At 42.5% G+C, this 132,500-nt stretch overlaps 11 protein-coding genes across 11 annotated transcripts in view; 4 read left to right on the forward strand and 7 right to left on the reverse strand.

Annotated features, from left to right (window-relative positions):
* The window catches only part of LOC310929261 (deoxyribonuclease-1-like), a gene marked incomplete at both ends in the record, with an annotated part of 5,448 nt that extends 2,485 nt beyond the window's left edge, over window positions 1-2,963 (reverse strand). Inside the window, 5 exons of the mRNA XM_083891984.1 lie at window positions 1-102; window positions 831-946; window positions 1,369-1,455; window positions 2,646-2,734; window positions 2,826-2,963. The exon at window positions 1-102 is cut by the window's left edge and continues 11 nt beyond it. Of these exons, the coding sequence (XP_083748110.1) occupies window positions 1-102; window positions 831-946; window positions 1,369-1,455; window positions 2,646-2,734; window positions 2,826-2,963 (532 nt within the window). The remainder of the gene's footprint in view (window positions 103-830; window positions 947-1,368; window positions 1,456-2,645; window positions 2,735-2,825) is intronic.
* Window positions 2,964-11,373: 8,410 nt separating this feature from the next.
* crocc (ciliary rootlet coiled-coil, rootletin) lies at window positions 11,374-36,655 on the forward strand (the record flags this gene model as incomplete). Its single annotated transcript, XM_083891985.1, has 36 exons — window positions 11,374-11,430; window positions 12,848-12,974; window positions 13,074-13,219; window positions 13,790-13,981; window positions 14,703-14,786; window positions 14,874-14,965; window positions 15,071-15,236; window positions 15,776-15,882; window positions 16,668-16,895; window positions 17,064-17,154; window positions 17,906-17,992; window positions 18,070-18,267; window positions 21,380-21,579; window positions 21,683-21,865; window positions 22,173-22,317; window positions 22,408-22,554; window positions 23,440-23,670; window positions 25,841-26,034; window positions 27,684-27,811; window positions 27,902-28,071; window positions 28,167-28,346; window positions 28,427-28,561; window positions 28,659-28,802; window positions 30,044-30,442; window positions 30,522-30,689; window positions 30,766-31,189; window positions 32,192-32,364; window positions 32,468-32,588; window positions 32,944-33,107; window positions 33,381-33,596; window positions 34,780-35,004; window positions 35,077-35,226; window positions 35,432-35,632; window positions 35,725-35,856; window positions 36,075-36,248; window positions 36,569-36,655. 36 exons carry the CDS (start codon window positions 11,374-11,376, stop codon window positions 36,653-36,655), a joined length of 6,066 nt encoding a protein of 2,021 aa, XP_083748111.1.
* A 455-nt stretch (window positions 36,656-37,110) lies between these two features.
* mfap2 (microfibril associated protein 2) lies at window positions 37,111-42,927 on the reverse strand. Its single transcript, XM_083892148.1, has 9 exons — window positions 42,875-42,927; window positions 41,372-41,433; window positions 39,778-39,825; window positions 39,512-39,535; window positions 39,345-39,434; window positions 39,217-39,258; window positions 39,041-39,128; window positions 37,958-38,031; window positions 37,111-37,860 (listed from the first exon to the last, which is right to left on the reverse strand). Exons 2-9 carry the CDS (start codon window positions 41,400-41,402, stop codon window positions 37,757-37,759), a joined length of 501 nt encoding a protein of 166 aa, XP_083748274.1. The 5' UTR covers window positions 41,403-41,433; window positions 42,875-42,927; the 3' UTR covers window positions 37,111-37,756.
* Window positions 42,928-43,810: 883 nt separating this feature from the next.
* Window positions 43,811-46,988, reverse strand: sdhb (succinate dehydrogenase complex, subunit B, iron sulfur (Ip)). Its single transcript, XM_083892142.1, has 8 exons — window positions 46,858-46,988; window positions 45,998-46,131; window positions 45,814-45,899; window positions 45,586-45,722; window positions 45,328-45,444; window positions 45,139-45,240; window positions 44,904-45,026; window positions 43,811-44,269 (listed from the first exon to the last, which is right to left on the reverse strand). Exons 1-8 carry the CDS (start codon window positions 46,927-46,929, stop codon window positions 44,186-44,188), a joined length of 855 nt encoding a protein of 284 aa, XP_083748268.1. The 5' UTR covers window positions 46,930-46,988; the 3' UTR covers window positions 43,811-44,185.
* Window positions 46,989-47,132: 144 nt separating this feature from the next.
* On the forward strand, window positions 47,133-49,339 carry mrpl20 (mitochondrial ribosomal protein L20). The gene is made up of 4 exons (XM_083892149.1): window positions 47,133-47,316; window positions 48,007-48,117; window positions 48,455-48,532; window positions 48,626-49,339. The coding sequence occupies exons 1-4, from the start codon at window positions 47,230-47,232 to the stop codon at window positions 48,797-48,799; spliced, it is 450 nt and encodes a 149-aa protein (XP_083748275.1). The 5' UTR covers window positions 47,133-47,229; the 3' UTR covers window positions 48,800-49,339.
* Window positions 49,340-50,538: 1,199 nt separating this feature from the next.
* Window positions 50,539-60,475, forward strand: atad3 (ATPase family AAA domain containing 3). The gene is made up of 16 exons (XM_083892141.1): window positions 50,539-50,789; window positions 51,837-51,913; window positions 52,004-52,105; window positions 52,205-52,264; window positions 52,359-52,428; window positions 52,516-52,681; window positions 52,790-52,859; window positions 53,346-53,501; window positions 53,584-53,640; window positions 53,733-53,858; window positions 57,749-57,873; window positions 57,982-58,033; window positions 58,129-58,199; window positions 58,370-58,537; window positions 59,346-59,454; window positions 59,546-60,475. Exons 1-16 carry the CDS (start codon window positions 50,594-50,596, stop codon window positions 60,212-60,214), a joined length of 2,274 nt encoding a protein of 757 aa, XP_083748267.1. The 5' UTR covers window positions 50,539-50,593; the 3' UTR covers window positions 60,215-60,475.
* Window positions 60,476-62,163: 1,688 nt separating this feature from the next.
* Window positions 62,164-66,306, reverse strand: ssu72 (SSU72 homolog, RNA polymerase II CTD phosphatase). The gene is made up of 5 exons (XM_083892145.1): window positions 66,058-66,306; window positions 64,851-64,994; window positions 63,301-63,440; window positions 63,093-63,211; window positions 62,164-62,982 (listed from the first exon to the last, which is right to left on the reverse strand). Exons 1-5 carry the CDS (start codon window positions 66,135-66,137, stop codon window positions 62,881-62,883), a joined length of 585 nt encoding a protein of 194 aa, XP_083748271.1. The 5' UTR covers window positions 66,138-66,306; the 3' UTR covers window positions 62,164-62,880.
* A 3,159-nt stretch (window positions 66,307-69,465) lies between these two features.
* On the reverse strand, window positions 69,466-70,317 carry fndc10 (fibronectin type III domain containing 10; the record flags this gene model as incomplete). Its single annotated transcript, XM_083891986.1, has 1 exon — window positions 69,466-70,317. One exon carries the CDS (start codon window positions 70,315-70,317, stop codon window positions 69,466-69,468), a length of 852 nt encoding a protein of 283 aa, XP_083748112.1.
* A 2,245-nt stretch (window positions 70,318-72,562) lies between these two features.
* ora4 (olfactory receptor class A related 4) lies at window positions 72,563-74,708 on the forward strand (the record flags this gene model as incomplete). The annotated part of the gene is made up of 2 exons (XM_083891987.1): window positions 72,563-72,649; window positions 73,719-74,708. The coding sequence occupies 2 exons, from the start codon at window positions 72,563-72,565 to the stop codon at window positions 74,706-74,708; spliced, it is 1,077 nt and encodes a 358-aa protein (XP_083748113.1).
* Window positions 74,709-75,538: 830 nt separating this feature from the next.
* Window positions 75,539-77,670, reverse strand: LOC310929265 (olfactory receptor class A-like protein 4; the record flags this gene model as incomplete). Its single annotated transcript, XM_083891988.1, has 4 exons — window positions 75,539-75,751; window positions 75,907-76,152; window positions 76,867-77,127; window positions 77,392-77,670. The coding sequence occupies 4 exons, from the start codon at window positions 77,668-77,670 to the stop codon at window positions 75,539-75,541; spliced, it is 999 nt and encodes a 332-aa protein (XP_083748114.1).
* Window positions 77,671-80,380: 2,710 nt separating this feature from the next.
* Window positions 80,381-87,823, reverse strand: LOC310929266 (von Willebrand factor A domain-containing protein 1-like; the record flags this gene model as incomplete). The annotated part of the gene is made up of 6 exons (XM_083891989.1): window positions 80,381-80,400; window positions 80,499-80,774; window positions 82,232-82,519; window positions 84,149-84,427; window positions 85,777-86,316; window positions 87,739-87,823. The coding sequence occupies 6 exons, from the start codon at window positions 87,821-87,823 to the stop codon at window positions 80,381-80,383; spliced, it is 1,488 nt and encodes a 495-aa protein (XP_083748115.1).
* Between the last annotated feature and the right edge of the window lie 44,677 nt (window positions 87,824-132,500).

Consider the following 132,500-nt stretch of genomic DNA (forward strand, 5'->3'; position numbering starts at 1 on the left):
AACGAGAGCTGACGTCGTCCACCACGTCGTAGAGAGCGTCCGTCTCCTCCAGAGCGAAGTCTGGGGAGGTGTGCTGAGGGATCAGGGCAAAGTCCTTCACAGCTGCAGATCAGGGAGGAGATGGATGTTAGGAGGAGCAGGATTTGGCAAAAAGTGTATTCTGTTGTATATGATGGAGTGCACTGTGGGCCAGGAGACTGTGTGTAACATCTGGACTGTGCTTTTTTTTTGAGGCCTTGAAAGTTGGACTGAAGAAGCAGTAGAAAGAGTTATTTTTGAAGGAAAGTTTGTGAGAAAGTGAGCCTATTTCTACATTATGAGTGTGATTGGAAGCTAGTATTGTTTTGACGTCTCTGGAGTTTCAAAAACTGACAAACCTTGAGGCTTCAAAATGGGAAATTGATATCCATCTTTACAGTCAGTCTGTGTGAGCATCCCTGTCAGCAGGGATTCATTTAATAAAAACTCAGCTTTGTTTTGACCTATTTTTCCTTTAAAAACATCCCAACCCTTGTTGAAATGCGTCTTTTTGGCCTCAATTTGACCCTTACATTCAATATGAGGGCCACAATTCTCAGTGCAATTCAGTAGAGCTGAAACAATTAAGTGATTACTAAATGAATCATCAACTATTTTGATAATCGATTAATTGGTTTGAAGCTTTTTTTTTCATGATTAAAACAAGATTTCAGATTGTTTTAGCTTCTTAAATGTGGTGATTAATGAATTCATCCTTTGGTCCATGAAATGTTAAAAAATGTTGATCAGTGTTTGTCAAATCTGGAAATGACAAGTGGTGAAAAGTGTACTGTTTGAGTGGCTTGTGTTACCCGTGTGATTGGAGGAGAACATGACGACAAAGGGCTCTCTGATGAAGGTGTCCGTGCTACAGGGTTCACAGCCGTCGTCGTAGGTGTAGCTCTTAGTCACGGACACCATGTCCTCTCTGGAAAATAAAGATATTGATATATTAATCACATTTGTTTTCCTGTGGATAAAAAAACAAAACAAAACATCTGTAGTTTATTGGGATATATTAATGTAACACAGTTATGTTTATTTTCAATGCAAATGTTTAATTCCCCTGCACATGTTTTATTTCTATGCAAATGTTTCATTTTGTTCCATACGTTAAATTAAATTTCTTTGATTTCTCTGTACACATTTAAATTTACATTTATCTCAGGTCAATCTCAGCGTATGGTTACTGTTATAATTTAATTCTGTGTAGGTTACTGCTACTGGATGCTTGAATTTCCTTCAGGATCAATAAAATATATATCTATCTCTTAGACTTAAACTAGTCTTTATTTTTATTTTTTATTCTTTATAACACTTGTCTACCAAGCATATCAAAACTTTGTGTACCTGTAAAGGAAAAGATATCGCTCTTTATAGGAGCTACGGCCCAGAGGCTCGCTCACGATGTGGCTGTACCTGACCTGAGGAGAACGTCTGGGAAACCGGAAAGAAAAGAGCATTAAATTGTGATGTGTATATGTATGTATTATGTGTATTTATATACATGCATATTTGTATTTATATACATGCATGCATGTACCCTTGTATTTATATACATGCATACATGTACGCTTGTATTTATATACATGCATACATGCACGCTTGTATTTATATACATATGTATGTGTATGTATGTGTATGTGTATGTATGTATGTATATATGTGTATGTATGTATGTATATATGTATGTATATATGTGTATATATATGTGTATATATATATGTATATATGTGTATATATATATGTATATATGTATATATGTGTATATATATATGTATATATGTATATATGTGTATATATATATGTATATATGTGTGTATATATGTGTATATATATATGTATATATGTGTATATATATATGTATATATGTATGTATATATGTATATATATATATATGTATATATGTATATATGTATGCATGTATGTATGTATGTATATATGTATGTATATATGTATGTGTGTGTGTGTGTGTGTATGTGTATATATGTATGTGTGTATATGTGTGTGTGTGTGTGTGTATGTGTGTGTATATATATACACATATATATATATAAATATACACAGTATGTGTTTATATATATATGTATATATTATGTATATATATACACAGTATGTGTTTATATATATGTATATATTATGTATATATTACCTATGTATATATACACACAGTATGTGTGTATATATATATATGTATATATTATGTATATATTATCTATGTATATATATATATACACACAGTATGTGTGTATATATATATATGTATATATTATGTATATATTATCTATGTATGTATATGTATATATACACACAGTATGTGTGTGTGTATATATATATATGTATATATTACGTATATATTATCTATGTATATATTATGTATGTGTATGCTTTTCTGTAATGATTCTAACTTATACATGTATGTATATATATTTGTGTTTATGTTTATGTGTGTGTGTGTATATAAATACAGTATGTATATGTGTATATACTATGTATGTGTATGCTTTTCTGTAAAGATGCTTCTAACATGTATATATATATATTAGTATTATGTGTATATATGTATACAGTATGTAAATGTGTATATATTATGTATGTGTATGCTTTTCTGTAAAGATGAGTCTAACTTGTTGACATGCTCCATGAGCTTTTTAGTCGCCGACAGATCGTTGTCTCTGACTTCCTGGATCAAGATGATGTCATAGCGGTGGACAATCTGTGAAACACATGTAATGATTATGAGTGTGATGAGACACGGTGAACGTAGAAAGAGCGGCGAATAGCTATTTAAAAAAGGGTTTTCTGACGGTGCTGATGAGGTCCATGAGCGTGGCATTGGAGGCTTTCTTGTCTCCGTACGACTTGATGTTGAAGGCTCCCAGCAGCAGAGAGGTGGACACATGCAGCAGGGTCACAAAGAGACCCACACTGCACAGTAAACGCATCCTGAGAGGATATAGACATAAAAAAAATAACATTACAACAACAATTTAACAGCATTTCTACATGATTTACAGAAAGGCTTACTTCATATTTATACGTACACTACCGTTCAAATGTTTGGGCTCACTTAGAAATGTACTTATTTTTGAAGGAAAAGCTCTTTTTTTTCAATGAATATAACATTAAATGAATCGGACATACACTCTATACATTGTTTATGTGGTAAACGACTATTCTAGCTGCAAACGTCTGGTTTTTAATGGAATATGTACATAGGTGTATAGAGGCCCATTTCCAGTGTTCTAATGGTACATTGTGTTTGCTAATCGCCTAAGAAGGCTATTGGATGATTAGAAAACCCTTGTGTAATGATGTTAGCACAGCTGAAAACAGTTATGCTGGTTCTTGACAAAAAAAATCATTATTTCTAATGTTGTCAATGTCTTGACTATATTTTCTATTAATTGTGCAACTCTTTTGATGAATAAAAGTTTTAATGGAAAACACAAAAAATTTATAGGTGTATCTATCTATCTTGCTAGTTAGCTTGCAAGCTATCTATCTAGCTAGCTAGTTTGCTTGCCAGCTATCTATCTATCTTCTAATTTTGTCAATGTCTTGACTATTTTCTATTCATTTTGCAACTCTTGATGAATGAAAGTGTGACTTTTAATGGAAAACACAAAAAAAATATATAGGTGTATCTATCTTGCTAGTTAGCTTGCGAGCTATCTTCTAATCTTGTCAATGTCTTGACTATATTTTCTATTAATTGTGCCACTCTTGATGAATAAAAATGAGTTTAATGGAAAACAAAAACATGTCTTGGTGTATCTATCTTGCTAGTTAGCTTGCGAGCTATCTATGTATCTTCTAATCTAGGGTTGCCACCTGTCCTGTAAAATACGGAATCGTCCTTTATTTGGCAATTAAATGTTGCGTCCCGTAGTGGTTCAATACGCGTCCCGTATTGAACCAATACGGGACGCGGTTTGTTCCGTATTTCCTTAAATATCCAATCCACATGTCTGTCACACACACATCAACACTAAAGATAAAGATGAAAATAAAACACAGGGAATAATAAGGCCAGCAAATTTGTCGTTGCCGGATCTATACGCAGGATCCCAGCCGCCCTGGCTCCGGTCCTCTGTGCGCGTGCTGCTGTCACGGTTGCCTAGCAACAGACGCCACACATCGGTGCTGCTCACAGTTAACTAAAGACATCAGCTCATCTGATTAATCGGTTATTCCCTGAATTACAACTAAACTAAAGCTCTTCTACAAAAAGATTGAGACCACGGAGTGAAAACAATGAAAAGTGCGATGTTAAGAGTTGTAAACACTAAGATGTACTCTGATCCCCTGCACGTCATCGCGACTGTACTCGATCTTCGTCATAAAAATTATTATTGGATGTAAAGATAAAACTGCGTGTAGAGAAATAATCCAGTCTGTACTGATATGGAAAGATCGCTTGGAGGAAAAGCGCAGAGCGCAGCAGCGACGCACAACGCAGCAGAGAGAGAGAAGCCATAGTGCAGGTGCGGTGCGCAGAAAACTCTACGCACTCTATAATATAATATACTATAATTGCAATGCCTGGACTTTAGTGAGGTAAGCACACACAGTCCCTGCCATAACAACTTTAGAAGAAAAAAAAACAATGGTACAGAATTAGCACAATAACTTATTTCTGTTTTCCGGTTTTGGCCAACTGTTTCCTGATTTTTGGTACATCCCTAGTTATATTGATCTTGCCAATAAAGACATTTCTTGTTCATGTGTTCCCCCAGCTGCTTCCCAAAGTAGATGTTTTCTGTAATACAGAGTTCTGTAATGTTTTGAGTTACTTGGCCTCACTTCATGAGTCATCATAATGGTCCTTCAAAAAGCCTCAGAATGCCCCATTTTTACCTCAAATTTTCAAAATGCTCCAAACAAACCCGCCTTCACTCGGTCGCTCCGCTCCCTCGCCATGTACTCACCATAGTGAAATTTTACTAGAAAAACCCCCGACACCCTTACAACACACGTGCCTAGATGTTCTAGATTAGTCGGCTCTGTGGTGGTCATGGCCCCGAGGAGCCGCGGTGGGGCGTCCCTTATTTTCATTTCTGGAAGGTGGCAACCCTATTCTAATCTTGTCAATGTCTTGACTATATTTTCTATTAATTGTGCAACTCTTGATGAATAAAACTGAGTTTTAATGTAAAACATTTTTTTTTATTATTTATCTATCTATCTTGATAACTAGCCAGATAGATAGATAAAAAAATAAATAAAAAAAACTAGCTTGCTAAAAAAAAAAAACTAGCTTGCTTGCGAGCTATCTATCTATCTTCTAATCTTGTCAATGTCTTGACTATATTTTCTATTCATTTTGCAACTCTTTTGATGACCAAAAGTGTGACTTTTAATTGAAAACACAACAAAAATTGTGTAGGTGACCGCAAACTTTTGAACCTTAGCGTATAATTTAGCAATATGCTCGGTTTGCTTTAATTACATTCATACACCTCCGCGTTAACTTGTACTCTCGGTTGGACTAAAGCTTTTAATTTAAGTGGTTCATCCATCTGTCCGTCGTCTCTACCGCTTTATCCTCCCCATGAGGGTCGTGGGGGTTGCTGGTGCCAATCCCAGTCAGCATACAACATATGGAGACAATTAACAACCATTCACTCACACTCACACCTACAGTGAAATTAGAGTGCCTAATTAACCTCTGCAAGTTTTGGACTGTAAACAACCTTGTTTGTGTGAGGCAACAGTGGTAGCCACGTGCCCGACTGTGTGGCCCATATAAGTTGTCTAATGTTTAACTATTGTTTTGACTTTCTGGTCAGACTGCCTTTTAGTTTCCTTTTTAGACGGCTGAAATGACTCAGATTCAGTGTTGTCAGGTGACACTGGCTGCTCATAGTAACTTTTGTTAAAGGTTGTTGAGGGAACTCTAAACAGTATATCTATATTCAGCCTATTTCAAGTCAAAAGATCTTGGAATTAGTTGTAAAAATGGGAAAGTGAAAGAGGTGCATAGCTACCTGCTTCTGTGAGTCTAGTGAGAGAGGCTCACTTGTGTGAATCCAGCACAGTTTCTGAGCAGAGTTACTGAGATTAGCATCCTGCGAGGTTTTTATTTACCTGCGAGCACACGTGACACAGGGGGAGGAGCCAAGAGGTTTTTCAGGTAGCGCGACAGCAGGGTTGACCTCTGTGACCTTTGTGAACTCATCTGCCGTTTTGATAAAAGGACCACCTGATAAAACAGAGCAAACAAATATGACCAAGAAAAAAATTTAATAGAAATATTGTATTTTTGTCATTGTACAATACTGGCTTTTAAACATTTGGCATCATTGCTGAGAAACTATATTTAACACGACGGCAGTGAGAAGCGCGACAGCTGTCAGAAATGCTTGATAAAGAGAGCGGCAGAGTTGGGTTAAGGTCATGTGTGATGGAACAGCGCGGCTCGTCTTGATCCTTGTTTGTATTGGTTTCTGCGTCGTATCGCTCACCACAGACAGAAATCAACCACCGACACTTGTGTTTTCTGACTGACGGAGGGAGAAAACCACTGAGTGTTCAAAGGAACAGATGTTTTTCAGTCACTCAGCAAAATAAAAATACATTTCTTTTTATTATTTTAATGTTTTAGCTGCATTTCAGCCATCAAATACAGTGTATATGTATGTGTGTATATATATATGTATATGTATGTATATATATGTATTTGTATATATGTATGTATGTATATATGTATATGTATATGTATATGTATGTGTATGTATGTATGTTTATGTGTATGTATGTATGTGTATATATGTGTGTATATGTGTGTATATGTGTATATATGTATATATATATATGTGTGTATATATGTATATATGATATACATATATACGTATATGTGCATATATGTATATATGTATGTGTATGTATGTATATATGTATGTGTATGTATGTATATATGTATGTATGTATGTATATATGCATGTGTGTATATATGTATGCATGTGTGTATATATGTATGTATATGTGTATATATGTATGTATGTGTATATATGTATATGTATGTGTGTGTGTATATGTATATGTATATATGCGTGTATATATGTATATGTGTATGTATATGTGTGTATATGTGTATATATATATGTGTGTGTGTGTGTGTGTATATGTATATATAAATATATGTATATGTGTATATATATATGTGTGTGTGTGTGTATATGTATATATAAATATATGTATATGTAGTCAGTTCATCTGTTGTGAATTTAATAAACTATGAATTGCGACTGCTTGTTTGAGTAATTTTAACTCAGATTAACAGAAGTAAATAAACTGATACTAGGGCGTTTTTTTCCACATAAGACTTTATTAATCCCACAATGGGGAAATTCAGTCGTTGAAAGCCAAGTTGACCATTTATATGTACATATAAAACATGTATAATCATTTACAATCATTGGGGTAATAATACACAGTCTGTATAATCTGACCGACCTTTAATTTTAAATTAGACACATGTTACACACTGTAATGTAACATGTAATGTAGCTTGATTTTCATTGTTGTCCAACCCTGGTCCACACTCCAGTCCAGTAGGTGGCGGTAATGCGTCCTTAAGCTGGATGCCAAACGCCAATGAACCCAACGGAGAAGCAGGGGGAGGAGGTGGCTTGTGATTGTGATTGTGACTGTGGACGAGACTGAAACAGCTGATGCTAATCTGTCGTTGTGTGGAATAATAACGTGGACGTGGGTTTCGTCTCACAGAGCAGCAACATACACACAGAGCACACCGAAGATGTCTGGAGGTGACGTTTTGTTGTTATTATTGTTATTATTATCACACAGAGTGTGTGAGAAGTGTGTTACTACGGGACCGTGAACGCACCACGAAGAGGATGTACAGTTATGTGTGTGTGTGTGTGTGTGTGTGTGTGTCTCTGTGGTGCGTTTGGGTTCAGGCTCTTGTTCGTACTCGCTATTTGCTCTTCTGATATAATAGGACGTTATTATGGTCTGTATGTGTCAAATGATGCTGCTGCTGCAGTTTAACGTTCATCTCCTCTTTCTCCTCCTCCTCCAACTCCTGACACAGACTTTTTGAAAACTTGGGCGTGTCCTCGTGTGTTTGGATAAAGAGGATGTTGTTAGTGGTGAATAAAAGACACAGTAGACTTTTATTATTAGTGTGAGAGGAACAAACGACAACAGAGGAAGATGATGAGCAGGGCCGGCAAAAGCCTCCATGGGGCCCTTAGCAAAATGTGATTTTGGGGCCCTCTGTTAATGCCAATAATAATGATTATTGATCATTCACACACCTACTATACTAAAGGTATTCTACTTATTCTACTCTGTCACGAATACAAATACACTTGTAAAACTAAATGTGAGAACTTTTTGTTGCATGGAAGCAGACACCAGATTTGCAAACTTTTGGCAAAATCAGCAACTCCCCCTACTGGCGACACAGAGAATCAATTCATAAAACCAAACGTTTTATGAATAAAATATTAAATCTAAAAATGTGCACAATCTTTGGGGAGGATTCAAAATACACTCCTGTGATACAAATATTTTTTTTCAACTTTTATATGTAAAAAACATTAAATAAAATAAACAAATAAATATCAAAGTCGGCCTTGCTGATGATAAATAACTTTTATGTCATGCAGATCAAGTTTTTAATAGTTTTCAGGTTGTGTTTTTAAAATGAGTTAGTTTAAATGAGTTTTTAGAGCGTGTGTGCTCGTTTTTATATTTTATAAATACTTAGTTTTAGTATTTTAGAAGTATTTTCCAGGTGTAAGATTAAAAAAGGTCATGTATTAGGACAGATTAAGAACAACCGTCTCTGAATCAAATATAACGGTCTATAAGAAATTAGTCTGAAGTGAAAAATGTGTATCATACAGCTGAGGTGGGATATAGTTAGTGTGAAAGGTAACATCAAATAGCCAACAGACTAAAGACACACATGAACATGACATAAATAATAATAAATAAACCTTATGAAAATAAACTGAAACTAAGCATAATAAAAACTTGCAAACCCACTCCAAAAACTAAAATAACCTTGGTGAATATCCTGTGTACATATTAAATGTTAAAACTGATATTGCCATATTTAAGGGACATTTTGAGGGTTACGACTTGGCTTTAGGGAATGCCGTTTGACTGTGTGTGTGTGTGTGTGCGTGCGTGTGCGTGTGCGTGTGCGTGTGCGTGTGTGTGTGTGTCTGGTATTGACACAATGATCCTCTTGTCTGTAACTATGACAATCCAAACACCACACTTATTCAGGGCAGACTTTTATGTCTACTTAACACTGGTATAGTTTAACCCATGAATGTTTAAACACAGGTTGTCACTTTGTGATGATCATGGCCAAAATACTTTGTGATCATGACGTCATCACGAAAATCTTTATTCATGAAAATGTGAAAAACCAAAATAACAATAACCTTCAGCTTAGTTTGAACCTTTCAGTTCAAAGTGTAGGATTTGCTGTGATTTATATCGTCTGTTTTTCTGCTGCCTGTAGACCGAACCACACATTAAACAAACTCCACGCCGTTTTCGAGTAACCATGGCGACAAAAACAGCCAAAAAACTGCGAAGAATTTCCACATACACATGAATGGGAAACGGATCACGGCCCAGCCCAATTTGGAACCTCGCTGCGTCGTCATACTTTAACGTAGAGATGTGTTTGACACTTTAACCGGGTCACGAGACTTGAGACTTTACTCACCAAATTTTGTATACCTATTACGGTTTTTAAACAATCGCAGTTTAAGTTTTGTCCTTTTTTTTTTTTTTACGTTTTCAGATTTTATAATGAGTGTGTATTGTGTTAGCTAGAGTGCTAGCTTAGGTCGATAAGAAAATAATCAGAAAAATCTCTAAACAAACTCTTCTCCTGCCCACAATTTCCAAATTACACAGACAAATTTTACATAAAAACGTTGCTATGGTTGTTGTCTAACCCTGTGTGTTGTTCTCATTCTCATATGACTTGCAGTTTTTCTCAAAATCACCGAAAAAGCGAAGACAGTTCTGGTCAAAACTCCCATTGACTCCCATGTTAAAACTCAGCTCTGGAGTTTCTTAACAAATGAAGACGAGGATGATTTTAAAACTGTAATATCTCTGTCAATTTACTCACGTTTTTCACAAATTTAAACGTGGGAGCTCCTGAAAGCCTCGTGACGCTCACAAACCAAACATTTAATCTGTATCATCGACCGTTCTTGAAATATGACAACTTTAAAACATGGCTAGTGTGCTAGCTTAGGTTGATGAAAACAATCAGAAAAATCTCTAAACAAACGCTCCTTCTGCCCACAATTTCCAACCTACACATACACATTTTACAGGAAAAAGTTGCTATGGTCGTTGTCTAACCCTGTGTGTTGTTTTCATTCTCATATGACTCGCAGTTTTTCTTACAATCACAGACAAGCGCAGACAGTTCTGGTAAAAACTCCCGTCAATTCACACCCGTTTTTCACAAATGTAAACGTGGGAGCTCCTGAAAGCCTCGTGAAGCTCACAAACCAAACATTTAATCTGTATCGTTAACCGTTTTTGAAATAGGGCAACTTTAAAACGTGTGCCGCTTTCTCTGTTTTTCACCATTTTGGACAGTTGGAAACAGGTGTTGGGAAGGGGGAGGGGCTGATCAGGAAGGAGGAGGGGCTTGTACAGTCGGTAGAAAGAGTCACTTTCTCTGTCTCTATACGTTTTAAAGGTCCAATCCACCCAAATGTTACTCCATTACCAGCTCAAGTCCTGCACCTGGCAACATTGGCACCAAGAAGCAGAATTTTCTACTTTTAATTTTAAATACATTTGCATTTAACTAACTTATAATCAAACTAATAAGGGGGGAGGGGTGTGGTTGACGGCTGCCATGGCAACAATACTGTTGCGCCATACTAACTTCCTACAAGTGGAAGTGGTTGTTCTAAAGCAGAGACCACCACTTAATACACCTTAAATACACTTACTTGTATTTGTAAACTAAAAGAAAGAAAGAAATATTTTATTGAGAATTCCAATAAAACATGCTTGGTACATTCTTTATGGAGAGAGAGAGAGGAGCAGTGAGTGAGTGAGAGTGTAGTGAAGGAGGAGGAGGAGGAGCGTCTTTAAACCTACTAATCCCGCTGTCCTCAATCTGTGCCTGTGTGTGTGCTGGAGGAGGCGACAGGAGGAGGATCAGTCACTGCGGCTCCTCTGTGAACTGCAAACTTTGAAACAAAAACGACAAAAAGCAGAGGTTGAAACGATTTGAAAACTTCAGTGATTTTTTTTATTTTTCAACCTCAGTTGTCGTTAAACCTATGAAGACTTTATTACGGGTTAATCCTTAATCCTGCCACCGCCATGAGCGCTGCAGAAAACTCTGGACCGGACTCCAACAAACTGGAGTCGGTGATTCAGGTGAGGTCCTCCTCCTCCATCATCATCATCATCATCATCATCATCATCATGTCCCATGGCTTATTAATGTGCACTGAGTGAAACATTATTGTGCTTACCTCTGTGTCTGTGTGTGTGTGTGTTTGCTTTTCATTTATTACACATGAGATGAAATGAAAGCGTCACGTCACCAAAGTCCTCTGCGATTATTATCATTTATCTATACTTTTACTCTTCTTTTTTTTTTCAAATTGCAAATGGAAATGAAGTTTGTTTAAATTGTGTTTTTGTTCATAGCAACTTTTGCCTAAGGTGAGTTATAGTAATGTTTTACAATAAGAGTTAACAATGATATGGAGTACTTATTTGGCCCGTAAAATGTGGAAAAAATGTGGATCGGTGTTTACCAAACCTGGAAAACAATTGATTACGTCGTTAAAACGGAGCAAAGAAACCAGGAAATAACCAGAGAAACTAGTTTTTATGATTGAAAACTACAATTACAGACTAGAGCTGCAACTAACTATTGTTTTCATAATAGATTATGTCGATTATTTTCACAATGAATCGTTTGGCCCATAAAATGTCACAAAATGCTAAAAAAAAAATATTGATGTGATGTGTTGGAAATGACGATGTTCAGAGATGATTCCGTTTGAATGATGTCTTTGTTATGTGGAGCAAAGAAACGAAGAAAATATTCACATTTAAGAAGCTAAAAACAATCAGAAATCTTGCTTTAATCGTGAAAAAAGCTTCAAAAACAGCTGACGATTAATTTAGTAATTGATTAATAATAGATTCATCGATTAATACAGACATTTTCTGAAAGACGAACATCACTTACGACACCCTAAATCATTGGTTCTCAAAGTGCGGCCCGCGAGCCAATGGTGGCCCGCAGAAACATTTCTGGCGGCCCGCAATGAATTACAGTTGATAGTTCTAATCCAGGAGCTACTAAACTTGTTAAATGTTTATTGGACATTACTGGATACAGACCAATAAGTGTAAACTGTAGAACTGCAATCTGGTCATTACAATTATTACTATTTATTAAAATTTAAAAAATTATTAACAGGATTTCTCTCTGTTTTCCCTTTTTTTCCCCTTGGTGGCCCTCAGTCCAATGTTGGGTTCCTAAATTGGCCCTCAGGTATCAAAACTTCGAGAAGCCCTGCCCTAAATGTTGTAATATTACAAAAACATGTGAGGTAACGTGTGTAGGAAAGTGTGAAAAATGTATAATTACCCCCATTCATGATTATCCCATCAAAGAATTGCACCACAACCTACTCATTCTGAGTTATTGTTGTTGTTTATTTCAGTATAATGCCAAATAAAATTGTGTATTTCCCAGGACAGTGTTTTGGACCTGCGTCACTGCTTAAGTTCACTTTTCAGTTACACTCTAAACGTGTGTGTGTTGTCTCCACAGAGGCTGGAGGAGAGCGTTCTGTCTGAGGAGAAGAGGCTAACGGTCCGGGGCCCTTCACCCGACGCCCCCCCCACATGTCTGCCAGCACGAGTGCGAGAGATCGTCACAAAGAACCTCAGTGAGAGCTGTGGGTGGCCCTTGAATCCTCCTCTCAATCTCCATCACATCATTTAAAAAAAGGAGAAACTCCCTTCGCCTTCATACACCTGTTTTTGTTTGCTCGTAGCGCCGGCGGCCATGTCCTCGGTCATGTCCCTGCAGGAGGAGAACCGCGTGCTGCAGGGCGAGCTGGCGAGGCTGGAGGACATGCTGGCTCACAGCCGAGCGGATCGCGACGAGCTCGCCATCAAGTACGGCGCCATCAGTGAGAGGGTAAGACAATGACAGAGAACAGTGATGACAACGTTAAGAACTCTTTGTGTAAGACCTTGGAGGTGTCACATGTTGTAAACACAGATAGTAGCCGCTCCATTTTTGCCCCAGTTTTCTTGGCATTTCTTTGTCTTCCTGAGATCTGCTGGTCTCCCAGGTGACGAGGGCTGGAATGAGTTGAAGTAGGATGTTGCCATGGCGTCCGTCGCCCTGGGTAACTGTAAACAGGGGGCTTCAGTGGAGAGGAAGGAGGTGCAGCGGTGTGTGTGTGGGTGACACATTTCATTCTGGGTTGAACATTAGCAGGTCCAAAGCTTAAAGACCACTCTGAATCAGTAGAGTTGGAGTGATCCCATCACATGCTGATAGCACAGATGTGAACACACCTGAATGAAAATCTCTAACGTCCTCTGAGTCGCTGCAGTTTCACATCATTTTTACCCCTGTCAGGGCCTCTTACATTGAATTATAACAACCATATAAACCCTCTCTCTCTGTCAGACCAAGGTTAAAAATTTAATTTTTGTTAACGTCGCCCTCACCCTCTCAGTTCTATTTAAACCCACACAGCTGGAGCAGTCGCTGCGTTTCGACGCCATAGACGGGGACCGCAATTCGCCGGAATCTCGAAGCCTGGCTCAGCAGAACGTGGATTTACGGCGGCGGCTGGAAGAGGAACAAGCTGCATACAAGCGTAAACTCACCGCATACCAGGAGGGGCAGCAGAGGCAGGCGCAGCTGGTGCAGAAGCTGCAGGCCAAGGTGGGATTTTGGTGTACTTTTAGTAGGATGTAGTCTATATATATGTGTGTGCGTGTATGTATGTATATGTGTGTATGTATGTATATATATGTATGTATATATATATATATATATATATACATATGTATATATATGTATATGTATATATGTATATATATATATGTACATACATATATATATATATATATGTATGTACGTATATATATATATGTATATATATATATATATATATATGTATGTACATATATATATATATTTGTATGTACATATATATATGTATGTATGTACATATATATGTATGTATGTACATATATATGTATATATATATGTATGTACATGTATATATGTATATATATATGTATGTACATGTATATATATATATATGTATGTGTATATATATATATATGTATATATACGTATATATATATGTATGTATACGTATATACGTATATGTGTATACGTATATATGTATATGTGTATACGTATATATGTATATGTGTATACGTATATATGTATATGTGTATACGTATATATATATGTGTCTACGTATATATACGTATATGTGCATATACGTATATATATGTATATTTATATATATGTATATTTATATATATATATATATATATATGTATGTGTATATATGTATACATATATATACATACACATATACACACACACATTCATATATACATACTGTGTCTTTGTGCTGCTGTTTCTTCAGGTGCTTCAGTACAAAAAGAAGTGTGGTGATGTGGAGCAGATGCTGCAGGAGAGGTCCTCTGAACTGGAGAGACACAGGCTGGGTGTAAGAGTGTTTTTGTGATTTCCATTTCTATCCACACCGTCTTTGACTTATCACACTTTTAATGACACACACACTTTCCTCTTTTAGAGTCACAGTGACACACCGAACGGTCGCCATCAAGACGAGTCGAGCAGCAACCTGGAAGATGCTTTGATCCGTCTGGAGGAAGAACAACAGAGGTAACAAAGCATTAAAAACAATATATTTCAGTTTCTCCCAAACCCACGATGTAGACCCCAATTCATATTATTTATGTGGGTCTCTCTTGTGTTGTTTTCTTTCAGGAGCAGCAGTTTGTCTGCAGTGAACGCGATGCTCAGGGAGCAGTTGGAGCAGGCAGGTCTGGCCAACGAGGCTCTCAGCCAGGACATCCGCAGGCTCACCGCTGACTGGACTAAAGCCAGAGAGGAGCTGGATCAGAAGGAGTCTGACTGGAGGAGAGAGGAAGAGGTGAGACCAGGATGTTTACATGTTTTATGAAAAGCTGCAGTGTCTGACTTTAAAATAAAATAAATGAATGTTGTCAGCTCCACGTGACTCTCTGTTTCTCAGTATCCCACCATGCACACACACACATTTTACGTCATGAATAGTGGAGGCCATAAACATCTACATAGAGCTAGTAAATTGAGGAAGCTGCGTATAATTGGACGATGGCTGAAAATGTACAAAAGCGCCCACGACAACCTTTAGAAGTGGATTATCCTGCCAAGAATAAACCTGGGTGTTAAATAGTGTTGCGCAGTTGATTTTTGACGACATTTGCGCTCACAGCTGCTGCTGTTTCTGCGCCACACAGCTCCAAGCCTCCTGCAGTGCAGTGAGGCTGAGCAACATTATCCTCATTAGACAGATACACAACACATATATCTCTACCCTCCTGAGTTTCTTACGTTAATTTAAAGCATTAGAAGCTTTCAATTAGTAATAGTAATAAGTGATTTTAAGATTAAATTTATATGCTGTTTAATCTGTATTCTTTCTCTCAGTCTTTCCACAGTTACTTCAGCAGCGAGCACAGTCGTTTGCTAATGCTCTGGCGACAGGTGGTCGGGTTCAGGAGGCACGTCTGTGAATTGAAGAGCGCCACTGAGAGGTTGAGATCGACAATATGTAAACTACACTACCTTACAAAAGTTTGGGCTCACCTGTACAATTTTGTGTGTGTTTTCCATTAAAAGTCACACTTTTATTCATCAAAAGAGTTGCAAAATGAATAGAAAATATAATGAAGACATTGACAAGATTAGAAGATAGATGGCTCGCAAGCTAACTAGCAAGCTAGATAGATAGGTAGCTCACAAGCTAACTAGCAAGATAGATGGATACACCTTTGCATTTTTTTTGTGTTTTCCATTAAGACTCACACTTTGATTCATCAAAAGAGTTGCAAAATTAATAGAAAATATAGTCAAGACATTGACAAGATTAGAAATAATGATTTTTATTCCAAATAATCATTTTCCGCTTTCGTCAAAGAACCAGCAAAACTGTTTTCAGCTGTGCTAACATCATTGCACAAGGGTTTTCAAGGGTTTTCTAATCATCCAATAGCCTTCCAACGCCATTAGCAAACACAATGTACCATTAGAACACTGGAAATGGGCCTCTATACACCTATGTACATATTCCATTAAAAACCAGACGTTTGCAGCTAGAATAGTGGTTTACCACATTAACAATGTATAGAGTGTATTTCTGATTCATTTATTTAATGTTATATTCAGTGAAAAAAAAGTGTTTTTCCTTAAAAAAAATAAGGACATTTCTAAGTGAGCCCAAACTTTTGAACGGTAGTGTTCACAGTGTTTGCATTTTTAAAAAAGGCTTCTCATTTACACGTCTATGTTTTCCCTCTCCTCCGTTTGTTTTTAATCTCAGAGACTTGTCAGACATGCGTAACGAGCTGTCTCGAGCATCCCACTCCGCTCAGGTGTCCTGCGCGAGTCTGTCCACGGTGCTGCACAGCCGCGACGGCGGAACGGCGCTGGTTCTGGAGCGAGAGAAAACGCTGAGGGTTCAGCTGGAGCAGCAGCTGAGAGAGCGAGTGACGGAGATGATGAAACTTCAGGCGGCGACCGACACGGACAGGATCGAGCTCAACGCCAGGTCAGTCCTAAAGCTCAGAAAGTGTCAAAAGTGCCACTCATTGTCTTTATTGTCTCCGTAGAGAATGGCTGGTGATTTGCTTTCATGGTCTAAAAGAGTTTGTTTGTAAATCACTGTTGAAACTGCAATGATTTCTTCTTTGCTGGTTGTTGTTTTTTTTATCCTCAGGTTATCAGATTCAGTGCGAGAGGGCGAGAGACTGAAGGGCCAAATGGAAGAGCAAGAGAGAGAAACTGCTACACTGATGAGACGACTTGAGGTGAGAGGTCATAAAGCAGGGCTCTCAAACTCAAATGACCTGAGGGCCAATGCGCATCTATTGTGGTCAAGAGGGGGCTGGCCTAGAGAACAAAAAGTGGGGAAAAAAACAACTATACTTAAAGGTGCCATATGTAAGAATGTGGCCAAAAAACAGTTACTACATTCAAATTCAAAATACCGAGGTCTTTAAGGTTTCGTTTTCTGATGCAACTGGCAACCCATGGTTGTTCGGCAGCTGAGACTCTACTGACTGCAATGATTGGTAGACAGCGGTAGGTGGCGCCACATGCCAAAACATGATTTTAAAACATAAACATGATTTGCAGTCTGCAAAAGATTTTTTTTAATGCAAAAATTCTGGCTGTACTGTTGTTGTTGGTGAGTTCAGTTTGTTATATGAACATTATTCCTGAGTCTCTGTGACAGCTGTGCAGCTGTGCCTCAGCTACAAACTGTGTTTAAAAGACGGTGAAGTCATGGGTTTTCATTATAACATGATATTAAGTGGGGGGTTGCCAGTTTGAGACCCCTGTCATATTGGCTGTGAAACTCGCTCAGATGCTTTTAATCCCACGCCTTAAATGCAGGGTTTCTCACTCCTGGTCCTGGGGAGCCCCTGTCCTCCATGTTTTAGGTGTTTGAGCAGGGAAACATCTAAAACATGGAGGACAGTGGCTCCCCAGGAACAGGAGTGAGAAACCCTGCCTTAATGTGACTGTTGTGCTTCATGATTCTGGTTTCCCCTGCAGGAGCAGAGCGGTAACGATGAGACTGAGATGCAGACGATGAGAGCCCACACTGAGACGTTGTTGGACACGCTGCGAGACATTGCTCAGGTAAAAATAAACCAACACTTATTACACACACACTGTTATGAATGTGGATCGCTTCATTCTTCATTTTCCTCCCACAGACGGTGTTGTCAGACGGAGAGTCGTCGTCAGAAGCCGACCAGGACAACTCTTCGTCTCTGCTGCTGTCCTTGATGCACGGCTCCTCCTCGTCCTCCTCCTCCTCTCCTCTGAGGTCGTCCTCGCCCTCTCGTGCTCTGCCAGAGGCGGCGCTCTCAGCTCTGCACTCTGCAGTCAAAAACAAGACACTGCAGCTGCAGGTGAGTTAGCTTAACGATGCTACAGAAGGTCATTTTAAGAGAAAAAACTGCAAATCATATGAAAATGAAAACAACACACAGTGTTAGACAACAAGCATAGCAACGCTTTTATGTAAAAATGTGTCTGTGTAGGTTGGACATTTTGGGCAGGGGAAGAGTTTAGTTATACATTTTTGTGATTATTTTCATGGAACTCAGCTAATTAGCTTATTTACAGTAGTGCAGTGCCCGTAGGAAGTATGTATTCCTATAATGGAAGCTGAAGAAGATTTTTCAGTTATGGTAATGCATGATAAGGAACATAAAAGCTTAAATAATGCAAACACTGTGCAACCTCATGAGGCACAACGCAAATGTGCCAAATGTTTTTTTGAAGAAAGTCATCTCACTGTCAAAGTGCATCAGGGCAAATGGATCATTTCCATATATTCAAAAATTCATTAAAAATATTTCTTAATATGTTTGCAAATATTTTCGATGGATCCTTGTTCAGGGCCATGCCGACTATTATGATGGTAAATTTCAAGTCATTCCGAGATACTTTTTGTTTTTGAGAAGAAAGTCGGCTCACTGTCAAAATGCATCAGGGCAAATGGATCATTTCCTAAATTTCAAAAATTAATTACAATTATTCCTTAACCTCTTCTTCACGGTTGCCCCCGGGATCGGGGGCAGCGTCAGAGGCAGCGTCAGAGGCAGCGTCAGAGGCAGCGTCAGAGGCAGCGTCAGAGGCAGCGACAAAAGCGTCATAAAACCATATCTAACTTCAACAAACACAGACATGCTGCATACCCACAGAAAGGTCAGAAACTCAGCTAGAAGCTCATATAAATCATTCTTGTGTTCACGAAACCCAGTTAAAACACCGATTGATCAAACGGGGGGAGCGGAAAAAAACCGTCACAGCGCACACATTGAAAAGCGGCACCAGAGCGCCAGCGTGATTATGTAAACAAAAAAAACACGTGTCGGCTGGACAGTGGAGAATCTACAGATTCCAGCGGTACAATTTTTATCACTTTACGACCAAGATTCACGGATCCAGCCCCAAAATAAGAGCAAAACAACAACTGACTTTCAAGAACTACAACCAGAAATATTGTCTTACCTTTGCTGTTTATCAAAACAAATTATTTCCACCGCAACAAAACCCCTTCTAATGAAGAACTACACTTTCCAGCATGCTTTGGGGACAAATCCCGGTCTGATTGATCATTACAGAGCAACATTAGATCGTTCTGATTAGAGAAGGGCGAATGTCCACCCAAATGCCTCGTATGCATTTATGTCCTTTTGACTCGCTAATGAAGTGATTCACACGCATTTGGAGACCGGGGTCTGATTCTACCGGTTTAGACGTTTAAAACGAGCTGTCAATCACCCAAATTGACCAAGGTAAGCCAGTGCTATGGCGCTGCGTAACTGAAGACACTTCAGAGCCACAGAGTTATTATTACGCACCGCACAGGGAGCATCGATTTTAGGCGAGTTATTATCCTTCTTTTTTTCAAAATAGTTTTTTTTAGACCTGTAGTGACATATAAATAAAATTCAATTGGTTTTTAATAATTTGGTACCTAAGAAATCTCAAATGGCACAGATGGTGCCAAGCTGAGCCAAAAGTGAGAACGCCCAGACATCTCTTTACTAAAACCGCTGTAATTTCACTCGGCTTTATTTCAGCAGCATCAGACTTTGCACAGCTCATGTCCACATGTTGTTACATGACCTCCATGTGTTTTTAAGCTTCTACTGCATATTTTAAAGGTGATATTTGCTTTAAAATTTAATAATTTTTTAGGCGAGAGAAGAAAATCCTTCAGTTATGCTGTGTTCCATGTACATTTACTCTGACACAGTGACATCTACAGTGAAACTTTCACCTCTGGTGGAATCTCACAAGTGTTATCTTTATTTTGATACCAAGATAATCCACATAGAGCTTGTAAATGCATAGGTTTACTCTATTTAGTTTGGGCATGTCATTTTCAAGCAGGGTCTCCAAAAGGAGGGTCAGGGAAGAAGAGGTTAAGAGGTTTGCAAATATTTTCGACGGATCCTTGTTCAGGGCCATGCCGACTATTATGATGGTAAATTTCAAGTCATTCCGAGATACTTTTTGATTTTGAGAAGAAAGTCAGCTCACTGTCAAAGTGCATCAGGGCAAATGGATCATTACCTAAATTTCAAAAATTCATTACAATTATTCCTTAAGAGGTTTGCAAATATTTTTGACGGATCCTTGTTCAGGGCAATGCCGACTATTATGATGGTAAATTTCAAGTCATTCCGAGATACTTTTTGTATTTGAGAAGAAAGTCAGCTCACAGTCAAAGTGCATCAGGGCAAATGGATCATTTCCTGAAATTCCAAAATTCATTAAAATTATTCCTTAATAGGTTTGCAAATATTTTCGACGGATCCTTGTTCACGGCCATGCAGACTATTATGATGGTAAATTTCAAGTCATTCCGAGATACTTTTTGTTTTTGAGAAGAAAGTCAGCTCACTGTCAAAGTGCATCAGGGCAAATGGATAATTTCCTAAATTTCAAAAATTCATTAAAAGTATTCCTTAAGAGGTTTGCAAATATTTTCGATGGATCCTTGTTCAGGGCCATGCCGACTATTATGATGGTAAATTTCAAGTCATTCCGAGATACTTTTTGTTTTTGAGAAGAAAGTCAGCTCACTGTCAAAATGCATCAGGGCAAATGGATCATTTCCTGAAATTCAAAAATTCATTAAAAATTATTCCGTAAGAGGTTTGCAAATAATTCCAACAGATTCTTGTTCAGGGGGATGCAGACTATTATGATGGAAAATGTCAAGTCATTCCGAGATATAATTTTTTTTTGCTGATGAGCCGCTGCCTGCCTGGTGTAGCATGATAAATCAGTGAAAATTAAAATTCCTCACAAAAATTTGTAAATCAAGGATGTACACCATCCAGTCATGCTCAACCCATATCCAAAGTCTTTGGGCAATCTGACTAATGGTCAGCGAGATATGCCTGTCACAGACAGACAGACACACAGACGCAACTTGCTTTATAGATAGATATAAAAATGTACAATCTGCATTTCCTCCACTTTCACACTGTTTTTTTGCAGGACGTTCGAGGGCGTCTGATCTCTGTCCAGTCTTCGTTACAACAACTGCGAAAGCAGCTTTCAGAGGCAGACGGCAATCGAAGAGCTGCAGAGCAACAAAACCAAGCTCTGCAGAGAGAGAGGGACGCTGCTCAGAGAGAGAGGGAGACCACGCAGAGGGAGAAGGAGCGTCTGAAGCAGGAGAGAGACACACTGGCCAGGTTTCATCGCCTTTTAACAATCCACCTCTGATCCTTGAATCCTGTAGGAACTGTAACTACAACTCCACAATGTCTTCTCCTACATACGTCGTGAACCTTGCAGTGAGAAGGCCAGCCTGGAGAAGAACGTTCAGGCTGCGCAGAGCAGCAACCACCTCCTGCAGATGGACTGTGAGAAGCTGCAGCGGGCGGTGGCGTCCACGCAGCGAGATCGCGAACACGAGAGGGAGGAGAAGGAGGTCGCCGTTCAGGAGAGAGACCGAGCAAAGGCGGAGACTCAGAGGATGTAAGTCAGATCATCGATAGTGATTAAGTGAATATGATGTTGCCTCTAAGTCCCCTACATCGAGGGTAAGTGCAAACACACAGCAGGGTTTCTCACTGTCCTGCATGTTTTAGATGTTTCCCTGCTCAAACACACCTGATTAAAATGGTCAGGAAGATCTGCTGAAAGCCAATGTACGAAGGCCTGACAACCACCCATTAATTTTAATCAGGCGTGGGAAACTAAATCTAAAACATGCAGAACTCAAAAATGTCAAGTTTTTACACGAAACGGATCCTAAAGGTTTTAAAATAATGTCCTGACACAGACAGAAGCAGTGGGACCAGAGCGAGAGTCGAGCGTCCGCTCAGCGCGGAGAGCTGACTGCAGTGAAGGAGACTCACCAGCAGGGGGAGGTCGAGAGGCAGCTCCTGGAGCGAGAGAAATCGCAGCTGACCGAGGCGCTCGCCAAAGTAAGAGAAAAGTCACAAACACCCCCACATTTAATGTTTAGGGATTTCTGTACATTGTCTTTGCGACCGACCATCGCTGTCCCCCTCCAGGCGGAGAGCAGTAACGCAGAGCTCTCGCTGCTCTTCAACAAGCTGCAGTCTGAGGCTGCAGGGCTCAGGGACTCTCTGGCCAAAATGGGCAGCATGAACGAAGGCCTGGTCATCGACAAGATGAACCTCAACACCTTCATCCTCCAGGCAAGAGAAATTCATAATTTTACTTATTCAGTTTGCTGTATGACGTCAAGTTTTCCCCCAGTTGTAGCTGTTTGAGAAAATGTACACTACCGATCAAAAGTTTGGGCTCACTTAGAAATGTCCTTATTTTTGAAGGAAAAGTACTTTTTTCAATGACTATAACATTAAATCAGAAATACACTCATTGTTAACGTGGTAAACGACTATTTGAGCTGCAGACGTCTGGTTTTTAATGGAATATGTACATAGGTGTATAGAGGCCCATTTCTAGTGTTCTAATGGTGCAGTGTTTGCTAATTGCGTTAGAAGGCTATTGGATGATTAGAAAACCCTTGTGTTAGCACAGCTGAAAACAGTTTCGCTGGTTCTTGGACAAAAGGGCAAAATTATTACTTGGAATAATAATCATTATTTCTAAACTTGTCAATGTCTTGACTATATTTTCTATTCATTTTGCAACTCATTTTATGAATAAAAGTGTGACTTTTAATGGAAAACACAAAAAAATGTATAGGTGTATCTATCTGTCTTGCTAGTTAGCTTGCAACCTATCTATCTATCTATTTATCAATCTATCTATCATCTATCTATATTGCTAGTTAGCTTGCAACCTATCTATCTATCTTGCTAATTAGCTTGTGATCGATCTATCTATCTATCTATCTATCTATCTATCTATCTATCTATCTATCTATCTATCTATCTATCTATCTATCTATCTATCTATCTATCTATCTATCTATCTATCTATCTTTTGATGAATAAAAGTTAGACTTTTAATGGAAAACACAAAAAAATTGTATAGGTGACCCCAAACTTTTGAACGGTAGTGTATATTCAGATATGAAAGTCTCAGCCCTCTCTCTCTTTCACTGTCACTCTCAGCTGGAGGAAGAGAAATCCCTGCTTCTGTCTCAGAAACGTGAGTCAGAGCAGGAAAAGTTGACCCTCAGAGACGAGCTGGTGCGTCTGGAGCAGGAGCGTCTGGAGCTGGACTCGTCACGCGTCGCTCTGCAACAGATGCTGCAGGATGTCGAGCTGAGCCGCGTCGGGGTGGACGCGGAGCTGCAGACTCTCAGGGCCGAGAGGTTTAAGCTGCAGGATAAAGTCACACAGGTAGATTAAAGATTATCATCTGATTTATCCTGCACATGAGGGCTGTGGGTAGGGTTGCCACCTTCCAGAAATAAAAAATAAGGGACGCCCCACCGCGGCTCCTCGGGGCCATGACCACCACAGAGCCGACTAATCTAGGACATCTAGGCACGTGTGTTGTAAGGGTGTCGGGGGTTTTTCTAGTAAAATTTCACTATGGTGAGTACATGACGAGGGAGCGGAGCGACCGAGTGAAGGCGGGTTGGTTTGGAGCATTTGAAAATTTGAGGTAAAAATGGGGCATTCTGAGGCTTTTTGAAGGACCATTATGATGACTCATGAAGTGAGGCCAAGTAACTCAAAACATTACAGAACTCTGTATTACAGAAAACATCTACTTTGGGAAGCAGCTGGGGGAACACATGAACAAGAAATGTCTTTATTGGCAAGAGCAATATAACTAGGGATGTACCAAAAATCAGGAAACAGTTGGCCGAAACCGGAAAACCGAAATAAGTTATTGTGCTAATTCTGTACCATTGTTTTTTTTTCTTCTAATGTTGTTATGGCAGGGACTGTGTGTGCTTACCTCACTAAAGTCAAGGCATTACAATTATAGTATATTATATTATAGAGTGCGTAGAGTTTTCTGCGCACCGCACCTGCACTATGGCTTCTCTCTCTCTGCTGCGTTGTGCGTCGCTGCTGCGCTCTGCGCTTTTCCTCCAAGCGATCTTTCCATATCAGTACAGACTGGATTATTTCTCTACACGCAGTTTTATCTTTACATCCAATAATAATTTTTATGACGAGGATCGAGTACAGTCGCGATGACGTGCAGGGGATCAGAGTACATCTTAGTGTTTACAACTCTTAACATCGCACTTTTCATTGTTTTCACTCCGTGGTCTCAATCTTTTTGTAGAAGAGCTTTAGTTTAGTTGTAATTCAGGGAATAACCGATTAATCAGATGAGCTGATGTCTTTAGTTAACTGTGAGCAGCACCGATGTGTGGCGTCTGTTGCTAGGCAACAGTGACAGCAGCACACGCACAGAGGACCGGAGCCAGGGCGGCTGGGATACTGCGTATAGATCCGGCCACGACAAATTTGCTGGCCTTATTATTCCCTGTGTTTTATTTTCATCTTTATCTTTAGTGTTGATGTGTGTGTGTGACAGACATGTGGATTGGATATTTAGGGAAATACGGAACAAACCGCATCCCGTATTGGTTCAATACGGGATGCAACATTTAATTGCCAAATAAAGGACGATTCCGTATTTTACGGGACGGGTGGCAACCCTAGCTGTGGGGGTCGCTGGTGCCAATCCCAGCTGACATAGGGCGAAAGCCGGGGTACAACCTGGACTGTTCGCCAGTCCATCACAGAGACACAAAGAGACAAATAACTATCTGTTCTCACACTTATGGTGAATTTAGAGCAGGGCCCTCAAACGCAAAATGACCTGGGGGCCAGTGAACTTCTAGTCTGGTCAGGAGGGGGCGGGGTCAAGTGAAAAATCCAACAATTTTGAGGAAAAATAATGGTTTAGTGATTAGAAATTCAAATTATATCTTTATAATCCATTATGATGAAATTACAAATATTTAATTGCATCATAATTTCAAAGTAAAAGTGAACAACAACAATTTATGAAAATAATCTGCAATTAACAAAAACAGACACAAATAAAACATAATTAAAACATTAAATCAACATATATGTTGACAATTATAATTAAAACACTAGACAAGCTTATATATAATTAAATGTTGAATTTAATCATTTCAAAATAAGGGTATGGGCTGCTGGACATTGACTGGGGGGCCGTGAGTTTTTAGTCCTCTGATTTAGAGTGTCCAATTTGCCTAATCCCAAATCTGTATGTTTTTGGACTGGGGGAGGAAGCAGGAGAACCTGGAGAGAACCCACAAAATAATTTCCGTTGTTGTTTTGAGGTTCACAGTCAGTTAATCAATGGACTACATTGGGTCCAGCACCTCCCGTTAGGTAACCCAACAGAAAGGTGGGATGGTACGGATCAATTATCAAGTTATAATCAATTATGATAATAATTCAAAGCTTTAATAACGTGCAAAAGTTAACCTCTTGCTGGAAAAAGGTCTCAAATATTGCTGAGATGTTACTCCATGTTTCTTCACCCACTTCACCTTCTACCTCCTGACAGCTTTGTGGAGAGGTGACCTCTCTGGGCTCAGAGTTGAGCCTTGCCAGAGGAGAGGGTCAGAGGAACGAGGTGGCCCTGGAGGAGGTCGGCCGCGGTCGGGCAGAACTGGCCCGGGACAAAGCCGGCTTAGTGGTGCAGCTGACGGTGTCTGAGAGGGAGAATGCCGTCCTCTCAGAGGAACTGGCTGCTTTCAGGTGGGTGTTCTTTGTCTGCAGCGCCATTGAAAAGTTTGGGCTCACTTAGAAATGTCCTTATTTTTTAAGGAAAGGCACTTTTTTTCAATGAATATAACATGAAATGAATCAGAAATACACTCTATACATTGTTAATGTGGTAAACGACTATTCTAGCTGCAAACGTCTGGTTTTTAATGGAATATGTAAATAGGTGTTTCTAGTTAGCTAGCAAGCTATCTATCCATCTAACTTGATAGTTAGCTTGCGAGCTACCTATCCAACTTGCTAGTTAGCTTGCAAGCTATCCATCTATCTTGCTAGTTAGCTTGCGATCTATCTATCTGTCTATCTTATAATCTTGTCAATGTCTTGACTATATCTTCTATTCCTGTTCATGACTTTTAATGGAAAACACAAAAATTATTATTTGGAATAATAATCATTATTTCTAATCTTGTCAATGTCTTGACTATATTTTCTATTCATTTTGCAATTCTTTAGATTAATAAAAGTGTGACTTTTAATGGAAAACCAAAACATATATAGGTGTGTCTATCTGTCTATCTATCTTGCTAGTTAGCTTGCAACCTATCTATCTATCTATCTTGCTCGTTAGCTTGCGAGCTACCTATCTATCCATCTTGCTAGTTAGCTTGCAACCTAGCTATCTATCTTGCTAGTTAGCTTGCGAGCTACCTATCTATCCATCTTGCTAGTTAGCTTGCGAGTTATCTATCTTGCGAGTTAGCTTGCAACCTAACTATCTATCTTGCTAGTTAGCTTGCGAGGTATCTATCTATCCATCTTGCTAGTTAGCTTGCGAGTTATCTATCTTGCGAGTTAGCTTGCAACCTAACTATCTATCTTGCTAGTTAGCTTGCGAGGTATCTATCTATCTAAGTTATTGTGCTAATTCTGTACCATTGTTTTTTTTCTTCTAATTTTGTTATGGCAGGGACTGTGTGTGCTTACCTCAATAAAGTCAAGGCATTACAATTATAGTATATTATATTATAGAGTGCGCCCCCTCATCTGGTGCAGACGGGCCTTTTTTTCTGCGCACCGCACCTGCACGGTGGTTTCTCTATCTTTCTCTGCTGCGTTGTGCGTAGCTGCTTTCCTCCAAGCGATCTTTCCGTTTCAGCACAGACTGGATTATTTCTCTACACGCAGTTTTATCTTTACATCCAATAATAATCTTTATGACGAGGATCGAGTACAGTCGCGATGACGTGCAGGGGATCCGAGTAGATCATAGTGTTAACATCTCTTAACAGCGCACTTTTCATTGTTTTCACTCCGTGGTCTCAATCTTTTTGTAGAAGAGCTTTAGTTTAGTTGTAATTAAGGGAATAACCGATTAATCTGTCTTTAGTTAACTGTGAGCAGCACCGATGTGTGGCGTCTGTTGCTAGGCAACCGTGACAGCAGCACGCGCACAGAGGACCGGAGCCGGGGCGGCCGGGATCCTGCGCAGATCCCGCCACGACAAGTTTGCTGGCCTTATTATTCCCTGTGTTTTATTTTCATCTTTATCATGTGGATTAAATATATAAGGAAATACGGAACAAACCGCGTCATTTAATTGCCAAATAAAGGACGATTCCGTATTTTACGGGATGGGTGGCAACCCTAGTCTTAATGTAAAAGTATTTTTAACCCCTGAGGTCTGAGCGTGAGTCCCTGGAGACCAGTCTGTTTGAGGTGCAGCAGCAGCTTGTTCAGGCCGAGTCTCGCAGAGAGCAGCTGGAGACGGAGAACCAGAGCCTGAGAGTCCGCTGTGAAACAGCTGCTGGTGAGTGATGACGATGATGAGGAGATGTGTTTAAGAGGAGAAACCTGGTTGCACAGCAGTTTGACGACTTTGTTTCCTTTTATTTTGCAGCTGAACAGAGGCGTCTTCAGTCCGATGGGGAGAGCGCGTTGGCTCAGGCCGAGAGGGAGAAACAAGCTCTGACTCACTCTCTAAACACTGCACAGCTGGAGGCTCAGCAGGCTCTACGCAAGGCCATCTCTGAACACCAGGAGGAAGTGCAGAGACTGGTCTCAGAGAAGGTCAGGAGGTTCAGCGTGATGATTCTACTTCTGGAACCAGGCTGTTGTGATCAGTGTTTTGAGCTTGTGGCTGCTCCGGTTTTTTTTTTTAACAGGAAGTCATCCGGCACAAACTGTTGATGGAGCATGAGGTCGCTGTGACAAAGCTTAGGCAGGAGACGGAGGATCATCTCCACAGAGCACAGAGAGAAAGGGAGGAGCTGCAGGACCAGCTGAGGAGCCTCCAGCATGACAGGGATCAGAGTCTGCTGCAGGCGGAGACTGAGAAACAACAGGTCTGATCTGTGAACCCTGATCTTTATAATCGAGGACAATGTGTGTCTTAATCTGACTTTTTTTTTTTTCCTCACCCCAGGCTCTTTTTCTGAGGGAGGCAGAGAAAACAGTCTTGTCTGACAGAGTGTCCAGTTTACAGGCGGAACTGTCAGCTGCAGCCCTGGAGACGGAGAGGACGTCCAGAGAAGCAGCACATTACAAAGAGCAGGAGCAGGTGACTGCACTTCCTGTCTGAATTTGAATTGATCTTTTGTTGTTGTTGTTGTTGTTGAATTTGCATCAGTTCTGTTTCTGTTTAATTTTTCCTCTAGGCGAGAGTGAGCGCTCTGAGCTCTGAGCTGCTGGAGCTTCGATCTCAGTTGGACGATGCGACGTTGGAAAGGCAGCGTGAGCTCCACGGTCTGCGGGAGAGTTTTGCTGACCTTCAGTCACGAGCTGATGTCGCTCTCAAAGAGGTAGATGATCACAGTACTAAACACATACTAACAATAACATACTAGGAATGTATTTTTCCCAGTGGACTGGATAAATATGCATAAATAAATACACTACCGTTGAAAGGTTTGGGCTCACCTATATAATTTTTGTTGTGTTTTCCATTAAAAGTCACATTTTTATTTATCAAAAGAGTTGCAAAATGAATAGAAAATATAGTCAAAACATTGACAATATTAGAAATAATGACTTTTATTCCACATATTTTGTCCTTTCGTCAAGGAACCAGCAAAACTGTTTTCAGCTGTGCTGTGTAGATAGATATATAGCTTGCAAGCTAACTAGCATGATAGATAGATAGCTCGCAAGCTAACAAGCTAGATAGATAGATAGATAGCTTGCAAGCTATCTAGCAGGATAGATAGATAGATAGGTAGCTCACAAGCTAACTAGCAAGATTGATAGATACCCCTATACATTTTTGTTTTTATTGTGTATTTTGTCATTAAAACTCACCCTTTTATTCATCAAAAGAGTTGCAAAATTAATAGAAAATAAAGTCCAGACATTGACAAGATTAGAAATAATTATTTTTTTATTCAAAATTCAAACTTTGCTTTCGTCAAAGAACCAGCAAAACTGTTTTCAGCTGTGCTAACATCATTGCACAAGGGTTTTCAAGGGTTTTCTAATCATCCAATAGCCTTCTAACGTGATTAGCAAACACAATGTACCATTAGAACACTGGAAATGGGCCTCTATACACCTATGTACATATTCCATTAAAAACCAGACGTTTGCAGCTAGAATAGTTGTTTGCCACATTAACAATGTATAGAGTGTATTTCTGATTCATGTTATATTCATTGAAAAAAAAAGTGCTTTTCCTTCAAAAATAAGGACATTTCTTAGTGAGCCCAAACTTTTGAACGGTAGTGTATGTAACATAAGCTAAATCTTAAGTAACTGCACTAGAAAAATGTTCTTTACCTCATGGTTAATGAACCTAAACAGAAAAGTTGCACCAATCTGCACCAATAAACACATTTTAGCCAATTATAAAATATATGCCTGCTTAAGTGGTCCTCAGGGACCACTGCTCTGCATGTTTTAATTGTTGCCCTGCTCTGACACACCTGCTTCAAATGGTCAGCTCGTCATCAAGCTCTGCAGAAGCCCGATAACGAGCCATTCATCTGAATCAGGTTTGTTGGAGCTAGAGCTGTACGTAACAAATAAACCTGAGTTCCACCCTCTCCAGCTGGAGCAGTGCCGAGCTTCTCTCACGGCGAGCGAGGAGAGCAGGGACCAGCTGAGACGAGAACTGCTGGACGCCGAGCGTCGCCTCAGCCAAACCCAGGACGTCACGGAGAACCAGAGGAGAGAGAGCGCCGAGCTGCGGCGCAACCTGCTGGACGTCGGCAAAGAGCGAGACACTTTGAGCCAGTCGAACGCTCTGCTGCGGGAAACTCTGCGCAACGTGGAAACGGAGAGAATCGGCGTGAAGCGACAGTGCGAGGAGAAGGAGCAGAGGCTGGCCGTGGTGGAGGAGAACTTCTCATCCGCTCAGAAGGAGGTGACGGAGCTCCGGAGCTGCCTGAGAGAGGTTGAGAGGTCGCGGCTCGAAGCTCGGAGAGAGCTGCAGGAGCTCCGCAGACAGGTCTGCTGTAACCTAAAACTTAGATTTGACATTTATTCACTATGAATTATTCATTTCTACTGTTTCTTCTTGACCACAGCTGAAGGTTCTGGAGGGTGAGAAGGAGCAGAAAGCCAGGGAGGTGGCAGAGCTGCAAGCTCGTCTCTCTCTGGAGGAGCACAGAGAAGAAGAGAGGGGGAAAGACACTTTTGTCCTCAGGCAGAAGTTCACTGAAGCTGAAGGAGCGAGAGTCTCACTGAAGAAAGAGGTGAGGATGAGGAGATTTATGAGCTTCAATCACAATCACAAACTCCTCATCTTTAATGTTTTCTTTGTCGTCGTAGCTTTCCCTGATTCAGAAGCGTCTGCTGGAGTCTGAGTCCAGTTGGCGCAGCTGCGAGCGGGAGCTGACGTCTCAGCTGCAGGAGGCGCGCGGCTGCGAGAAGAAGCTCCAGGACGAAGCCAAGAACCTGACGGTGCGCGCTCAGGCCGCCCAGGACTCGGCCGCTCAGTGCGGTCTGCAGCTGAGCGAGGCTCAGGGTCGTCTGGCCGCCACCGAGGCCGAGCTGTCCCGCGCAGAGGTCGGCCGGAGGGAGCTGGAGTTTCGCCTCAGCAGCCTCCAGTCGGCGCTGACGCGTACGCTGGGGATCGGAGCGGCCGGCAGAGGAGGACGAGGGAGAAGCCCCGGCGGGAGCTCCACGTCCCCCGGCAACATGTCACGCCACCACAGCATCTCACCTCTGCGCTCCTCACTGTCGCCTCCTAAAGGTAAGAATGAAACACACAAGTCTACGTATGGTCCTGCATGTTTTGGATTTAGTTTCCCTGCTCCAACACAGCTGATTCAATAAATGGGTCGTTATCAGGCTTCAGCGGAGCTCACTGATGAGCTGAGCTAAGCTGAGTTGATATTTTATTAAATGAAAGGTCTAGTCTGTATAAATGACTGACATCTAATGATGAGCGTAGTTTAAAGTAGACATACACATAGATAGATAGATAGATAGATAGATAGATAGATAGATAGATAGATAGATAGATAGATAGATAGATAGATAGATAGATAGATAGATAGATAGATAGGTAACTAGCAAAATAGATAGATGGTGGCTCGCAAGATAGATAGGTGGGTAGTTCTCAAGGGGACCGTACCTATGTTCCCCGGATCCTATGTTCCCCGGGTCCTATGTTCCCCGGGTCCTATGTTCCCCGCTTTGTATGTGACCGGGGAACATAGGACCCTTTCTCTAACCCTAATCCTAACCCTACACTTTGTCAAAAAAAGGGTCCTATGTTCCCCTGTCACATACAAAGTGGACCTTTTTTGGGAAAAACAGGGAACATAGGACCCGGGGAACATAGGTACGACCCCGTTCACAAGCTAGATAGATAGCTAACAAGCTAACCTATACAATTTTCACACAAAGTCACACTTTTATTCATCAAAAGAGTTGCAAAATTAATAGAAAATATAGTCAAGACATTGACGAGATTAGAAATTATGATTATTATTCATAAAATAATAATTTTGCCCTTTCGTCAAAGAGCCAGCCTTCTAAAACGATTAGCAAACACAATGTACCATTAGAACACTGCAAATGGGCCTCTATACGGATATGTACATATTCCATTAAAAACCAGATGTTTGCAGCTAGAATAGTCGTTTACCACATTAACAATAGAGTGTATTTCTAACGGTGAGAGTAGTTTAGCAGCATACTGTTCACAACTTGGAGAAACCTGATGTTTCTGCTGTGTCAGTCATTGCAGATGTTTGTGTCAAAGGTTTTCGAGGAAGCACCCCTGACAACACTTTAGGATCAGGAGCTGCTTCTCCTGAACGAGGAGAAACTCCTCTGCCTCAGCCCGAGCTGGACCCGGAGACGCTGCGGAGTGGACTGAGAGACTTCATCAAGGATCTGCGAGACGCACAGAAGGAGCGGGTAAAAGAAGCCACACAACACACAGGCATTAAAAACAACGAAAAAAAAACATCACACCTGAATCTATTTACGATTTAAATTATGTTTTCTTCGGTTTTTGAAGGATGACGCTCGATGCCAGCTGCTGGCCATGCAGCGGGAGGTGGAAGAGCTGACGCGGGAGAGAAACTCGGCTCAGAGTCGTCTTAGTCAGCTGCAAAATGCCATACAGGAATATCAAGACGGTAAAAAACACAGACAGACAGGCACAATTACATTTGTGCACATTATTATTTACCTAGTATCAGATTAATTTATCTGTTTTTTGATGTTATTATTCTGAAGTAGACATTGTTCCATATCAAAACAAGCACTTTTACTTTGAAATTCTGTGAAATACCATCATGAATATCATTATTGTGTGATCATTTTTAGGTTCCTATAGTCCACCCTCTAGACCGCCCCTCTTGTCCAGACTAGATGCTCATTCGCCATTTCAGTTACCCTTAAAAGGAAAAAGAAAATCACAACTTCAAAACCTTGATAATTAACATTGTGTGTTGTTTGTGTGTGTGTTGTTGTGTGTGTGTGTGATCACAGGGCGGCGTGGTCTGGACGAGCGTCTGACCACAACTCAGATTCTGCTCCAGCAGCAGGAGGAGATGGTGAGGAGAGGAGACAAAGAGAGGAGAGCGCTCAGCGACAGAGTGAAGGAGTTAGAGCGAACACTGCAGACTGCTGAGATGGATAAGAAACACACACAGGTACACACACACACGCACAGTGATTTGTCATGATCTCCATATGGTAGAACCTGACAGGGGGAATGTAATAATAACAACAGATGCCACACACACAGGGTTACACCTCTTGCGGTGCCTCGTCACTTCTCCATATGTCAGCAGCTAATGCCAGGACCTTACACAACAGTTCACCTTCTCTATCACAGGAGGGAGCTCTTGGGGGAATACAACTGCTGATACATAAAGAAATATAGCCTTTAAAATATGATCTGTCCTCCCCTCGATTCACTGCAGGATCAGCTCAACAAGCAGCGTGCGGCTGAGGTGCGTCTGGACGCGGAGAGGAAGCGTCTGCGCGAGGCGCTGGAAGCGGCCGAAGCTCGGGCCACCAGGCTGGAACTGGGGAGACGCAGTCTGGAGGGGGAGCTGCAGAGACTCAGACTGAGCCTGGGAGACAGAGAGGCTGAGAGCCAGGCCTCACAGGACCGACATGAGTCGCTGCTCAAACAGGTGCAACAGGATGATCATCATCAGGCTACAGCCACACAACTGTTGATGATACTGAAAGTGATTGAAATGGTCTGCATCAAGACAAAAACATTTGAACTCTATCTATCTATCTATCTATCTATCTATCTATCTATCTATCTATCTATCTATCTATCTATCTATCTATCTATCTATCTATCTATCTATCTATCTATCTATCTATCTATCTATCTATCTATCTATCTATCTATCTATCTATCTATCTATCTGTCTATCTGTCTGTCTCTCTGTCTGTCTGTCTCTCTGTCTGTCTCTCTGTCTGTCTGTCTATCTAGCCATCCATCCATCCATTCATTATCAATCGATTGCTATTTAGCGGTCTATCTTGCTAGTTAGCTTGCGAGCTATCTATCTATCTATCTATCTATCTATCTATCTATCTATCTATCTATCTATCTATCTATCTATCTATCTATCTATCTATCTATCTATCTATCTATCTATCTATCTATCTATCTATCTTGCTAGTTAGCTTGCTAGTTAGCTTGCGATCTATCTATCTATCTATCTTGGTAGTTAGCTTGCGATCCATCTATCTATCTATCTTGGTAGTTAGCTTGTGATCCATCTATCTAGCTATCTTGGTAGTTAGCTTGCAATTTATCTATCTATCTTGCTAGTTATCTTGCTAGTTATCTATCTATATTGCTAGTTAGCTTGCATCTATCCATCTAGTCAAATTTGAGATGTATGAGCAGGAGATAGAATCCCACAAAAAGTGTTATTATGGTTTGCCGAAATGAGGAAGTGTACATGAATGGCATTTTCTGAAATGTGGATGGAGCAAGCCAAAACTAAGTTGCACCAAATTTTGGCGGGAACTTGTCACAGCACAAGGACCACGGCCTCAACACGACAGGAAGTCGGCCATTTTGAATTTGGCGTCCATCCTAGCCATTTGAGAGCTTTCACCAATGAACAAACTAGCCTCAGCGCGTTTATCGTACGTATGTTTTGCGGATTGAAAAGGGGTGTGGCCATGGCAACGATTGGAAGTTTGGCAAATTTCAACCATTCGCTGAAAAAAAGGAATTTCCCTATAACCTCGCCATACATTGACCGATGGCCTCAGAACTTTCTACGTATAGTATGCGCAGATTATAATAATCTTTCTGATAATCACTTAATTGCTTATGAACCACAGGTGGCAGAGGGAGAAGCCCGTGTGTCTGTGCTGCAGAGGGAGGTGGAGAGGCTGAGCCAGGCTCTGCTCAAAGCTCAGGACAGCGAATCTTTGCTCCGAGAGAAAAGTGTTTCACTCAACCAGAGCCTTCAGGAAGTGGCGGCAGCTCACAGCAGCACGCACACTCGTCTGGTCGCTCTGCAGAAGACGCTGAGTGTGACTGAGCAGGACAGGACTCATCTACAAGTGAGTGGAACTGAAGGGGGGGGACAGAAAGTGGATTAAAAGTGTTGATGATAATTCCTCTGCGTCACAAAGGAACGCATGGATGATGTGCGGGCGTCTTCTTCTGAGGCGAGGACGAACATCTCCGCCCTCACTGAGAAAGTCCAGACTCTGCAGAGTGAACTGAACCAGAGCGAGCAGAGACTAGAGGAGCTGGAGGCTGAGCTCAACAACACGAAAGAGGTGGATATGCTAAGATTCTTTCTCAAACTCTGTTGAGGTTTTCAGTTTGTGTTTTGCTAGAAAGGCCTCGCTACCCTTCTCAAAAATGTCTTGACCAAAGGAGGAGTCATGGGAGATTCATTTGATGAATTTGAATTTGGAGAGATTGTGTTTTTGTTTATCTTCAAAAGTCCTAATCCTGATGTCTGTGTTTTGTGTTCCTCAGGCTTTGCGTCAGCGCTCGGCCGCTCTGGTCGAGGCTCAGCACGGCGTCCAGTCGGCTCACACAGAGCGAGCCGCTCTAGAGGAGAGGCTGCGCGGGCTGCAGCGAGCGGTCGCCATGCTCGAGATGGAGAAGAAAGACGCCGAGCGACAGGCGGTGAGGCTGGAGAAGGACAAGAATGCACTAAGGAGCACACTGGACAAGGTCAGCAGCATTGTCAGTCTCAGAAAGATGTCTGTTTCCAAACTCACTAATGCCAAGAAATGTTTATATTTGTTATAAAATTGTGTTAATAGGTTGAACGTCAGAAGCTGAAGACTGAAGAAGGCAGCATGCGACTGTCTGCAGAGAGGAGCCGCTTGGATCGCTCACTGAACACAGCTGAGCAGGAGCTGCAGGAGGCGCAGCAACAGATACTAATGCTGCAGGTGAGAAGCAGAGATTAACACAGATATACATACATGAGTTTTTCTGTTCTTAATTTCTGCACCACTCATTATCTTTGACATCACCACAACAAAAGGTTCCGTCAAAGCAGTTAGCTTTTTTGAACGTAAAAAAGAACGTAGTAATGAACTCTCTGCCAGAACTTCTTCCACTTTTCTTTTGTGGTCACATTTTTTGGTCTCTTCTTCCTCTTCCGCAGACTCAGCTGACTGAAACAGAGCAGTCGCACAGCCTCTGCGAGAGCTTCGGGAAGCAGCGTGATGAAGCTCAGCGGGAGATGGAGAGGCTGAGGACGGACATCAGGGACATGGAGCGAACTCTGGGCACCAGAGAGCGAGCTCACCGACACAGAGTCAAAGGCCTGGAGGAGCAGGTACGCAAACAAACGTCCCATCAAGGGTTCAGCTGCTGATGTTCCAGTGATAATCCAGAGGGACGACATGTTTAGAAAGCTTAGATTGGTCTTGATGTTCTCTGGAACCTTTGATTCATCATATGTGAATGACAAACTCTTGAGAACGTTTAGACTATCTATCTAGTTAGCTTGCGAGTTAGTTAGTGTCTGTAGACCCAGTTTTCCTAAGATCATCAAAGATCTCTAACAAACTAAATGAAACACTGGTCATGTTGTGAATAGATGAACATACAGCAGTTACAGAGCACAGGTTTGTTCACCCATCGTCTCTCCTGCAGGTTTCCACCCTGAAGGAGCAGCTGCAGCAGGAGATAAAGCGGCGTCAGCCTTCTTTACCTTCGTCCATCATGTCGGCAGGAATCTGAAGACGCAGCTTAAATAACCAGGGAGAATCCAGGGAGAATAACCACTCATCGAGAATATCTGAGAGCAATATTTACCCACACAAACATTCCTAAGTGTTCATCTTCTTACTGTTTAAAAAAAAAAAAAAAAAAAGTATTTGTTTTATTTTTCTGTGATGGAAATTAACACTAGTGTGTTTATGTTACATTTAGCACAGCGAAGAACATTTAAACTATTCCACACAGATGCAGTGGAGGAAGGAAACTGACGGTTTCACACAGTTTTAGCGCTTTAATACGCTCACAATTGTATTAATAAGGACAGAAGGGAGAAGCCTTATCTGTGTACGAGTCCCATGAAACAAATGAAGGAAGTCTATTTTAGGTATTCTATAATGTTTTTAACAGAGAAAGTGGCAGCACGTCATTATTTTTAATAGTTAGTACTAGTTTTGTTCGGTGTACATAGTTTTTACTAAGTCCGTCTCCCTTGTATTTTGACTCAGTCACACACCAAACAGGTTTGTTTTTCTCAGTCTTTATAGTGACAGTTTTACAAAGCAGTAGTACAGAGGCGGCTCGTGTGAGATGCCTGTCCAGGGCACGCGTTTGCACCGACGTGAGCTCGCAGCTTTGGTCGCTAAGCACGGAAACTGAGGTCACTCACCACCACCACCTGTCTGTCTGTCTGTCTGTCTGTCTGTCTGTCTGTCTCCCTCCCCTCACGTCTCACGGTCTTCTACAGTGAGACCAGTTAGTGTTGATGTGTGATGTCACTGTCGCTGCTCATCGTGACAAAGTAACAGTAACATAATAACGACAAAGCGAGAGATTATTAATGTGACACAACAACAACAACAACAACAAAAAACACCGCTATATCTTTGCAGTTTTATGTGCGTCTCTACAGGTTAACTCTTTATAGCACCAGTGTGACGTGTTTATAGCACCAGTGATTTTTATAAAATCATCAAAAGTTATATTGAAGGAGGAGGAGGAGGAGTTAAGCCTAACCTAACACAAGAGTAATGAGTTGTGTAGATGTAGAAGAGTCAGGAGGACGATGTGGATGACGGCGACGGCGGCACGCGGGCAGGTCGTGTCCCTGAGCTCGCGGCTCGATCAGCAGCCGCCGCAGCTTTTCCCGCAGCTTCCTCCTAGTGACGCGCACTGTCCGCTCAGCGCTGCCACGCCACAGCGAGAGAACTGGTCACGACACAGGTCCGCTACAAAAAGACCACAACAACAACAACAACAACACACACAGTTACAATAACAAGTCTCTCCGTATAAACATAAAGACAGACTAAACACAAGACACACCTCTGAGCAGCTCCTCGTGCGCACACACCGTCCTCACGCACACCTCCTTGTTGATGACGTAGACGCGTCGCAAACTGAATAAGAAACACACACACACACACACAGTGAAGAATGACGAGTGACTAAGTTTTTGACTTTATTACATCATCTGTGCAATAAATAAACCCTCTTCTGTTGAAAAAAAAGAAGATCTTTTTGTCATGATTACCCTGAACAAAATGACTGTGAGTCACAATATTGTGGCAATAATTGTAAAAAAAAAAAAATACTATAATATAACCATATTTAATTATTTAATTATATAATAATGATAATACTAATATTATTATAATTACATATGGGTAATTTTAGTTTGTAGTTCAATTCACATTATATTGCAGTCGGGTTACAGTTGACCCGTTTTTGTATTATTATTTATTATATATTTATTTTTAATATTTTTATATATATTTTTTCAGATCTTTTACTCGGCTGACTTTTACGTCGACTTTTTTTTGTCAATTTGAAAAAAAAGATATATATATATTTCTATATATATATTTTAATATAATATAATAAAAAAAATTTTTTTTCTTAAAATGTTCAGAGAAATATAATATATATAGAAAAATATTTGAATATATCTTATATATATTTATATATACATATATATATATATATATATTTTTTTGTTATTATTTATTTATTTTCCCACCCATAAAAGACATCTTATTTATAAAATACATTTTATTTTATGGGTGAAGTGGGCCTTAAATTAAATAATAATAATAAGAATTATTATAATAATTACATAAAAATGTCATGTTGCAAGAAAGATATTATTGATATTTTAAGTGTAAACAATAATTTAAAAACAACACAGAGTTTCCTCCTGTACTGACGGGGAAAATGCAGGCTCCCCCTCTGTGGCACTTCAAAATAAATCACCAGGACTGTATGTTGGCAAGCGAGACAGCATTTTTCAAGTCACTTATTGAGGATATTCTCCAGTCCACTATGAATTTATTGTGATTATTTACTTTTGTATATAAAATTAATACATTGGAATAATGAGTAACCCTCCTAAATGAAGCCTTTAATTACCTGTAGAAGCAGAGGCTGTTGAGGCACTGCTTGCACGGCTTGTGGACAGAGTAGAGTCTGGTGCAGGGATACTGCTCCTCTCTGCAATCTGGCAAATGAAACACACAAAAAAGTTGTTGTTTTTTTCTCCACTCGTACGAGTAAACAACTCTCAATTATCTGTGCAGCTCTCTCACCAAGAGGGCCGGGCTCTGTGGGCTCCGTCTCCACATCAGACCCTGACGTACACATGGAAAAGAGATTTTAATCATGCGTTTATATACAAACAAACCTGTTCCTAAGGGGGAGAACTCGGTGCATTTACCTGTTTTTTCTGGACGGACCACGGGTGGAAACCTAACCTGCTGCTGGAAGGTTCCAGGAAGAGAGTCGGGTATTTCAGTATCTGGACTCTCTAGAAACAAGAAGAAGAGAAGTAAATATTTTGTTTGTCCAACACATTTAAACATGAAGGTAAAAGATCATTTTTACCTGGGAAATAATCTGGCACATAGTCTGTGAAAAAGAGATGGAAAAAAACGCTTTGAGAGACCAACACAGTGAAACAAACGATGACTTCATGAGAAAGACGTTTTACAGAATAATAACATGCAGACGTGATGTTCACACACAGTGACAACAGACGCTGCTGCTGCTGCGCGGGTGGTAAACAACAATCAGAGAGAGAGAGAGAGAGAGAGAGAGATCAGGAACAGATGCTGAGCTGCAACAAAGAGGAGAGTCTTTCATGAACTCACCCAGAAATGGAAAGGGCTCCTCGTACTGACCCTGAGCGAGCAGCAGAACTGAGGGACGAGGTCAACAACAACAACAACAACAACAACAACAACAACAACAACAACAACAACAACAACAACAACAACAACAACAACGAGGCGTTAATGCTTAGAACACACATTGTTTCTGTACAGTTTATACACAGGCTGTAAGAATGCGTAAAAAATATAAACACACTTGAGCAAAAAAAAAGTACTCAAAATGTTTACATTCGTACTGAATTTGAGAAATGCTTGAAATACGTCAACAAAGCGTAAAGAAAAACTCTAATTTATGTGACTTCTGCACAACTATTGCTAAAATATGACACATTTTTAAAGCCTGAATATGTGACCTATATAAACACACACACAGTGCAGGATGTCCATATAAGGAGTTGTGTACACTGCCGGTCAAAAGTTTGGGGTCACCTATACAATTTTTGTTGTGTTTTCCATAAAAAGTCAGAAAAATGAACCAGCAAAACTGTTTTCAGCTGTGCTAACATCATCGCACAAGGGTTTTCAGGGGTTCTCTAATCGTCCAATAGCCTTCTAACGCCATTAGCAAACACAAAATACCATTAGAACACTGGAAATGGGCCTCTATACACATATGTGTACTTCTTTGTGTCTGCAGCCATCTGGCTTTACTAGCGCGATGTCGTTGTTGCCTCCATCTGTCTTGACATAAAACTTTATACATATTCATTAAAAACCAGACGCTTGCAGCTAGAATAGTCGTTTACCACATTAACAATGTATAGAGTGTATTTATGATTCATTTAAAGGGACACTGTGTAGTATTTATAGGTTTATATGACCCAAAATCCACTCTTTTATACATATTATGTGCTCCTGCATTGTCTAGTCGCTGTATAATAGTTTTTGTTTCATTTTCGTAGTGTTTCAAAAAGTCATGTAAAATAACATGGTCGCGGGCCGCGGTTGCATAGCCACTGTTAGCAGCGAGACGCCATGTTTCTACCGGAGCCTGTAAGGACAAACGCGAGAGAACAAATCAAGTGTCGCTTTACTTGTAGCGGAAGTCCCGCCTCCACTCTCTCCGCTTCGTCTGCTACGGCCGTGGAAGCTCGCCCTCTCCCTCGCCTCACGAACCTCATCTGCTGACACGGAGAAAGACGACGAGGACGACATTTGACCGGCTGAGGACACCGTAGCGCTCAGGGAAGGGGGTGAGCAGATGAGCAGTTCTTTGTTGTAAATGTCAGCCTCTCCTCTAGATGGCACTATAAACTACTTACTTCACCTTTAATGTTAGATTCATTGAACAAAAAGTGATTTCCCTCAAAAATAAGGACATTTCTAAGTGACCCCAAACTTTTGAACTGTAGTGTTGTTATATAAATGTACTTCTTCTTATTGGTAGGATATTCAGTTTCTGCCAATGATCCCTCCCTAAATGCTACAGAGCAGTCCTTCAAAGTCGTGTCTGAATGCAGCTTTCTTCAGTGTTCGTCTAAATGTTGCATTTCAAATAATGAAGCTTCCTGACAAATGGAAATGAATGATGAGTCGTTGCAGCCCGAGTTTGAGAGGAGTGTGGTGCTTTTACCTGGCATGCAGATTAGTAGGAGGACTCTCATGGTCACTGTGGGAGGTAGACTGACTTCAACACTGGAGGACGAAGAGGATGAAGAGTCAGAGCAGAGCAACACCAGGGGAATACAGTGGGATAAACATCTCCTCCTCTTCCTCTCGTTTCCCCCCGTGGCCTTCATCACCTCTCATAACCCCCTGCTGCTCTTCCTCTGACCAACACCTCCCCATTTACCCACGTCCAAACCTCCCTCCTCTGGCCCCCAGACAGAAAAACAGAGGGGGGAGAAAGAATGTGGCACGTCTGTCTTCCTAAGAACAAATCCCTCTGTTTTCCTACTTTTCCCCTCAGACACAGACTCGACGCTGCATTCCAGGAAAAGAAACACAGAGAAACCCCCCACCCCACAACCCCAACCCACACACCCAGCCCAGCCCTGAGTTTTCTGTGTCCACATCCTTCCATTTTCCCTTTTGTCACCCTCACTGGTCATTTCCTCCCCCCCCCCTCTTGTCCTTCATCTTCACCCCAAACAACAGACAAACATCAACGTGAGGACATAGGGATTACGGGATTGTGAGATTTGAGATTCAGAGAAGTCACAGTTGTCACCGAATGGATAATCCCGGGAATCCGTCGTGCACCACTGACAAAACTACTTTTCCTTTTCCACTTTCGTGGAAAGTATGAACGCTCCTCCTCCTACTCCTCCTCCTCCTCCTTCATGCACACACATCCTACACCGTGGACCCTCCAGCTCTCTCTCTCCAGAGACACTGGATGCGGCCCTGGAAGTGAAGGCTGCACACGAAACGTGATGGAAACATTGTTTGCACAAGTTCTACATGTGTTACAATAAATGTGTGTGTGTGTGTGTGTGTGTTTGTGGTCCAGTACAACACACACACACACATTCTTCTCGTGCATCACAGTGGCGATCAGGAACCATATGTTTTCACAGCACACATCTGGGAGTGATTAACCCCCCCCCCCCCTCCCTTCTCCCAAATGACTCTTTCCCAGCTACAGAACCCCCCCCCCCCCTCCACACACACACACACACACACACACACACACACCCCACACACACACAGATATCATCTTCTTTGACACACTTTGATTTTATCAATCTATCTGATCTATAATTGTGTGTGTGTTGTGCCCTCATTGACCCCCCCCCCTCCTCCAGACTAGGCCATTGTAGTGCCCTGGCTGCAGGCTGCTGTTGTGAGCCCCCCCCCCCCCTCCCCCTCTTCCCTCCTCCTCCTCCTCTCCAGTGAAAACACAGGACCACATGTTGTCAGCTCACCACAGACATGAACATGCACGCACTTCATCCACCATTACAGTCTCTGCATCATCCAATCAGCGGCTGCTAAACGTCCCGTCTCTCAACGTCTTTTTTTTCTTTCTGCACAAGTTTTAAATCTTCTCACGCTCTGTGTGCATTAACATTAGTTCAGTCCAGTTTTAAAACATGCAAACGTGCAGAAAGCGTCTCCCGGTTTGTCTTCTTACCTCTCTTTGGTTCAGCTTGGTCCGGCTCGGCTCAGCTCAGCTCAGCTCTCTCATGTCCTGTGAAGCGCAGGAGCAGCGCAGAGCCTCAGTGAACCACCCCGCATCTCCAGTCTCCTCCCAGTCCAGTCCAGTCCAACCCCCCCAGACCCGACCAGACCCCACAAGACCCGGGTCTAACCAGAACCACCGAGTCTCAGCGAGAGGTGGGGAAGTAATGAATTACATTTACTCACGTTACTGTAATCAAATAGGGTTTATTGCATGTACTTATACTTTTTAGTATAAGTACTTAAAAAAAAATACTTTAATAAAATACTTTTTTTTTTATGTAATTTTACTTTTACTTATGTTTTTTTGGAAGTACTTTACTACGTTTTAAATCCCATACGTTACTGATGGTGAATGATGAGGACAGGTGAATTAATTAAGGTCCTGAGTGAGAAAGTTAAAAGCCTTTGTGACCTTTGACCCATGTTGACTGACACATTAAAGTTTACATGTTTTATTTGGTCACCACTTAAATATGTAAAGGTTTGCCTTTAATTAAAAGCAATTCATGTGCGATATATGTCCCATCGTCACATGGATTATCCATGTTGCATATTAAGATTATTATCTGTATAGCTACAATTTGTCCTCTTAAAAATCTTATTCCATTTCAGTTTATTCCCATTCTTTGTATAGATACGGGACTATATTCTTAAATGGACATAGGATCAATTATTCGTCCATTTATCTATCTAAAATAAGGAGAGAAGCTTCAAATAATGGTGTGTAAGTAAATCAGCTACACTTAAAATATACATTTGATGTATTTGATGCATAATGGCTACCACAATGGAGATACTAAACCCAGTAATGAAGCTGTTGATGCGAGTAAATAAGAGTAAAAAGGTAGCGTTTCAGCTCTTTATTTTCCATGAACAAAGTCTGTTCTTGATCTGAGGGAACATTTACACCTTTAAATGTTTGTAATGTCTTTAATTTTTGTGGAGGTGCTGCTCACCTGAGAGGAAACGAGCTGAGAAAATGTCGACGCACATGAAAATACAGCTTCACGTCTCCTCCTTGAACACACACACACACACACAGGAGCTGGACATAAATCCCTGTTTTTGTGGCACATGTAAGACTCAGACACACACTCACACTCACTTTCCTGCATTCAGACTGTACATGTGCGTTTGTATACAACCAAATCCAATCTCACACACTCAAGACACTGGCCCTCATGAAGACCTCATAAAGCATTCTTAATGAGTACATAATTTAATCATGGAGGAAAAGGTTGGACTAAAAGACAGGGGAGTTTCAGACAGCAGCAGCAGCCTTCTTCTCCTTGTACGTGGCCATCATCTTCTTGATCTCAGCTATTGCTTTGCCGGGATTCAGGCCCTGAGGAAAAAGAGAGACAGAGAATGACTTTGATATTTCAAGTTCTGCAAAGCACATGCATGAATGTAAGTCCCTGAGATTGATTTTTTCGATGAGCGTGGACATGTGGATAATGAAGGCCTGGTGACGAAGGCGGAAAATTGCATTTATAACCTTAAAAACAGGCTGATTCTTTAAGTGAGTTTCAACACGTCAGCGTAAGTAACCAATACAAGGTTATCATAGGACCATGAAGCAGACTCACACTCAACTAATAAGACAATAATTTGGTTTAATTTGGTTTGGTCGTGTAAACAGGTTAGTCCGACTAAAATAGAGCTAGTCTTAATCAGACTAAGATACCCACATAATGTGATTCATAGTCCAATTACTCCTGCATGTGTATGTTAGTCGGACTTGAGTCGAACTCCCTGGTCTTTCACCCGGAAGTAGACGGAGGCTGCGTATAAACTGCTGTGCTGCAAATTGTCCAGTTGCCTGTCTTAGTCAGACTATGCCCTTTGCTCAATTAAACTGTGCATGTAAACGCACAGACTGTGACAAATTATCGTCTGCGTTTGTGTTTGTTCAAACAACAAAAAGGGAAAGCAACCCTGCATGAATTCGGGGTACACGACATGCTGTGACATGTTACCTTGGGGCAGGTCTTGGTGCAGTTCATGATAGTGTGGCACCGGTAGAGCGAGAAAGGATCCTGCAGTTTGGACAGACGCTCCTCTGTGAACTCGTCTCGCGAGTCGATCATCCAGCGATACGCCTGAGAGACACAAGGGAATGCTTGGTTTTAAAAAAACGTATGGTCTTTTCCAAATCAACCATCATTAGTATTAATAATGTGCTCACACACACACACACACACACACACACACCTGCATGAGCACAGCAGGTCCAAGGTATTTGTCTCCGTTCCACCAGTAACTGGGGCAGCTCGTACTGCAGCAAGCGCACAGGATGCATTCATATAACCCGTCCTAGGCAGGAGAAAGACAAGAATAAATACATGTATTTGTATATATATACACGTGTTTGACTTCATCAAGGTAAAGACAGAGGCGTACCAGTTTCTGTCTGTCGTCTACAGACTGCAGATACTGATCTTTGCCCTCCTTCGACTCGTCCTTCTTCTTCAGGTACGGCTCGATCGACTTGTACTGAGCGTAGAAGTTGCTCATGTCCTGAAAACGAGGACAATCCGGGGAGAATATAAAACATTTAATTTAATTTAATTTAATTTAATTTAATTTAATTTAATTTAATTTAATTTAATAAATAAAACTTTATTTCTGGTGGGCAGAGGCCTCGTGTTCAGGACTCACAGGCACCAGGTCCTTCACCACATACATGTGTGGCAGGGGGTAAATCTTTGACGGCTTGCTCAGGTTGGTGTCAATCTTGTTCAGACAAGCCAGCGTGTTTCCTCCGTTGATGTTCATTGCACAGGAGCCACAAATACCTGCAGGAAACAAATAATATGAAACATTTTCAGAACAATTTCTGAAAACTGCATTGAAGAGTTTTATTACTGCGTAATCCATGATACAAACCCTCTCTGCAGGAGCGACGGAAAGTCAGGGTGGAGTCCATCTCATTCTTGATCTTGATTAGGGCGTCGAGAACCATTGGACCACATCTACGAAGCGAAGAAGAAACAACCCATCAGCATGGTTTTGAACACAATGGCCTTTCCTAAACCTCCACACGTCTCGGAGAAAAAGCGGAAACACCTACGTGTTGAGGTCGATCTCGTAGGTCTGCATGCGGGGTTTGTCTCCTGGAGTGTCTGGGTCCCATCTGTACACCTGAAACTTCTTTATTCTGGGCTGTGCCGTTGGAGCCGCTGCGGTTTGAGCGCATCTCACCGACTGACGGCAGCGACAACGGAGAGGAAAGATCAATATACGGCAAAAAAGGAATACAATCCTGATGAACAGGCAATTGATAAAGCAAACAGAAGACACACGGGAATTGTTAAACTCTCCTCTTAAACCCACAGACACTAGGACAACGTTTGAATATTGTGCAAATTCTATGCAGATCATAAACATAGTGTTGCCGCAATAAGTGCATGGAAATTCTAGATGTGGGAGATATGCACACATAGAGTGTGACTACTTTATTGTTATTAAATTAGATGTTTTCAGATGGAGGTAAAGAAGAAAACCAAGCACACACACCAATTAGTGATAGTGGATTCAACCCATCCTTAATAACACAACAGTAGTAAATACAGTAGGTGCCTTGCTCAGGGGCACCTCAGCCCTTCCCGGAATTGAACCGCCGAAGTGCCCAAGAATGTTCATATTTACCATATAATGTCAATGTTGTTGGGGAGTATTTAACATATAATACTTGTTCTCGTGTGCATTTCATATTGTATTTGTATTTTTTTCCCTGTATATATACACAATACTTTACTGTCAAGGCACTAAAACACAGTCTAACCGCAAGTGACAGCGAGCGTTAGCTGTTTAGCTAGTTAGCGGCTACAGGAGCGGGGGTTTTTCAGACTCCGTCGGGCTCCGTGAACACATTTCGCGTCTGACAGTAGCAGCCACGTCTAAACTCGGTCTAATGACTTTTAAACATACCACCAGTCCTGCGGAGGAACGGAGCGCCAAGACGCCACAGCGGCTCAAGGACGTGAAAGCAACCACCGACATTTTGGAGCTCCTCTGACCTTACATCAACACAGCATCCCAGCATGCACCGCGGCTGCGTTACCCCGCTTTTGTGGCAGTGCGTGTCCCGCTTACATACCACGACGGGCGGGGAACGGAAAACACTGACGCCCACGCCTCGCACCACGCGTCTGGGGGTTTTAAAACAAACGCACCCATGTTTTCTACCATACTGCACCTGCGCGTGTGTCATGTGGAAGTGAGCTCGGTCTTTTTTTGTAGGTTAAATCGGAATTAAGGTCACCATCGTTCTGTCAAAGAGAGGCGAGTTTGTGAGCAGACATGGTTTTCCTGACGCTGTCTTGTTGGATCAGAAATCGCGGACCTGACAGATACTGGAAAGTTCAAGAACTTCTGAAACATGCACGGGTAAGAGAGCGGACTATGTCCTGGAGGTAGCATGGAAGCTAACCTGCTAACATGCTGTCACTGTGTTTGAAATAAATGTCCATTTAATGATCCACAATGAAACAGCTGTTTGTTTGTTTTTAAACTTCCATTTTTGAAACATTTTAATTTAATACAAGTGGAATAATATAACGTATTACCGAGGAAACAAGGAATAGAACAAAACAAATGTGCCTCAAACAGCAGTGTTCAATACAGAATGCACTCAGTCTGGTTGTGTGTTGTTATATTAAAGGTGCAGTTTTGCAATTTTCCCCTAAACTTTCACACTGAACCATTTTAAAGCTTCATATGTCTATTGAGAATAACAAAATCACTGGTGGAGATACATGACAATAGAATCAAGTTGTCTGCTGTCATCGATCAGCTGTTTGAATATTTACCATTATTTATTATGCATGTATTGAGAAAAACAGAACATTGGCTGAGACGGATTAGAACATGGTCATCGCCATGATCTCACCATCTGTTTTTAAGTCACCTTCAGAAATCTCCTGATTGGATGAGTCATAATTCTGTAATGGAGGAGATGTCTAGGCAGAGAGCGATGCCTCATGTTGCCTGCTAATGACGGCAGTCGTGTTGTTGTTGTTGTTGTAGTTGTTGTAGTAGTCAGTCACCCTCCTCTTGTGCTCTGTGTTCTTCCACCAGCACTTCAGAGGGAGGAAGAACCGCTGCTACAGTCTAGCCGTGCGCTCTGTGAGGAGGGCTTTCGTTTACGCCACCAGAGCCCGAAAGCTCAAGAAACGTAACATGAGAACGGTAAATACACAATTTTTGACCCACATTTGTTCCTGTAGATGTTGATGTTTCTATTTTGTTATTAGCAGTGTAGTAGCTGTGTCTGCTTTTTCAACTATTGTGTTCCTGTTTTCTAATTGATTCATTATCTATGGTCGCCTTCTACTCCTACATTTCTCCACTGTTGTGACACCCAGCATAAATCTTACATAATGCAACCAAAAACTACACATTTTAATTGAATAATTGTGGGTAGTTAAGTTTTTATTATACATTTACATATACATACAATTTTTACCTGTGTTTCTCATTAACAAAGTGACTTTAATATCATGTCTGATTATTGTGATTTCTTCAGCTCTGGATTACCCGCATCGCAGCAGCGTCACGAGAACATGGCCTGAAGTATCCAGCCCTGATGCACAACCTGACAAAGGTCGGTTACGGCAGCACACCGTTGTTACTCTCTTGGATCGTCATTATATATACAGCTTTGTTGTTTAACTTTTTGTCATTTTTTTTATTTCAGACCAGCGTTCAGCTGAACCGACACGTCATCAGCGATCTGGCCATCATGGAACCGCGGACGTTCCTCTCGCTTGCCGAGTTGGCAAAGGCTCGGCGACAAGAAGGCTTCCGCGCGGCGCTGGGCGACGGCAAAGAGCCTCCCGGTGTTTTCTCACGCATTGTTTTACTACAATAAAAGGCCAGCTAGAGTTATGTATTTGGAGCTGCTGTGTGTTTTAAAGAGCAGGCACTCTTGGATTGGGAATGGACTCAAACTGCACTCTTTACTTTGTCACATGTGGATAATTTTTTTAAACTCTTCTTGATCAGTATAACATGGTTGCCCCACATGACCCTCATTGAGACCAGGGTCTGACCACCATGTGTCTGTAATATTATGGGTTGCTGCTTGGTGAGAAGTTTACCATCAGATCCATGTCCTTGAAAATGCTTTCCAATTTCATCAGGAGTTTTGAAATGAAATAACTAATAACTATATACTGTATCTATAATTATCCAGACTCACAGGTGAGATTAAACATCACACATTCACTGTCCATCACATGCAGCCATTGTTACATTATGATTTGATGTGCGTTTGACTGTGAGTTTTGAGTTGGAAAGAAAAAAGAACGATCGATACGTTTGCTTATATCTTTGTGTAAATATGTATTTTTTTACCCTTTGTTGTGGTAAGATTGTCTTCATAATGTTTAGTTCATTAAACATTATGATATATGTTCCTGATTCTCCTTTTTTCTTGGACAAACCGCTGCAGGAGGCTGTGTCTGCCAATGCAGATCTTTGTTGTTTATGTTTTGTTTACAATATTGTGCATCGTCTACTGCAAGGACACATTTATTTAAATTAAATTAAATTAAATTAAATTAAATTAAATTAAATTAAATTAAATTAATCGAATCGTCAGCAGCAGCTGAGAAGCACAGAGAGATGAAAAATAATAATTGGTTTTAAGGTAATCCCACAACCTACAATCACTAACCTTCTCTATCACTGACAATATACTATTGAAAACCTTTAATATATACTTATTACATTTATCCAAATTTGACCTAATTTTACCTAAAGCAATGGAAGTGCATTTACAAATTCTTTATCTGAATACAAATAACCTCCAGGAGGAGAATTCTTATTGATTCTGTTGATTTGTTAAGAGAATAGAACAAATGTTCATTTTTGTTATGAACAGTTTGAAACAAATGAACATTTATTTTATGCAAATCAATTAACCAATGCTTTTGTGGAAGTTTGACAAATTTCCTATACTGACGAGACAGCATTTTCTTTAAGGTACAATTAAGAAAAGTTACTAAATGTTAAACTTAAATTCTTCTAATTTTAAGAACAGACTATTAAAAACTCAATTTGACTTTAACTACAAGGAAATGCCATATGTCATTGTTTGAATTTCACTTTACTGGCAATGAAAGATAACATGTGTGATGCAATAAATGCATGTCAGAAGCAATTCATTCATTAAAATACAGCGGACGGTTTGTCATGTGTCATATTGAACTAAATCTTGATTCAAACTTTATTCTAAGAAACCAATAGCATTCACAATATTTGAATAAAAACAAGTTTTAAATTCTCCCTAAAATGCTTCAGACCTTGAAGTCAAAGTCAGTGACCTCTGTGTTAGAAAACCAGACACAGCCTGATGCAACCAAATGAAAGCGAGCGCTCTCATATGGAGCTATTTTGACCCTCTTCGGCGACCGTACTTAATGTGGGCGGGACTTCAGGTGACCCCTGGTGCGCAGTTGCGAGCACGACAGCCAATAAGAAAGCGGAGTACTTGTAGTCCTCCAATCACCGTTGCGGTTATTCAGAGAAACCTGCGCTGTCCGGCGGACTTGCGGTGTGACACACGTGTGGAGGAAGTGCTCTGACATATGTAAAGCAGCAGCAGGAGCCTCCTGTCTCTCTCTCCTCACACTCATTTACTTATTTATTATCTGTTATAAAAATGTCGTGGCTGTTCGGCCTGAACAGGGGGCAACCTGAAGCGCCGCCCGGCCTCCCGGCTCAACCTCCACCGCCGTCGCCGCCGCCGGCCGGAGGCTCCAGCGGCGGAGGAGATAAACCCAAGGACAAATGGAGCAGCTTCGATCCCACCGGGCTGGAGCGGGCTGCTCAGGCGGCCAAGGAGCTCGACAAGTCCCGTAAGTGTCGAAGGGGAAAAGCCCCGTAAGTGTCGAAGGGGAAAAGCCCGTTAGCGTTAGCATGAAGTGGCGACACGGATGTTTATGTGGTGTTATAAGAAGATAACCGTAGAGAACATGGCTCTGTGTGCACCGACATCCAGCGTCTACATGGTGGAGGAGGTCGCTTCACTGATGATCACTGAGGCCCACACGTCAACATATGTCTTATATATGCGTTATAATATATACATATATATGTGTATGTATGTATATATATATGTGTGTGTGTGTGTATACATATGTATATATATATTTGTGTATGTATGTGTATACATATCTGTGTGTGTGTGTGTATACATATGTATGTATGTGTGTATATACAGATATATATGTATATATGTATACAGATATATATGTATGTGTGTTTATATATATATATATATATATATATATGTATGTATGTGTGTGTGTGTGTGTTGATATCTGTGAGAACAACCACACCTTCCTGTGACTGGGTTCAAAGGTCATTGCCTTGCAATGTGTGTAGCAGTGCCCAAATACCACCTATCTCATATTCATGTCGAATGAATAAATGAATGAATTGCATAGTGCAGGTTAATGAATGAAAGAGATGGATCAAGTTTTTTCTTGAAGTGTAGATTTGCTCTAACTTAAAACATAAATCATAGTGACCATATTTAAACCTTTAAAAAATATACATGTAGTTGTATTTTATGATATCGTAAGGACACATTGTTTGTGTCTCTCGCTCACTTCCTTGCACCAAGGTCCACAGAGAAAATGATAAAATAGTTCCATCATGGCACACGAGTTGTTCATTTCCTCCACTGCTTCCTCCATCACTGACTTCAAATGTGTTGTTTTGTCTCTTTGCGCTCATTTGTTCAGTTATACCTTCGTGACACAGGCTGTAGTAGAGATTTCAGTAGGCATAGATTTAGCAGATGTTAGCTGAGCCTTTGTCACCACCGTGTTTCAGGCTGTTTTTCAAACACGTCAAGAAATAGTGTATTTAAACTGTCTCTGTGGGTCTTTCTTGTCCAGGACATGCCAAAGAAGCCCTGGAGTTGGCTCGCATGCAGGAGCAGACCACGCAGTTGGAGCACCAGACCAAAGTCAAGGTGCAGTGTGGTCACTTCATCGGCACGCTGTTGCAGAATGATGGTAGTGTTTTCCTGGAGGATAAGAGTTTACCTCTCTATCTGTAACAGGAGTACGAAGCAGCAGTGGAGCAGCTCAAAGGTGACCAATTAAAGATCCAGGGTGAAGAGAGGAGGAAAACTCTGAATGAGGAATCCAAGCAGCATCAAGCGGTACATTTAAAAAAAAAAAAATATATATATATTCTGAAAATAATCAGTCATCTTAAGTACTCGTGGTTACAGTGTCGTGATTTTCTGTCCCCGCTACAGAGAGCTCAGTACCAGGATAAACTGGCCAGACAGCGCTATGAGGACCAGCTAAGGCAACAGGTGAGATGACCGTCTCCATATTTTTGTTTAAAACGCTTTTTCAGAGGAGCTGCAGTAGAAAAACCAACAACTCCTTTTGTTTTGTTATTTACAGCAAGCACAGAATGAGGAGAACCTCCGCAGGCAAGAGGAGTCTGTGCAGAAACAGGAGGCTATGAGGAAAGGTATGGATTATACTGATGATGGGAGTTTGTGGAAGCTTTTGAGCAGTTGTTTAGATTTCTGTGGTGTCCTGTTTTGTTTTTTTACAGCGACGATAGAGCACGAGATGGACCTGAGGCACAAGAACGAGCTCCTGCGCATCGAGGCCGAATCTAAAGCCCGAGCGAAAGTGGAGCGAGAGAACGCCGACATCATCCGCGAACAAATCCGTCTGAAGGCTGCGGAGCACAGACAGACGGTCCTGGAGTCCATAAAGTAAGACACAGATGAGCTGCTGATGATGATGATGATGATGATGATGATGATGATTCTTGGGTGTTCTTGGGTCAAATGTGAAGCTAATCTATGAGTGTTTTCTTTTAGGACTGCAGGTGCTGTGTTTGGAGAAGGATTCAGGGCCTTTATATCAGACAAGGACAAAGTCACAGCCACGGTGAGACGCCTGAATCCACACTTAGGTTTACTGAAAATTATATCAACTTAGCGCATGACGCGTTTCCATGACGACTGACCGGAAAAAGACACTTGTGACGCCATGTTTACGTGTTGCGGCACCGGAGTCCAGGCACTGTTTACCTATTAGCTCCTTTAGCGCTGCTAGTATGTGTGCCTCTGTTTTTTTCAAGTTTAGCATTACTTTAGAGACTCATTTTAACAATCGGAAGTCACGTAAACATGACGTCACTCACGTGTTTTTCCCGCCTGTCGTCATGGAAAGATAGATAGATAGATACTTTATTCATCTCACAGAGAAATTCACAGAAACGCGTCATGCGTTAACGTTAATGGCGGTTACTGTGCCCAGCACTAATATGAAAACAGACTAATAGGAGGAGAATTTTTGCCTTGTAACCCATGTGTTTATGATGTGTCTTATATCTGAATATCTACTAAAACTGTTACATATTCCCACCACCAGGTGGCAGGACTGACCCTTTTAGCCGTTGGAGTGTATTCGGCCAGAAACGCCACAGGGGTCGCAGGACGCTACATCGAAGCGAGGCTCGGGAAGCCGTCGCTGGTGCGTGAGACGTCCCGGTTCACTGTGGCCGAGGCGATCAAGCATCCCATCAAGGTAAGGGGATTCTTTTCACGTTATTCACATTAATGATAAGAATATAAATAAATGTTTACGGACATTTTTAACCTGTCTCCAGACGACAAAGCGGCTGAAGAGCAAACCTCAGGACGCTCTGGAGGGAGTCGTGCTCAGTGTAAGTTTAAGACGCTCTACAAAAAAAGAGTTATTTAGCTAACTTGTGTTTCTCAGGTTTATTTAACCGCAAATGCTTAATCTTAATCTCAGCCTCCTCTTGAAGAGCGTGTGCGTGACATCGCCATAGCGACGAGAAACACGCGGCAGAATCACGGCCTGTACAGGAACATACTTATGTACGGACCACCGGGCACGGGCAAGACGCTGTTTGCTAAGGTATGCCTGATGATGACTATACACACACACACACACACACACACACACACACACACACACACACACACACACACACACACACACACACACACACACACACACACACACACACACACACACACACACACACACACACACACACACACACACACACACACACACATTTTAAATATTTATTTATGCCCACATATAAAGAAGTACAAGGGTTCTTGCACAAGGGACATAAACACTGCCAGTGCAGTTGACAATGGAAGACGGTCAGACACAAAACCCCTGGGCAGCTGAACGCAGTTACATACAAAATGACCTACAGGTCAGATAGAAAACAGACATTTAAGGATACAAAAAACAACGTCTCCTCCAGATTGAACGGCTACCAATAATAACTGAGACTGAGCAGTACCTGGCCAACTGTTTAGCTCTTCTTTTAGGGAGGCCGGCCATCTGAAGGCCCCTCACAACCAACTTATGCGCATGCCCCAGACTACCAAATATAAAGACTAGAAGTTTACACCTGTAGCCTAGCTGAGAGATGGTCTGCTTCAGCTGCTGATATTTCAGCACTTTGGTCAGAAAGGCCTCCTCTAGGCTGTAATCAAAGGTACAGCTGACCTCCAGAATGAGCACCTCTCTATGATTTTCATTAACAACAACAACATCAGGAGTATTAGCTGTTACATGAGAGAACATTGAGACATCATTACACAGGCTGAACATACTCGGCTTCACAGTAGAATGTTTATACAGCATGATGGAAGACCTGAAGATAGAAGAGATATCTGCTGATATCATATCTACAATTCTGTCATGCCTACATATGTAGAGCCCTCTGTAAACATGGCAACCATTTAAGATGTGAGACATGGTTTCAGCTATTTGTTCACTGCCATGGTGTATACAGTAAGGAGCATGACTTCCTGGAAACCAGATGGACAGGTTCAGTTTAGTTGGTAAAACCTGCAGTCTCGCTTTTATAGCAAATGTAACAATGTTCTCATCCAGGGCAGCATTTCTGAACACAGCGTGTGAGACAGAGTGGTCTGCAGCTGGGAGACATGCAATCTTCCCTTGAAGTCTCAGCTCAGTCCATTGCTGCCGCTGCCTCCGTTGTTGCGCCCCCAAGAGGTGACCTCGAGCATTTCTCAGTGGGAGTAGATGTTTTGTCCCACATACATTCACAGTTGCTTTTACAGAGATGTTGGGGTCGGATATAACCTCCTCTGAGACCTCCACGGTCTCAGAGTCAGACCCCGTCCACTCCAGGGTAACATCAGCCCAGCAACACAGATCGTTCAGGTCAGGCCAGTCTGACCACACACCGAAGCCAGGAGAGCGGCTGTCCAGCTTTCCACTGGGTTTCCTCTTGAATCCCAGGAAGTTAGGCTCCGACCCACGAGCCAGAGGGACCTTACGTCTTCTTAGGTCCAGGAACAGAGAAGCTCGGGCAAGCTCTCTGACATATTTATCATCATTGTTCAACATATTCAACAGATGGGAAAGTCTCGTAGCAATATATGTCCATTCAAAATTAGGAACACCCAGACCACTCTTACTATGAAATATGATATTGCGTGTTGTATGTGTATTTAGGCCAGTCCATTGTCTTACAAAATATACAGTTTTATCCGTCAAATCACATAATGATTTTCGTGGAACATGTACATTAGAAAGAAGATGTTGTACCTTGGACAATGCAATTACTCTAACTGCCTCCAGCTTCATGATGAGTGGCAGTGGGGATACATTTATAGACTCAAGTCTGCTGTAATATTCTGATGTAATTTCATCGACTTGGTCTTTCCACTCACCTGCCACATTGAATTTATGACCCAAATATGTATACGTTTCATGACGTGAGTAAACTCTGAGTGACTTATTACAAACAGTGAACACAGGTATTGTATCTGTTTTAGAGTGATACCAACGGTTCCCCCCACTCCGCCTTTCATAAAAAACTGCACATTTTGAATCTTTAACCTCTAATCCTGACCACTCCAAAAAGGAGTCTGTTCTGGAGAGCATGTTGTTGATCACAGCCTCTTGACGAGAGGCAATCTGAACATCGTCTGCATACCCCTGGACGGGGTTAGGGGAGATAACATTACAGGTGACACAGCTACAAAGCCACTTTAACCACTGGTTTAGCGCCAACACAAAGTTAACTGCGCTCCAGGGGCAGCCAGTCTTAATGCCCACTTGGAGAGGGATTGGGTCTGTGAGCTGTTTACCACAGATAACCTGTATGAATGAACCAGAGTAAACATCTTTAACAATGTCAATAAAAACCCGAGGCAGATGTATTTCCTCCAGAGCTGTTATCATGACATTATGTGCTAAAGTTCCAAATGCATCACGAAAGTCCAAAAAAAGCTGCAAAGAATTTACTGGACTCATGTTTAAAATCATCAATACCTGTTTTGAGACAAAACACATGTTCATTCATGCCTTGCCTGCTGATGTAGGCTTTTTGCTTGGGCGACAGAATGTCCACATCCACAAGCCATGGTAGTATTCGGGCAAGAACACATTTCATGAACACTTTATAGATGGTAGGCAAAAGGGAAATGTCTCTCCAGGTTGATGGATTGTCCGGAATATTGTCTTTTTTGGGAATTCTATGAACGAGAGCCCCCTTCCATGACTCAGGTACTCTCCTATTTTCCAAGCAGACATTAAAAATTGATGTTATTTCAGCTGCGTGGCTTTGAGATCTTCATATGAAACACCGTCCATGCCACTTGCTTTATTGTTAGGTAGAGTGCGCAGCACAGCCTCCACCTCAGTCTGTGTGAACTGCGCAGTGTCAGGGAGATAGTCTGGCTCCGTGTGTGAAACAGCGCCATGCCAGGGCGGTGGAGGGAGTGGGTCATGAATTGACGTTTGCCCTCGGCATTTATTCTGATAATATAATTGCACTTGCTCGCAATTATTGGGGCACGGAGGGGGGTCGGGATATTCGCTGTTGTTTAGGATAATTTGAATGGCTTTAGATTGTCTATGCTGCCAAAGATAGGCCAGTTTATATCTGCTCACCTTCTTCCGTTGTTCCCGTCTCGTAGTTGTTAGCGAAGGGTGCACTGTCTCCCGGAGGAAACGCAGTTGCGCCTCAATCCAGCTGGAGGCCAGCGCCGGTGTTAAATCCTCCGGGAGCGGCTGCTTTGTCGGGAGCTTTTTTAATACCCGAACTACGAACTTCAGAAGGGGGAAACCAAAGGGTCTTCCACGATGGCTTTCAGTTGTAAGCACACCATTCTTGAAGAATATGCCGTTCAGGAGGGCTATGAGGCGGATCCACCTCCCAGGATCTGCCGATGAAACAAAGTGTTGTTTTTCATGATGTTTCTTGGACGCCAAGCTGCTCCGGAAGGTCCTCTCATAGACTTGAAAGGCCGACCATTGCTGCTCCGTCAGGGGTTTCACCAGCTCAGCGAGGTCCGTGAAAGCTGGCTCTCTGCCCAACAGGTGTTTTGGCGTCGGGTCATGAGCGTGCCATTGTTGTTGATAAACTCTCCCACTCCGGAGTGCTTGTTTGTAAGCAACTCTAATCGCCGACACCAAGCACATTGTCCAGACCGTCTTCCACAAAATCATCGTGCACATGACTACATTAACGGCGGCAGTTACGACGGGTGTAATCAGATGTTCAGAGTGCTGCGCTCATGCCGTCTACTGCCGCCATGCTGCAGCGGCACACACACACACACACACACACACACACACACACACACACACACACACACACACACACACACACACACACACACACACACACACACACACACACACACACACACACACACACACACACACACACACACACACACACACACACACAAACTGTGCATCAAGCAGCACAACCTTTTTACTGTGTTAATTTTTGTGCTGAGCAGAAGCTGGCAATGCATTCTGGGATGGACTATGCAATAATGACCGGCGGCGATGTCGCGCCCATGGGTCGCGACGGTGTGACCGCCATGCATAAAGTCTTTGACTGGGCCAACACCAGTCGACGCGGGTATGTTTAAATATTTATACATGTCAAGATGGACGTTCAGATATTTTCCCCCTGGAAATAAAGTTAATAAATAAAGTGTTATTTGTTTGTTTTTTTAATCTGTCACAGGCTGCTGCTGTTTGTTGATGAAGCTGATGCCTTTCTTCGCAAGAGATCCACTGTAAGTTTGCATATATATCATGTATTTGAGTTTTTCTTTGGTTTTTACTTTGATTATTAAGTTGATGTATTATCTTCATTCTTGTCTTTTTATAGGAGAAGATCAGTGAAGACCTCAGAGCCACTTTGAACGCGTTCTTGTATCGCACTGGAGAACAGAGCACCAAGTAAACACCTTTTAATGTTATTATTATTATTATTAGTAGTAGTAGTGTTGTTATTAGTTTTATTGTTATTGTTGGTATTATTATTATTATTATCATTAGTATTAGTAGTATTATTATTATTCTGTGCCATTTTCTCGGCATATTTCTAAATTATTTTTATTCCTGTGCAGGTTCATGCTGGTGTTGGCGAGTAACCAGCCAGAGCAGTTTGACTGGGCCATAAATGACCGTATCGATGAAATAGTGAATTTTGCTCTGCCGGGATCTGAGGAGCGGGAGAGGCTGGTGCGCTTGTACTTTGACAAATACGTGCTGGAGCCCGCCACTGGAGGGAGACAGTGAGTAACCGTCACAACACTACTTTTATAGCTGGGTTTTAAAATATGTTACAAAAGCCAAGACGGTGCACACTAAGTCATGTTTAGTCTGATTGAATTTGAGTTTACACCTGAAGATAAAAATGAAATAATACATTTATCATCATGTGTTGACAAGTGGTAAAAGTATAGTCATGGAAACTAAAATATCTTAACAGAGTCCAAAGAATAAAGGCACACTGAAACCGCTAGCTAGGTTTAACTCACTATATGTATACGCCCTCATACCTGTTAGATATTTACAGTGGTTTATGGTCTGTAATATTTTTGCACTAAAGACTATTATACTAGCATGAGAGTTAGCTGTTATTCAGAAGCCAAAAGTAGCCGATGACAGATGGCCAGCCATGCTGAGGCATTAATCGCTAAAGCATAGAGCAATGATCAAAGGCTGGATCTTGTACTTGCCGCATACTGAGAACCAACATTTCCACTTTATAAATCAACAGAATTACAAATATCTTCTTGTTCATGAATGACATCTATAAAGAACTACTGGGTGCAGTACCATAAAATATCTGTGGGTGGAACCAGGTTTTTGTATCAAATTGAGGACCTAAAAAAACAAACAGAGTATAGCATGTTTACAATCTAAGAAAGTGATTTTAATGAAAACAAAGCGAGGACAGGCCAAAATGTCCTCACTTCGTAAAAATGACCTCACTTTGTTGGTTAAAAACACTCACAGGTCCTCAGTATGCCACAAGTGCAAAAACACACACACACACTCAGTATGTCATGTTTCTATTGTGTGTGTGTGCTCCCTCAGGAGGATGAAGCTCGCTCAGTTCGACTATGGGAAAAAGTGCTCCGAGATTGCGACGAGGACCGGCGGCATGTCGGGAAGAGAGATCTCCAAATTGGGCGTGGCCTGGCAGGTACGTCCCCTAAAATAACTGTGGATCCATTTGTTGGTAGTCTTCAAATGTACCACCATTTTTACCACAATTTTGCGTCATGTTCTCGCAGGCTGCAGCCTATTCCTCCGAAGACGGCGTTCTGACGGAGGCGATGATCGACGCCCGCGTTGACGACGCCGTCAAGCAGCACCGTCAGAAGATGGACTGGCTCCGTGCGGAGGCCGACGCCACGACTCTGACTCCTCCCCCTGCAGAGTCTGTGGCCAGCGGAGGCAAAATGGGCTTCAATCTGCCGCTCAGCGAGGCTCCACAGGCTCAGGAGGTGATCGCTCCAGTCCTTCAGATGCATGCGGAGCCAGAAGCTGACATTATACCACCACCACCTCCTTCTTCGGCTCCACAGGCTCAGGAGGTGATCGCTCCAGTCCTCCAGATGCATGCGGAGCCAGAAGCTGACATTATACCACCTCCACCACCTCCACCTTCTTCGGCTCCACAGGCTCAGGAGGTGATCGCTCCAGTCCTCCAGATGCATACGGAGCCAGAAGCTGACATTGTACCACCACCACCACCTCCTCCACCTCCTTCTTCTGATATCAACCAATCAGAAGAGGGCAAAAGTGACGTCCTAGCTGGACAGGAATGTGAAGACACTGTGAAAGCAGAATCCGCTACAGCTACAGAAAGTTTACCTCCGTCTACTGACGTCACTGACAGTGAAGGCAAAGTGGAAGACAAGACTGGATCTGCTCCTCCAAGGGATGGAACTCCAGTTTGATTTTGTTTAAAACGTCCTGGCCCTTCAGTTAGTCTGTCAGTTTGTGTTGGGACTGTCTTTAATGACAGGAGGTGAGTTCATAAGGTGTGGAAGGAAGTGCATCGCCGATTCACCTCTCAACGCCTGGGACGCTAATAAATTCTAATAAATAAATAATGTAAACTATGTACCTAACAACATAGAAGACTACAGTATATAAATGTTGTGCACAGTGAAAGCATCTCGTGAAACTGATTAAATGGGTCTGTGTTTTTTCTATAATCCTACGTTGTAGTGTTTCTTTTAAGTGGTTTGTGTTCAAACACACATTTTAATCCAATCCGATCCAACTTTATTTATAAGCACTTCAAAAAAAACCCAAAGTGCTGTACATCAGAGATAAATAAATAAATAAATAAAACAACAAAAGTGTGACCCAATAGAACAAACAATAAAATACTGTAGAAAATATAAAAACCTAAGTCTCATACTGGGTCGAAAGCCAAAGACTAAAAATGGGTTTTAATATGCGTATTAAACATGGACAATGGGGGGGGGGTGGTGTAGGGCGTGGCCAAGAGTGAAGGGGCATGGCTAACATGTTGTGGGAGATTGTTCCAGGTTTTCATATCTGAATGTCAGTTTTACCTGGGGGTGGAACTGCTGCCACTGAAATACTTGTGTGAGAATCCACTTAAAGCACCTGTTCAGCTACTCGTTAACGCTAACGCGTCATCGGCCAATCCTGTACAACCAGCTGCAAGAGTCGGTCAATCTAAAGGTCCAGTCCACCCAAATGTGACTCCACCGATGCTCCCATTACCAACTCGAGTCATGCACATGACAACATTGGCACCAAGAAGCAGGTATGATCTTAATTTCAATTTGGAAGTTTCAGAAACCGCTAATCTTCTGGAATTTTCTAGGGTTTTTCCCAGAAAACAGGTTTGAATAGGAGATGCTATGCAGATGGTAGCAGTTCAACCTTTGTGAAAATGCCTTTTTGACAGCAGAGGTCAGAGGGAAAACGACCAGACTGACACAGACAGGTTTCAGGTTCTTAATTATTATTATTGATTCAACTCGATCTTTATAATCTAAAATTTCCTTAATAACAGATATTTTTGTCTTAAGTCTCCACCATCACAACATGAACCGGATCAACGTTATTAGGCAAACTGAATATTTAGATTATAGTGTAATGCTTCAAACACTGTATCAGTCAAAAGAAAACGAAACTTCTATGACTGAAACACAACTTAAAGTGTAACTAAACCCCTAAAAAGTCATGTTATTAGTAGATCCAGCCACATTATACCTATTTCGTGGCCACAAATTAGTATTTTGTGCGCATGTTATACTTATGGCCACAGATTAGTATTTCGTGCGCACGTTATACTTATTTCATGGCCACAAATTCGTATTTCTTGCGCACGTTATAGCTATATTGTGTCTACAATTATTTCAAAAAAATCTTTTTTGACCATGTCATGTCCTGGGCTCAAGCTGCAAATCTTCAAGTACTGAAATTATACATTTTGTGATGAATCTACTGCCCCCCTCTGGTCAAACACAGCTACTTCACACTGTGCCACTGGTAATTTGTAAGTCCCTGCTTTCATCACTCTCTAGTTTCATCAGCCCGACTCCTCCCCCTTTTATAAAGTTCACCTTTTCACTTCTCCAATCGGCTCAGTTCTACACTGAAGCAAAAGCTTGACAAATTAAATATTGACGATTTGATTTGTCACCTCACAATATTTCTACTTAGCTCAAGGAAGACGATATAGATACTGGAATCCAGGGCGTGACCTCATGTGGAGGATAGAGGTAGAAACTGAATGGATGGAGGAGCATCATGTCTTCAAAAATACAAAAAGAGCAAACAAAGAGTTAGGAAACAGTTCTTTTAGAGATGTTTTCATTTATATACACTTACAGAAAAGTTAGGCACTCTGAGCTGAGCTTGCAGGTCATTACAACGCTTCATTTAAATCAACTTTTTCTTAAAAAAAAGGAAAAGAAACTATAACCCTGAAAAGAACACATTATATCCAACTTTAAATACGAGTCAACACATAAGATTGGAAACAATTGGAGAAGATTCCTCAAAGAGGTCTGCGTTTGGTTATTCTGTCGTCGCTCGGCCACACAAACTTAATTTTCAAACTAAACTAAAAAACGGCACACGGTCGCATTCAGTTCAACTCGGTTCAATAAAACTTTCCTCGTCTGACCAAGAGACATTTACACTGTACCAGGATCAGGGAAAAAAAAAAAAAGCACTTAATTATTACAATTATATCATACATATTGAGGAAAAAAATAATAAACAGCATTTATTTGCTGAGAATAAGAAATAAAAATCAGAGGGACTTTAAAGCAGTTGATTGACCAGGGGACGGGGGAGTTATGGCTCTGCCTGAGGAGACATGGTTGAGTGATTTTCACTGGACCGAGATCGAGGCAGGACCTTGACCTGGAGGAATAAAAGCAGCAGGTCCAGACTCTGCATTCAGGAAAACGCCATCATCATCATCATCATGGATATGCCCAACAGCAGCAGCCATTTGTAAAAGGTCCTGACCCAACACTCTCTGTGTGTGTGTGTGTTCTCCACTTTGCTCTCGTGTGATTGCTTATGATTTTTGGGTCTTTCTGATTATTGCAAACTTCTTCCTTGTGCGTCAGTAGAAGCAGACGGTGTGGAGAAAAGGCCGATTGCTCTTGTCCTCGAACTCCTGCACAAGCTCGTCGATGTCGTTCTCCATGTCCTCGGTGTGCTGGATCTGCAGAGAGGGATGGAGCACGTCATCGAAAAGGCCTCAATCGATTTTACAGCACACTTTTATTATTATAACGACAATAATAATAATAATGACAGATTAGAGACACTCACACATTGACACAGCTCGCAGATTAAAAAGGCGCCCAGCGTCGCTTCCTCGTGGTTGTCCTGAATGTCTACGTTGATCACGTGCACAGGCTGGAAAGTCACCTGCTCTCTTGAGGTCAGATCTGTGGACACACACAAAAGTGTAAACAAGTGGGTAAAAACATGCCACTGAAGCCATATTATACTATGTATGATCTGTCATTAATCTCACCCTCCAGCACTTGGTCGTACACTCTCTCCTCGCAGGTGATGACCAGGTCAAACTTGTCCTTGCAGTTCTGGAAGCGCTCCGGCTTGGACTTGATGCGCTTGTTGCGGTCCAGCATGTGCAGGATGCCGTTCTGTGTGTATCTGGAGAGCGAGGTCGGTCAAGGAACACAACAGGAGGACGAGGAGGGACACTTTTCAAGGTCGCACAACACAGTCATACATACATACCCACTTAGATTGTGAAAAGGTGGGCTCTATATTTCATAGGTGACAGTAGAGAAGGTACACACTTCCTGAGTGACTGCGTTAGTGACATTACAGCACCCTCTTGTGGTGTAAGAGCAAAAATACTACGTGTTAGTTGCTGGCTAAAAAAAAGTGGGGGAGGAGGATAGAATAGTACGTCATCGAATCATGTGAGTAGTGCACAGACATTTAAATATTTAATGTGATCGACAAAACCAGACCGTTACTAAACGGTGACAGGACAAAAACAACTAGAGTGGCTCGTCTATGATGGGATATATTCGTGGGTAAATCCACACAATGTTTACTTGTAAATAAACAAAACGGATATTAAAAAAAAGGCACATTCTAGTCATAATTCTTTGTAATTTATGACACCATATATACAGACATGGCCCCCTCAAAGAACACAGCATAGCACTATTATTATCATCAGTACCAAAACAGCAGAGTATATATTTGGTGAAGTATTTTTGAGCTTGGATTTGAAGTAAATAACTGAAAAAGAATTTATCTAATGAAGGGAATATAAAAAGAGAAAGGTCCAGGTTTTGATGACATTAACCATGCGAAATCTGCTGCACTCATTTGACCACTTGTAACACTACGGCAGTTTTTAGGTCACCGGGCTCATGATAAACAGGCTTTCAACATTCTAATAAAAATAAGGTGACTTTTTTCGCAAATGCATCACTTCTAACTTACATTGAGTACAATAATTAATACAATACTAAAACAGGGGTAATAATGCTCATTTTTAAGCCTAGTTTTTGTTTGATTCGTTATACATTTAACCAGTTAATCACCCCTAGGGGCAAAAGTGTTCTCCTTCAAATCACCCTTACTATTTTAAGACACCTTTTCCATGACCTTACTTTTAATTTTTGAAGTTCAATAATTAAACATAATGACAAACAACAACTTCTGAAAGACAAGTATTAGCATTATATATCTATAATATATATAGAACAGTGGTTACAAGGCCTTTGATCTATTGACTATGATCTTCACCAAATCATACTTACTGCTGCACTGCTGTGGTTCTGCTCCTGAAATCTGTATTTCACATGTTTTACAACAAACTATATTTTTTACACATCAGTCATTTAACCCCAGCACTCTGTGATCTGCTTCCAACGCCATCACGTCTGCATGGACCCTGACAAAGATTAATACCCAAGACCCTCCCTCCTGTGGTATTAATCTTTGGTTTCCTGGTTTTACATAACACTAAGTGTGTGTGTGTGTGTGGAGGAGGGAAAAAAAGGTGGGTGAGTGAGAGTGAGGCGGGGGGGGGGGGGATACAGTTCCTTGTCCTTGCGGACCAAGTCGTTGTACATCTGTTCATATGTCGTTTTGAAGTCGTACACGTTGGGCTTATCCGGGGCAGGACCGGGCAGCTTCACGTGAGAGCCTGTGCCGAACGAACGCACGTCGAATCCACGTTTACTGTGAAGGGAGAAGAAAAAAAGAGAGAAGACAAGAGGGAGACCTTAGAGAATTTTCATGGATTTTGACATTAAAGCACAAACATAAACAGCATCTTTCCACATGTATGATCGTCTTTTTTTGTCATCTCCTGAGGCGTAAGACCACAATTAGGACAGTAGTAATTTCAAAATGATGTTTTTCAAATCACAAAGGCTGACATTAAATGTGACTATTTTTTTCTTTTATTAAATTGTGTTGCTGCTAGATAAAAAAATATATATATTTTAACTTTTACATAAGTGGAAGTCCTGATTCTTGCATTGGAGAATAGTTTGATCCATCTGTTCTAAGTAATTCTCCATAAATGTTATATCTACAACACAGTAAACGCAAGTTTGACCTAAAAAAAAATTGAAAATGAAAATAATTTCGCAACGTCAGAAAACTTGCATGTGTTTTTTTCTTTCCTAAAAGTCTTTCTTCAGCTCTACTAGGCACAAAATGTGACTTTTTGTTCCCTTTTTTCTAACAATCATGTTGTCCAGAGGGGAACTGTTGTGGGGAAATAAGTTACTCAACTTAAACCCAATAAATAAATAAATAAAATAATAAAAAGTCTAGAGGTTAGATTTCCCCCCAGTGGTGTGAATGAAGATTGTTCTAAAGCACAGCTGCAGTTCCCCGCTCTGCCACTTCCTTACTGGGGGCGCTATTGTTAACATGTGGAAAGAAAACACAATATCTTCAAACTAGGAACAATCTTTTCTTCTTCTTTTTCAAAAATTAAATAAATCTATCTATCTATGTGTGTTCCTTTCATTTGAGCCAACACAGTATACCTGTGCGGCGCCCTGACTTCTATCAAATGCTGCGTTCACGGTTCTCTGTCTGTCAGTGGACCGAGTCCATTGTTAAACTGCGTTGAGGCCCGGCGGACTCTCGGTCTCCATGTTCCGGGCACAGCGTCAACAAAAACCGGCTCAAACACACACAAAAAAGAACTCGACAACTGCGCCGTTCTCCTTCAGCTCGACGTTGGGTTCTTTCCGTCCCCTTCGTCCCGGCGTATCTTCATCTTTACCTGAGGATATTGTGCGCTTCCATACTGCGGTTCTGGTTGCTCGAGCACACCACCGCTACACGCAGCGGGTGGCTCGGCATTGCGACTCTCCGGCTGAAAACTACCCCGATACGAGCGGTCAGGAACTAACGAGACAAAGGTTTTTTAGTTCTAAAAACCTGTGAGAGGAAGTAAATGTTAACAACACCAGACCCCAGCCCCGCCTTAAACCTTAACAATCAATCTGTTCTAGCTCACACTCCACCACAGTTCCTGTCTACATCTACGGAGGAGGAGGAGAGCAAAATGGCGGCGCCCCGACGCTTCAGCGCAGCTTTATGACATGACGTAACGGAGGGGAGGAGCCTCCGTGTGGACTGGGCTCGAACCACAAGCACAGCAACAATGCTTGCTAGCTAGCTAGCTATCTAGCAAGGAAGAAAGAAAGGTACCACTGTTTTGACAACATTTTACTGAAGTACAAGTATAAGTTAAGTATTATACGTTGTGTTGGCTACCATGAAATAATAGTATAGTACATCAAGTGTAGCTGATTTGCTTATACACCATTATTTGTGGCTTCTCTCCTTATTTTTGACCGATAAATGGACGCATGATTGATCCTAACTTATCCGTATTAATAGTCAACTATTTTGATAACCGATTAATCGATTTGAAGCTTTTTTCATGATTAAAACAACATTTCAGATTTTTTCAGCTTCTTAAATGTGAATATAGTCTTACATTTTTTTTGGTCCATATAACAAATAAATCATTAAAAACTGAATCATTTTGGTTTGGGGACAAAAAAAGACATTTGAGAACATCATCATTTCTAGGTTTGACCCAACAATGATCAACAATTTTTAACGTTTTGTGATATTTCATGGACCAAACAATTACTTGGATTAATCGCGAAGATAATTGACAGATTAATTGATTATGAAAGTAAGTAAAGTACAAATGATATGAATAGAAGACTATACTATATATAAAACAATAATTTAGTCCTGTTTCTATACAAAGAATTGGAATACATTTAAATGAAATAAGATCATAAATCACAACTATAGAGATAATAGTCTTAATATGCATTAATACTGTAGTACATCAAATGTATATTGTGTAGCCGACTTACTTTTATGTTAAATTAACGCGACGTCAAAAGTGTTAAAGTTGTAGTGTTCATGACCAGTGGCGGAGCTAGAGTGAAGGCAGAGGTGGCACTTGACCCGCCCTGAAATCTGATTGGCCACCCTAGTTGATTGACATGTGGCACCACACACGTCTTGTCAAAAGGAGCCTGTTGGATTTTTGTATCCTCCTGTACAGTAGTTGGCGCCGTGTACCACAAAGCGTTGTTATCCACCTGACTATAAAAGAAGAAGAATGAACAGCCTTGATGGACACTGAAATCTTCTTTTTAAAGTAAGTTTTACTGTCGTTGCCTATTGACCCTAACCTTAACTGCCTGAAATAGCCTTGGCCACCCGATGGCCACCCACAAAGATAAAAGTCTAGCTCCGCCACTATTCATCATGACTGAGTACAGCACAGCACCACTGCCCACATGTTGTTAAATGTTTGGATTTTGTCAGTCAGTCTGTGTCGAGCAGATAAAATACAGATAAAGACCCTGACTTTTGACCTTGTTTTTCCTGTTTTTGCACACTGAGACAAAAACTCAAAGAAATGCATGTTATAAAAATGTTTTATACTGTTTTTCTTCATTTGAAATTGTTAATGCACTATTTTAACGTGCAGTACATTGGGAATAACTGCCAGATGGGCAAAAGCACAGGACATTTAATGTCCTTTTTATGGTTATATTAAAGGTGCATTATGTAATAAATCTAAATCAACTGGTCATAAAAAATAAATCCTCCTAATACGTCACAGAGACTCAGGAATAATGTTCATATAACAAACTGAACTCACCAACAACAACAGTACAGACAAAATATTTGCATTGAAAAAAAATATTTTGCAGACTGCAAATCATGTTTATGTTTTGAAATCATGTTTTGGCATGTGGCGCCATCTACCGCCGTTTACCAATCATTGCAGTCAGTAGAGTCTCAGCTGCCGAGCAACCATGGGTTGCCAGTTACGTGAGAAAACCAAACCTAAAAGACCTCGGTATTTTGAATTTGAATGTAGTAACCGTTTTTTGGCCACATTCTTACATATGGTACCTTTTAAGCAAAAATGTTGAGGCTTTGGTGTTAAAAAGAATAGTAATACAATGAGCAAACAAGGCTGTGTTATAATCCACTTGGACAATTTAACATACTGTCATAGTTTCCCATCCATATTGTTGTCTGAAGTTTATCATATCATATATTTTTTTTAAATTAACGGGGACAGTGCACATTAATGAACATTGACATTTTTAGTCTCCATTGGCATGAATCCAGAAAGAACTTTATTAAACTTTAACTTTATTATTGTCCATGAATATATAATTTGCAGATATAAATCACAGTATTCTGTTACTGGTGCTCCTCCCCCATTATTCATTATCATTCTCCTTTTTTTCCTGATTTTGAAGTTTCTATGACTCTGTGGCTGTAGACTTGTGATACAGACATTAATATTTCAGTGAGTTCACTCACTCACCTTCCAGTTTCTCCAAATGACAGCTATGTCTCTTTTCCTTAAAAGAAACTAAATACAGTTTTAGTTTGTCAAATCTGTCATCGCCTCTTAGATTACATTATTTAAGTATCCTTAAAGGCATTATTGATATAAAATTAAAGAAAATAACAAGATTAAACCAAATATTATACATTTTTAGGTGTCTTTTATAATAACCCGATCACACAGAAAAATAACGACAGCTGCTCGATATTAAAAATGAGCTTTATTCACTGACAGCAGGACATGAAGGCGTTCTAATTCAAGATGTTTGGCACAGTATCTATAGAGAGAGAGAGAGACTGCACACACAGAACATCGTATTGCCCCTCAAAGATGTCGTAAATACACATGGACAGCAGAGTTAAAAGCAAAACAAGATGACGGGATGATTTAGTGTGAATTCCGGGGGGTAATAATGCACCCCCGTAAAGTTTGATCTTTCTGCGACCCCCTGCAGTCAGTCCACATGCTGCTGTTCTGTGATTGTATTCAAAGCCACTTCATGAGTTGTATTGCTGTATAAATGAGCGACAGACTCGACCACAGACGACGACTTTGAACGGAAACAAAATGGCGCACAGTCTACGACAGTCTTTTTTTTTAGTTAGTACATGATTTGGTCGGTATACTTTTGGTTCAGTGCATCCTCTCAGAGGTCGAAAAAGGCAGAGCCACAGTAGATTTGTGCTTGAGTTCAGCCAGAAGAGGATGTGTATATATATACGGTATATATATCATTTAATGTAGCTGATTGTTAAGTAACCATGACGACGATGATTCGCTGTATCGTCAGTGACACGAATGCGTGCGGTACGAGTACGAGTGCTGCGTCGCCGGGCTCATGATGTTCTCCGTGATGTACGCCACGAGCAGGCAGATGATGACCAGCATCACGCAAATGGCCCCGCCCACCGTCGTCATGGCGATCACAATGTCCTGCATCCCGGACAGCGGCAGCGTGAACTCCACGCAGTCCCGGCGTGCCGGGTCGGCGGGGGGAGCCAGGGAGCGCAGGCAGAGTCGGTAGGGGATGTTCTCGTGCAGCTCGGTCAACAGGAAGTCCCTGCAGCCGGATCCAAGATGGACGCCGGCACATTCGAACTGAGTGAAGCTCCCGTTCCACCAGCAGCTCAGCTCGTAGCCTCCGCGCATGCGCCGCGGGCTACTGAAAACAGTGTTTGATCCCGGGGTCTCTCGCCTCCTTGTGGCGTTGGCGTCCACCATCTTCACAGCGTGGTCTGCCATCGCGGCCTCGGCCTCAGCCTGGTGGCTCCACTGTAACAGGACGCTGCCGTTGGCGAGGACGTTGGCCACCAGGTTCCCCGGCGAGGCCACCGCCCTGCAGTCGGCCTTGTGACACTTGTAGCCGAGCAGCGTGTTCCGGAAACACAGCTGGCCTCCGATACCGCCCTCAAACACTCTGTAGGCACAGTGTGAGGATGATGATGGTGGTCGCGATGATGATGATGATGATGATGAGGCGTCTTCCTCCAGTGTCCTGGCAGGTGTCACAGTGATGTCATTTCCTGTGCTGGTGTTGATCGAGAAGCCGTTGACGTGTTCAAGCTTTGGCGGCGTTGGTGTTGACCTACTTTTAGAGTTGTTGGTGTGTTTGAGGAGCGTCTCCACGGTGCTTCTCATCAGCTCTGCAGTGGATGATGATGATGATGATGATGCTGACCCAGCTGCTGCTGTCTGGTGTACTGTGCAGAGCAGCAGAGCCAATAATAAGGCCAGCACCACTGATGGCTGCTGCTGCTGCTGCCTCTTCATCTCACCTCCTCTTCCTCTCACCGTCGGCACTCTTTAATCTCTCACAGTGGCACGAGGCGAACGGATGATGTCTGCCATGGGATCAGCAGCAGCAGCAGCAGCAGCAGCGTCTTCAGCGCACGCACGCTCGACGAAATCCGTGCAGAAACTCGACACCGCGTGCATCATGTCCTCTCTGCGACAAAAACAACAACAACAATAAGACATTTAATGGTCGAGTCCTGCTCGCAGTTTAGTCAGAGATCCGAGGATGACCTTGCACAGGACGCGAGTGTGCGCGAGTGATAAAGTCACATCAGTGCAGTGCAGCGTCACACTCACTGACGGCGTTTAAAAAACAACACTGATCTGTCTCGGCGGGAGCTGATGATGTCGTGCCATCATTTGCCTTCTTCTCCTTTTTCTTTTCCTTCCTCTTCTTCTTCCTCTTCTTCCTGTCTTATTGACGTAAAGGGTTTGATGATGCCCGCTGTGTGAGAGTGCACGTGGAGGATCGCGCAGGGGAGCGAGCGCGTGCAATATAGGGCTACTTTGTGGTGGGGAGAAAAAAACGCCACATGAGTCATCATTCACGCACGCACGCACACACAAACGCACCCCCCCCCCCCACACACACACTAACACTGAGTGAGAGAGCGACCTGAGTGCAGTGATGCATAGAGCGTTTAAACTCACCCACGCCCACCCGTGTCACACACACAGTTATTTTATAAAGAGGTGTTATTTTATTAAAATTGAATGTATCATTATATTTATTATTATTGTTAGGCAATACCAGATTATACACATTCCTATTTATTTTATATGTTTGTCTATTTGATAATCATGCCCCATATTTTTATATATATTTTTTTATTTTTTTATTTTTTTATTTTTAAACAAATAATATCCTTTTCCACTAAATACTACATTTTAAAAATACTAAAAAATATTACTCTTAAGTCATTATTTGGATATATATATATATTTTTTTTAACTTTGACTTGAGTCTGATGTGGCGAAGTGGCGGTGGCGCCCCCTGCTGGTTGCACTAAAACACTTTACTGTGAGGAAATCCTTAAAAGTGATGCAAATTATGTATATTATACATTCTGCTGTAGATTTACGTGTACTGAATCATTTACTTCAGATTTAAAAGTTAAAGAAAGAAAGAAAACATGTTGGAATAATTAGTCTTCTTGAGTTTTATTTCTTTAAAATAAACTTTAGATAAAAGGACCAGAGTTCTAAATGTAATAGACAAATGTACTTACAGGAAGTAGAGATGAAATCAGACCTTAATAATAATATATTTATAGCCAGAGAGTCATATTTGCGTAGTAACCTTGGAGTTCTTCTGCGGTCGCTGTTCCAATTCTCTAAATGGAACGGAAAACATGACTTAAATCTTTATTTATTATTATTATCACGAATAAGAAACAGTGCCAATGTAAGATTGTGGTGTTTACATTTTCCTTCTTATCCGGTGTACCTCAAAGCACAATCTACTATTAAATTAATATTATATGACCATGATGCATCGTTGTTTTCCATCGTACGTTTAATTAAGCAGTGCTTAGTTCGGATTATTCTAAGCAACGATTGCAACGTCTCCTCCCAAGAGAGAAACTTGGCTTCACAGCGAGCAATTATTACCGATGGAGGGTGTGAACGGCTGACTAATAATAATAAGAAATGCTGTATCAATGAGCTCACTGTAGATAATTAAATAAATATGTATTATCAGTATGGTATGTAATTGTCTGATAACATACTGTATATTATTCTATATGGGGCACACTAGCAAGATAAACCCAAATAATTAAACAAATTAGTAAAAATCAAATAAGAAACAGGGTTACATTATCACAGATGACTGGTGATGCAGAGAGAAAACATGGAAAATGTCTGCCTTTGCATCTGCACTGAACTCACGTCGGCATATTGAAGTAAACCGAGCGTGAACCTGGTCAGCAACAAAACCACCCACGTGTTGAACCTGGTTGTTTGTGTGCGTGCATATATAAGATAGCAGATAGCAGAATATCGACAGAGGAAGTCTCGATGTCCGTCTCCGCGCTCACGCTCCACGCACAGACAACGCGAGCGATGGCGCCGTGCGCAGAATGATGCCATGTCAGAGGTCCTCACTGTCGAGGCCTTTTTGTTTGGGCTCTTGGTTTTTTCTGGCATCCTGGGAAACATCTTGGTCATCCATGTGGTGAGAGAACATCAAATTTGAACTTGTGGATAGGGCCGGGCGATAAAGTCATATCGCGATATATTTAGGCTGGATATCGGTATGCGATATAGATCCCGATATTTTTCTTCACACTCTTAGAAATAAGGGTTCCAAAAGGGGTCCTTCTACAAGGGCTGAGGTTCGACCTGGAACCATTTGCTTCTGAAAAACCCTTTCTTCGGGAAAGTAGTTTTTCAAGGGTTCTTGGTAACACTAATGGTTCCAGTAAGAACCATTTTGATCCAGAGAACCCTTTAAAACCCCTTTCCGAAGTAAAGGGTTTCAAAATGGTTCTTGGTGGAACCTTTATAAAAAGCTTCTACCTGGAGCCAAAAAGGGTTCTCTATGAGGACAAGCCGAAGAACCTTATATGGTTCTACTTAGCACTTTTATTTCTAAGAGTGCACCTGGTTCATGAATAAACAAATAAGTACGTTTTTTTTTTTTTAATCAAAGCTCCGTAAGGACCTATATCAATATATGCGATATGGACTAATTCCATATTCCCATTTAAAAATATACTGACAATTGGACCAGAACATCCCTATGAGAAGTTCATGCTACAGTGATATTCTACCATGGAAACAGGGCATTTAAGTAGAAGGATGCAATGGTCATTTCTTTATCTCAAACAAGAGCTAACAACAAAACATCTCAACGTCTCAATAACTTGATCAATTCTAAAGTGTTGCCTTGGTCCTCTTGTTGACGAAGACGACTGTTTGAATACAAACTGTCATTGAACCAGAACTTTCAACTCTTCAATAACAATTGAACCACCACATCAGACAGTTGTTGTGATTTTTAGTACTGAAACATTGTGCATTCAAGGTTTAGAGAATGTTAGCTCCAGTTCATCTGTAAAGGTTATAGCGCAATTTAGGAGCATTCTGGAATTGAAATTGAAATTGAAAAAGCCAAACATCCCTAACTTTGTGTGAGTAGTGTATTATTTATATCGATATATCGCCCAGCCCTACTTGTGGAACAGAATGTTGTGTTTTTAAATGGACTTGTCCTCAGTCTGTCTTGCTTTTACTACTTTTAGGTGTTTCAGTCGGCCAGTGAGAGTCCGGCTCGCAGACTCCCTCCCTCTGACACCATATTGGTGCACTTGTCACTGGCCAACCTGCTGACCTCGCTTTTCCGCACTGTTCCCATCTTTGTGTCAGACTTGGGCCTGGACGTGTCTCTGTCTCCAGGCTGGTGTCGTGTCTTCATGCTGCTGTGGGTGTGGTGGCGAGCCGTCGGCTGCTGGGTGACTCTGGCGCTCAGCCTCTTCCATTGCACCACGCTCAGGCGGCAGCATGTGGCCTTCGGACCTCTGGCTCAGCAGAGGGAGAGGCGGCGGGTGTGGATCGCTCTGGGCCTGGTGTGGGGGGCCAACCTGGCCTTCTCCATTCCGGCTCTGGTGTACAGCACTCACGTTCACGGCAACGCCACCGTGGAGCTGATGGTGATCAGCTGCACCACCAGGCCTCTGCTGGGCTGCGTGTGGGAGTTCCCCTCGGCCGAGCAGGGCTCGGCGTTTGCCTCCGCGTCGCTGGCGCTGAATGAGGTGTTACCTCTGGTGCTGATGGGGTTCACGAACCTGGCCACGCTTCACGCTCTGGCCAAGCACATCAGGGCGGTGACGTCGGGCGGGGAGTCGGGCGTGGGTCACGGGGAACTGGACAAACATGTCTCCACGGAACGCAAGGCCGCTAATGTCATAATGTCGCTGGTGTCGCTGTTCGTGGTCTGCTGGGTGCTGCAGGTCGCCGCCGTCACGTACTACAACCACGACGGGGGCCACCACGCTGAGGGGCTGCTCACCGTGGCTCACTTTTCCGCCTCGCTGTTTGTCGGATTCAGTCCGATGGTGGTGGCACTGGGACACGGCAAGCTGAGGAAGAGGATCTCCAGCATGATACTGGGCTGGTCGAAAGTCCTTAAATGTCACGGCGAGGTCACCGAGGAGAGGACTAGCTCCCCAAAGACTGACTCTAAAAATGGAAAACAAACCATTTTTGTTGTTCAAAAGAGGGAAAAGACATGAAAATATGACTGAAATGGTGACAAGTATTAATTTTGCTCGAATTTGCAGTGAGTGCGGTGATTGTTAATGTTGTTATTATTCTGCCTCCGTTTGGTCTCATTACTTTTGTGCCACGGGTTCTGTCAAGCAAAACTATCAGACCTGACCGAGGGAGCGTTTGTGCGTATAAAATGACAGTGCAGGAAGCATTTATTAAAGCGAGTAGTCAGAAACCATCATGGTAACAAAAAAAAACATAGTGTACACACGTACCTGGTGTACACTACTGTTCCAAAGTTTGGGGTCACTTAGAAATGTCCTTATTTTTCAAGGAGGTGGTAAACGACTATTCTAGCTGCAAACGTCTAGTTCTTAATGGAATATGTACATAGGTGTATAGAGGCCCATTTCCAGTGTTCTAATGGTACATTGTGTTTGCTAATCGCGCTAGAAGGCTATTGGATGATTAGAAAACCCTTGTGCAAAGATGAAAACAGTTCTGCTAGTTCTTTGACGAAAGGGCAAAATGATTATTTTGAATAAAAGTCATTATTTCTAATCTTGTCAATGTCTTGACTATATTTTCTATTCATTTTTCAACTCTTTTGATTAATAAAAGTGTGACTTTTAATGGAAAACACAAACAAAAATTGTAAAGGTGACCCCAAACTTTTGAACGGTAGTGTATATCGTCTGTAAGGTATTTGTCGACATGTTGAATCTAACTTTGAGAATGATTTTCTTCTTCTGTTGACAATTTGTGAAGAGAAGGAAATAAACTATCGTATGGGCCAGAAAAAAGTCAAATTCACTGGGTAAGCTATAGGTCAAAATCCAAATTTCTCTCTCCATCAGTGTGAAAGCAAAGACTTGAACGTAGAACGCAGTCGCCGGTGGCCGACTGCCAGAATAACAGGGGACATGGCGATGAAGATGATGTTGGCAAAACGCGCCAGGACCAGCAGATATTCGGGCGAGGTGCCCTGGCTGTAGTTGAAGTAGTTTACAGAGATGATGCTCGTTCCCCACGATGCAATGAAGAGCATGATGAGAGCCAGAATCACCTGAAATCATCCAAGGAGAAGAAGTGAGGCTCCAACACATTGACACAGTCACTTTGAGTTAAAAAAACACAGGTTCCCTGTATAGTTTACATTTTGATTGAGTTATTTACTGCTCTTCAGATCTTTAGAGCCACTTTGTAAACTTGTAAACTCACCTTGGCTGCTCGTTTCTCCGCCGGCACTCGTTTAATGACGGGCGCGTCCGGCGTGGAGCTGCGCGTCCTGCCGTGCATGTAGAGCGTGTACAGGGAGCCCAGGTTGGTGGCGGCCATCAGGATGACGGGGATCGTCTCGTGGATCACGACAGACGTGGTGGCGTAAGCGAGGCCACTGTAGGTGGAGGGGAAGTTCCAGACGCAGCCCAGCAGGGGGCGCGTGGTGCTGCTCACCAGCATCAGAGTCTGAAAGGAGAAGACACTCAGCATTAGATGAATAAATACTATTGGATTAGAGTGATGTGACCAAAAGCTGGTCTCATATACACTACCGTTCAAAAGTTGGGGGTCACCTATATAATTTTTTTATTAAAAGTCACACTTTTATTCATCAAAAGAGTTGCAAAATGAATATAAAATATAGTCAAGACATTGACAAGATTAGAAATAATGATTTTTTTTCAAAATAATAATTTTGCCCTTTCGTCAAAGAAGCAGCAAAACTGTTTTCAGCTGTGCTAACATCATTGCACAAGGGTTTTCAATGGTTTTCCAATCATCCAATAGCCTTCTAACGCCATTAGCAAACACAATGTACCATTAGAACACTGGAAATGGGCCTCTATACACATATGTACATATTCCATTAAAAAGCAGACGTTTGTAGCTAGAATAGTCGTTTACCACATTAACAAGAGTGTATTTCTGATTCATTTAATGTTATTCATTTCTAAGTGACCCCACACTTTTGAATGATAGTGCTTAGTGTTTAGTGCTGTGCCGTACATTGTTTTGAACAATATAATAACCATAACAACATAATGACTAAAATAAATGAAACAAAAGCACACATGGATGGATTTGTGGTCATTAACAGTGATTATTCTCGGTCCGATGGCACTGATTTACACAATCATATAACATAACTGCTGGTAAATTGGTCGAAACGTGCCGTCTCACCTCTGTGGTGTTCACGTTGCCATTCGTGGAGAAAACCAGAGCGGGAATGGAGTAAACAAAGTTTAGGAGCCAGATGAGGGCGAGGCTGAGCAGTGAGCTGGGAACTCCCCGGGACCCGCGGAGGTTCATGATGGTGGGAGTCACGCGCCTCAAAGTCTGGAAGTGGAAAGCGCTGAGGTACAGTGTTGACCACACGTTGACCGACCGCAGCCACACCCAGATCCCCATCAGGAACTGACACCACTCTTTAGATGAGTATAGCTGTAAAGAGAGAGAGAGATATTTCTTTCTATCTATCTATCAGCTAAAAGTTAGCTGAAAGTTAGCTAAAACAATTTCTATCTATCTATCTATCTATCTATCTATCTATCTATCTATCTATCTATCTATCTATCTATCTATCTATCTATCTATCTATCTATCTATCTATCTATCTATCTATCTATCTATCTATCTATCTATCTATCTATCTATCTATCTATCTATCTATCTAATCTAATCTAATCTAAGCTATTGACCTCATACCTCCAGTCCCAGGTCAGATATGATCAGCAGCATGTTCCTCATCACCGACACCATCAGGTTTGACAGGGACATGTTGATGATGATGATGTCGGAGTAGCGTCCTCTGCCGCTCTCCAGGATCACGCTCTTGCCGATCACGCCGACCACCGTGGCGTTACCCAGGATGCCCATCACCACCAGGATCATGTAAAAGGAGACTTGTGCCGATGACACGGAGATGCGCAGTCCCATCCCCACCAGCTCGTCCATGTCTTCGTCGTGGTTCATCGAGTCCTCCATCGCAGCCACGGCTCTAACGAACCTCGCGCGTGGAGAGGTTTGAGCAGCGATCGTCTTCATTTTGTTTGTAACTCAGTGTTCAGCCTCTAACGTGCTGCTAACATCTGTGAGCACCAGGATGATTGTCACACTGAACGGTGAACGGGAGAAGGTTTGGCCCCTTACCACAAAGCCACTGAGCAAAAATGGTAGCGGTGGCCTCTGGGAGCTCCAGGTGCACGTTAATGAAACACAAGAGATTAATCAAACTTCCCTGAGTCAAATGTGCTTTGATTGCAACTTAAGTCATAATGTCATTATCCTATGGTGACGCAGACACGTCTTTGTTCGCGCTAATGTGCATATGAATGGAATTGTTTTTAAATTAAAAAGAAAACTACTAGGATTAGAGGTCAGTGCTAATGTCACTGCTAACAGCTCGATACTGAAAACAATTAGAGCTCATAGATAAATGCAAGAGATTAGAAGTGACCAAATATTTAGAAGACAAATGTTGACTCCACACTATAAATGATTAGTTCACCTTTATTGGTCACGTGGCACTATCTATGGTAAATTTGCCATGGGAATAATACACAACTCCTATTTGGACATCCTGGGGGTGTGTGTTTATAGGTCACATATTCAGGCTTTAAAAATGTGTGTTTTTCGTCTTCTTATGTGTTGTTGAGTCAAAGTTGTGATTCATTTTATGTTTAGCCGTGATGTGAAGTCGCAATAATTGTGCGGAAGTCACAAAGTAGACGTGTTTTTCATTTGTTTTTGTTCATAAAAACGAGAACTTTGAACCGTGACGTATTTCCAAATGTCACCAATTCAATCCGATTTTAAACATTTTGAGTACTTTTTTTTTTTTTTACGATTGCCTAGGTTGTGTTGAAAAAAAGGATATAAAACACTCTTTATAGTACACATTCTTATAGCCTCTGTTTATACTGTATGTTTAAACTAAAATGATTATGCTAATCGTCTATTAGCATATATATATTTTAATTAATATTATCTATACCCCCTCTAAATGGATTTAGGCACATCCTTAAAGACCTGAAATCATTCTAAACGAGTCATTTATGTGAAGTAGCAGGATAAAATTGTGCTTTACCACTTATTTAAAGGTCCCATATTATACCCTATTAACCCAACTTAAACTAGGTCCTGGTGCCCTAATGAACATGTCTGTGTCATGCTTTAGTCAAAATATCATAAGGATGAAGCACAATAGCAGTTCAATAACTCTGCCAAAACAGCCTTTTTCAGAACGCTCGGTTTTGTGCCTGATCATTTACATGTGAATGGGACCCAGGTAAATACACATCCACTGCTTCCAGGGGAGTGTCGATCTAACTTACTATCCACAGCCATACTGTTTCGCCACTTATCACCTATTGTCATGCACCGTCGTCACAACCCCTGCTCCATATACCCCATAGTAATGTCCGTTTACCCGTTGTTACTGCGCTTCACCGTAATGCATAGAGTGACCACAATTTTGGCTTCTCGCGATCATAAAAAAATCGAAGAAAAACGATTAATGCGCCGCGTGGCGCAGCGTGTATGTCAATTCCCATGCTAGAAAAAAACCCTGAACGTACCAGTGTAACTGCGGCTCCAACTGGTGTGTGGATCAACAACACCAGGAGAGAACGTGGAAACACGACAGAAAGGCAGCCTTTGGTTGAGAAGAAATGTAGGACAACATCTACATCTTTCTGCAGTGCTTTCAAAAGCGTGCTCCTCATATCACCGATCCACACATGCCACTCGCTAACTGCAGGCACGTAACTGGTGCGTTCAAGGTGTCCCTCCAGCATAGGAATTTACACACACGATCAACAACAAAGGGCTTGTGAAGCTTGTGAACATTTTTTTCATAAATAAAATATATCCACTGGGCACAAAAATCTTCTGAGGCTGGAAGTTTGTGTAAAACACTTTGCTCCGCTGTGCAGCCACTCTTCCTCCCTCGCCTGCAGTCTCGTATTTCACAGGGACAAGGGGGAGCTATGTTGGAGCTGTGAAGTACTCTGCCTGGCGGGGTGCCAACATTCACGGTGAAATGTCCGCACTGTCGTCACTTGGTCGGGAGGTGTAAACATCGCATGTTTTATCGCCTATACTTACACAAAGTGGAACCACTAAAACTTGACTGAGTCTTGTTTTTTCACATTTTGCGGACTGGTTTGGCCCCCTGAGTCCCAAATATAAGTACTAAAAGATTAAAAAGTTGATTTTGCACAATAGGGGACCTTTAAATAGAATATAGTGTTTACAGTCTGGCGCCACTAGATGGCCCCATAAACAACCAAGTAACAGAGAGTGCTACAGATTTGAATGCAGGTGTCTTTGTTCCTTTACATTGCAAAAGAACAACAAACCAAATGCATATGCGTGTATATTTTTTTAAATAAAAATCTACTTATCAATTCTCATTTAATTTGTGATAAAAACACATTTTGTACATATACAACAACAGCAGGAGTGTTTGTTTCAAACAAAAGTGCCATAATCTGGACAAATGTGATGCAGCAATGTGATAAAAGGAGAAAAAAAAGGGAAATGTAAATAGGTTTTACTCCGACATGGTAATGACAGAGAGCTGGAGTGAAGTGATAAAACATTTTCCAACATAATAATTTATTTCTACATGAAAATTACTAAACTACACTTAATAAATAATACTTCTGATGCATCCGGGTGTTATTCCTCACCGCTAACCCCAGCGTCTGGAATCTAACAGAGAGCAGAGACACAGAAACAGGAATTGAACACCATAGCAAATATTCATAAACACAGCAATAGATGTATGAATAATATTGATATGAAGGCACCTGTGTGACTCTTTGCAGCACAGCAGACGCCGTCACCTCGTCCCGAGCTGTACACCGGAGACACACACACTCGGCCGCTCTGGCCAAAGTGTGAGAGCCTAGTTGAACGAGACATAGGAGGCAGGAAGTAAGAGGATTTTGAGGAGGATGTTCTGGAGTTTCCTTTCTCCCAGTTGAGCCAGTAGCCTTTCACTCCTTCTCGATAGGCCTTCCACGCCACCTGCACCTCCTGACACTCCAGTGGGGTGAGCTGGAGGTCGGCCAGTGCAGGCAGAGCTGGTCCAGGGAAGGATTGATGAAGGAAAGAAAGTTTTAATTAGTTTTGTAAAGCTGATTAAGAAAAGTAGGAGACATTATAACAGGAACTGTCAAAGGCCCTGATTTGCCCTATTATTATTAATTTTAGTGTATAATCACTTAAAATAAAAAAAAATATGTGGTTTTCGTAGCCTTAAAATAAGTCTTTTAAATGTACAGTGAATATGGATCTATAAAGTAAGTTGCGTCTGTCTGTCTGTCAGTGACAGGCATATCTCGCTGACCGGTTGAGCGAGAGAAAGTGAGCTGACTTTTTAAAAAAAACAAAAAGTCTCTCCGAAGGACTTGAAATTTGTCATCATAATAGTCGGTATCGCCCTGAACAAGGATCCGTTGAAAACATTTGCAAAACTCTTAAGGAATAATTTTGATGAATTCTTGAAATTCAGAAAATGATCCATTTGCCCTGATACACTTTGACAGTGTATCAGGGCTTCTTCTCAAAAACAAAAAGTATCTCGGAATGACTTGAAATTTACCATCATAATAGTCGGCATCGCCCTGAACAAGGATCCGTTGAAAAAATTTGCAAACCTCTTAAGGAATAATTTTGATGAATTTTTGAAATTCAGAAAATGATCCATTTGCCCTGATACACTTTGACAGTGAGCTGACTTTCTTCTAAAAAACAAAAAGTATCTCGGAATGACTTGGAATTTACCATCATAATAGTCGGCATGGCCCTGAACAAGGATCCGTTGAAAATATCTGCAAACCTCTTAAGGAATAATTTTGACAAATTTTCGAAATTCAGAAAATGATCCATTTGCCCTGATGCACTTTGACAGTGAGCTGACTTTCTTCTCAAAATCAAAAAGTATCTCGGAATGACTTGAAATTTACAATCATAATAGTCGGCATCGCCCTGAACAAGGATCGTTTGAAAAAATTTGCAAACCTCTTAAGGAATAATTTTGATGAATTTTTGAAATTCAGAAAATGCTCAATTTGCCCTGATGGACTTTGACAGTGAGCTGACTTTCTTCTCAAAATCAAAAAGTATCTCAGAATGACTTGAAATTTACGATCATAATAGTCGGCATCACCCTGAACAAGGATCCATTGAAAAAATTTGCAAAGCTCTTAAGAAATAATTTTTACGAATTTTTGAAATTCAGAAAATGATCTATTTGCCCTGATACACTTTGACAGTGAGCTGACTTTCTTCTCAAAAACAAAAAGTATCTCGAAATGACTTGAAATTTACCATCATAATAGTCGGCATCGCCCTGAACAAGGATCCGTTGAAAATATTTGCAAACATATTAAGGAATAATTTTGATGAATTTTTGAAATTCAGAAAATGATCAATTTGCCCTGATGCACTTTGACAGTGAGCTATTGGTAAAAACCAATGATATATACTCAAACATTACACACAAACATGTCATGTACATGTCAAAGTGTTAGTGTACCCTCCTCAGTGCTGTCCTGAGTGCATGCCTTCACTGACATGACCACTTCTTTTCCGTCCACGTGCAGAGCACTGACCGTGACCAGGTATTCAGTGCCTTGCTTCAGTCCAGTGAGTAAGGTAGAGTTTATCCGGCCGTGTAAATTCACTGTCCGGACCTCTCCACTTGGAATAGCGCCGTACTCCACTGTGTATCTCTGGACCCGAGTCGGCTGCAAGGGACCCCAGCTAACATGGATCTGATGAGGGCCGGTGTCTGACACCACGACCACCGACGGGCTTAAAACACCTGAGGGAAGACCCGGGTAAGAGAGGTGAGGACTGATAGCATCAAAGCTACAAAAGATGGAATGCAGAGCTTGAAGTTATGGCTAAATGATTTTTAGCTAAATATCTAATTGCTAATTATTCTGACTGAAACTGCGACATGATTCATGATATGAGAGTAACATATTTAAAATGATAACTGTGATATTTGTGCTGATCTGTGAGAAAAATCTGTGAGGTACTTCCGGTTACCGGCAGTGTGAATTTGCATATTAGCTAAATATTTAGTTTTACCCAAAACATTTTGATTTTGATTTAGCATTTAGATTTAACATTTAGATTTAGCATTTCGATTCAACATTTCGATTTAGCATTTAGATTTAACATTCAGATTTAGATTAAGCATTTAGATTTAACATTTAGATTTAGATTTAACATTTAGATTTAGCATTTACATTTAACATTTAGATTTAAATTAAGCATTTAGATTTAACATTTTGATTTAGATTTAACATTTTGATTTAGCATTTACATTTTACATCTAGATAGAGATTTAGCATTTAGAGTTAACATTTAGATTTAGCATTAGATTTAAAATTTAGATTTAGCATTTTGATTAGGGTTAGCATTTAGATTTAACATTTAGATTTAGATTTAGCATATAAATTTAACATTTTGATTTAGAAAGCATTTAGATTTATCATTTAGATTTAGCATTTACATTTAACATTTAACATTTAACATTTAGGTGTAACATTTAGGTTCTACTATTTAATACAAATGTGTATGTGTTGTAAATGTGCTAAAAAAGGGACTTTTCAAAAATTCAAACCACTTTTTCAAGCATTGTTGAAATGTAAATGTGACAAAACATTGCGTTATTTTCATTATGAACCGCTTTACAAACGGCAACCCATATAATATGACATGTATAGGGACATACACATTTTTTTTACACATTTTTTACACGTTTGCACCTGATTCAGCCAATCATCATATGACCAATATGACACTCTTGCTTTACTTTTGTCCACGCAGAGATTCCCTTCACTATAAAACATAAAGCCTGACCTCGGCATTAGAGTAAAACAGATACACTGCAGAAATCCTCACATGATTTGGATTGCTGTGCAGCTTTACATTAGTTTTTAATTATAAATGCGCAGATATGGGCTCTTGTGTATCTGTATAGAAGAAAACAACCCTCTTGTCAAGCGCTTGACTGGTTCAACGATGTCGATCATCAACTCTGTACTGGCTTTCTCTGGAGAAAATGGAAATATGACCGTTCACAATTCAACTGGCAAACAACATATACTGAGGAAGTGTGTGTAACCTTTTGAATATAAACAAATGTCTGTGTAACACTTAAACCGTTGTCAAATGAGTTCACACGTGAAACGTCTGCAATCAGGTCACCGAAAACACTTATGGATTATTCTGATTGAAAAACACCCTCCCCTGCAACGCTGGTGGATACACCCCAACGCTCCCTCAGTCAAGTCTGATAGTATTGCTTGAGATAATATATATTAATAGCAATAAAAACAATAAAAGTTACATACTGCAGCTTTAAGAATGACCTCTTTCTGAGTGATAAAAAACCCCCCCACCTGTATTTGAAGGGGAAATCTGATTGAATCCATCTTACCAGGAAGTGTCTTGAAAGTCACAGAGAGTGTGTTAAACAGCCTCTGATTGGACTCTGGACGGAGAGACGCTGTGTACGTGGTATCAGGCTGGAGGTTAATCAGCTCCACCGAGCTGGAGTCACCAGAGAGGCTGCGTCTGCTCTCAGGGTCTGTTGTTGACATGGAGTTATACTGGAGCTCATAATAACCGCTATCTCTTCTCAGAACAGGGCGCCACTGCAGCACAGCACTGTGGGAAGTCAAGTGAACCACATCCAGCCGCTCTGCACGAATTATCTCTACAGATAAGACGAGAGGACGCAGAGGTAAGAGGAGATGAAGTACAGACGTTGGAGCAAATAAATCTGCAGTAATTCACATTTTCTGTCTAAAAATAATGTTTCTGACATCTGCCGCTGAGCTCTTGTGTTGCTAAGCACTGACTCCACTGACACACACACAGTCCGGTTTCCATGACTTCAGAGGACATTACTATTGGCTGTGGGAACTGAGTTCCCGTGACAAGGACAGGTGAATGATGAAGAGGACAGGTGAATGACGAGGACAGGTGAATGATGAGGACAGGTGAGTGACGAGGTCAGGTGAATGATGAAGAGAACAAGTGAATGACAAGGACAGTTGAATGAATGATGAGGACAGGTGAATGACGAGGACAGGTGAATGAAGAGGACAGATGAACGATGAGGACAGGTGAACGAAGAGGACAGGTGGATGATGAGGACAGGTGAATGATGAGGACAGGTGAATGATGAGGACAGGTGAGTGAAGAGGACAGGTGAGTGAAGAGGACAGGTGATTGATGAGGACAGGTGAATGAATAATGAGGACAGGTGAATGAATGATGAGGACAGGTGAATGACGAGGACAGGGGTGAATGACGAGAACAGGGGTGAATGATGAGGACAGGTGAATGACAAGGACAGGGGTGAATGACGAGGACAGGGGTGAATGACGAGGACAGGGGTGAATGATGAGGACAGGTGAATGACGAGGACAGGTGAATGAATGACGAGGACAGGCGAATGATGACAGGTGAATGAAAAGGACAGGTGAACGATGAGGACAGGTGAACGAAGAGGACAGATAAACGATGAGGACAGGTAGATGATGAGGACAGGTGAATGATGAGGACAGGTGAATGAAGAGGACAGGTGAATGTGAATGAAGAGGACAGGTGAATGATGAGGACAGGTGAATAAAGAGGACAGGTGAATAAAGAGGACAGGTGAACGATGAGGACAGGTGAACGAAGAGGACAGATGAACGATGAAGACAGGTAGATGAGGAGGACAGGTGAATGATGAGGACAAGTGAATGATAAGGACAGGTGAATGAAGAGGGCAGGTGAATGATGAGGACAGGTGAATGATGATGAGGACAGGTGAATGATGAAGAGGACAGGTGAATGGATGATGAGGACAGGTGAATGACGAGGACAGGCTGAATGATGAGGACAGGTGAATGATGATGAGGACAGGTGAATGATGAAGAGGACAGGTGAATTAATGATGAGGACAGGTGAATGACGATGACAGGCTGAATGATGAGGACAGGTGAGTGATGAGGACAGGTGAATGACGACGACAGGTGGCCTAATAAAGACACACACACACACACACACACGTACTGATTATGGCATTCCTCAGATCTTCTGTGATGATGTCAACATCATCTATGTCCACAGCGTAGAGGTGAGACTCCAGAGGAGGAGTCACAGCACGCTGTAACACTCGGTAGTTTCCATGAACCGTGGACACAATGAGCACAGACACTCCCTGTGCCTTCAGCTGCTTTATGGGCTCATCCACGTCTCCAGGCTGCACGCCATCAGTCAGCCACAACAATACCTTGGGCACGTCCTCCTCTGTCTCTGTCAGGAGCTGCAGAGCCACCCTGAGTGCCGCCACTGTGTTGGTGTCTCCCTGCAGGTGTCCCACTCGCCGCAGGGCTTTCTGCAGACTGTCCTGGTCTTTGTGGACGTTCAGGCCGAACTCTAGTTTGGGGCTGGTGCTGACCAGCAGCAGGGAGACTCTCACGTGACCGTGGCCAAGAGTGAAGGGGCGGAGCAGCTCGGCCGTGAAGAGCAGCAGGCGCGAGAACTCGTAGTTTGCTAAACTTGCCGAAGAGTCCAGCAGAAGGAGGATGTCCCCTTCACAGCAGGTCAACACTGTGGACAGGAGGACACAATTTAACATAGTTATTCACACCTTTATTAACAGATTTTCTTTTTAAATAATGCTTAATTCTCATAATATTATGACTTTATTGTCAAAATATTATGACTTTATTCTCAAAATATTATGACTTTATTCCCACATTACGACTTTATTCACATATAACTTTATTCTCATAATAATACAACTTTATTCTCATAATAATACAACTTTATTCTCATAATACAACTTTATTCTCATATTACAACTTTATTCTCATAATATTACAACTTTATTCTCATAATACGACTTTATTCTCATAATATTACAACTATTCTCATAATATTACAACTTTATTCTCATAATACAACTTTATTCTCATAATATAACAACTATTCTCATAATATCAGGGCCTTATTCTCATAAGCATAGGACTTTATTCTCATAATATTAGGACTTTATTCGCATAATACAACTTTATTCTCATAATATTACAACTTTATTCTCATAATACCACTTACTTCTCATAATAATGACTTTAATCTCATAATGAGACTTTATTCTCATATTACGACTTTATTCTCATATTACGACTTTAATCTCATAATATGACTTTAATCTCATAATACGACTTTATTCTCATATTACGACTTTATTCTCATATTACGACTTTAATCTAATAATACGACTTTATTCTCATATTACGACTTTATTCTCATAATATTATGACTTTATTCTCAAAATATTATGACTTTATTCCCATATTACAACTTTATTCACATATTATGACTTTATTCTCATAATAATACAACTTTATTCTCATAATATTAGGACTTTATTCTCATAAGGATAGGACTATTTGCATAATACAACTTTATTCTCATAATATTATAACTTTATTCTCATAATACGACTTTATTCTCATAATATTACAACTATTCTCATAATATTACAACTTTATTCACATAATACGACTTTATTCTCATAATATTACAACTATTCTCATAATATTGGGACTCTATTCTCATAAGAAAAGGACTTTATTCTCATAATATTAGGACTTTATTCGCATAATACAACTTTATTCTCATAATATTACAACTTTATTCTCATAATACGACTTTATTCTCATAATAATATGACTAATCTCATAATGTCACGATCTCACCCGCACCTTCCTTCATTTTATTATTATTGTCATTATTGTTGTGGTGCTGCTCTGTGCTCTCCCTTCCTCTCTCTCTGCAGGGGGCGTGGTTGACCTACTTTCACTCAAGACGCCGGTGATTGTCTACACCTGCGCGGCTCCGCCTCACCTGCTCCTGATCTGCAATCAGGAGGACTTATAAGCGGAGCCGTTCCTCTTCACCGGCGTCAGATCGTTGTTCTCAGTTCGTGGGTAAAGTCATGCTACAAGACTGTCTCTTTAAACTGACCTGCTCGCTGGATACTTACCCGTCTCTCCTCGCTCCAGGTCGCCACGTCTCCTGCACCTCGAGAGTCTCTGGTCCTCGCCTGCATTCCCTACTCTCCTGGGAATCTCTCCAACTCACTTCACCTACTCCGTGAGTCTGTTCCTTAAAGGGACGCTGCCAGATCGCCGAGCCAAACCTGTCACAGCTGCATTACTCATTTTCTCTCCCTCACGCTATTCCCTCATTCACTTCCGCTTTTGAGAAGTCGTTTTTTGTTATCACCCTTTTTGTAAATAAATATCTTTGTTTATAATTTTACCTCCATCTCCGTCTGCTTTCGGGTCCTCCGCCACTAGATTCTTAACATAACAATCTGACCAAATTATGGACCCGGCGGACTTAGATTCACTCCGTCAAGCTATCGCTTCACACGGCACTTTAATTGGGCGTCACAACTCCCAACTCACGGAGATTAGAAACGCAATACAGGAACTCTCCGCTCACATCTCCATGGCTGCTAACCAGCCAGCGGCTGCGGCTACTTCCTTCCTTGCTAACACGAGGAGGGACGCCGCTCAAAGTAGTTCCGGGGTTTCTGTTCCCTCATCTCTACCTCGGGAACCTTTCATCCCCATCCCAGAACGTTTCTCCGGTGAGATTGGCAAGTGTACGGGGTTTCTTTTTCAATGTTCACTAGTGTTCAACTTACAGCCACTCACATTTCCCACTGATAGCGCAAAGATAGCGTTTATTGTCAACCTGCTGACAGGACGGGCAGCTCAATGGGCAACAGCCATGCTCTGTAACACTGCTCCGTCATCTATCACCTACTTGTCTTTCACCACCGAACTCCGTAAATTGTTCAATCACTCACTCCAAGATTCTGACATAGCCACACGTCTAATCAACACCACCCAGGGTAACTCGTCGGTCAATGAATTCTCTATTCGTTTTCGTATCCATGCGGCTGAGAGCGGTTGGAATGACTCTGCCCTTAGAGCAATGTTTACGCGGAATTTGAACGGGGAACTTCGAGACGAGCTAGCTACACGAAATAACACCTCCGATCTCGACTCTCTCAACGCCTTATCTATTCAATTAGATAACCGCCTACACGAGAGACGCTGTGAAAGAGCTAATCGGTCACACTTCGTCGCTAGCACAGTTCCGCTAACCCTAGCCACCCCGTCATCCCTTCCACTCGCTCCGTCGTCTCTCTCCTTGCCTCTCTCTGTCCCTCACGAGCCTATGCAGCTGGGTCGGGCACGACTCACATCCACCGAGAGGTCCAGGAGATTGAAGAGCGGAGCATGCTTGTACTGTGGGGGTCCAGATCATCTGTGAGGTTCATGCCCGTTACGACCAAAAGATTGAGTCCGTCAATACATGCAGGAGTATTGGCTGGCGGAGCTACTTCCTGTCCAGTTCGCAGACGAATCTCCCTTCCTGGCAAGTTCCGGTGGTCTCAGCAATCCCTCTCTCTCTCCTGTCTGATCGATTCTGGCGCCGACAACTGCTTCATCGACCTACGGGTCGCAACCCAGGCTGGGATTCCTACGGTTCCTCTGCACAAGCCAAAGTAGATTCTCGACCTCGACGGAAGATGTTTGGCGACGGTGACTCACCGCACCCAACCCATTTCCCTCATCCTCTCCGGGAATCACCACGAACTCATCCAGCTCTTCCTCATTCCGGCGTCGTCTGCTCCTGTCGTCTTGGGTCTTCCTTGGCTGGCTCTCCACAACCCTCACTTCGACTGGTCCTCTGGTCAACTCTCCGGCTGGAGCGTCGCCTGTCACTCCCCCTGTCTTCACTCGGCTATGCCCTCCACTTTCACGATTACGCCCAAACCACCTAAGCTTCCAGACCTGTCGTCCATCCCGAAGGAATACCACGACCTCTGTGAGGTTTTTTCAAAAGAACTGGCCCTTTCTCTTCCACCTCACCGCCCGTACGACTGTGGAATCGACCTCCTTCCTGGTGCTTCGCTTCCCTCCAGTCGGATGTATAACCTGTCCCGGACTGAACGCAGCAGTATGGAGGTTTATGTGAACCAGTTGCTGGCCGCGGGTCTCATCTGTCCTTCCTCCTCTCCCGTCGGTGCAGGGTTCTTCTTCGTGCAGAAGAAGGATGGAACTCTGAGGCCCTGCATCGATTACCGCGGCCTAAACGACATAACGGTTCACAATAAATACGCCCTTCCCCTCCTGGATGCAGCATTCAGCCCACTCTGCAAGGCCCAGATCTTCACCAAGCTCGATCTTCGTAACGCCTATCACTTGGTCCGCATAAGAGAGGGCGACGAGTGGAAAACTGCGTTCCATACACCATTGGGACATTTCGAATACCTGGTGATGCCTTTTGGACTTACCAACGCTCCCGCTGTGTTCCAACACCTGGTCAACGATGTGCTACGAGACATGCTGGACAAGTTTCTCTTCGTGTACCTCGATGACATCCTGATCTTCTCAGAGACCGAAGAGGAACATGTCCTGCATGTCCGTCTTGTGTTACAGAGACTGCTAGAGAATAAACTTTACGCCAAAGCAGAAAAATGCACTTTTCACGCCTCCTCCGTCCCCTTTCTGGGATTTATCGTAGACCAAGGGAATCTATCCCCAGACCCAGCCAAGATCAGCGCTGTTAAAGACTGGCCCACACCATCCACAAGAAAACCGCTGCAGCGTTTCCTGGGATTCGCCAATTTTTACCGGCGTTTCATCAGGAATTACAGCAAGGTGGCTGAACCCCTCACTCGTCTCACCTCACCCGCACAAACATTTTCCTGGTCCGACGATGCCGATGCCGCTTTTAAACACCTCAAGGAACTTTTTACTTCCGCTCTCCCATCCTCTCCCACCCGGACCCCAGCCTGCAGTTCATTGTGAAGCTGGACGCCTCCGACACCGGGGTGGGGGCTGTGCTGTCTCAACGCTCCTCTTCTGACCAGAAGTTACACCCCTGCGCCTTTTTCAGTCGTCGCTTGTCTCCAGCCGAGGTTAACTACGACGTGGGCAACCGAGAACTTTTGGCTGTAGTCATGGCGTTACAGGAGTGGAGGCACTGGTTGGAGGGGGCCTCACATCCATTCATCGTCTGGACTGACCACAAAAATCTCGCCTACCTCCGAAGCGCCAAGAGGCTGAACTCCCGACAGGCACGTTGGGCTCTCTTTTTGGGCCTTTTCACTTTCACTCTCACCTTCCGGCCTGGCTCCCATAACGTTAAACCCGATGCATTATCACGCCAATTCTCTCCTGACCCTCCTTCCTCTTCCTCCGGTCCCATCGTCCCGCCTTCCTGCATCGTGGGGGCAGCATCATGGCCAGTGGAGGAGGCGGTTCGTCGAGCACAGCAGGAGGAACCTGATCCGAGGAATGGACCCCCCAACCGGCTATTCGTCCCCAACTCGGCTCGGTCGGAGGTCCTGCAGTGGGCCCATAATTCCAAGCTCACCTGTCACCCCGGAACGGCTCGCACCCTCCGGTTCCTTCAGCAACAATTCTGGTGGCCCTCCATGCTGAAAGACACAACCACCTTCATCGCCGCCTGTTCCACATGTGCCCGGGGAAAGACGTCCAATCGACCACCTGCTTGACTCCTTAACCCTCTGTCCATTCCTCGTTGTCCCTGGTCGCACATCGCCGTGGATTTCGTGACCGGCCTGCCTCCCTCCTGCCTCAATACTACAGTCCTGACGGTGGTGGACCGTTTTTCCAAGGCGGTCCACTATATTCCCCTTCCCAAACTGCCAACCACGTTTTTCACCTCCACGGGTTCTGCATTGACATTGTCTCGGACCGTGGCCCCCAAAATTCACATCCAGGGTGTGGAAAGCATTCTGTTCTGCTCTGGGCGCATCCGTCAGCCTGTCCTCCGGATACCACCCACAATCAAACGGCCAGACAGAACGTGCTAACCAGAGCATGGAGAGCGCTCTTCGCTGCGTCGCTGCTCGTCACCCAGCCTCCTGGAGCTCCATGCTTCCCTGGGTTGAATACGCCCACAACTCTCTCACATCTGCATCTACAGGCATCTCTCCCTTCATGGCGTCGCTCGGATACCAACCTCCTCTCTTCGAGTTCCAGGAGGAAGAGATCGCCGTCCCCTCCGTCCAGGCCAACCTTCGTCGCTGCCAAGCTGTCTGGAGACAGGTACGATCGGCCTTGGAACGATCTTCCCTTCAGTCGCAAAGACAAGCGAATCGCCATCTTATCCCTGCTCCAGACTACCAACCTGGCCAGAAGGTCTGGCTCTCCTCTAAGGACCTCCCCCTGCAGGTCGAGTCCAGGAAGTTGGCTCCCCGCTTCAGCGGTCCCTTCCCCATTGAACGCATCATCAACCAGTCATCGGTCCGTCTGAAGCTCCCCAGTTCCCTCAAAATACACCCGACCTTCCACGTCTCACTTCTCAAGCCCGTGGTGGAGTCCGAGCTGGTCCCTCCCTCCAACCCTCCTCCTCCACCCAGGTTCATCGACGGGGGGGAAGCCTACACTGCCAGACGGATCCTAGACTCTCGGCGTCGGGGAAGGGCCCACCAATACCTGGTTGACTGTGAGGGGTATGGTCCAGAGGAGAGGGCATGGGTTCCTCGTCACTTCATCCTGGACAAAGACTTGCTGAGGGACTTCCACCGGGCCCATCCAGACAAGCCTGGCATAGCGCCAGGAGGCGCTCCTTGTGGGGGAGGTACTGTCACGATCTCAACCGCACCTTCCTTCATTTTATTACTATTGTCATTATTGTTGTGGTGCTGCTCTGTGCTCTCCCTTCCTCTCTCTCTGCAGGGGGCGTGGTTGACCTACTTTCACTCAAGACGCCGGTGATTGTCTACACCTGCGCGGCTCCGCCTCACCTGCTCCTGATCTGCAATCAGGAGGACTTATAAGCGGAGCCGTTCCTCTTCACCGGCGTCAGATCGTTGTTCTCAGTTCGTGGGTAAAGTCATGCTACAAGACTGTCTCTTTAAACTGACCTGCTCGCTGGATACTTACCCGTCTCTCCTCGCTCCAGGTCGCCACGTCTCCTGCACCTCGAGAGTCTCTGGTCCTCGCCTGCATTCCCTACTCTCCTGGGAATCTCTCCAACTCACTTCACCTACTCCGTGAGTCTGTTCCTTAAAGGGACGCTGCCAGATCGCCGAGCCAAACCTGTCACAGCTGCATTACTCATTTTCTCTCCCTCACACTATTCCCTCATTCACTTCCGCTTTTGAGAAGTCGTTTTTTGTTATCACCCTTTTTGTAAATAAATATCTTTGTTTAAAATTTTACTTCCGTCTCTGTCTGCTTTCGGGTCCTCCGCCACTAGATTCTTAACACATAATACGACTTTATTCTCATATTACGACTTTATTCTCATATTACGACTTTAATCTCATAATAATATGACTTTAATCTCATAATACGACTTTATTCTCATATTACGACTTTATTCTCATATTACCACTTTAATCTCATAATAATATGACTAATCTCATAATATGACTTTATTCTCATAATAATATGACTTTAATCTCATAATACGACTTTATTCTCATATTACGACTTTATTCTCATAATATTACGACTTTATTCTCAAAATATTATGACTTTATTTTCATAATATTACGACTTTATTCTGATAATAATACAACTTTATTCTCAAAACATTACAAGTTAATTCTTGTAATATTCCGACTTTATTCTCATAATATTACGACTTTATTCTTGAAAGATTAAATATTTGTTTTTTCAGTTTGGCCCTAACACTCCGTCATATATTTACAAGTCTTGAGACTGGACTAAAACAGTAAGAGGAATATCTGCCTAAATTTGGCATCAAAAACCTCAACAATAAGCAGAAAGAATGTGATTATTCTCGCTGTCATTTGATCCAATTATATGTAAAACTTCTGACAGCAGCTTCAAAGATGAACTCGCTGAGAAGCAAGTTTTTAAAAACAAGTTCAACCATGGTGACTTATTAGGTGCACTGTGTACCGTAGGCATGACTGCACAGAGTCATATATTCAGAAAAGATCACTCATTTTGAGGGAATCAAAGACGGGACTGATGTCATGAACGTCACACTGCACCTTGAGTTAATGCTAAGGCGGAGGAAGCAGCGATAACAGGTGTATGATGTGTCTCATAAATACCACGGCATATGCAAACACGACAAGAAAATACTGCATTCGTGAGAATTCATTGAGCTACGGTTACATGATTAATGACAGCGATTGGTCGCAGGAGTCGTTTATCACACGAAAGCAGGGCGAGATTTAGACTGTAGATTATAAAATGGCAAAAAGAAAGCGAGAGAAAGAACAAGCTCACACTAGTTTCTCCATCTCAACCATCATCGCTCCTCAGAGGCAATTTTGACGTCTTATATCCAAAGAACCATGTTTCTCTTCAGCAACAGCTCCTTATTTTTTGCTATATCTGATACCATAATGTATTATAATTAACTCACACGGTGACATTAATTCTTAGAATTACAGTAGATTAAACACGACAAGAGTGTCCGTAATTATTTTGTTCGTCTTTCCCTCTCGCAGTTGCTCTGCATATTTTATCGCCGCTAAAGAGACCATAATCATTAAAAATGCATACGGAGGAGGGAAAATGAAGTAGGGCAGGAAAATAAACAGGCAAAAAAATCAATCGGAACAAGAAACATCATCTAATAATACCTTCATGAAACAGAAGAAAGTTGAATAATAATAATAATAATAATAATATAAACGAGATAATGACATATGGTCTTTTGGCCCCGTTAATCCTAACATAATGGAGGCTCTGTCCTGACAAAAGAAGAGGAAGAAAGAGTGATAACGTGTCATGAAAATAACGAGGATTTTTCTCCATTTAGCATTCTCCAAAAGAGGCTTTTTGTTTTATCGTAAAACGCTGTTACTTTTACCCGTGTTTTATGTCTTTTCATTTATTTTTATTTGTTCGAAGGGCTATCGTGTCCCGAATGCTTGTATTTATTCTTCTTGTACAGCACTTTGGTCCACACTGTGGTTTGTTTTTTAAAAAGTGCTCTGCAAACAAAGATGTCATTAAAGTGGCTAATGTTGTGCCATGAAGGCTACTCGCAGCGCTGCAGAGATAAATGATGTTTACTGAGCAACATCAGACACAGGCTACTTCTCAAGTCTTTAAATGGTTTCAGGTTTCTGTCTGAAAAATGAAGCTGCAAATTAATTAAAAAAGACATTCCATGCATTCCAGTTTTTTTTTTTTTTGGAGGGATCGCTTTCTTAGCTAAAGTCTAAACATTTTCTTTAAATTTGCCAGTTTTTCTACGTCAAAGCCTGCATTTATTGCCTCTTGACCCCCAAAAATACAGTCATTTATCTGCTCCTGGAAGAAGAATGAAACTTTAAAAACTTTAATTTAAAGGTACAATATGTAGTTTTTATGGGTTTATATAACCCAAAATCCACTTTTTTATACATATTATGTGCTCCTGCATTGTCTAGTTGCTGTGTAATAGTTTTTGTTTCATTTTCGTAGTGTTTCAAAAAGTCATGTTAAATAACATGACCGCGGACTGCGGTTGCATAGCCACCGTTAGCAGCGAGACTCCATGTTTCTACCGGAGCCTGTAAGGACAAACGCGAGAGAACAAACAAGTGTCTCTTTACTTGTAGCGGAAGTCCCGCCTCCTCTCTCTCTGCTTCGTCTGCTACGGCCGCGGTAGCTCGCCCTCTCCCTCGCGTCACGAACCTCATCTGCTGACACGGAGAAAGACGACGAGGGGGTGAGCAGAGCAGCAGGTCTTTGTTGTAAATTTCAGCCTCCCCTCTAGATGGCACTATAAACTACTTATTTCCCCTTTAAAGAATTAAACACTATATTTGTTGAAATAAATCCTATTCCGACAGTCCAGTCCAGGAAGTGCTGCAAGATGTTTCACGGACAAATTCATTTAGTGATAGTTAAATCAGGACGTGGTGAGATGAGGTTAAAAAAAGTGTTTTAGAATCAAATTACGGATGATTGCTCTTAAAAAATGAAGTGCACATGAAAACGCATTTGCATTTTCAGCAAAACATCATTGACTTTTGCCTTCATAAAGAGAGAAATGCCCTGTTCCAACATTAAAAATCACGAGTAACGCATTCATTCAACAGCATAGAGCAAATATTTCATATTTAACAGTAATATTAAGTTTAGAGCATGTGTTTTGTGTGTAAAATTAAAACCTGCAATGCAAATTAAGCCAATCGGCGTAAGGAATGAAGTGGATTTGAAGCATAAATAAGAGTACTTCTAACACTGTGCAGGATAATACTTAAATACATTTGACAAACCATGATGATGCAGTCAAGATACAAAAATGTATTTATCGTGGTTGTGATTACAGATCTTTTATATTTATTAGCTCGTAAATATGACACATCTTTTATGCACTGAATGAAACGTGACCAAACGTCTGTTATCGCTGCATCTCTCCAATCATTCATCAACTCCACCGTGTGACAACATGTTCAAAACCAGACTGAGGAATCAGTTGCAATCCTGTGGATTCTTATTAAACAGCAGGGACGAGGATTTCATGGTCTCGATGTTGTGGGATCTGACTCGTGCACGCACAGAGGGATTACTATTTAACTGGAAGGAAGAACTCATCCACAGAGGAATTACTGCTAATCTCATAATATTCATTATTTATAGGGTACTGATACAATTTAGTATTGGTTTGTAACCAGAGGCCCTTAAAAAAACTTAAAAAAAAAAAAAAAAAAAAGGTAACTAAAAATATGTTTTAAAATAGTGATATTCATATAAATATATCTGTATAATTGTAAACTGGGAACATTGTTATCTTTTATCATCCTGTTTTACAGGCTATTTACTACCCTCTCAAGTCCTTAGAGGACAAAAATGTCCACTTCCAAAAACAATAATAAAAACATTCCAGATTAATTTTTTCCCCCCTGTATAACTCTCTTAAAAAATACTTATTTTCCTCATCACTAATTGTTTGTGTGTCATATCATCAGGTAATCAAACTGGTATTTAAAGGGTTAAAATCCTGATAAGTACTCAATATTTAATCGTTTGGATCAGGACTGAAATTGATCAAAAATATTTAATCCCCCCAAAAAAGCAGAAAACAATATTCATCTGTACTACGTTTATAGCGTTTTTTGGAAGTGGATATTTTTGTCCTTAATGACTTAAGAGGGCAGTAGATTTACATTAACCTTTGACATATATACAGTATGTATAAACTAATTTATACAGTTATTGAGATGATAAGAATCAGGTTCCTTCTTGTCAAAGGGAAACTTACTGATGGTCCCTTAAAGAAAGACATTTATCGACGGTCCCTAAATGAAAGCACGTCGTAATCAGGTGTTCGAACGTCAGACCAAACTAAAACTAACTTCACTGCAGTCAGATGATCACAGCGCAATCAAATAATACTTTTCCTGAGGGATTAAGTCAAGATTATTTTTTATTATATGTATAATTGGACCTGTGCGTTGTTAAACTTTCGCTCTGTTACACACAGTCACGACAGTGTGTGTGTGTGTGTGAGACGTAAACTCACCTGTGGTCGCCGCAGGTACAGAAACCTGCGCACTCCCGCTGCGCCTCGACGTCGCCCACAAAAACACGCAGTGCAGTAAAAAAGTCCGCATCCTTTGAGGCAACTTTTAAAAACAGCGAGTGTTAAAAACCGAGACCAGATAGTCCATGACGATGAATACCTCTCTTTCTTCTCTTCATCAAATCTCAGGTCCTTCCTTTAATGTAAGATGACCTTTAAAACTGCTCCTCCTTCTTCTTTTTCTTTTTCTGCTGCAGCTGGAACCTGGAAATTAAATCACTGACCAGGGACGACTGCGACTATTTTTGAAAGGGGGGGGTTCATTGTTGTTTTATGGAATTTTAATGATTTGTTTTCTTGCTTCTTTGGTGAAAAGACCGAGAGAGAAAAGTATTGAATCTTTGGAGAGGAAAATCCTTATATTAAAAAGTCCTAATAGTTCCAGAAACATTTGATAAGTGAGAATATTATCAGAATAAAGTTGTAATATTAAAAAATGTATAATATTACAAAATATTACAATTATTTTGAGGGAAAACTGATAATTTTGCTATCATAAAATGGCAATATTATGAGAATAAAGTTGTTATATTATCAGAATTAAGTCGTAATATTATGAGAATAAAGTCGTAGTATTACAAGAGTAAACTCATAGTATTACAAGAGTAAAGTCGTAGTATTACATGAATAAAGTCTATGAGAATGAAGTTGTTATATTACAAGAATATAGTCGTAGATTACCAGAATAAAGTCGCTGTATTACAAAAATAAAGTTGTAATATTACAAGAATAAAGTCTTAGTATTACGAGAATAAAGTTGCAATATTACAAGAATAGAGTCATAGCTTTACCAGAATTAAGTCGTAGCTTTGCGAGAATTAAGTTGCGGTATTACGAGAATATAGTAGCATGATGAGAATAAAGTCGCAGTATTATGAGAATAAAGTCGTAGTATTACAAGAGTAAAGTCGTAGTATTACATGAATAAAGTCTTAGTAATACGAGAATAAAGTTGTTATATTACAAGAATAGAGTCGTAGATAACGAGAATAAAGTCGCAGTATTACAAAAATAAAGTTGTAATATTACAAGAATAAAGTCGCAGTATTACAAAAATAAAGTTGTAATATTACAAGAATAAAGTCTTAGTATTAGAGAATAAGGTTGTAATATTACAAGAATAGAGTCGTAGCTTTACCAGAATAAAGTCGTAGCTTTGCGAGAATTAAGTCGCAGTATTACGAGAATAAAGTAGTAGTATTACAAGAATAAATTAGTAGCATTATGAGAATAATGTCGTAGTATTACGAGAATAAAGTCGTAGCATTACAAGAATAAAGTCATTGTATTACGAGAATAAAGTCGTAGTATTACAAGAATAAATTAGTAGCATTATGAGAATAAAGTTTTAGTATTACAAGAATAAAGTCTTAGTATTACGAGAATAAATTCGTGCTAATCAGTTAATGCGGCTTCACAACATTTGTTTCCGTTCACCTCCGACACCGCTAGCTCCAAGCATGGACAACGCATCCCACAATGCAACATTTTTCCGCAACTAACCGAGAAAAAAAAAACATTAAAAGAATTCATGTAAAATTCAGCAATATTCTCTGCTCTGAAATGATCCGTTATAATTATCATGAAATATAGGCCTGTATTTTTAATCCGAATTATTCCTAGGGAATAGAGGTCTGGCAGAGGGATGATAATCCTGTGAAGGTTTGACGAAAAGGACAAATGTACTTTTATTGTCTCTCACAAAAAGACCTATGTGAATAAAGAGTTTAACTTCTTCTCAAACACTGCACATGCAGAGCTCCTGCAGGATTATTTGTCTTGTAGACGCCGTTAGTGAGGAAGAAGGAGATTATAATGGATTGTAACGGGTCCCTGTGCAGAGAAATGGTCCCCAAACCCAGCAGATGCTGAATGAATAATATAATGCATGTGTGTATAGTCATTTTGCAGCTTTATGTGGACGTTGTGTTGGTGTTTTATATCTTTTAGTTGGTGTTTAATGTCTCTTTCCGGCCTTTTTGTGCCTCCCTCCAGTCTTTTTGCAGCTGCTCTTCATCACTCTGTGGTCACTTTGTGCCTTTTTTGGGGGGTTGTTTGAGCTTCTCGGTCTGACTGTGCTCATTTAGTGTCATCATGTGGTCATTTTTAGGTTTTGTCGCTGGAGGTTTCACATCCTTTTGTGGTGCTTTTTTTTGGTGGTTCTTTGTGGTCATTCTTTGTGGTCATTCTTTGTGGTCATTGTGTATCTCGTACTTCAGATAAATACCCTGAACTCTCTGTGCTGGCCTTGTTCAATAATGAGGTTTTCTTTGTGTTGTCGACCTTAAAGCCCCTCAAGCTGGTCACAAACTCATTTTTGGGACAACGGCAACAAAACAAGACGTTCATTTAGATTTCGACTTCAACCAGTCCATTAGATTTAGGATTACAGTAACTAGCAGAACTACCACTTATCAGAAAGATGACTTAGATCAAGTGCAGGCTATTTCCATGCATGTGTACAGTTAAAAACAATACATATCTGCCAGCCTGTGTGTGTGTGTAACCAGATAAAGATAGAAAGTGTAATAAATGGAGGCGACTGGGTGAGTGTGCCCTTGTGGGATGAGAGGGCCCAAGACAAAGCATCTGTTGGTTCAGTGGAAATAAGGTGTTTTTATATTTTATATATGTGCAAAGAGGGAGAGCTTTGGTGTTATAGGTGAACTGGAGCAGAGAGAAAGGATATTAGCAAGTTTGTGTTTCAAACAAGACGTCTTTATTCTGATAAAACAAAAAAACAAAGTTCTGTTGAGGATTTAAAAAAAAACTAATTTAACTTTTTATTTAGCTTTCATGTCATAATTCAGTTATACATCCTAATTTCTGAGTATCCAACCAACACATGAGGACAGGTGAGTGAAGAGGACAGGTGAACGATGAGGACAGGTGAGTGATGAGGACAGGTGAGTGGAGGACAGGTGAATGACAAGGACAGGTGAGTGATGAGGACAGGTGAGTGAAGAGGACAGGTGAACGATGAAGACAGGTGAGTGAAGAGGACAGGTGAGTGATGAGGACAAGTGAATGATGAGGACAGGTGAATGAATGATGAGGACATGTGAATGATGAGGACAGGTGAATGAATGATGAGGACATGTGAATGATGAGGACAGGTGAACGATGAGGATAGGTGAGAGATGACGACAGTTGAATGATGAGGACAGGTGAACAATGAAGACAGGTGGACAATGAGGACAGGTGAATGACGAGATCAGGTAAATGATAAGGACAGGTAAATGAATGAAGAGGACAGGTGAATGATAAGGACAGGTGGATGATGAGGACAGGTGAGTGATAAGGACAGGGGAGTGGATGATGATGAAGACAGGTAAATGAATGATAAGGACAGGTGAATAATGGGGACAGGTGAATGATGAGGACAGGTGAATGATGAGGACAGGTGAATGATGAGGACAGGTAAATGAATGAAGAGTACAGGTGAATGATAAGGACAGGGGAGTGGATGATGATGAGGACAGGTGAGTGAATGATGAGGACAGGTGAGTGTACTTTTACTTGAGTAGAATATTTCACTGCTCTTAGTTTCCACCTCTGAATGTTGCCTATCCTATGAAACGTAGATGGCGTCAAATAAAATCTATGTATCAAGGTTTCAATATGATTTTTAATAAAATATCCACTCAGTTCATTATCTGATACAACAATGTATGAATAATAAATCAAACTTATCTCTTCACTCTTATTCTCAGCAGACACTTCCTAATTAAATTGAAGTATTGCACACTTGGGGTCATAGAAGCACATAATAGCTTTAATTAACAGTAGAATTAATGTGTCATTGGGAAGGGACGTGACATCCAGGAATCCTTGAGAAATTCATTCAATTAAATAACTTCTCAGTGGATGTTGACTTTGGTTTATAGTTTATAAAATAACATATTCAATAAAGTTTTTAGTGACGTCACGGTCAATTAATCTGCCACTTTAATCCAGACTATAATCTCAACAGTGGTCAGGTATGTGGCGGATTTTTATGGTCGGAAGATGATGAATACTACATTTTTGTTTCCCATGGTGATGCCAGCAGGCTTGGAGTTTTGGCTCATTCATGACCTTCAGGACAAAACCATCCAACAGAAAGTCAACAGACTTTTTAATGTGTCCTAATCCTGCATAGTAAACACACTCCTGCATGCTGTTCTCCCACAATGCAATACAACACACAGAGGAGATGGATGAACAGCTGCTGGACGGTTTACTGGCAGAAATGGGATGAACTATTATATTGAACAGTATAATAACCACTCCACAATACAAATCATGGATTTCGCAGCCTTAAAATTAGCCATGTGTTCTTGAAGGCCCTGGCATACCTGCCATTATATGTCATGGTCCTGTGCTATTCCACTTCACCATCAGGTGGCGGTACAAGTCAGGGCGCAATCCTACCAGACAAAAAGAGAATGACACGTCTGATTCGAGCGATTCACGACTGAAAGGTCAGTCGGTCAGGTGGAGTCGGGGTGTTAGCCGACGTCGAGGCTCGGATGACCGTCATTGCCGACTTCTTCTTCTGTTGTCGAAATGTTTTTTTTCTGCTTGGTGAGCGGGGCTTGATACTCTACCTACCAGTGGGCCGAAAGTTCATTTTGCCTTAAAGTGATAGATCGGAATTTTGGACATAAGACCTATTTTCCAACTCAGCCGGTGTGATGGAGACGTCTGGAGACGTTTTCAACAAATTTCATTCAGTTCTTCTAGTTGCCGAGTTCGTTGATGCTATGGCTAGCGCAAGTCAATGATACAAGTTAGCATGGCATTAAAAACACTCATACCGACTCCACAGTGCACCCGAGGCAAATCGATTGTAACGGCAGACTATCGATGTACATATCTGTGTTGATAGAATGTTTGAAATAAAACCAACCTTGCAATTTGAAGAATTTATGTCTCAGCAGCAGCAGCAGCACGTCATACTATACATACAGTATAGTGCTGAGAAAGTAGTCCCTCAAAAATTCATGCGATGCGACGTTAGTTTTGTTTCAAATATTATTCTATCAACACAGATATGTACATCAATAGTCTGCTGTTACAATCGATTTGCCTCGGGTGCACTGTGGAGTCGGTTTGAGTGTTTTAAATGCCATGCTAACTTGTATCATTGACTTGTGCTAGCCATAGCATCAGCGAACTGGGCAACTAGAAGAACTGAATGAAATTTCTTGAAAACGTCTCCAGATGTCTCCATCACACCGGCTGAGTTGGAAAATAGGTCTAATGTCCAAAATTCCGAACTAGGTTTCCTGTTGACCACAATGAGCTCTTTGGTCTTCTTAGTGTTGAGTGTCAGGTTGTTGATGCTGGATCTCCTCCCCACATGCTGTCTCATCGTTGTCGCCCGATGAGACCTATCACCGGTGTGTTGTCTGCAAACTTGACAATGGTGTTTGAGGCATGTACTGGTGTGCAGTTCATGGGTGAAGAGGGAGTACAGTAGAGGGCTCAGCTCGCAGCCCTGTGGAACGCCAATGTTCAGGATGAGGGTTAAGGAGGTAACAGTCTGTTGGTTAGGAAGTCCAATATGCAGTTGCAGAGGGAGGGGACGATGTCCAGATCAGTGAGTTTGGTGATCAGTTTGGAGGGTTTGATGGAGCTGAACAGCATTCTCATGTAGGTATTTCTTTTGTCAAGGTGGGAGAGGGCGGAGTCTAGGGCAGTGGAAATGGCATCCTCTGCACTCCTCTTTTGGTTTGTAGGCGAATTGAAACGGGTCCAGTTACGGGTGGACCCGCCTCTCGAAGAACTTCATGATGGGAGTGAGTGCAATTGGGGGAAAGTAGCTAGCGGAGGAAACCGAGGCTAATAACACTGACGTTACTGACTCTCTTCGTTTATTTAAAGGGACACTGTGTAGTATTTATATGACCCAAAATCCACTTTTTTTATACATATTATGTGCTCCTGCATTGTCTAGTTGCTGTATAATATTTTTTCTTTCATTTTCGTAGTGTTTCAAAAAGTCATGTAAAATAACATGGTCACGGGCCGCGGTTGCATAGCCACTGTTAGCAGCGAGATGCCATGTTTCTACCGGAGCCTGTAAGGACAAACCCGAGAGAACAAATCAAGCATCGCTTTACTTGTAGCGGAAGTCCCGCCTCCACTCTCTCCGCTTCGTCTGCTACGGCCGCGGTAGCTCGCCCTCTCCCTCGCCTCACGAACCTCATATGCCGACACGGAGAAAGACAATGAGGACGACATTTGACCAGCTGCGGATACCGTAGCGCTCAGGGAAGGGAGGGGGTGAGCAGAGGAGCAGTTCTTTGTTGTAAATTTCAGCCTCTCCTCTAGATGGCACTATAAACTACTTACTTCACCTTTAAGTCAGCAGTATGGGAACGCTTCGGCTACCTGGTGGAAAGTAGAGATGGTAATCTCGTTGTGGACAACGCCGAGTGACTTCCACGAACAACGGGCAACACCATCCTGGAGATTACGTTAAGTGGAACATGGAAGACACGCCTACTGCTGCAGTTTACTCTGCTAAATGTATTTTGGCGTGAAGTTACCTAATCTACCTTATCTAATTCTTATGGGGCAGATATCGCGATGCATCGCTATCCCAATATGTAGATTATCACAGACATCGCGATATTATTAGTATTGGCAGTGTATCGCGAATCGTATCACAAGGAACTTCCGGATTGCCACCCTTAGCAATGAGACGATATCAGAGCATTAAGTTCATTTTCAGGCTCTCGAGCTGATGCTCCTGCTCAGAATGAATATCTATGGATTTAGAAACAGCGTGTCATTGTCTTCGTCTGCATCACCAGCTCCACAGTCGTACACTGAACGCACACAGAGCCCCCGAGCTTAAACATGTGTGTCCGTGTGTTTGCGCAGCAAACTCAATTAATCCGTAGAACACAATTCCTTCTGTGCACGCGGCATGACAACACACTCTAAACTGAGCCACCAGCACATTACTCTTCAGAGTGTGTAAAAAAGAAAAAATCAGAGGCTGATTGTGCAACACGAGGGAGGATGAGCTATTAAAAAGCCATTTTATTAACATCATGTTGATAAGTGCTGCCTCTGCTGAGGAGCCACGCCGATTAACTACCAGACGAATGTGCTGTCAGCTCTCTGCCACTGCTACACACACACACACATTACCTGGGTGTACGATCACAACCACACAGTAATACAATAATACTAACCACGCAGGAAAGGAATTAAGAGGTTCCCTTTTTATTTTTTTTGCACTCACCCCTGAATGTATTCATTAATAGCAGGCAGAGAAAACATTTGTGCTACATCAATGGTTTTTATGCTGAACACTGGCGGCAGTAAAAAAAACGGCTCTGAACTGACACAAAAGCAGCAAAAAGGAAATACACAGAGCACTTACGCTGGTATTGATTAGAAGGCACAGACTTCAAGGGCTGATGGGTGATAAAGGAACCTTCCAGTCGTTCTGTTTATCCACTGTCAGGTGCATGTTTGGGCTCGTAGAATCATCACAGGCTCCTCCGAAGACGGAGGTGGAAGTTGGAATTTCCTGAGAAGAATTAGGAAAGTGTCTCTTCATGTTTGCATGGACACAGAGCGCTGAAGAAAACAAAGCCTTGGTGTTGCGTTGTGGTGGCATAAATGAAAGCAGGTGGAGCTTTTTATTTGTTTTGACAGAAACAATGTCGCTAACACAATCTTGTTTGAAAATCACATTTGGACGAGAGGGTGGAGTTAACCCTAACCCATGATCCTAACTGTTAACATAAAGGTGTCCCCATTTTAAGACTGATCTGTGGACTCTCCAATCACCAGATACATTATTTAGGATGATGTTATTGTCTCTTTCCTAATGGTACACTCTTAGAAACAAGGGTTCCAAAAAGGTTCTTCTACAAGGGCTGAGGTTCTACCTGGAACCATTTGCTTCTGAAAAGCACTCTCCAGAAGAAAGGGTTTTTCAAAGGTTCTTGGTAACACCAATGGTTCCAGTAAGAACCATTTTGATCCAGAGAACCCTTTAAAACATATTTCCTGAATAAAGGGTTTTAAAAAGGTTCTTGGTGGAACGCTCGAAATGCGAAGGTTCTACCTGGAGCCAAAAAGGGTTCTCCTGTGAGGACAAGCCAGAACCTTATATGGTTCTACATAGCACTTTTATTTCTAAGAGTGTACACTCTTAGAAATAAGGGTTCCAAAAGGGTCCGTCTACAAGGGCTGAGGTTCTACCTGGAACCATTTGCTTCTGAAAAGCCCTTCCTGTCACGATTCCACCTGCACCTTCTCCTCAATTTTATTATTAGTGTTGTTTTTTGTGGCTGCTGCTCTTTCCCCTCTCCTCTGACTCTGCAGGGGGCGTGGCTGACCCAGTTCCCAGACACCGGTGATCACTTGCACCTGCGCGGCTCCTCCTCACCTGCACCAGATGTATAATCAGCGGGGCTTAAAGGCGGAGCCATTTCTCCTCACCGGTGTCAGATCGTTCTCTAACTTACATGGGTAACGACATGCTGCTAGCTCTCTCGCTGTACTTACCTAAAAAAGATACTTACCCGTTCGTCTCCGCTCCAGGTTGTCACGTCTCCTGCTGGTCTTCAACTCCTTGGCTGTTCCGGTCTCCCTACACTCCTGGGATCTCCTGTGCCACGTACGTGAGTTGTTTTCCACTCTGGATCACCGCCGACCTGCCGAGTCACCCCCGCAGTAGCTGCAAGGACAATTTTTCCACCTATCTCTTCATCTATCCCCTATCGCTTCCCACTTTTGGGAAGTCGTTTTATGTTATACGTTTTTGTAAATAAATTTATATTGTTTTGAAATAGCCACCTCCGTCTCCGTCTGCTTTCGGGTCCACGCCACTAATCATTACATAACGATCTGACCAACATGGACCCGGCGGACTTTGACGCGTTTAAGCAGGCTATTTCCGCCCAGGGCGTACTCATCGGGCGCCATAGTCAGATGCTTTCTAAGGTCTCTCTTTCACTCCGCGAACTCATGGCTAATGCTGCTAGGTCGGCTAACCCTCCCATAGCCTCCGCCACTTCCGTTTCCGCTAGCGCGGAGCGGGTAGTTGCGGCTAGTAGCGCTAACTTAGCCACTTCCGCTAGTTCGCCGCGGGAACCTTTTGTCCCCATCCCCGAACGATTCTCCGGGGAGATTGGTAAATGCACAAGCTTCCTTTTTCAATGCTCGCTAGTCTTTAGCCTACAACCACGCACCTACCCCGATGACAACGCCAAAATTGCTTTCGTGGTAAACTTGTTGTCGGGGCGAGCCGCTCAGTGGGCAACGGCCACGCTATCCCACGCAGCCCCCGCTTCAGTTAGCTACTCGTCGTTCACCATCCAGTTGTGCAAAGTTTTCGATCACTCTCCTCAGGAGTCCGACATTTCCTCCAAATTAATCAACACCGAACAGGGCAATTCGTCGGTGGCCGATTTTTCCATTCAGTTCCGCATTCACGCTGCGGAGAGTACGTGGAACGACGCGGCGCTGCGCGCTATGTTCATTAGGAATCTGAAAAGAGAAATACGCGATGAACTAGCGACACGGAACGACGCCCACGATTTAGATTCACTCATTGCCTTATGTATCATGCTTGATAATCGCATCCAGGAGAGAGATCGAGAAAGAACGGCGAGTAGCCGGCGCGTCACTAGCCACTCACGTCCTCACAATCCGGCTCCCATTTCTCTGCCTCCTTTTCCTACCTTTCCTGGTTCACCTGAACCGATGCAGCTGGGGCGTACTCGACTCACCTCCACGGAGCGGACGGTGAGGGTGAGAAGCGGGGCCTGTCTCTACTGCGGCGAACTGGGCCATCAACGGGCAAACTGTCCAGTACGCCCAAAAGGACTAAGCCCTCCAACACACGCAGGAGTGTTGGCGGGCGGTGCCGTTTCCTGTGCCGCAAAGAAACGTGTGATCCTCCCAGGTCAACTCCGGTGGGACCAGAAGTCGGTCACGCTCCCCTGTCTGGTCGATTCTGGCGCAAACGACTGTTTCCTGGACTTGGACACTGCCCTCCAGGCCGGGATCCCCACGATCCCGCTCGAGACACCGAAGGAGATCCACGACCTCGACGGCAAGATCCTGGCCACAGTCACTCATCGCACCAGACCCATCGCCCTGGTCCTGTCCGGCAACCACCACGAGCTGCTTCAATTATTCCTGATTCCGTCGTCTTCCTCCCCGATCGTGCTGGGCCTGCCCTGGTTGGCGCTCCACAATCCCCGGTTCGACTGGTCGTCTGGGCAACTCTCCAGCTGGAGCGTTCCCTGCCACTCCCGCTGCCTCCGCTCAGCACTGCCCGCTCCTTCGACCACTCCGGTTCCGGTTCCCAAGCCACCAGATCTTTCCACGATTCCGGCGGCGTACCACGACCTCGGGGAGGTGTTCTCCAAGGACTTGGCCCTCTCTCTTCCTCCCCATCGACCATACGACTGCGGCATTGACCTGCTTCCGGGGTCCACATTACCTTCCCGACGGCTGTATAATCTCTCCCAGACCGAACGTTCATGCATGGAAGAATACCTCAACCAGTCTTTGGCCGCTGGTCTCATTCGTCCCTCTTCATCCCCTGTCGGAGCCGGTTTCTTCTTTGTCCAGAAGAAGGATGGTACCCTGCGCCCTTGTAGCGACTATCGTGGTCTCAATGAGATCACGGTCCACAACAAGTACGCTCTGCCGCTTATGGACGCTGCCTTCAGCCCCCTGTGCAAGGCTAAAGTTTTCTCCAAACTCGACCTTCGCAACGCGTACCATCTGGTTCGCATCAGGGAGGGAGACGAATGGAAGACCGCCTTCAACACGCCAATAGGACATTTTGAATACCTTGTCATGCCTTTTGGATTAACGAACGCTCCAGCAGTCTTTCAGCACCTAGTCAACGACATTCTGCGTGACATGCTGGACAAATTCCTGTTCGTGTATTTGGATGACATCCTCATCTTCTCGGAGTCCGAGCAGGAACACGTCCAGCATGTCCGCATGGTGCTGCAAAGACTGCTGGAGAACAAACTGTATGCCAAGGCAGAGAAGTGCGTCTTCCACGCATCATCAGTTCCTTTCCTTGGTTTCATTATCGACCAGGGTAAGCTGTCTCCAGACCCGGCCAAGATCAGCGCGGTGAGGGACTGGCCGACCCCCTCCAACCGGAAGCAGCTGCAGCGATTCCTTGGTTTCGCGAACTTCTACCGGCGATTCATCCGGGACTACAGCAAGGTGGCTGGACCCCTCACTCGACTCACCTCTCCGCTGCAACCATTCTGCTGGTCCGATGACGCCGAGAATTCCTTCCAGAGACTCAAGGTACTGTTCACGTCTGCACCTATCCTCTCCCACCCTGACTCTTCCCTACAGTTTGTTGTCGAGGTCGACGCCTCCGACACTGGAGTTGGAGCCGTTCTCTCGCAACGCTCGCCTGCCGACCAAAAACTGCACCCATGCGCTTTCTTCAGCCGACGCCTTTCCCCTGCCGAGGCGAACTATGACGTGGGGAACAGGGAGCTGTTGGCGGTCGTGCTGGCACTCCAAGAATGGCGGCATTGGTTGGAAGGTGCGTCTTTTCCGTTTATCGTTTGGACAGACCATAAAAATGTATCTTATTTACGAGACGCTACGGGTTCCCGCAGGACATCGTCTCAGACAGAGGGCCTCAGTTCACTTCCCAGGTCTGGAAGGCGTTCTGCTCGGCGTTGGGGGCGTCCACCAGCCTCACGTCCGGCTATCACCCCCAGTCTAACGGCCAAACAGAACGGGCCAACCAAAGCATGGAGAGTGCCCTCCGTTGTGTCGCCGCCCGCCACCCCGCCTCCTGGAGTTCCATGCTTCCATGGGTGGAATACGCGCACAATTCCCTGGTCTCCGCATCTACCGGCATCTCTCCATTCATGGCGACCCTGGGCTACCAACCACCCCTCTTCGACTTCCAGGAGGAGGAGGTCGCCGTCCCTTCTGTCCAGACCTACCTTCGCCGGTGCCACGTGGTGTGGAGACAGGTCCGGTCATCCCTTCAACGATCTTCCATCCAGAGCCAGAGGCAGGCCAATCGCCACCGCATCCCGGCTCCAGACTATCGACCGGGACAAAAGGTATGGCTGTCAGCTAAAGACCTTCCCCTACAGGTCGAGTCCCGGAAGTTGGCGCCTCGCTTCATTGGTCCGTTCGTCATCGAGCGGATGGTCAACAGGTCCGCCGCCCGCCTGAAGCTTCCTAGAGCTCTACGGGTCCACCCGACCTTCCACGTCTCGTTCCTAAAACCAGTGGACTCTCCAATCACCAGATACATTATTTAGGATGATGTTATTGTCTCTTTCCTAATGGTACACTCTTAGAAACAAGGGTTCCAAAAAGGTTCTTCTACAAGGGCTGAGGTTCTACCTGGAACCATTTGCTTCTGAAAAGCACTCTCCAGAAGAAAGGGTTTTTCAAAGGTGCTTGGTAACACCAATGGTTCCAGTAAGAACCATTTTGATCCAGAGAACCCTTTAAAACATATTTCCTGAATAAAGGGTTTTAAAAAGGTTCTTGGTGGAACGCTCGAAATGCGAAGGTTCTACCTGGAGCCAAAAAGGGTTCTCCTGTGAGGACAAGCCAGAACCTTATATGGTTCTACATAGCACTTTTATTTCTAAGAGTGTACACTCTTAGAAATAAGGGTTCCAAAAGGGTCCGTCTACAAGGGCTGAGGTTCTACCTGGAACCATTTGCTTCTGAAAAGCCCTTCCTTTTCTAAGGGTTCTTGGTAACACTAATGGTTCGAGTAAGAACCATTTTGATCCAGAGAACCCTTTAAAACCCCTTTCCTGAATAAAGGGTTTTAAAAAGGTTCTTGCTGGAACCCTCCAAATGTGCTCCAGGTTTATAAAAAGGTTCTACCTGGAGCCAAAAAGGGTTCTCCTTTGAGGACAAGCCAAAGAACCTTGTGTGGTTCTACTTAGCACTTTTATTTCTAAGAGTGTATAATCTTGAAATCTGCTATTGTCCTGGATTCCGAAAGGAGGAGCCTTTTTTTTTTTAATCATCTATTTTACATTAAATGAGACCACATTTGACAAAAAGGACATTGTGCCATGGCAGTGTTTAGTTTATTAAATCTATTGAATTATGAATTACATTCATCTCAGTAAGAGGAAGGCTGCGTCGTAAAAGCACATTATCAGGCACCAATGTCAATCGATAGAAATAAAAGAGGCACAAAGACGTGCATAGAAAAAATGTGTTAGTGAAGACCTGAAAGTAGAGAACATAAATATTATCTATCTCATCCTACATTATCATAACTTCACTAAAAACATGTTATAATTATAGGTATATATAGGCACAGTCTGTCATATAATGGATTTGAATGTGTAACATTTCACAACACCCCACACATACTTTTTTGTCCTGATTATTTCCATGCCTCATGACAAACCCTCATCTCCTCTCCTTTACAATCACTCAGCTCATTCCTCTCACCTGTTGTTCCACTGCTCACCTGCAGCTCATCAGTTCTATTTCATCCTTACTGACCGCCAGAGTCGGTGATTTAGCACTGAATGTCTCCATCTCGCGCATGCGCAGGTCGAGTGTTTATACCAACAAAGTCACCCATGACCCCTGATGACGCCGGTTAGCCTATATCTTCCGGTGATATCAGAGGATCTGTTCCTTTTTATCTTCTCGCTTTCGCAGGTAGACGCATGTCAGCGAAATGCTAGCTGAACTAAAAGCGTCCATTGGCGCTCCGTCGCTGGTAGCCTTGTGACAATCTGTCGGAGCTGCGAGCTGCTCGCCCTCCAAGGGCTGCGACGAGCGGAGACGGGAGGTTCGTCGCGGTTCGTCGTGAGCACCCCGAAATAGAAGTTGGATCAGCCAACGCTACAACTGGCTGAGTATACCAGGCGTCTTTCGCCTCCTTTGAGAATATGTCTTCTCTGCAAAATTAAGTCGGTGAAGGCGTTGTGCTCGCTCTCTCCCGACATTTCTGTGTGTTAGTTACGGGCGCTAGCGGTTAGCATTGCCTGCTCGACCTAGCGTCTGTATAATCGGTACACAGCTGATCGTTCCCGCTTTGTTGCGGTCATATGTTGGTGAGGAAAGTGTACTCGATCCCTCTCCCCACATCTGTACTTCTCCTATATCTGTGAGTAATTGTACAACTTGTACCGTTTTTTATCTGTACTTTTCCATCTTATGAATGAATGTTATGAACTTAACCTAGCGTCTGCGTAATCTGTACATTATACATGTCAGTGAAGCCTGTGTACTCGCTCCCTCTCCTGACATCTGTACTACTGTTATCTGTGAGTAACTGTAGAGTGAGTACCGTTTCTTGCTTCGTTTTTTCTTTTCATGTGTTGGTAAAGACAGCGTGTGCGCTCTCTCTCCCGACATTGGGTTGTTGCGCTGGCGGTCAACATTGCTTGCTTGACCTAGCGTCTGCGTAATCGCTACACCACTGTTTGTACCCACCTCCAGTTGTAGCTTCATATGTCGGTGAAGCCAGCGTACTCGCTCCCTCTCCTGACATCTGTATTTCTGCTATATCTGTTTAGGCTTGACATAGAGTCTGTGTAATCGGTACACAGCTGGTTGTACCCGGCCCACCTTTCGTGGTGGTTGTATGTTTGTGAAGCCAGTGTACTCGCTCCCTCTTCCAATTTTGTACTTCTGCTGTATCTATGAGTAACTGTACGATGTGTACTGTCTCTCTTTTTTGCTCTCCTGTGTCAGTGAAGACAGCGTGTGCGCTCTCTCTCCCGACATTTGTGTTTTTAGTTACAGGCGCTAGTGTCAGCACTGCTTGCTTGACCTTGCGTATGGGTAATCGGTACATTATACATATGTCGGTGAAGCCAGTGTATTCGCTCCCTCTCCTGACATCTGTACTACAGTTATCTGGGAGTAACTGTACAGTGAGTACCACTTTTGCTTTTTGGGTTTTACTGTGTTGATGATGATGATGCACCGTTGGCTGTACTTTTCATTCTAATCCCCTGTAGTTAGCAGACGTGTTCCACTGAGGCTAACTGCATTAGATACCTGTTTGTGAAGGCAGTGTGTCTATCCCATTTCCTATCGCAGGTGTATACTACTACCTCTAGTAACAGCCACATCTTGAGCTGTGTTGCTAGGCGGGATGGTTTGTATTCGGCGCAGCAAGCCAACCTTTTGCTGGTGAAGGCAGTGCTCTTGCTCCCACTCCCAGCATAGGCGGACGCCGTTGGCCTCATAGTTAGTGTGAAGAACCACTAACCCTAACTGCATATGGCCGTGTGACTCCTGTTGGTGAAGGCAGTGCTCTCGCTCCCTCTCCCAGCATCTGTTGCTTCTCCCACTCTACAGCCGCCGACTGTCACCATGCTTGGTGACCACTCCTGTGCGACCTGTATGGCCTCCCTGCAGCCGGAGGACGGTCATGATAGGTGCCCTCCGTGCCTTGGCCTCGAACACCTGAGGGAGGGGCTGTCGGAGGATCCGTGCATGAACTGCAGCTTCATTCCCAGGGCAGTGCGGGTTGCCAGACTGGCTGAGGTTGAACACCTGCTGGGTCATGTTCCGGAACCGGACCAGCTGACCCCAGCCCAGCGACTGCCACCAGCACAGCCTAACCGACCTAAGCGTCGGGCTGCAGAGGCTGTGGGCGCCCCCTCTGGGAAAAGGTTCGAGGAGTCTAAACTGGCCTCCAGGGTGGACCAGCTGACTGAGGAGTAAAACTAGATGAAGACCCTCTTCATAGCCGTCCAGTTCTGGGACCGGTGCAGTGGACGCGGGTTTTTCCGCTGCCACGGTCGAACCGGAGGCAGATCTGCTCTCCGTGGCGGCTTCAGCCACCGAGTTCACCAACTATGGGGCCAAGGTGGTTCCCCAAGATGCTGCCTCGTACACCTCTGGGGTGAGCTCCCGCTCCCCAGCCAGCAGTGGCGGGGATAACTCCATGGGTGCCACCATTCGCATGGCCCCACAGGCTCAGCCGGCTCCCGCCAGTGCCTCTTCAGGCGTGAACCAGCCCAGCTCCCCCACTGTTTAGACTCACCGCCAGTGGCTAGCTCAGGGGAGAGTCCGGGGCTGATTATCGGCTTCTTTTTTCCAGCAGCAGCTCAGCTACTGGACTGCTTTCACCACAGGCCCTTAGGTGATTCCACCTTAACCCCACGGGTACAAATTTCAGTTCCGACACCCCCAACCTACAGCCTGGTCAAATGACCATTATACGCGACCCGGCAGAAAGAACATCTGTCACCAGGGGGTTCTACTCAACTTACTTTCTCATGGAAAAGAAAGACGATGGACTCCGCCCTATCACTCAACTTGAGGGGACAACAGGTTCCTGAAAGTCATGAAGTTCCACATGCTCAGTACTGCAGTGGTTCTGCGTACTGGCTTTTACAGGGGAATGGTTTACCTCAATGGACCTGAAGGACGCGTACTTTCACGTCCCCATAGCACCAGGCATTTTCTGCAGCCTGCTCTCAGGGCCGCCATTATCAGTCCAGGGTGCTCACTGCTCCTGTTCGGCCTCTCCCTTCACCACTGGTGCTTGCCAGGTGTGTGGCAGCAGCCCTCTCACCCCTGCAGTCGCGGGGCATAAAGATCCTCAGAGTGATTTTCACAATGAGCTGCCTGGTTCCCTCTCAGAGTACACTTTTCTAGGGGGGTGACTCTGGATGCCGTTGCCATGAGGGCCTGTCCATCACCTCGGTGTGTGGACGACATCCTCATCCTCCGTTTTCCACTTGTATGCCAAGTGGCACCAGCACAGGAAGCTTAAGGCATCACAACGCTGCCTCCTTGGCCTCCTGCCTCCTCGGCCTGCTCTGGCCCCACGGAGGGTGAGATGGTTTCTTCTTCAGGGCACGCCCATGGGCCCCATTACATCCCTTCAGGAGACTGTCACACAGATGTATCCCTCACAGCTACGGGCAGTGCACATGGCACTGCAGCTTTTTCTTCAGTTCCTTCAGTAGAGGCATGTGCTAGTACGGTCAGACACTGTCTCAACCGTCTCTCTGACATAATTGCACACACTCTGATGGAGAGGTGGTATTTAATATCTGGGATGTTTTTTTGGCAGGGCAGAGGTGGATCTCTTTGCCACAGAGGAGTCGACCCATTGCCCCCCTCTGGTTCTCCTTGACAGAGAAGGCCAGCCCTTCTCAGCCGCGAGGATGCTCTCGCCCACGATCGCCCAGAAGCTCTTATCTATGCCTTTCCACAGAGCCGCTGATTCCTCAAACACTGCAGAGGGTCCTCCAGCAGGGCCACAACCTGCTACTGGTGGCCCCCTTTTCCGGCCAGGGATGACATGTTTTCCTCTGCTGCACAGGCTCTGCTGCAGCTCATCGCGGCATCTCCCCGACAGGTTGGATCTCCTGTCTCAGTTAGGGGGCCAGGTCTGGCATCCTGACCCTCATTGCCTCCAGCTCTGGGTCGGCCACTGCAGGGCATGACCTCCGGGCAGAGTGTTCAGACACAGCCCAATGTACCACACTGAAAACTATGGAGCTTTCTACCCAAATGCAGTATGTGAACAGGTGTAAACTGTCTGCCTGGTGTTCCGACAGGGGCGAGGACCCCGTCTACTATACAACTACAACAATTCTGTAGTTCCTAGAGCCACTCCCGAATGGCGGACGGGAGGGCTTATGTGGCGGGCTTTTCCTCTCGACACACTCAAGTCGATGACAACACCGTGGAGTGCCACAGACTCGTGTCCTTTTCCTTAAAGGGAAGCCTCAAGGCTACAACTACCAAGGGTACAGAGAATTCTGGCTTGGGGTCTGCCACCGGTGCTCCAACCCCCCCCCCCCTTGAGTTGAATACTGCCTTTCTCCTCACCATCACTTTAGTAAGGAGTGTTGAGGAGCTACATGCTCTCTCTGTGAGGGACTCATGTCTGAGGTCAAACTCAGACTTAGATGGCTCAGGGGTCACTCTGTGGCCGAATACGGGCTTTTCTTCCTCAGGTTCTGTCATCGTCAAACCTTAATCCTGGCACAGTTTATCCTCCCAACAGGGGAGGAAAGGTCAGGACGGCCGTGCCCTGTCCAGGCCTTAAGAGTCTATATAAATTCGACCGCGAGCTTGAGACGGTCAGAACAGCTGTTTCTCTACTACGGCGTCCTAATAAAGGCCATGCTCCCTCCAAACAGCGACTCTCACACAGAATTATGGACGTCATCACTCAGGTGTACAAACACGGTGGTTATCCCCTGCCATCCGGGGGAGGTGCCACTCTACTAGGGCTGTCGCTACATCATGGGCGGCTCTGCGCGGCGTGCCCCTGGTGGGCATCACCAGCTACCCTCTCCAGATTCTATAGGGTGAATGTGGCCACCCCCACCCACTGGGTGCTGCCCTGTTGCCGCCTCTACCCTTTACTCTCACTGAGGTACGTACTGGCATTCCTCGTGACTTTGTTGTTATGGGTCATCCAGTGCTAAACACTCGACCTGTGCATGCGCGAGATGGAGACATTCAGTGCTAAAGCACCGCCTCTGGCGGTCGTCCAGGATTCATAGAACCGTAGTTACATACGTAACTTTCGTTTCTCCTCTATATAAACAAGCTCACTGTCACTTTACCTCTGCCATGTTGTCTCGTGTTGCTGCCAAGCTCTGCTGCATTCCTAGCTTTTGAAGCTTTTGAAGCTTTTGTCTGATCTGACCCGTTTCATGTTCTGACCTCTGGGTTTTTGCCTGGCCTTTATTGAACTTGTTTGACTCCCTGGCATTTTTTTTCTGATCAAGTGAATTGAACTGAGTTCTGTCTCTTTGGTGCTTCTGGGTTCTTCTCTGGCAGTACACCTCACAGAAAGGGTCTATTTTTTAACATGCACTCAACAAATGAAAGTGTTCCTCCAAAGAGGAACATGAATAACTAACACATTTAATAATAAACATCAGACAAAGTCAGGTGATAGACAAAATCCCCAGGACTCATCTTCTGGGTAAAAATTTGTGTTTTTCATTAAAAGTCACACTTTTATTCATCAAAAGAGTTGCAAAATGAATAGAAAATATAGTAATCATTTTGCCCTGTCATCAAAGAACCAGCAAAACAGTTTTCAGCTGTGCTAACATCATTGCACAAGGGTTTTCTAATCGTCCAATAGCCTTCTAACCCGATTAGCAAACACAATGTACCATTAGAACACTGGAAATGGGCCTCTATACACCTATGTATTCCATTAAAAACCAGACGTTTGCAGCTAGAATAGTCGTTTACCACATTAACAATGTATAGAGTGTATTTCTGATTAAGTTAATGTTATATTCATTGAAATAAAAGTGCTTTTCCTTCAAAAATAAGGACATTTCTAAGTGAGCCCAAACTTTTGAATGGGAGCGTACCTTCATGACAGAATGTTTTAGTCCCACATGAGGGTCACAGGGGGCGCTGTTGCCTATCCCAGCTGACATAGGGTGAAAAGTGGGGTCAGGAGAGGTCACCAGTTCATCACAGGGCCACATACGGACATAAACAACCATCCACTTTCACACCTACAGTCAAGTAGGAGTGTCCAATGTATACCTAATCCCCAAATCTGCATGTTTTTGGACTGTGGGAGGAAACCGGAGAACCTGGAGAAAACCCATACACACACATAGGGAGAACATGCAAACTCCATGATGTTCTGACCAGGCTCCAAACCAGGTCTTCTTGCTGCAAAGGCAAGAGAGCGAAACCACTACAGCAACCGTGTCCAGGCCCAGTCCTAAACACATTTGATTGAATATCTCAGACTGACTAACTGACATCATGCTGTTTGTCTGACTTAATAAAGTGATGATGTAGGAACAGAAACAATAAAACTGTGAGGTGGAAAGAACCAAGATTTCACCAAACACACAATACCAAATAAGGAGAGCGTGATATCTCAAGGTCATTTAATTAACAGCAATGTTACTGTGACCCTACTATGAATGAAGGGTTATTTCCAAATACTGAGCATGGAAGAAGACAATTCCATCCATCTACATCCAGTAGAATAACAGATACACTACCGTTCAAAAGCTTGGGGTCACAGATACAATTTTTTTGGTGTTTCCCATTAAAAGTCACACTTATTCATCAAAAGAGTTGCAAAATTAATAGAAAATATAGTCAAGACATCAACAAGATTAGAAATAATGTGCTAACATAATTGCACAAGGGTTTTCAAGGGTTTCCTCATCATCCAATAGCCTTCAAACACGATTGGCAAACACAATGTACTATTAGAACACTGGAAATGGGCCTCTATACACATTCTGTACATATTCCATTAAAAACCAGACGTTTGCAGCTAGAATAGTCATTTACCACATTAACAATGTATAGAGTGTATTTCTGATTCATTTAATGTTGTATTCATTGAAAAAAAGAGCTTTTCCTTGAAAAATAAGGACATTTCTAAGTGAGCCCAAACTTTTTGAACAGTAGTGTAAACCCAAAAATACTACAGAAATACCAGATATGTATCTCTTCCAGCTGTAGTCAATATACTGGGTTAATAAAGAGTGTGAGCAGAGACGAAGCTCCACGGCAAACAAACTCAACACACTTTGCTCTTGTTGAAATAACCACAGTGACTCCCCGGAGAGCAGACCATGTGTGTTTTGTGCGTCAGAATGTTGGCGCGGATAAAAACTGAACCATTAGCTTCCAGAGCTCTGTCGGAAGATGAGACCGCTGGAGTACTTCGATATCATTGTGCGGAGAGCGCTAAACCCAAGCGTCGTCAGCCTCGTAAAACACACAGAGCAGCACAAGAAAAGCTGCCGGTGAGTTACTCTGAGGGCGCTCTCTGAAAAGCATTCTCCAATCCTGTTCATCCGTTCATCTGGAGGCTGATGTGGTTGACTGGGGGTGAAACGATGGCAATGTTTCTGATTCTAACACCATTTTGGGCTAATAGAGTCTTTGTAATGGACTCTAATGTCGAAAAAAAAAGTATCACAACAATCACGATGAAGAAAAATGCAGGAGTTTTTTTGGGGGGAAAAGGGAAAACAGGAAGTAAAGCGTGAGGGGTGAAATGAACAAGAGTGAGAGAAAACAGAGCAGCACGGCCAACGCTAATTACCGCTCCACTGATGCAAGACGCACAACGTTAATGAGTCTGGAGAAAACAAAACAGAGGAGAAAAAGGGCAAAGAAATGTCATAATTTATTCTTTTTGCCAAAATTCTCCAGAACATTGAATAAAAATGGTTGTTTTTATTATTTGCTTGGCAACCTGACGTTTAGGAGGAAAAACCTACAAGATATTGTTTACGAGATTGACCGAACATCACTGTGTTTCTATATCAGTAAAAAAAGAAAGAAAAAAAAGATGACCTACTAGCACTTTTTTGCGTCAGTCTTTAGCCCTGCCCACTTCCAATTTTTTTCGCACATTCCACGAACCACTTTCAAACGCCGATTTACACCAGGTCTGATGCGGTCGCAGAAATCCGTGAGTTTTGGGATATGTTCAGACCTTCAAAAATGCGATTTCCTAATGGGAAAAATAATAATAATAATAATAATGATAATAATAATAATAACTCTTTCAGTTTCAATAGGGTTCTTGCACAGTCGTGCTCCTAATAAAACATTCTAAACTGCTCACACACAACACATTTCCTCATCGATTTGTGGCAGGCAACAGATAATTGGTACTAATGCAACCACACACACACACACACACACACACACACACACACACACACACACACACACACACACACACACACACACACACACACACACACACACACACACACACACACACACACAGCAGTGAGGTCAATATTATGGTCACGCTCTGTAATACAAACATCAGCGCTGATGATGTCCTCCTGCACATGTACACACACACACACTGATTTTCTCTTTCTGATGGTAAACAAATACGACCTCAAGTGACCCAATCGATCAGCTGTCAGGCTCCTGAGCGTCACTGTCAGAGGAGTTATTCATCTGTTTTAGACAGGATATCTAAAACCACTTATTCACAGTGAGACTGTGACATTTGCTGCACATGCACAGGCAAGTGATTATGTGGAAACATTTAACAGCGGCTCCTTTAAAAGCGTCAGGCGTCTCCAAGCCTTCACATGGCAGCGGCACGAAAAAAAACTGTTGATTTAAAACAATAGTTCAAGAGATACAAACTTCCTCAGAGCACAGAATCTCTCAATAATGCCCCATAAATAATGGCCCTAGAGCAGAACTATGTACTGTATGTATTTCACGCCATCAGATGTATCTCAATTTATTTGATCATTTAACTGACCGGAAAAAGATGCCAAAGAAGTCATGTTTATGTGCCGCGACACCGGAGTCCAGGTACCGTTTACCAGTTAGCTCTGTTAGCTGCATTAGCTCCTTTTAGCGCCGGTTAGCGTGCCTACAGTCGAACTGGAGCGGTCTATTTATTAAAGGAAAAGAGCAGCTCTAATCATAACCAGCGTACCGCGTATGTGTGCCTCTGTTTTTAAAGTTACTTTAGACTCATAGACAGACTCATTTTAACAATCGGGAGTCACGATTGCAACACAAATCTAAAGCAACTGGCCATAAAAATCCTCCTAATATGTCACAGAGACTCAGGAATAATGTTCATAAAACAAACTGAACTCACCAACAACAACAGTACAGCCAAAATAGTTGCGCCACCTACCACCGTCTACCAATCATTGCAGTCAGTAGAGTCTCAGATGCCAAGCAACCACGGGTTGCCAGCTACGTCAGAAAACAAAACCTAAAAGACCTCTGTATTTTGAATTTGAATGTAGTAACTGTTTTTGGCCACATTCTTACATATGGCACCTTTAAAGGTTGACGCAGTTAACGGTTGACAGCATTAGCTCAAATGTAAAGTGTCAACAGTCATGATTGTAGCCTCAGTGAGGCAGCGGCCGTAGAGTTAGCAAGCTAAACAAAAGTGTATTAAGTGTAATGCCGATATAGCCTCACACTGAGCAAATATCACGTCATGATACACTGAAGGAAAGTTTCCAGGCAGAAACAGAAATAAGGAATATTAACCACCCTCTGATAATGTGAAACGACCAGTTGACCTTTACCGTTCATTTAGCCTCTGATGCCCCCGCTTATGTCACTTTGGCTGTACCTAACCCAACAGGCTAACCAGCTCCTAGCGCAGGCGTTGGTCATCTCCCGCCTCCACGACTGCAACACTGTTAGCAGGGTGTTGCACATCTGCTCTTCAATCAGCCCAAAAGGACACATATCAGCCCCTCTGTTCATTATGAGCTTCACTGGCTAACGTTAGCCGCTGCCTGCATCAAATTCAAATTACTGATGCTAGCTTGCACAGTGCTTCATGGCTCTTGTCCACCTTTTTAAATGCTCTCCTAAAAAAGGCTTATGTTACCCATCGACTACTCCGTTCATCTCAGGATTGCATAATCCAGGCTCTTTTCACGCGTTAATGACCTAGCTAGCGAGTGCTACCATAACAGGGGGGCGTCCCTGTCTGTCTTCCAGAAGCTCTTGAAGACCCAGCTCTTCCAAGAGCGTATTCTGTCCTAGCTACTTAGCTTTACCCGAACTCAAATCTGCACTTGGATCCACTTCTGCACTCTCACCCTGTGTCAGTCCACTGTTCCTATCCTTTCCAAGACTTCTTCTGAGTAGCTTATTCCTCTTCTGTAAGTAGCTTTGGATAAACTCGTCTAAATGTCAGCCGACGAGTGCTCCTTGACATTTTCTTCGACACATATTCTTTTGGGTCTCCAGCTGTAAATTTGTAAAAAAAATTATCACCCAGTTTTCACCCACTGAGACGCAGTTTTAGAACCACGTCTGAAAGTTGTTTGAAGGTTTTCAGTCATTCAGTCGAGCCGCGTCGCTCTGCAAACACAATGAGTCGCTGATAAGACTCAATCATCCTTGAACAGATTCAGATTTCAGTCTGTGTTAACACAAGCACTCTTAATTACAACACTGATAACAGAGCTGAATAAAGAGTTTTTGTCCTCATACACTGGAGGGTGACAGGCAGGTGATTGTCCAGTCGATGGTGCAGACTTATAGATGTTCAAATGCATAGCTGCCAACTCTCACGCATTTGACTGACTTTTCACGCTCTCTCACGCCACACCACCGATTTATTTCTCACGCTGAAGTACACATCGCGATTAAACGCGGTTCTGAAGCATATGGTGCGAACATCATCCATCCTCTGAAAGGTTTGAAACCGCTCGCACCCGCGATACCTGGACAGTTCGGTTACGACACTGAGCGGCAAGAGAGGTGTCCGAGCGTCAATGGTTCTAGGAATTCAGCCAAACACATGCGTAGAACAGATCAAATTTTTTGGTACAATTTGGGTAATGACCTATTAGCGCTGTTTTTTTAGTGTGTATCTGCGTCATTACCTTGTTAACGAAGCCCTGAAGGTTCTAAACAAACAGTTCAGCCATTGCTGAGAACGCTGTGTTTTATTGTAATCTCAGGCTCAGCGGGATCTCTGAAAAAAACCCGGTCCGGTTTTCCTGAACAGCAGATTGTCCTGGTCCGGGCACTAGTCCGGGCACATCCAGGTGTGTACATTGAACCGCAGAAGAAGAATAACGTCCGTTGTGGAGGTGTTTCACGAGCGACAGTGTCTTCTGACTCCAGGTCAAAGTCATAAAAGGGACTGCGGCGGGGAGTCGTGAAGAAGCTATTTTTAAACACTGCTAAAACAGTGTTTTGATAATGAGTAGCAGTGCATCCACCGTTCCAGAGGGGGGAGCTGCGCTTCTGAGAGCGGGTGTGCTGAACAGTATTGGCCAATCACAACACACTCTGTCTTCTGGGGGTGAGAGTTGAGTCTGAAATATTGCGGCTGTGGAACAGCGTCAGAAAAGAGGTTTTCTATCGGCTCGTTTTCAGCAACTAGGAGGTTTTTGACCATAAAAAACAAGTTAATGTATGTATGTAGACCTCCATAACTATATGTGCAACAGGACCACTCTAGGTCCGCTTTAATGGACTTTTGTTGGGAAGGTTGCAGGATTGAATCCAGCTCCCTATGTTCCATATTATAATTATTTTTGTATAAAGAATTATGAGTATTACGCATTAATAGTTCACAAATCATATTGTATAAAGCATTAATTGAGCATGCATAAAATATTACTATAAATAAATATATTGGGTGTGTGGTGTTAACCAGCCATACATTAGCCCCGCATGCCGCGTTGTCTCACTCCAAGGTTTTCTCAAAAGTTGGCAGCCCCGCAAATGTCGGGAGGTTTGATCAAATCATATATGTAATCAAGGTGTAATGAAGCAAAGCAGGTCCAACAGGAATACAGGAGGAATTTAAAGTTTTTCCTTAAAAAGGAAAAGATACTCGACAGGGATTCAGCAGCAGATTGTGACTGTGAACGTCGAGGTATTTAAATCCGCGCTCCTTATTCACACCGTGAGAGTCACAGAAGACGTCACATCTTCAGAGAGGTGTGAATTGGTGTGACAGAACCTGCGAAAGCATGTGAGCGCTGAAGCTGTTATTATTGGAAAAAGATGTTTCCTTGTTGCTCCTTCGCACTTCATCTGTCTCTCAGGTTTGTCTGCGCCACACTGGAGGATTTTTTTTTTTTTTTAACAGACACAACAAACTTTGTAGTCGATTTTCAGAAAGCAGAGACGAGATGATCACATTTCAGGGAGGAGATTCCAGGGATTTAGGATCTCACACAGAAACTTGTGTGATTTAACGTGACATGTAGGCAGACTGTTAGTGTCTTCACTTAAGAGAAACATATTATGCAAAATCTACTTTTTACCCATTTTAATACTTAAGGCCACATTATACTTCTCCGACTGCGTCACCACGGAGACGCCTCGAGCCTTTATACTTCTGCGTCGTGGTGACGGACACACGCTGCAATTTCCCGCCCGATCAGTAGGGGTCGCTGCGCAAGGTTGTTGTGCTTCAGGCCTCGGCCTGTCCTGAGGACCAATCGCAGCTCTTGCCGTCTCCGTTGTCCCTTGACGGAGTGACGGACACTTAATAAAATTTTTTCGTGCAGTCGGAGACGAAGCAGAGGCTCTTCGACAGGCTCTACGTTGACGCAGAGGACTCTGCGTAACCTACGCAGAGCACTTTACGCAGAAGTATAAATTGGGCTTTATATTTGGGACTCTGGAGGCCCTATGAGTTGGCAAAGTGTGAAAAAAGACGACTCAGTCATGTTTTTGTGGTCCTCCTCAGTCTAAGTACAGGAGATAAAACACGCGATGTTGACTTCCGCACACATTGTTACGTCACAATGAGACATTCCTGGAATTGTTTTCCTTAAATTGTTGTGCGAGAGTGCAGGCGAGGGCAATAGTACCTGGAAGAGCGGAAGTCTGCGTTATAAAGTGTTCTATTCTTGGCTTCACAGTGCAGCACAGAGTTCTACACAAACTTCCAGCCTCAGAGGATTTACATTTTTATATATGACGGCAATCCTGACGGCTTTTCCAAATGCTAACTGCTGCTAGCTGCCGTTAGCCTCAGTGACGCTGGCGTAGTTTCCTGTGTCTCATTTGCATATTTAAAGAGACAGGCACTCAAAAGCGAGTGTTCTGAACAGGGCTGTTTTGTTCAGGGTGATTGAACTGCTGTGGTGCTTCATCCTTAAGGGATTTTGACCAAAGCATGTCACAGACATGTTCATTAGGACACCAGGGAGCTAGGTTAACATGGACAAATAGGGTATAATATGAGTCCTTTAATAGCTGTTGGGTGACGGCATCAAATGACAAGTTACGGTGCTAAGCAAAAGTACGCAACATCCGTTTCCCGGTCGACTCGCTCTCATTGGTTATTGCGGGGTTCTGCACATGCACACCCCAATTATGATTAGAAATCATGTAGAATCTGACGTGTCCAGTGATGTCAAAATCGCGTCTGTTAATACCTCACACTACAGGATAATCTGTTCAAACCAGCCTAAAATCAGAAGACACCCAATTGTCGGAATGGCCCAAAATCTGGCCAATTATCCTCAGGCTTAAAGGTGAAGTAAGTAGTTTATAGTGACATCTAGAGGAGAGGCTGAAATGTACAACAAAGAACTGCTCCTCTGCTCACCCCCTCCCTTCCCTGAGCGCTACGGTATCCTCAGCCGGTCAAATGTCGACCTCGTCGTCTTTCTCTGTGTCAGCAAATGAGGTTCGTGAGGCGAGGGAGAGGGCGAGCTACCACGGCCGTAGCAGACGAAGCGGAGAGTGGAGGCGGGACTTCAGCTACAAGTAAAGCGACGCTTGATTTGTTCTCTCGGGTAGAAACATGGCGTCTCGCTGCTAACAGTGGCAATGCAACCGCGGCCCGCGACCATGTTATTTTACCTGACTTTTTGAAACACTATGAAAATGAGACAAAAACTATTATACAGCGACTAGACAATGCAGGAGCACATAATATGTATAAAAAAGTGGATTTTGGGTCAGATAAACCCATAAATACTACACAGTGTCCCTTTAAATGAATTTTGAACTTTTTTCTATTGTCTTTCTAAACACTTTTAAACTTCAAATAATGTCTCAGATTATTTTGACGGAACATAAACAACAGGATGAATCACCTCTGTGATCTCAAATCCTGCAGCAGGGTCTGCATTAGCAATGTATGGATCTTCTGGTTCTGGGGCCATGCTACAAAAGAGCTGCACATGTTACCGTGACATATATGTAATATGTTATTCGTACGTTCCATTCTGCGTCCACAGAGAATCCGTCATGACATTTTCTTACAGGCACGTACAGGCCCCACAGTTCCGTTCAGACTCTACATCACAGTCGTGCGTTCCCTCTCCAGTGATGGTGATTTCTCAGCAGGGGTTCGCTCTCGCTTTGTATGTCGCTGTCATTCTTTTGAGTAATGTGTCGCACACACACGTGTGTGTACGTAAGTACCAGGAAATTTCAAGCGAAGTTTCCATGGTAACTCTTTTTGTCGCCTATTTTTTATAAAACATAATAACATTTGGTAAGAGAAATGCCTCGCTGAAGTTTCTGAAAGTGCAGAGGAGAGAAGTGTGATCAGTATGTGGTCAAGCTGCCGCTTGTCTGCTGCAGCTCATGAGTCAGGTTCTTAGTGCTGCTTTTTATTGATTTTTTTCAGGTATTATTTTGTCTTTTTTTAAGATCTTTGTGGAGCAGATGGTCCTGGAGTCTTACGTGTTACTCATGTGTATTCTGTACTCAATTCTCATACATCTATCTCATTTAACCCTTGGTAAAATAACACACAACTCCTTATATGGACATCCTAGGGTGTGTGTTTGTAGGTCTCATCTCTTCAGGCAAACATGCATTTTTTCTTCTTTCTTCTTATAACTTGTTATTCACATATTTAGGGCCAATTCCAATTCCTATCTTAACGCTCAATCTCACCCCTTAATCTTAACTGGCCCTCAAAACCAAGTGTTGAGGGTTATTTTGTCACTTAGAAATGGGACACCCCTTAAATGCAGATACGTCTTCAGACTGTAGGGGGCTGAAAAAATGCGAAAGCTGCATCCAGTCTGTCAACTCCAAAAAGAAGAAGAAGAAGAACACATTTAGGTCAGGATTATTTATTACGATCCGTTTGTCAGTCAAGTTATTAGGTTGTCAGTTAGTTATAAGATGATACTCATACAAATACCACAACCACGGACATATTCAGCTGACGGTTACCACACACCACGACTTATTGACAAGTTAACTATAGCAAACGATCGCTTGTCCGCACTGGCCGGATATTGACAAAAGATCGTAATATAAAAATAAATGTTACGCAACAATGACATCAGTAATCCATAACATGGGCCTAAACTAAGATAATACAATGGTTTTCATCATTTTTATATCTCTATTATCAAAGAAAATACTTCATTTGTAGCGTACTCGTTTCGCCGCTTTCGGCGCCATCTTCGTTCTGTCAAAACACGCAATGCATTCTGGGTAGCCCTCGCTCCCAAGGGTGGTCTCGGAAAATCTCAATATTGAGTGCGATACAGCGCTTAAACTTGGCCCTCACCTTAAATTTTTAGGGTTAAGCAAGGAATTGGACTGTATATTGCTCACTTATAGTCTCTGTATTTACGTTTTAACATAGTAATGGGAAAAAGCAGACTGAATGCTCTGTGTTCTAAGGGTTAAACACACAGAGAAAGAAGCCAGCGACACTCTGAATCAATAAAGCAACAGGTCGACGGCTGAGTGAGGATGAAAGGTGCTCAGTACACTTCTGTCTTATCTTGTATTCTTGCCTGATGCAGACACAGCAAAGACTTGGTTTAGAGGGATCACAAATCTATTACCTGTCAAACACTGCATGCGGTTAAAAGTGTTGTGCGTAACATGCAAATAGAAACAGAAGTCGATCGAGTTTTAAACCATTGTCACATGATGTGATTGCTGATTAGGCCTATCAGCCGCACACAGCTGCTGTGTCTGCTTTTCTCAGTATAAGCAGCATCATTTAGATCTTGTGCTCGTGAGGTCCAGATCTTACTTTCTGCACCCGTGTATCTCTAGAATCTCTGTTTTGTATATTTATGTCATCCAGTGATTTCCACGATTGTCCACATGTCCAACGACGACGACAAACAGTATCCATGGAAACTTGCTTGAGGTTCTATGTGTAGGTACCCAGGCGGTACCCAAACCTGTACAACTCAGGACATACAAAAACTGCCATTGTTTCTGTTCACAAAGACCAGATAAAAGCAGTTCTTCTTGTCCAAGTTTCTTACGTCGATGAGGCTGTTTTCCGTCTTATGTCTGAGTCCGTGAAAGAGAAGCAGCAGTGAGGCGACATCATCTTCAGTGCTGTCTGATCCCCCCCCCCCACAGATAATGCGGCTCCTGTGTTAATGGTGTGTGGCAGCGGTGTTAATGAGCCTTTGAAGGAGCTAAATAAGTCAGACAAAGCATGGAAAACAAAGAGTGTATTCCTTCAGTCAGTGAAGATCCACAGGATGATGATAGGGTTTGAGTAACTTGAAATGACTTGAATTTTTCCATCATAATAGTCAGCATCATCCTGAACAAGGATACATTGAAAATATTAGCAAACATCTGAAGGAATAATTTTTATGAATTTTTGAATTGAGGAAATTATCCATTTGCCCTGATGCACTTTGACAGTGACGTGAATTTATAGAAAAAAAAATTATAATAAAGTTACTTGAAATGACTTGACATGTTCTATAATGATAGTCAGCATCACCCTGAACAAGAATCTATTGAAAATATTTGCAAACATCTTAAGGAATAATTTTTAAGAATTTTTGAAATTGAGGAAATTATCCATTTCCCCTGATGCACTTTGACAGTGAGCTGACTTTCTTCAAAAAACAAAAAGTATCTTGAAATGACTTGAACTTTTCCATATTAATAGTCGGCATCACCCTGAACAAAAATCCATTGAAAATATTTGCAAACATCTTAAGGAATAATTTTAATACATTTTTTAATTTGAGGAAATTATCCATTTTCCCTGATGCACTTTGACAGTGGGAGGGATTTTGAGGTGACTTTATTAAAAAAAGAAAAAGTATCTTGGAATGACTTGACATTTTCTATGATGACAGTCAGCATCACCCTCAATAAGGATCCATTGAAAATATTTGCCAATGTCTTAAGAAATAATTTTAAAGAATTTTTGAAATTGAGGACATTTGCCCTGATGCCCTTTGACAGTGAGGTGAATTTCTTCAGAACAACAAAAAGTATCTTGGAATAACTTGAAATGTTCAATAATAATAGTCAGCATTCTGTGTTTAAAGGGCTGTAACCACTCCAAAGACTTGTGGCTGCATGTCTGTGTGTGTGTGTGTGTTGATATTTCCAGTGAAACCTCTTGCTGCCTTTAGTTAATATCATGAGTTTTAATTATCTCCCTCTCATGTGACCTCTCACTGCTCTTCTTACTTTACTCCCAAATTTCCCCTTCCACCTCACGTCCTCTGGCATCTCATCGGCCGCCTCCTCTTCATCACTCTTCCTCCTTCATCGCCCCCCGGAGGGCAAATGGAGTCTGACTGCGTCCGACTCTGCTGTGCACTTTATTTCTCTCTCTCTCTGTGTTTTTGGCGTTGCAGGATATTTCTCCGAGGCGAGTAATGTATCACAGTGAGAGTGAGGGTGGCAGCTATGCCTTTAATATGAAAATGAGTCATTGATGTGCCGTCGCTGCCGCTGAGAACGCACAGTGGAAAGATCCTCCACACATGAGACTTCCAACAATAGATTTGTGTTTCTACTGAAATTCCCTTTTTAATGTCGCTGTTTGATGGACACTGAGAAGAAAATACCCTGGAGTGGATTCTATGGAATTGCATTGTAATCCATGAATGTTGACTGTTTTTAATTAAAACGATCAAACGTTCATAAGATTAGTCGATCGTGAAGCTGCTTCCTTGTTAGTATGTGATATCAATTGGACAGTCTAAACCCAGAGGGGTCAAACTGGTGGCTCGTGGACCTCAAAGCGGCACAGATCTGTGCTGCAGGTGCACCCAAGATACATTTGCCGTGGGAGTGTTGCTGAGTCAAAGATTTATTTATTTATGTATTGCATTTTTTTAGCAGTGATATAAAGTAGCAAAAATTGTGCAGAAGTCACAAAATTAGACGTGTTTTTATTGTATTTTATTTTGCTCATAAAAACGAGCAGAGTGAACTTTGAACTGTGACGTATTTCACAAATGTCCACAAATTCAATCAGATTTAAATAATTTTGAGTAACTTTTTGCTCAGGTGTCTTTGAATAGTTGGTGAAAATGTTTTTGTTTTCATCAGATTGCTTAGGTTGTGCTGAAAAAGAAGATATAAGACACTCTATAATTACACATTCTTAATATAACCTCTGTATATACTGTATGTTTAAACAGTAATGGAAAAAGCAGCAAAAATGCACTGTGTTCTAAGGGTTAAATTACATATGTATGTATATATATATAAGTTTGTTTGGTGATTTATTTAATAATTAAGATTTATTTTGCATCATAAATATGTTTTTATTTTAAAAGGACACACCATTCCGTATCAAAACAAACGCTTTTACTTTGAAATTCTGTGAAATATCCTCACCAGTATCTATTGTGTTATTATTTTAAGCTCCTGAACAGTTGTTTTTGCCCACTCTTGACCAGACTGGACACTCATTGGCCCCCTGATCATGTGACTTTGACATCCCTGGTCTAAACACAGTGTTGTCCTGTCACCTTGACCACACCCACAATTCAAACCTTAGCCCTAAACGTCCTCAGATATGAGGTTTTGGTCTCCGTGAGGTCGCTTGGTCCCTGACAAGGTCATTGTTCACCCTAGCAAAAATCCTAAACACGCACGCACGCATGCACGCACACACACACTGACAGATGCTGCAGAAGTCCTGATGACGACTATAAAAATGTGATTGGGCCTGAGGGGAGAGTTGTGAGTTGTTGTTGTGTTTTGTTGGCGGTGCACGTCGATGAGGGCGATTATCAAACATGACTGTGGTTCAGAGCTTGTTCCTGCACGTTAATGAGTCACCGGGTTAATGAAATAACTGCACGGCGTCTGTTTCTAAAGCGATGTTCTCAACAGTCCTGCTGCCTGTCGCACGGATGAGTGACCGTCTGAGTTGTAATCTGCAGACGTTATCGTGAGTTTCATTGTCTGTACGGACAATGAGGCTTAAACTCAGATTACCAGGTTAAACTGAGTCACATCTGATTTCTGTCACTTGATATGTGATATTTAGCCACTATGTGGCCGTGAGACCTGAATAAGAATGAGTCATAACCCTAATCCGTTTCCAAGTTAAATTAAACAACAATGGAGCAGAGTGACATCATCCAGAGCTAAATCTCACCCATATTTTTCTGCAATAGCTTCCCCTTCTACATTTCTTTTATGGAGATCGATGAAGCTACATGTAATCTTGCTAAGTGGCCCCAAAAATATGAGGCTTTCTGTTAATGATGACTTGATGATGAGTGTATACTAGGTGTTTTTACATGTTTGTGCCGATAGATAAGGCAGCAAATGATGTGTAATAAACCAGCGTTAATGTGGCTGGTAATCTGAACATACACTCTTAGAAATAAGAGTTTCACTTTGTCTTCTGACGTTATTTCCTGTGTCTCACCTACTTTTTTTTCATTGGCTGTTGGCGATGAGTGTTTGCAGTTGGGTCGGTAATCAGTACACACTACCCTGAAAAAACTATAGGCACATTTCAAGGTTCCCTCACTACACTCTTAGAAGTAAAAGTGGTAAGTAGAGCCATATAAGGTTCCTCTGCTTGTCCTCATAGGAGAACCCTTTTTGGCTTCAGGTAGAACCTTTTTTATAAAGGTTCCGCCTGGAACCCTTTTGGAGTGTTCCACCAAGAACCCTTTTATAATCCTTTATTCAGGAAAGGGGCTTTTAAGGGTTCTCTGGATCAAAATTGTTCTTACTGGAACCATTAGTGTTACCAAGAACACTTAAAAAACTTTCTTCGTGAAAGGGTTTTTCAGAAGCAAATGGTTCCAGGTAGAACCTCAGCCCTTGTAAAAGAACCCTTTTGGAACCCTTATGTCTAATAATAAAATCATGAGGAAGGTGCAGGTGGAATCGTGACACCTTATTTCTATGAGTGTAGATACGAAGGCGGCAGGCATCTGGCAGCTAACATTAGCGTCAGAACGCTAGCTGGTAACTAGCTTCTAACTAGTAGAAGCAGTGCTTAAAAGGTGCAGATAAGGAATTGCCTGCTGTGGGTTTAGTACCCCAAAGAAAACTATTGAACGTCTATACTTTATATTTAGTTTCAGATGTTCCATCACTGGTCGTCTCACTGATCATCAAAAATCTCCGTAACACACGACTGCAGTTATCTGCAGAGTTTGTGCTGAAGAATCAGAATCAAAAACCCCATCAAAGTCTAATTAAATCCCTAAAACCTACAGCTTAATGGCGTTCTATTCAATCTATGATGTACAATTAGCAGGGGATACATTCTGAGTTTTCTCTACTGTAATCATTTCCATTGCATATGGAAATCTGACTCCTCATTAACAATGACTTTGACCTCAGCTGAGCCTGCATTGTAACACATCCTCTTCCATTAGTCTTCCTTTGTCCTGATTCTAGAGGCTCAGACAAGGGAAAAATGAACGGATCCTCATGAGGGAACCTAATCTAACAGCTGCAGCTCTCTGCTCCTGCAGGAATGTGCAGGTACGTTTTATCTGTGTGACGCTGAACAAGGACGTCAGGGCCTCTGAGCATCCACATTATCATCGCTGCGTGTCAGTCATGAAGGGGGAAAACTCTCTCTCACTGTGGAACAACTGCCACGAGACGCTGTTTTAAGATGATTTCAGATCGAATTAAAATAGATTTCAATAAATCAGAATAATGGGGTTAAAACGAACAGTTATTTACCATAGTTTTGATCCTGTTTGGAGGTTAAATGCTGCAGGTGTTAATATTTCACCAGTTAATGAAATAAATGCATCTATTTCTACAACAATGAGTGATGATCTGAGGTGTGTGAGAGTATTATACTGTTTGAATTTCAAATTTAATGTGTTTTTTATCAATAAAACATTTTGTTTTTCCTTTATATTTGAATTGTTAATACACTATTTTAACAAGGCAGTAAATTGTAAATAACTGACAGATGTTGTTCTGGAGAAATGGACAAAAGCACTTGGTCACAGGAGGCTTAGGTGTTAAATGGTTAAATTAAATAATAAATAAATATTCTGATATGCATCCCTTATTTTATTCAGATAAAATGAAAATAGATTTAAATAAATCAGGCTCCTAAAACAGACTCATGTCAAAATAAACTGCAGCTGGAGTACAGTGAATAAAAACATGTTTTCTTAAACCATATTTTGCAAGGTTGAACACTGACGGTCACTCACTGGCTCTACAGTGACCTTCTGAGATTGAATATTCAAGAATTCTTTAGTCCGCTTCATGAAATTCTGTTTGGTAACTCTCGCCTTTAAAGCAAAAATAACAAGATGGAATTTGACTTCAGTCGACAGTGAAGATGTTATAGCAGCAGATGTTGGTCGTGGACTACAGGTGGAAATGAGCTTTCTGCTAAATCTGGTGCACCCAACTTTTCTTTATATTATTAAAATGATTATTGCACATGCACACTGTCCTCATAAGAAAAACATAATTAAATTAAATTAAATTAAATTAAATTAAATTAAATTAAATTAAATTAAATTAAATTAAATTAA

Source organism: Microchirus variegatus (assembly GCF_963457635.1).
Source record: "Microchirus variegatus genome assembly, chromosome: 7".
Classification (NCBI taxonomy): domain Eukaryota; kingdom Metazoa; phylum Chordata; class Actinopteri; order Pleuronectiformes; family Soleidae; genus Microchirus; species Microchirus variegatus.

Excerpts from the sequence above, each read along its gene's own strand:
- mfap2 (XM_083892148.1), bottom strand. The coding sequence starts at position 41,402 with ATGAGAGTCCTCCTACTAATCTGCATGCCAG. Across the intron at positions 39,536-39,777 it reads GGAGCCCTTTCCATTTCTGG|ACTATGTGCCAGATTATTTC; the intron begins GTGAGTTCATGA and ends TCTTTTTCACAG. Across the intron at positions 37,861-37,957 it reads GCACGAGGAGCTGCTCAGAG|CGGACCTGTGTCGTGACCAG; the intron begins GTGTGTCTTGTG and ends GTCTTTTTGTAG.
- sdhb (XM_083892142.1), bottom strand. The coding sequence starts at position 46,929 with ATGTCGGTGGTTGCTTTCACGTCCTTGAGCCGCTGTGGCGTCTTGGCG. Across the intron at positions 45,445-45,585 it reads TGGTGAAGGACCTGGTGCCT|GACATGAGCAACTTCTACGC; the intron begins GTGAGTCCTGAA and ends CCTCGTTTTCAG. Across the intron at positions 44,270-44,903 it reads GCACCAAGACCTGCCCCAAG|GGCCTGAATCCCGGCAAAGC; the intron begins GTAACATGTCAC and ends CTTTTTCCTCAG.
- atad3 (XM_083892141.1), top strand. The coding sequence starts at position 50,594 with ATGTCGTGGCTGTTCGGCCTGAACAGGGGGCAACCTGAAGCGCCGCCC. Across the intron at positions 50,790-51,836 it reads CAAGGAGCTCGACAAGTCCC|GACATGCCAAAGAAGCCCTG; the intron begins GTAAGTGTCGAA and ends TTTCTTGTCCAG. Across the intron at positions 58,034-58,128 it reads TTCTTCGCAAGAGATCCACT|GAGAAGATCAGTGAAGACCT; the intron begins GTAAGTTTGCAT and ends GTCTTTTTATAG.
- mrpl20 (XM_083892149.1), top strand. The coding sequence starts at position 47,230 with ATGGTTTTCCTGACGCTGTCTTGTTGGATCAGAAATCGCGGACCTGAC. Across the intron at positions 47,317-48,006 it reads AACTTCTGAAACATGCACGG|CACTTCAGAGGGAGGAAGAA; the intron begins GTAAGAGAGCGG and ends TTCTTCCACCAG. Across the intron at positions 48,533-48,625 it reads TGATGCACAACCTGACAAAG|ACCAGCGTTCAGCTGAACCG; the intron begins GTCGGTTACGGC and ends TTTTTATTTCAG.
- ssu72 (XM_083892145.1), bottom strand. The coding sequence starts at position 66,137 with ATGCCGAGCCACCCGCTGCGTGTAGCGGTGGTGTGCTCGAGCAACCAG. Across the intron at positions 63,441-64,850 it reads GTCCGCAAGGACAAGGAACT|ATACACACAGAACGGCATCC; the intron begins GTATCCCCCCCC and ends CTCGCTCTCCAG. Across the intron at positions 63,212-63,300 it reads GTACGACCAAGTGCTGGAGG|ATCTGACCTCAAGAGAGCAG; the intron begins GTGAGATTAATG and ends GTGTGTCCACAG.